Source organism: Nycticebus coucang, chromosome 10, assembly GCF_027406575.1.
Source record: "Nycticebus coucang isolate mNycCou1 chromosome 10, mNycCou1.pri, whole genome shotgun sequence".
NCBI lineage: Eukaryota > Metazoa > Chordata > Mammalia > Primates > Lorisidae > Nycticebus > Nycticebus coucang.
In genome coordinates, this window is record NC_069789.1 from 87,946,449 (window position 1) to 88,069,831 (window position 123,383).

At 38.3% G+C, this 123,383-nt stretch overlaps 1 protein-coding gene and 1 pseudogene across 2 annotated transcripts; one reads left to right on the plus strand and one right to left on the minus strand.

Moving 5' to 3' along the window:
* Positions 1–6,499, minus strand: part of LOC128596458 (beta-1,4-galactosyltransferase 4-like) — a 23,710-nt pseudogene extending 17,211 nt beyond the window's left edge.
* A 25,955-nt stretch (positions 6,500–32,454) lies between these two features.
* Positions 32,455–118,112, plus strand: RC3H1 (ring finger and CCCH-type domains 1). 2 transcript variants are annotated; one of them, XM_053606010.1, is made up of 20 exons: positions 32,455–32,734; positions 57,492–57,872; positions 65,831–65,951; positions 66,972–67,211; positions 68,293–68,468; positions 72,199–72,399; positions 76,715–76,847; positions 80,226–80,344; positions 84,289–84,401; positions 89,629–89,910; positions 90,264–90,478; positions 92,492–92,862; positions 93,965–94,129; positions 101,012–101,164; positions 103,828–104,041; positions 104,489–104,579; positions 104,760–104,892; positions 106,839–107,009; positions 108,518–108,633; positions 110,734–118,112. In XM_053606010.1, exons 2-20 carry the CDS (start codon positions 57,642–57,644, stop codon positions 110,882–110,884), a joined length of 3,396 nt encoding a protein of 1,131 aa, XP_053461985.1. In that variant the 5' UTR covers positions 32,455–32,734; positions 57,492–57,641; the 3' UTR covers positions 110,885–118,112. The 2 variants fall into 2 exon arrangements, with proteins under 2 accessions (XP_053461985.1, XP_053461986.1); XM_053606011.1 differs by having other exon boundaries at positions 106,866–107,009.
* Positions 118,113–123,383: the final 5,271 nt, after the last annotated feature.

A 123,383-nucleotide genomic window follows, 5' to 3' on the forward strand; every position in this document is an offset into this window, starting at 1 on the left:
AGCTGAAGATGCTAACAAATGGAAAAACATACCATGCTCATGGCTGGGAAGAATCAACATTGTTAAAATGTCCATACTACCCAAAGCAATATATAATTTTAATGCAATTCCTATCAAAGCTCCATTGTCATATTTTAAAGATCTTGAAAAAATAATACTTCATTTTATATGGAATCAGAAAAAACCTTGAATAGACAAACATTACTCAGCAATAAAAACACAGCAGGAGGAATCACGCTACCAGGCCTGAGACTGTACTATAAATCGATAGTGATCAAAACAGCATGGTATTGGCACAAAAACAGAGAATTAGATGTGTGGAACAGAATAGAGAACCAAGAGATGAATCCAGCTACTCACCATTATTTGATCTTTGACAAGCCAATTAAAAACATTCAGCGGGGAAAAGATTCAGTGGGTGAAGTGGCTGGTGATCTGTAAAAGACTGAAACTGGACCCACACCTTTCACCATTTACTAAGATAGACTCTCACTGGATAAAAGATTTAAACTTAAGACATGAAACTATAAAAATACTTGAAGAAAGTGCAGGGAAAACTTTTGAAGGAATCAGCCTGGGTAAATATTTTATGAAGAGGACTCCCCAGGCAATTGAAGCAGTATCAAAAATACATTACTGGGACCTGATCAAACTAAAAAGCTTCTGCACAGCCAAGAACATAGTAAGTAAAGTAAGCAGACAGCCCTCAGAATGGGAGAAAATATTTGCAGGTTATACCTCCGATAAAAGTTTAACAACCAGAATCCACAGAGAACTCAAAGGTATTAGCAAGAAAAGAACAAGTGATCCCATCTCAGGGTGGGCAAAGGACTTGAAGAGGAACTTCTCTAAAGAAGACAGACGCATGATCTACAGATACATGAAAAAAAAGCTCATCATCCTTAATCATCAGAGAAATGCAAATCAAAACTACTCTGAGATATCACCTAACCCCAGTAAGAGTAGCCCACATAACAAAATCCCAAAACCAGAGATGTTGGCATAGATGTGGAGAAAAGGGCACACTTCTACACTGCTGGTGCAAATACACACTCATATGTTCCTTTTGGAAGGATGTTTGGAGAACACTTAGAGATCTAAAAATAGACCTGCCATTCAATCCTATAATTCCTTTACTAGGTATATTCCCAGAAGACCAAAAATCACAATATAACAAAGACATCTGTATCAGAATGTTTATTGCAGCCCAATTCATAATTGCTAAGTCATGGAAGAAGCCCAAGTGCCCATCGACCCATGAATGGACTAGCAAACTGTGGTACATGTATACCATGGAATATTATGCAGCCTTAAAGAAAGATGGAGACTTTACCTCTTTCATGTTTACACGGATGGAGCTGGAACATATTCTTCTTAGCAACGTATCTCAAGAATGGAAGAAAAAGTATCCAATGTACTCAGCCCTACTATGCAGCTAATTTATAGCTTTCATATGACGGCTATAACCCAACTATAGCTCAAGAATATGGGGAAAGGGCCAAGGGAGGGGAGAGGTTAGGGTGGCGGGAGGGTAATGGGTGGGGCCACACCTATTGTGCATCTTAGAATGGGTACAGGTGAAACCTACTAAATGCAGAATACAAATGTCTACATACAGTAACTAAGAAAATGCCATGAAAGCTAAGTTGAATGGTTTGATGAGAATATTTCAGATTGTATATGACACCAGCACATAGTACCCCTTGATTGCACAAATGTACACAGCTGTAATTTAACAAAAAAAAAAAAAATAGCCAGGTGTAGGTTGCCTGTAATCCCAGCTACTTGGGAGGGAGGCAAGAGAATCGCTTAAGCCCAAGAATTTGAGGTTGCTATGAGCTGTGAAGCCATATCACTCTACCGAGGATGACAGAGTGAGACTCTGCTCAAAAAAAAAAAAAAGAAAAGAAACTTTTGACATTTTTACATACATACACAGTGCTTACACACAAAGTCAATGCTGTAATAATGCACTTCTGTGAAGTGAAATTTGCAGAAAATGCATAAAATGAACTAGAACTCTCCAAATGTCTTTACACAATTTATACCTCCAGTATGCGAAATGACGTGAAGATGAAATACATAGCATAACAAGTTATAAAAAATGTCAACAATTTAAAATAGTGAGTAGAAAAACTAAAAACAAAACAAATACTAAAAATAAAATCAACATAAGAAAAAGTATTATAAGAATAGATTTTGGATAGTGATAAACAAGCAGGTAAGTTCTACAATGTAGAGATAGTGCATAAGATCTGACTTACTTTCACAATCATTAACTGTATTCTGAAGTCTTATACTGTGATGAATAACTGCTTTTTTCTTTTAGGGCATGGCTCTCCTCAGAAAATAAGTTCAGATTATTTCTATGTGGCTCTGCTCTTTTTGAATTTCTTCTGTGATTCTATGTGCATGGATATGCGGATTCGCTATTAAACTTTCCCATTCCGGGCCGTGCTTACATGTTATTTTAGGCACATAGAAATCCATTCTGAATGCATTTGTATACAGACCACAAATTTAGCAGAAAAGTATTAATGATTTAACAGCAACACTGTTGAGGGTTTTCTTATCCTATTATGCACGTAAGTAGAATATTTTCAAACCAGTCAGTAACTTCACTGGCTTCTTCAGGCAAATGCAGCTTTAATTTATTAAAAGCTCCTGGAATGTCATCAGCTGGAAGGAATGCCAGCACAGGCAAATGACGCATTTTAAACTAAAGTTTTCATTGTTGCTTTATCACGTGGCCAATCCACTCATCTACATTTTCTGCCAAACGCATAGAGCTGGAAAAAACAAACTTTATTGCTAACAAACCTTGAAACTCTCCTTTAAAAGCCTTGGTCATACCTACTTCCAAGTCTGTCATTATGGTTCAAGCATTCAATTGAAACACATTTCCTTCTGCAAAGTCCACCAAATTTTCAAATAAGAGTTTTAAAAGTGCTTCACTTTTTCCAGTCATTAATACATAAACAAGCAGATAAGTTCTACAATGTTTGGATCCAACAAGGGCATGACTTCTATGTAGTTGATAAAAAACAGTGGGGACAGTTTTGAAAGTACAATCCATTAACAAAAGGGAAGTACAATCCATTAACAAAATGGAAGCATGCACTAGTTATTCCAGGTTAGATTTACTGGTAAATACAAGTCTGTCTTCTTCAACAATCAAATTCCTACTTAAGAATAGTTCATCATTTAATGGGTTTTGTAACACTTGGGGGAACCTCAATATCTGCAAACATTTGGGGTTAGGATGGTCCCTGAGCTTGTTGAATTATTTTAATTCTCTGACAAAAAGTGTTTTTTGAAGGCAAACACGTTGCTGTTTGAAGGGGCAGAGCACACAATGGAATAATTTGGCAGGGGAGATTTCTTGTATTTCCCCCTGCATGTTTAGTTTTCTATGATCTTCGAAACACTCGCTGCACTTGTATTTGGAGAGTGGTTGTGGTCCACAAATTTTGTAGGAATATGCTGTCTATTTGAAAGTCTGGTTATTGCTCAGCAGTTGCAATTAAGTGATTTTCTGCTTTCACAGTGTCAACAATTAGCTTTTCAACTTTTATCTTTCACCATTAAGTAGCCTCACAACACTTAATTTACAACAGCGTTTTCACAGGAACAATTTCACAGATCTCTTCCATTGTGTTGTAAGGAACACAGTAAAAAAGAATGATGGTTGGCTTCCCTAGTACCAAATCTTTATTAGTTAGGATGCAGGGGTCCTCAAACTACGGCCTGCGGGCCACATGAGGTGGTGTGATTGTATTTGTTCCCGTTTTGTTTTTTTACTTCAAAATAAGATATGTGCAGTGTGCATAGGAATTTGTTCATAGTTTTTTTTTTTTTTAACTATAGTCCGCCCCTCTAACGGTCTGAGGGTCAGTGAACTGGCCCCCTGTTTAAAAAGTTTGAGGACCTTTGAGAGGAACAGAACCAATAGGATATGTATTTGGATATATACATACCAATAGGATATATATTTAGATTCATTAGGGTGATCGGCTCACACAATATGGTGCCTGAGAAGTCCCAAAGGTCATTCATGAGCTAGAGACCCTGGGATGTCAGTGGTATGCTCAGTTCAAGTCTGAAAGGCTCAGAACCAAGGAAGCCAATGGTGTAACTCTCAGTCTGAAGCCCGAAGCTTTAGGACCCAGGATGCTGCTGGGAAGCCTAGAATTCTGTCGTCCAAATCAGCAGAGGAGAAGTCTTTCCTAGCTCTTAGAGAGCAACCAATTTGCCTTCTGTATTTTTTTCTGTCTGGGCCCTGGATGATTGGATGGTGTCCGCCAACATTGAGGGCAGAGTTTCTTCATCTACTCCACTAAGACTCACACTAACTCTTCTGGAAACACCCACACAGATGCACTCCAAATAGCGTTTTATCAGGGTTTTAGGTGTTGCTGGATCCAGTCAAGTTGACACCTAAAATTGAATCCGCAAGTCCGCTGTTTGTCAGCTTGGTACCGTACACATCTTCTTAAACCATACCTAACTTTCCAAATATAGACAATGACAATGTGATAGTTCTGCCAGTGTGATACAACCATCCTGTGATTATGATTTTCAGGATATTAGATGTTAGGGATTTTAGACCTTAGGGATTTTGATCTTAAGAGACTTTTGATGTTCAAGATTGTATCCTTCAGGATTATGATCCAAACCCCGTGGAATTATATTATACCGGTTCAGTGCCTGTGGCTCAGCGGCTAGGGTGCCAGCCACATACACTGGAGCTGGTGGGTTCGAACCCAGCCCAGGCCTGCCAGACTACAATGACAACTGCAACCAGAAAATGGCCGGGCATTGTGGTGAGCGCCTGTAGTCCTAACTACTTGGGAGGCTGAGGCAAGAGAATCACTTAGGCCCCAGAGTTTGAGATTGCTGTGAGCTGTGAACTCTACCAAGGGTGACTTAGTGAGACGCTGTCTCAAAAAAAAAAAAGAAAGAAAGAAAAAGAAAATAAAATTTTAAAAAAGACATTATATTATACCTTAATTTGTTTGTTAATTGTCCACCTCACTCTAAGGTCAGCTGTATAAGAATAGGAACTTTGGCTTCTTCAATACTCTGTCTAAAATTGTATCTGTCATGTGACAGGTATTCAGTGAGTATTTATTATCAAATAAATCAATTCCTATCTTGTTTCTGCCTTTTGTCAAAAAATGATCTTCGGATTAAAATAAGTAGGAAAAAGCTGGTTGACAGAGAATTCAATCAAGAAGCATTAAGATTATACCAGGGTTTTCTAAGTAATGATAATTGCTGTTATTTATTGAGTACCAAGTAGGTACCAGAAACTGTGTTAAGCTTTACCTACGTTACTTAATGAAATCTTCAAAGCAACTATTATTAACCCTCCTTTGGTAGATAAAGAAGCTAAGTTCCCAAAATGTCGGGGAACTTAGCCAATCTGGTTGATATCCAAACCAAAATTCAAACCCAGGTCTCAGAGTCTCTGTCCTTAAACACTCTGTGATGTGACTTCATGAAATTAAAACAGTATGTCTACACTATTTTTAGATTTCTTGGGACCAAACCAAATTCCATACTAGGATCTGTAATATTCAACTAATTTTTGTAATTTTTAAGAAATTGGGAAACTTGGGCTAGGTATTAGAAAGCTGGATATGAATCACCAGCTGGTGATAGATTTGTACCTTTACCATCCTTAAGAAGAATGAACTGTATAGTAAAGGACCACAAAACCATGTAGTTTAGTCGTACCACGTATGTAACAACTTTGGCATCTGAAGTACTTTTAGACCGGGCATTTCAGTTTATATACCACCTACCACTTCCAGTTGTCTTCTCCCAGCCATTGTACATACTTTGATTTCCTGCCTGCCCCCAAGGAAACTGCAGCACATAACCCCCGGAAACTACAGAAGAAAGAGAAATTTGAGGCACACACCTTATTTAGGATCCCTTTGAAAGAAGTAATACTTGATCATTAAGAGCTCAGCAGAGGTTTATGTTAGACTCATAAGACTAAATTCATTTTCTAAAACAAAGCTATTAGATTTATATTGATTCTAAATGACAAAGAAGTGCTGGCAGCAAAAATATCAAGTGTAAAATTTTTAAACCTATATCTTAGACTATCTTAGAGGCAAACACACCAGAAATTGGGAATAATGTTTACCCCTAGAGGACAGTGGAGGAAGGCAGACACATTTTTTCATTTTCTATCTTAGAGCACCTTTTAGATTTTATAGCCCCAAGATTTCAGTTGATGGAGCCCTTATTAACACAAAGGCGGCAATCATGGAGCATATGGAACAGAATCCAAACCAATGAGCCTGACTTTTAGAAAAAGTTTACTGAAGATTCTCTGAGATGAGAATCGCCACCCTTATTGCAACACAGAAAAACCAACTGACTTTGTCCTCAATTACCACAGGATGCTGAATTCAGCTGCCTGTTGGAAGTGAAGTTCAGTTGTTCCCAGCACATGACTCAGCAGCTGGTTGGCTTCACAATACATCTTGGCATATTGAACCCAATTAAGTCAGTACCTAACAAAAACTTCCTCCCTCTTTTAAAATTTTGGATTATTTGACTAATGTTTTTTAGTTTCCCAACTACGATGAAAAATAGATTCTTAGGGTATAAAATTTTCCTGCCTTCCTTTACCTTCTGTTTTCTGCAAACTTAAAGCTTAAGAGAATGAATTAAAGTTTCGAATCATTGTTTCTCTTAGCTTTTGTCTTGAATGATTTTGAAATGTTTTTGCTTCAGGAGTATTGAATTCATAACTTTTTAACAATAACAAAAGGCATCAAAAGGTGTGACTGCATTGCTCTACCTTTTCCAAGAAATAAAATGTAATTATTAGAGATAACGTACATAAACCCTAAATTGAAGAAGGGAAAGAATAAGAGAAGTGGAGAGAAAGAACTGACAGGTGCTGGAGATGGAAACATTTCAGATGATATCCTATTTCTCTCAATTTTATGAAAACATTGCAAATACTGTTTGACAACAACAAAACACAATTTTAAAGAATAAAGTATATATGGTACCATACATTACTGTTACAGATATTGTAATAATGTACTAATAAAATTTGTTCTCTTAACTAGGTGTGGTGTGCACCTATAGTCCCAGCTGGGGCAGAAGGATCACTTGAGCCTAGGAGTTTGAGATCACAGTGAGCTATAATGACACCACTGTACTCTAGCCAGGGTGACAAAGCAAGATCTCATCTCAAAAAAAAAAAAAAAAAGAAGAAGAAGTTTTTTCTCTATGTGTTTAAAGACTTGCCTATATTTAAGTCACTATTTTACTCTTCCTCCCTAAATACAGAGCAAATAATTGGTGAAAATTTTTTACTATTATATGTCCTTGCTCTGTTAACTGAAGTTGAAATACATTGAAAGTTTTCTTTCTCCTAGAAGTTCTGTCTTTGAACTTTACCCAATTGGACACTATAAACCTAGACATAACAACTTTGGCTTCATGTGTAAAACCTAAGAATGATTGCTAACCAACGAAAATACACCAAAATGCAAAACTAACACAGAAGAAAATAGTCAAATTCCTGGAAAGTTGATCTCATTCATTCTGTTTCTTGAAGGCTGATTGTGTAGTTTATGGATTAAACAGGTCCTTCATTCCTTCTCATTCCAAATACAGTTTCACTTCTACCATTGAATTGTATGTTCCTCCCATTAAGAAGATAATTCATATGGTACTACTTCACATAGTGGTCTGCTATGCCAACTGCCAGGTATATGGGTTCCTGGCATACAGTTGCAAAACTCTGGAAACTACCATCCGCTAAAGAGAGGCACTTCACTGAAGTCCTGTCCCTAGATAGTCATGTCCTTTCCTGGGGATAGTTCTTACCTTTTTTTTTTTTTTGAGACAGAGTCTCGCTATGTCACCCTAGTAGAGTGTTATGGTGTCACAGCTCACAGCAATCTCAAACTCTTGGGCTTAAGTGATTCTCTTGCCTCAGCCTCCAAAGTATCTGGGACTATAGGTGCCTGCCACAACGCCCAGCTATTTTTGTTGTTGTTGTTGTTGGTTGGTTGTAGTTGTCATTGTTGTTTGACAGGCCCGGGCTGGGTTCAAACCCGACATCTCCTGTGTATGTGGCTGGTGCCCTAGCTGCTGAGCTACAGGCACTGAGCCAGTTCTTACCTTTTAAACATGAGATTAAAAAAGTCTGGTCTCTGACCTCTTCAGAATCCCTGAAGAGCCCCAGTTCCAGGGATTCTATGGGATGGGCTGAGGCCACATTGTGATTGTCCTATTTCTCACAGGTGTTGCCATCAGAGCACTACCCAATAAGCCTTACTTGCACAAATCTGTACCCCCAAATCTGCTTCTGGGAAAATAACCCAAGTAAGATAAATGGATTGATTCTCCCCGCCACCTTCCAGCACAAGGGAATCGATTTATAGTGATATGTCTGTGCTTTTTCCCTCTAATTTTCAAGGATTATTTTTCGTTCTTTTTAAATTCCTGCAGTATCATGTTGCAGAACCATGTTAAGACACAGGGTCTTTAGACTTAAAAAAAAAAAAAAAAAGACACAGAGTCCTAACAGCATCAGTAAAATGAAAGCTGAATTATTTCTTGCCTGTTTTATAGCTAACCCAAGATAACATTCTTGACTTTCTCTGTGAGTTAGAGAATAAGATAAAGTCCATGCAATTAAATAAGGCTAATGACCTCCATAAGCTCACGACCTTGCCATTATTTTGCCATGCTCTGCTCAATTGAACTAATGGGCTCAGACAGAAAGTTAATTAAAAAATAAAATTTAAAGATTATTTCTATAAATCTTACTATCCCTGTTAGCAATGATTATTAAAAGTAATCTAAAGATTATATATTTAGGCCGGGCGCAGATTACACCGGTAATCCTAGCACTCTGGGAGACGTAGGCAGGTGGATTGCTTGAACTCACGCATTTGAGACCAGCCTGAGCAAACATGAGACCTCACATCTCTACTAAAAATAGAAAAACTGAGGCAAGAGGATTGCTTGAGCCCAAGAGTTGGTGGTTGCTGTGAGCTATGATGCCACAGCATTCTACCTAGGGTGACAGCTTGAGACTTCTGTCTCAAAAAAAAAAAAAAAGATTGTATATCTGAATGGTTTTCCATTTCTCCAGTATATGCTGGATAAAATGGTAGACTGATCACATGAAATTATCGTCTGTCCCACCTAAGAACCACTGAAATTAAAACAGAACTTAAACTTGCCCAAGAGCGACATCATCAAGAAGACTGACTAGAGAGGCCTGGTGCTCATCTCCCACACAAGAAAAGATCCAGGCAATGAATAAATAGCAAAGATTTGACTGGAATGTCAGAGGGAGAGTTCTGGAGTGCACCTGTGGTGACTGGACATCCAGAAAGTCAATGTGGCACTTGGCCTTTGCCACCCTCCTCTCCAAGATGGAATCAGCCTCGAGACAGGCCTCATTGCCACCACTAACACCTACCTTTACTATAGGAGAATCCTACAGTCCTCCCAAGCCCTGAGCCGAGTTCAGAGAGCTACCAGGAATTCATGGCAGCTGCATTTCCTGGATTGGGAGGAGGTGTATACTCCCCACACCCTACTCACTCCTGTGAGCCACACTGCTGCAGCAAGACCAGAGCCATGTCTAGAGTACGCCCTCCTTGGGAGGCCAGTAGCCACTGAACCCCTCCAGCACTGGAGCTCCACCTTCATTATGTCAAACTCACCTGGATGGCTGAATGCTACAACCCCAGCTGCATGGAGGTTGGGCTCAGAATCAACTGTGACTCTGATCCTGCACAGCAAGGAAACAAAACTCTGCTACTGTACTTTTAGCAAGAGGAGTCTGCCATTATTGCCCAGGGTGAACTGGCTCTTGACACTGAGATTTTTGAATAATCTTTACAAAAGACACCTGGCAGACCATGAACCCACTGATACCCTATTCCAGTCTATTTTCCTATGCAAGTACAAGAATGGTTGGTGTGTGTGCTGCCCTGATTGCAGAATCTGAGGCCCCTTTCAATCACAAATCTTGATGGCTGATCTTCTTGGTTTATAATCCTGTTATTTTTAGCAGTTCTATGACAACCATTAGAATATTCATTGGAACATGAAGAACATTTATAAATAGGCAGAAACCTGGAATTCCCTTTGTAGCTTTGGAAGTAGGGACGCTAATTTACAAATGTGGGACATAAAAGCCCAAAGCATGGGGTACTAAGCACCACATCAGGATATGAAGACTAGGAATTGAGACTAAAAATCAAGATCAGACATGATGACTCACACCTATAATCCTAGCACTTTGGGAGGTCAAGGCAGAAGGAGTGCTTGATATCAGGAGTTCAAGACTAGTCAGAACAAGAGACCTCATCTCTACAACAAAAAAATAAACCTACCTGAGTGCGGTGGCACACACCTATAGTCCCAGCTACTTAGGAGGCTGAGGCAAGAGGATCATGTGAGCACAGGAGTTTAAGATTGTAGGGAGCTATGATGATGCCACTGTACTCTAGCCTGGGTGACAAGAACAAGACCTTGTCTAAAAAAAAAAAAAGAGTCAACTTAAAATGGATCAAAGACCTAAAATGATAAAAACCATTAAAAGAAAACATAGGAGAAATGCTTCAGGACATTAATCTGGGAAAAGATTTTATGAATAAGACTTTATCAATAAGATTAAAAGAAAACATAGGGGAAATACTTCAGGACATTAATCTGGGAAAAGGTTTTATTAATAAGACCTCGAAAGCAAAAATAAACATGTATTGTATCAAACTACAAACCTTCTGCACAGGAAAGGAAACAATCAGCAGAGTGAAAAGACAACCTACAGACTGGGAGGAAATATTTATAAACTATACATTTGACAGGGATTAACATTGGGAATATACAAGGCACTCAAACATCTCAATAGCAAAATAGCAAATAATCCAATTAAACAATGGGCAAATGATCTATACAGACATTTGCAAAAAGAGGACATACAAATGGCTAACAAATATCTGAAATGAAGGCTCAGTACTATTAATCACCAGGAAAATGCAAATCAAAATCACAATGAGGTATCTATCATCTCTTCCCAGTTAGGATAACTGTTATCAAAAATCCCCAAAATATTAATGTAATAAATGCTGGCAAGGATATGGAGAAAAGAGAACTCTTGTACACTGTTGGTGGGGATATAAACCAGTGTAGCCACTATGGAAAACGGTATGGAGGATTTTAATTATGAATCTAATTAAGCAATTGTAGCAACTTGCTATGGTCTGAATGTGCCCCCCAAAATTCATGTTGAGGCTTGGCCCCTGTAGCTGAGCAGCTAGGGTGCTGGCCACGTACAACTGGACTGGCAGGTTCGAACCTGGCCTGGGCCTGCCAAACAACAATGACAACTACAACAGAAAAATAGCCAGGCACTGTGGTGGGCACCTGTAGTCCCAGCTACTTGGAAGGCTGAGGCAAGAGAATCACTTAAGCCCAAGAGTTTGAGGTTGCTGTGAGCTATGATGCCACAGTACTCTGCCAAGGGTGACATAGTAAGACTCTGTGTCAAAAAAAAAAAAATTCATTTCAAAACTTAATTTTCAATGCAATAGTATTAAGAAGTGGGGCATTTAGGAGGGTATTGATTCAGGAGAGCTCCTCCCTCTTTAGTGTGGTAAGGACTTTATAAAAGAGGCTTCACAGAGTTTAGCCTTTTTGCTCTTCTAACTTTCCTTCCACCCTGTGAGGACATAGCTAGAAGGCTCTCATCAGGTGCTCTCCAGCCTCCAAAACTCTGAGAAATAAATTTATATTGTTTATAAATCATTCAGTCTGTAATATTTTGTTATAGCAACACAAATTGACAAAGACAACTTAAAACTATTTTTTAACAAATGTATTCAAGAGTTGCAGAAAGAAATACAATTACATTACCATTTGGAGCACTGTAGTGAACAATATCTATATAGACATAATAAAACACAGATGATTAATTTAACTAAAAATTATATTATACTTGATTGGGTGGAGGGATCATAAATGGATTTAATCTACTTGATTGCAGTTTCACAAAGTCAAGGATTTGTCTGTTTTAGTGTCTTTGGCACCTTCAACTCTCAGAGCAAGATTTGTCATATGGTAGATGCTCAACCCATATTTATTGAACAAATAAACCATTTCTTTCTTTCTTTTTTTTTAATCTTTTGACACAGAGTCTCACTCTGTCCCCTGGGGTTGAGTGCCCCGGTGTCATAGCTCATATCAACCTCAAACTCTTGGGCTTGAGCAATCCTCTTGCTTCAGCCTTCTGAATAGCTGAGACTATAGGTGTCTGCCACCACACCCAGCTAGTTTTTCTATTTTTAGTAGAGACGGGCTGTTGCTCTTGCTCAGGCTAGTTTTGAACTCCTGAGCTCAGGCGATCCACCCACCGAGTGGGGAGGCAGCTTTATAAAGGCAGCTCAGAGGCAGCTTTATAAAGATATCACCAAGAATATGGACATAAAACCACAAAGAAACAGGTAAAATGGTTTTTAAAAAGTGATTATTTCTGAGACAACTATTGGGAGGTAATTTAGAGGAGTGAGATAAGAAACTACTCTTTGTCCTTGTAATTTATTTGGTGCTATTTTATTATTTTTAAATTATGCGTATATAAGTGGCGTCTGTGGCTCAAGGAGTAGGGCACCAGCCCCATGTGGCAGAGGTGGCAGGTTCAAGCCCAGCTCTGGCCAAAAACTGCAAAAAAATAAAATAAAATAAAATAAATTATGTGTATATACTTTCATTAAATCTTTTAATGAAGGAAAACAGAAGGTTAAGATAAAACAATTTTTCTCTACTTCTTTTGTTTGTTTGTTTTTTTGCAGTTTTGGCTCAGATCAGGCTTGAACCCACCACCCCTGGTATATGGGGCTGGAGCCCTACTCCTTGAGCCACAGGCACCGTCCAATCTTTTTCTACTTTTTAAAAAGAAAGTACTGAGCAATAGAAGTTGAACACAAAATGATCATGGGTCCTTTACTAAGAAAAATATGTCAAACAAAACACCACTTGCTTTTTTGGTACCTTGACAATCAGTTCATTAAAAAAGATAAGGATGATTGAGCCAGTAAAATCCAAGTTCTAATGCACTGTACTGGGATAGCATGTGCTTATAATGGATTTAGGGACTACATTAATGGTGATTTTTTTGCAGGATTTCTAATTTATAAGAATAGGCAAAGTTAAATTATGTTTTACTATGCAATTATGACTATTTTAAATTATTATATTTTCCTGAGCAAACCATCTATTTATTCATTTGGTCATGTTATGAAATCTAGGGCTTTTTTAATGGAGCAAATACAAGGCATACTTGATTAATTCACTTACCTTAGTTTTGGTAACAATTAACCTTAGCTGTAACAATTTTTATGAGTTTCTCCCACAACCCGAAATTGGGTGTTTATCACTTTCTTTTCCTTTCTAACATTATTAACACATGTCTTTTTGAAATGAGCTCTATGGGGTCCTTTGACCATAGTTTGTAAAACAAAGCATGGACTTTGGAATCAGGTAATGTTAGTTGCCAGTTCTGTTGCTTATTAGCTTTGTGAATGTTAGCTAATTACTTAAACTTCTCCAAGTCTCAGTTTCCTCATCTTTAAAATAAGGACACTAATACTTACCATATAGGATGGTTGAAAAAATTAGTAAGGGGTCAGAATGTGGGGTAAATGCCTAGTAAAGTGTCTGGCACATAAATTAATACATGGCAGATAATATTATTACTTAGGTTTTAGATATTTTGTTTTTGTAACATATTTTCTCATCTTCCCATAAGTTTACCTTATGACATTTACATGCATGCTTGTTTTATAAACTCAATTAAAATTAATTAAAATTTGGCTTTCAGGATTAAATGAGTCTCTTTGAGATAACTGTGCTATTTCCAAACCACGGAATTGGGAATTCCGCAGAGTGTTCACTACATGGCAATGCTTGAGTAAAGGAGCTGAGATAATTGTTAGAGGTGAAGGGGATAGGACGTCCTCATTATATTCATTCTATCTGCTTTGTATATATTTTAAAATTTCTATACTAAAAATTTCCATAGGCCAGGCAAGATAGCTTGCACCTATAATCCTAGAGCTCTGGGAGGCTGAGGTGGGTGGATCACCTGAACTCAAGAGTTCCCAGAGCAGCTTGAGCAAGAGCAAGACCCTGTCTCTACTAAAAATAGAAAAACTAGCCAGCCCATCTGGTGGGCGCCTGTACTCCCAGCTACTTGGGAGGCTGAAACAAGAGAATTGCTTAAGCCCAAGTGTTTGAGGTTGCTGTGAGCTGTGATGCCACAGCACTCTAGCCAGGGTGACAGAGTGAGACCCTGTCTCAGAAAAAATAAAATAACAAATAAAATAAAATAAAGCTAGAATAAAGATGAATTCCCATAAAGAAAATGGTGTTAAATCAGTTTCCTTGAGGAAAGCATTTCTGGTATATATTCTTGATTGTGTACATAGAAAAGACACCATTTTCTTGTAAACATTTTCCTTTGTAAATAATTTATGGTTTTGTTTTCATTATTAAGAGTGGCCTGAGGGCAGCACCTATGGCTCAGTGAGTAGGGCGCCGGCCCCATATACCGAGGGTGGCGGGTTCAAACCCAGTCCTGGCCAAACTGCAAAAACAAAAAAAAGAAAAAGAAAAGAAATACTTATTAAAAGAGTGGCCTGAAAAAAAATAATGAAGATTTAATATCTCTTCAGCTAAAATAGGTCTTGGCCTGCTGCATACTTGAATGAGGGAAACTCCAGGGATATCTAAGTAGGAAGCAAAGTGTTGATGAGTCAGCCTCTGGCACACTTTCTCCGCATTGATACTAAATCAAAGCTTCAGTTAATGACCAGGTCTGTTCTGCTGCTGAAGTACTTCTGGGAGTGACAATAAGATTGACAGCGTAGTTATTAATAGGCTCTAACACCTCCTTCTTTTTATGGTGGTGTTTGTTGCAAAAGTCCAAATGTTTCTTGTGGAAACCTTAATAAGTGATTATTTTCTTACTGAAACTCCATTGGTGGCTTTAGTTAAATAAAAAAAGATGTGGGGTGGCACTTGTGCTCAGTGAGTAGGGCGCCGGCCCCATATACTGAGGATGGCAGGTTTGAACCTGGCCCCGGCCAAACTGCAACAAGAAAATAGCCAGGCGTTGTCGTGGGCGCCTGTAGTCCCAGCTACTCAGGAGGCTGAGACAATAGAATCACCTAAGCCCCAGAGGTAGAGCTTGCTGTGAGTTGTGATGCCAGATGCCATGGCACTCTACCAAGGGTGACACAGTAAAACTCTGTCTCTAAAAAAAAAATCTCTGCAAACTAACATCATAAATATATAATAAACACATATTATAAAAAAAAGGCCTCCTTTCCTGACCTAAGCTATTTGACAGGGTTGTTGATACATTAAGTTGTGCCAAGCCCTGTCTTCCCCACACAGGTTGTGTTTTGCTGGTCCTTCAGGTGATTCATCTACTATATACACATAAAAAAAATTATAGTTCACATGTCTGTTGTAAGAATTAATTAGTGTTTATTGTGTACTTTGTGATTCTCAGATGAAAGGCACTAAGGAAAGGCAGTGTGTCTACATAAAATAATAACACCAGTACACATTATAAGGAATGTTGGGATCTTTCTGAATGAAAGATAATCAACTTCAATTTATCTTTATTAGTGTTTGCAGATGTTTGGAGGAATATAATGAAACTTAAGTTTTCAGGAGCATAAGTAAATGACAAAAAGGGGTAGTATACAATAATTCTATTGTTGAATAAGGGAATGCAGTCTTTTTGCTTTGGAACACCTAAATACCAAAAGGAAAAAAGAAAGAAATTAAAAGAAAGAGTATATGCTCAAAGTTCAAAGCAGGCAGCCTAAAAACAATAATGAAGACTCTTGATTCTTTCCCATTGAGATAAGCATTATTAATTAGTCAAAAAGAATTTTATCAGAAACATTTGATCTGGTTTTACTCCTTATAGTTTTGCATGTGGGTGGGAGAAGACAATTTAAAGAAAGAGAAAATTGAGTAAACATAAACACCAGAGGCACAGGAGAAGCCCAAGAGTTATTTTGAATCCATCCTCCTATTTCACTCCTAATAATGCAGACCTGATAATATTTTTTTCCCAAATATTAGCTTTTCCTGTCCATTCCCATCTGCCTCTCTCCAGGCTGGTCCCTCAGCATGTCTGATATGGATTACCATGGTAGTCTCCTGGCTGTCCTCCCTGAACACACTCTCTTCTCATATACCGAACTGGTGTTATAAATTCAAATTCCCTCCCTGCCTCTGAAGGTTTGCCATTATGAGGCCTCCCTCCACCAGTCCTGCAGTAACTCTATTCTGTTGCATACTTCTCCTTGGAAGTACACCCTCCTTCATAATCATTATATCACTAGGATGTCCTATCCTTTCCCTCTACCAATATAAATTTAACTCATTCTGATGTTTCTGATCAATGACTATTCAAGCTCTAAGCAATCGCTATCTTTTATGATCTCTTTGGCTTTTGGGCACCTAGAGTTTGTATTACAAACTTTCATGTTTGTTCCTCTCAGTTACCTAAATAATGAGGCTACAACCTCCTTGAGGGCAAGGACTGTTTATTAGACACATTTTGTGTCTCACAGAGTGAAGCCACCTCCAGAACGAATGAATGTGGGTAAGATTTTTATTTCCTAACATCCAGAGAGCTATTAAGACAAGTGCTAGACATCATCCAGCCCCTGAAACATGGATAAAGAGTTAAGTCTGGAAAAAAGAGCCATCATGTTGTGTCCTCTGATCTAGGAGAAGGAATATTTAATTAGCCATGCCCAAAGCCTAAGATTTTCTAAGATTTTGGATATTTGTATATACATATATGATGAGCCATCTTTGAGATGAGACACAAGTCTAAACACAAAAATTATTTATGTTTCATATACACCTTATACACACAGCCTGAAAGTAATTTTATATAATATTATTAATTTTCTTTGTACATTTAACTTTTTTTTTTTGAGACAGAGTCTCACTTTGTTGCCCTTGGTAGAATGCCGTGGTGTCAAAGCTCACAGCAACCTCAAACTCTTGGGCTCAAGTGATTCTCTTGCCTCAGCCTCCCAAGTAGCTAGGATGACAGGTGCCTGCCACAAAGCCTGGCTATTTTTAGAGACAAGGTTTAATTCTGGTTCAGGCTGGTCTTGAACCTGTGAGCTCAGGCAATCCACCTGTCTCAGCCTCCCATAGTGCTAGGATTACAGGCCTGAGCCATCCACCTGGCCTTGTACATTGAACTATTAAAAATCAAATGTTGTCTCGGCACCATACACAGTGGTTAAGGTGCTGGCCACATGCACCAAGGGTGGAGGGTTCGAACCCAGCCCAGACCAGCTAAACAACAATGACAACTGAAATAAACAAACAAACAAACAAAAAATAGCTGGGCATTGTGGTAGGCGCCTGTAGTACCAGCTACTTGGGAGACTGACACAAGAGAATCACTTAAGCTGAGAATTTGAGGTTGTTGTGAGCTGTGATGCCACGGCACTATACCAAGGGCAACTCAGTGAGACTCTGTCTCAAAATAAATAAATTAATTAAAATAAAATAAAAAGCAAAGGTTTCACTTATCTTATCTGCACACGTGGATAATCTGTGGCTATGCATCATTCCTGACTCTGGATTTAATACATGCTACCAATAAGTGATAATTTTCTTACACTTATTTACATATAAGTAAATTCACCCAAAAGTGGGAGGGTCGTTTTTCCTGAATAAACTGTATTATGTTTCTGTGTTTTGAATGCAACCTATTACATGAGGTCAGATGTGGAATTTTCCACTTGTGGCCTCATGTTAGCATTCAAAAGTCTCAGATTTTGCAGCCCTTCATATTTTGAACTTTTGGATTAGGGATGTTCAAGCTGTACTATCAGATTTTCTACTTCCCTTGCTACAATTCCACTCTCACTAATAAACTCTCAGGTTTTCTAGATTCACCAGGCAATGTTGATCTTGCCAAATCTTCTGCCAAGGAGAGCCTGCCAGAGCAGTCAGCCCTTAAACCATATTTCTACTCAGCTCCCCTAAACTGTTCACACTTCCACTTTTCACACTATCCACCCTCATTTGGGTTACACCAGAGAAGCTACAGAGTGTAGTGGTCAAAGAGTAGACTTTAGAGCTAGTTAGCCTCAGTTTGAATCATGACTCTATTACTCATTGTCACCTTGGAGAAGGAGGCAACCCTTCTGTGCCAGTTTCTGCATATTGAAATAGAATGCTCAATGTACCTGTCTCACAAGGGTGCCACAAGGAGCTGATAAATCGTATATGTAAAATGATTCGGACGGTGCCCAGCAGATAAGTGCCCAATAAATAACAATTAGGCAAAAAGCAAGTTCCAGGGAGGACTATGATAAAATTAGATTGACTCTCCCACTGTGGCTTCCCAAAGTGCTAGGATTATAGGTGTGAGTGACTGTACCTGGACACCAGGGAAATTTAAAAAGAAAATAAAGACAAATATTAGCCACGAATCTCAGCCGGGCAGGAAAACAGAAAGTGGCAAGATCGCTGGATCACACAGGAATAATGGGAACCTGAGTAGAGCAGAGCTGGACAGAGGCTATAATGTTGTTTCCAAACTGGAAGTTTCTGTAGCGTTTAAATAAAGCATGCCTCTACTATAAGAGCTTACCAACCCTTCCTGGATGCTCAGCTGTTGATAGTATCCCCATAATCTTTATTCTTTTTCTTTTTCTTTTTTTAGATGGAGTCTCACTATGTCACCCTTGGTAGAGTGCCATGGTGACACAGCTCACAGCAATCTCAAACTCTTGGGCTAAAGCAATTCTCTTGCCTCGGCCTCCCAAGTAGCTGAAACTAGAGGTGCCTGCCATAATGCCCAGCTATTTTTTGTTGCAGTTGTCATTGTTGTTTAGCTGGCCCAGGCTGGGTTCGAACCTGCCAGCCTCGGTGCGTGTGGCTGGCACGGTAACCATTGTGCTAAGGGCATGGAGCCTATACCCATAATCTTTTCTTTCTGTTTCTGTTTCCCTCCAGGTGACTTTCTGCCTTTGATCTTACTACCAACTAATTGACCCCCCAAATCTACAGCTCAAACACTAGACAAATTGTTGCTCAGGACCTGAGGGCAAAGCTCTTTCTCTAGGCTCCTTCAGAGGAAGCCAGATAGCCAATAATAGCTGGCTGTTCTTAGGTCTGAGGCACTCAACTGCTCCAGTCAGCGGTGGCCATGGTGACAGAGTCATGAGAACAAGCACATCTACTTATTCCCGTGGTTTAGCAGGCATTGTTGCAGATTTCCCTTAGAAAGAGGCTGCAGGTACAACTGGCCCTTGCAGTGAAAACAGATTGTTCTTTCGTATACTTGAAGCATGTAAAAATGTCTGGTGGAGGCCAAGCACAGTGGCTCATGCCTGTAATCCTAGCTCTCTGGGAGAACAAGGCAAGAGGATTGCTTGAGGCCAGGAGTTAAAGACCAGCCTGAGAAAGAGGAAGACCCTGTTACCACTAAAAATAGAAAAATTAGCTGGGCGTGGTGATGCACACCTATACTCCCAGCTACTCAAAAGGCTGAGGCAGGAAGATCACTTGAGCCCAGAAATTGGAGACTGCAGTGAGTTGTGATGACGCCACTGCATTCTAGTCAGGATGACAGAGTAAACTCCATCTCAAAAAAATTTTTTTTGGTAGTGTTATTATCAATGATAGAATTCAAAGTTTTAAGCTAAGATAATAATAATAATAAATTTAAGCTGTCAGCAGCAAGATGAGGGATGATCAGGATGGGAAGATGGATCCTTCAGTTCAAACTAGCAATATCCCTTCTGTGACATTGGTCAAGATAATCTTCTATATTAGCAGGTCCCATTGGGCTTATAGAAGCCACTCTAAGTATTTAAAACAGACAAAATTTGATGCAGGGAATCGATTACATAGGTGTTAGATGGGTCAATTCAGAGATTATCAATTAACAACCCTAGGGGAAAAAGGGGCCCAGGGTGTACGGTCACCTGGCAGAGCCTGCCCAGCAGCAGCTGGAGCCATGGAGGAAATTGCAGATGCCCAAGATGCCACCTAGGGCAGAGAAAGATGGTGAGAAATAACCTGGCTTCTTTTTCCTCTTATTCTCCACACTCCTCCCATTAGCCAAATACATCGGGAAGTGTAGGATACAGGAAGGTCAGTCCTCCCTGTGATAGATCAGGGAAGGCAAAAAAAGGATCTGAGGGCAAATGGGCTCAGGACTATTTCTGTATCTTATAATTAACTGAGTCAAATAGGTTTTTGCTATCTATTTTTTTAAAACCATAAACATTTAAGCTAAGTTTACTTGAGAATGGCCAAGAGGGTCTATATTGCTATAATGTAGGCTTAGTACCTTGGAATGAGCAGAAATGGCTTTTAATCTTGGAGTGAGTTACTTAACCCTTCCAAACTTGTATGTCTCATTCTATAAAATGGTGTTAATAAGTGTAATATCCATCTTCCAGGATTATAATGATCCAACACAACGAATGTAAAGTTTTTAGCACAATGTCTAGACATGGGGGATGCTTTATTGTTATGATCATGGTACTGATGGTAACTGTCTCCAGGCCATGTGTCATTATTGCTTCTCCAATAGCTAGGTTAGCAGGTTTTTCCAAACTGATTCAAAATTTAGGCATAATTGGATCTCTGAGTAATTTCATCAATATCGAAGTTATGTGAGGTTAAAAAGTCTGAATTGGGCAAAGAAATGGTAAATGCTTGAGATGATGAATATGGTAAATAATCTGATCTGATCACTATATGTGTATCAAGATATCATTCGTAGCAGGCATGAAAGTTCATACCTGTAATCCCAGCTCTTTGGGAGGCCAAGGCAGGAAGATCACGTGAGGTCAAGAGTTTGTGATCATAGCGGACGTTGTGGCAGGCGCCTGTAGTTCCAGCTACTTGGGAGGCTGAAGCAAGAAAATCGCTTAAGCCCAAGAGTTTGAGATTGCTGTGAGCTGTGATGCCTGAGCACTCTACTGAGGGTGACATAGTGAGACTGTCTTAAAAAAAAAAAAAAGAGTTTGAGATCAGCCTAGGCAACATAATGAGACCCTGACTCTACAAAGAAAATAAAAGTATAATTATTATATTCTGTTAAAAAATAAGTTGTCTGAATTTGTTAAATGCCGTATGAAGGTTTCTACATCTCATCAAAAAAATTATTAGGCAAATTCCACAAATATCCTTATGGAGAAAGTTCTCAGAGCTCCTCTTATATCTCAGAGTTTCTGCCTTTATTCAGAGTCTGGCCTGAATATTCCTCACTTTCTTGCCAGTTTATGTATACGTACAGGATAAATGTTAAAAAATATTTTAATCACCAATTGTTGTTACTTTTGATTTAGAAGGTTTATACCTGATGTACAGTTTTGTTCTGTGTTCATATTATTAAAAAGAATACTATTAGCTGCTTTTTTATGTTGGTAAGTACAACGAGCATTTATCTACTTAATGAATACCTACCTCCAATCATTTATTTATTTATTCATTTAACAAATATTTCTTGAGGCCTATTATCCATGAGGCATTTTTTTTTTTTTTGCCTCTAAGGATATAACAATGAATAAAAACACAGTTTCTACATGTATGTAACTTAAATTCTAAGGGACAAAATACATTAAGCAACATATTACACAATTGACAATATAGGTACAAACTCTTATTATAAGGGAAAAATTAGAAAGCGAAGCGCTTAGACTGAGAAGTCAAGGAAAGCCTCTCCAAAGAAGTGATTTTTTTTTTTTCACGTCTCACTCTGTTGCCCAGGATAGAGTGCTCTAGTGTCAGCCTAGCTCACAGCAACCTCAAACTCCTGGGTTCAAGCAATCTTCCTGCTTCAGCCTCTCAAATAGCTGGGACTACAAGTGTGCACCACCACGCCCAGCTAATTTTTCTCTTTTTGCAGAGATGAGGTCTTACTCTTGGTCAGACTGGCCTTGAACTCCTGGCCTCAAGCAATGCTGTCTCAGCCCCCTGAAGTGCTAGCATTACAGGCATGGGGCACTGCACCCAGCCACTATTTGAGGAGTTTTAACATATTCATCCTTACCTTTTTAATGCAAACTTCTATCAATATATAAGAAAATTTTCCAGAAATTCCCATCAAGTCTCTTCCCAATCAATCTCTACTCTCACTCCCCAAAGGCAACCATAGTTCTGATATTTTCTCACCAACAATTGCCTGTTTTAGAATTCCGTATTAATGGAATCAGCATACATATATTCTTCTTGTGTGTAAGTCTGCTTTCACTTAGCATAATGTTTTTGAGATTCATCCACATCGTTGCACTTATCAATAGTTTATTTCTTTTTATTAATGGTGTGTTTAGCCTTTACCCTATTGATGGATACCTGTGCAGTTTCTAGTTTGGGACTGTCATGAATGAAAGCTGCTATGAACGTTTTTTTATAAATCGTTGTAGACCGTTTTCATTTCTATTGAATAAATATCCAGAAGCGAAATTCTCATGAGATCATAGGGCTGGTAGATGTTTTGTTTTTCTATCATAGAATCTTTATTTTTTCATTTGCATAACAGCAAAAGGAGCCATCCCATGCATCATCCTGATCTGAACTCCTACCCATTATGTTGACATAAATACTCCTCAATAATTATCAATATTTTTAGCTGGGCACAGTGGCTCACACCTGTAATCCTAGAACTCTGAGAGCTCGAGGCAAGTGGATTGCCTAAGCTCACAAGTTAGAGACCAGCCTGAGCCGGAGAAAGACCTTGTCTCTAAAAAATATAGCTGGGCATTGTGGCGGACACCTGTAGTCCCAGCTACTCAGGAGGCTGAAGCAAGAGAATTGCTTGAGCCCAGGAGTTTGAGGTTGCTGTGAGTTATGATGGCACAGCACTCTACCAAGGGCAACAAAGTGAGACTCTGTCTTAAAAAAAAAAAAAAAAAAAAGAGTGTGATTTCACAAGTCAAAGGAAGAAAGGGCGTCAGGGAAGAGGGATGGATCAAGGTCTTCCCCTGTACCTATGCTTGGCCAGTACAGTTTCCACTGTAGAAGTACACAGTGATTTTTTTAACAAGCAAATCTTATGTCCATCCTCAGCATTTCAGACTTCACATTGCTTTTAAAATAGGGAATAGGGGACATGAGCCACATGAGCTGGAGGTTTCAGAGAGCTGTGATGACACCACCACACTGTAGCCCAGGTGACAGACTGAGATTCTGTCTCAAAAAACAACAAAAAATTAAAATACTGAATAGGGTTGCCGATAAATAAATAATAAAACATGGGATGCCCAGTTAAATATGAATTTCATAGATAAAATGAATAACTTTTTCAGTGTATGTTCTGTGCAATATTTGGGATATACTTATACTAAATATTATTATTTGAAATATAAATTTTAGATATATATTTGAAATGTAAATTAATTTGACATCCTATACTTTATTTGGCAAACTTATTTTAAAGTTCAAAATGCCTATTTTGGCTTCCAAGGCCTACCTGCCTATTTCTACAGCATCTTCTTCGCTGGACTCCATTGGAATCTCTATTTTTTTTTTTTTTCAGCCAAACTGGATCTTTGTTTGTTCCCTGAATACATCACACTTCTTCCCGTCTCAGAGATATTGCACATGCTGTCCTCTGCCTGAAACATTTTGCTCCCTGTTTGTCTAGCTAATTCCTACTCATTTGGCTTTAGTTTAAATGTCACTTTCTTGAGGAACCTTCTCTGTTAATCTCAGACTAGGTCAGTTCTCATTTTTTATTTTTTGACACAGAGTCTCACTATGTCGCCCTCGGTAGACCGCCGTGGCGTCACAGCTCACAACAATCTCAAACTCTTGGGCTTAAATGATTCTTTGCCTCAGCTTCCCAAGTAGCTGGGACTACAGGCACCTGCCACAATACCTGGCTATTTTTTTGTTGTCGTTGTCATTGTTGTTGGCAGGCCCAGGCTTAAATCCGCCAGGCCTGGTGTATGTGGCCAGCGCCCTAACCATTGTGCTATGGGCTCCAAGCCAGTTCTGTCAAATATCTGGTGTACTTTGGCCTTCAGGACCTTTAACAAACCTGTGATCATTTAATTATTTATAATTATCCTATCTTCCCTGCTAAACTCTAAACACTTGAGGAAGAGACCCTGTCTGGCTTGTTCATTGCTATATCGACACAGCACAGGGTGGTAGGGTGAGATGGCTCACGCCTATAATCCTAGCACTCTGGGGCCAAGGCTGACAGATTGCTTGAGCTTATGAGTTCAAGACCAGCCTGAGCAAGAGCAAGACCCCACCTCTAAAAATAGCCCGGTATTGTGGTAGGGGCCTGTAGTCCCAGCTACTGGGAGACTGAGACAAGAGAATAGCTTGAGCCCAGAAGTCTGAGGTTGCTGTGAGCTGTAACATATGGCACTCTACTGAGGGCAACAAAGTCAGACTTTGTCTCAAAAAAAAAAAAGCAGGATTTGTAGGGCTATATGGCACATAACAGGTTATCAAATATTTGTTGTAATTGTTTTTAATAAAGTGAATGCAAATTAACTTCGTTCTGTAACTTTTATATCACTTGAGAACATTTGTGACTCATTTAGATGTTGCAGAAACAAGGTTAAGAAGCTCTGCAGAAAAGAACTATAAATAAACATTTCAATTGTGGTAGTTAAAATATTTTTGCAAAAATTTAAAAAGGAATCCTTTTCCATGTAATTTTGGCGAGGAAGGCTTTGATTGCCCCAGATGAATGTTTGATTAGAAAAATTCTTCTTAGCAAAAGGAATTCAAGGAAAAAAAGTACTTTGCATTTGTAATAATTTCTAGCTGAGAGAGAGATTTATATGGAAACTTTCCCCTTGGGAAATCTGTGCAATATTAGTTTTTAAAGAAACTAAACATTCCTAGCAGATGAGTACAAAATTCAAATAAAAAATCTGAGAGTAGTGGTTATTATTTGGGAATAATTAATAAACCAAGTTAACTGAAGGAAACATGTAATGTAGGGTAAGTGCACTTCAGCTTAAATGAAATGGATTTAGATGTATCATTAAGTTTTGAGACTCTGAAACCAGGGTCTTAAAAATCAGGGCACAGAGAAAGAAAAAACATGGTTAATTCTGACAAGCTGAGGAAAAGTTAACTGCTTGTTCACTGCTACCCTGTTTCCTCAAAAATAAGACAGTGTCGTATTTTAAGGTGTGCTCCCAAAGATGCGCTAGGTCTTATTTTCAGGGAACGTCTTATCTTTCCTGTAAGTAGGTCTTATTTTGGGAGGATGTCTTATTTTCGGGGAAACAGGGTATATCAACATAGTACAGAGTGGGCTGGGCGAGATGGTTCATGCCTGTGATCCCAGTACTCTGGGGCCGAGGCTGGCGGATTATTTCTACAACCTTTGATTTCTGTACCCTTCTCCATGTATGTTAAATTTTATTCCCTCTGTGGCTAACTTAAGCAAAAAGGGAATTTACAGGAAGAAATGTAAGTAGTTTTGAAGGTCAGGATTTGAGAAAACCTAGACAGCCGGAACCATGGCTAAAGTAGGCCTTGAAACAGCCTGGTAAGGTACCACTGCCCTTGCCAGTAGATGCTGGACGCCATCCCAGGGACTGCTGCCATCAGACTCTGATGTCCCACTAGACTCTGGGTACCAGAGCTGCCAGTGAAATTAATTCTTCTTAATTCTCCATGATTTACTACAGATTCAAAGGCTCAAGTAAAAGCATATTGTTGATTCAGGGTCATGAATGAGGCTGCAGAAGAAAACAAAAGCATATAGTTGAATGAGTTTAGATAATTTTCCCTCACACTAACTGGGTGTCTGTTGGCTTAGGGGGTGAGGGGAATCTAGGAAAATATCTGGACTTTCTGGCCCCTGCAGTGGGAGACGAAATCCTGCCACTCATGGAAACTCCCAAATGGTGAATTCCCAAACAGTGAAAAGAGGAGAGGGTCAGATGCTGAGCAGCAAAAACAATTACTAATGTGGACAACACTTGTTCATCTTTCAGGGATATAAGAGAATCTTGCTCTGTCCAACAACTAGTATTGCATCCTTTCTACCATAGTAGGCAGTAGGTTACTAAATTACTAACCACTTGATTTAAACATACCCATACACACATCCGCACAAACTAATCCACTGACTTGTATTCTAAGTTTACTATTCCTATTAAGAAAAGGAGATTTTGTTCTTTGGTCCAGGTTAAAGGAAATAGTCACTGACATCATTAAACTCAACCATAACATAACCCTACACTCAGAGGACAAATATGACAATAATGTGTTTTGGCGGAGAAATTAGAATTCAGAGAAGGCAAATTCAGCCATGTGGAGAGCCACGAAATACTATTTAAAGATGTTCCATTATAGCCTCTTGCTGAAAAGGGGGAGCTATTACTCTTTACATTGATTCCTGAGTGAGACTTTACACATATTTATTTATTTATTTTTGAGACAAAGTCTCGCTATGTCACCCGTGGTAGAATACCGTAGTATCACAGGTCACAGCAACCTCTAACTCTTGGGCTTACGTGATTTTCTTGCCACAGCCTCCCAAGTAGCTGGGACTACAGGTGCCCACCACAATGCCCAGCTATTTTTTTTTTGCAGTTGTCATTGTTTTCTTAGCTGGTCCAGGCCGGGTTTGAACACGCCAGCCTCGGTATATGTGGCCGGCGCCCTACCCACTGAGCTACAAGCGCCACCCACTCCTTTTATTTTGTCTGATATTTATAAATGAAGAACATTGGGAAAACCTTGAGCTATTTCACATTTAATCTTTAGTTATGTTTATGTGACAATTACTCACACGGGATTGCTATAAATATTATGTCTGTGCTGTTGTTTTTAGATGACTAATTCCTTGGAAGACAGGATCCCTGTCTATTTGATAAACTGCATACAGTACCAAACATTTGTCATTACATGCAAGGCTGTTAATGCTGCCATTGAACATAATAATAACATACTTTGCCTGGATATGACAAATAGAATTGCTCTCCGTGTAAGACAAGGTTGGCAAACAAAGGTCTAGGGCCAAATCAAGACTTCTTTTTGTCTGTTTTTGTAAATAAAGTTTTATTGCAAAACAGCTAATTTAAGGAAGTCCAACCTTTTTTCTTCTCTGCCACAAATTGGAAGACTAACGAGTTGCCTTGGGCCACACATTAAATACACAAACACTGATTAAAGATGATGAACAAAAAAATGTTCCATGTATACTTTTTGCACATATCCAATACCACAGATAACCAAAATAGTCCTCAAATGATTAGCATGTGCCATGCAGGCTGCAGGCTGAACACTCTTGTTTTACTATCTTTTGTAACTGCTCTCACACTACAGTGGCAGAGTTAAGTAGTTGTGACAGAGACTGTATGGCTTGCAAAGCCTAAACTATTTACTAGCTGGTCATTTACCAAAAAGGTTTGCTGAGCACTGACCCGTGTCAGTGGTTCTCACCTGAGCTGATGGGCAAGAATCACTTGTAAAACCTCAAAAATGTAAAGATGCCTGACCCCATAACAACACTCTGAATCTGAATCTCTAGGATCAGAGCTGGAGACTAATAGTTTTTAAAAGAACCACCAGCCTAATGTAACACACAGTACTTAGTATCATTTTAATTACTCTTACTCATCAAATACTTAATAGACATCAGACATTATACTAGATGTTCTACTTGGTTTTTTTTTTTTTTTTTGTAGAGACAGAGTCTCACTTTATGGCCCTCGGTAGAGTGCTGTGGCCTCACGCAGCTCACAGCAACCTCCAACTCCTGGGCTTAAGCGATTCTCTTGCCTCAGCCTCCTGAGTAGCTGGGACTACAGGCGCCCGCCACAACACCCGGCTATTTTTTGGTTGCAGTTCAGCCAGGGCAGGGTTTGAACCCGCCACTCTCGGTATATGGGGCCGGCGCCTTACCGACTGAGCCACAAGCGCCGCCCTCTACTTGGTTTTTATACTAATCTCCATAAAGTACATTATAGATTCCTTCTTTTATAGTAAAGGAAGTTTGAAACTTTCTGAAGTTAACTTGTACAAAATCACACAGCTAATAAGTAATGAAGCAAAAATCTTTCTGCCTGTCCCATATTGATAAAACCAGAGGAAAAATATTAAAATGAAGGACTCTTAACTCTTATCCCCTGGATTTGCTTTTCCTCTGATGGAGCACTAGGTGATCACTGATGCTACACTGGTCTGTATGAGAATGGCCCAAACATCGTTGCAAAAATCTCCCATTAATAAAAGGTAGCATAGCTAAGGAAAGAGTATAACATTCAAAGAAGAATTTACTCAAACTTAGAGGATAACAAAAGAGAAACTAATTCATGGAATAACATGAAGCTGACTATTCATCTTCAATGGGGAGTCTACCATAGCGACATATTCCTACCTGGTTCATGACCTACCCCAAAGTGACCAAACCTCTTGAAAAATCATAATGAATGTTAAAGACCCCCTCAAGACTAGATCTAAGAAAGTAAGGAATGAGCAAAAGGAGCTTTTCTCTTCATATTGTTTAAATTACTCCTTTCAAATTCTGGTTTCCTGAATGATTTATAGATGAATGTCCAACTTTTTAAAAAAAAATGCTACTCCTGATATAATAAACATAATTATTTCCCAGTGGATATTGAACATACATTAATATTGGAGGGTATCATTTGGCTCACTGTATTTATTTTTATCTTATTTTATTTTATTTTTGAGACAGAGTCTCACTATGTCACCCTCAGTAGAGTACCATTACATCACAGCTCATAGCAACCTCAAACTCTTGGGCCTAAGTGATTCTCTTGCCTCAGCCTCCCAAGTAGCTGGGACTACAGGCGCCCGCCATGACGTCCAGCTATTTTTTTGTTGCAGTTGTCATTGTTGTTTAGCAGGCCCGGGCTGGGTTTGAACTCACCAGCCTTGGTCTATGTGGCCGGCGCCCTAACCACTGAACTATAGGCGCCGAGCTGCAATACATTTAGAATTGCATATTTACACAGATAAAATTTCAGATGAGGTTCCAATTACTAGCTAAGTCAAGATTCATTCTTCTCTTCACTTTCAGTCTGAGTGTTCGTTAAGGTGAAGCGGGTCTCTTGTAGGCAGCTTATATAGTTAAGCCTTCTTTATTTAATCATTCAGCCGTTTTATTCTTTTAATTAGATAATTTGATTGATTTATATCCAAAGTAATTATTCATAGGTAAGAACTTATAAGTGCCATTTAAAAAACTGTTTTCTGGGGTGGTGCCTGTGGCTTAAGGAGTAGGGTGCAGGTCCCATGTGCCAGAGGTGGCGGTTCAAACCCAGCCCCGGCCAAAAAAAAAAACTGTTTTCTGGTTGCTTGGTAGATCCTTTGTTCTTTTCTTCCTTTGAGGTTTGATGATATTCTGTAGTGCTATGCTTTGAATTTTTCTTTTCTTTTTTTTTGAGACAGGAGTCTCACTTTGTCGCCCTTGGTAGAATGCCATGGCATAAGAGCTCACAGCAATCTCAAATTCTTGGGCCTCCAGTGATTCTGTTGCCTCAGCCTCCCGAGTTGCTGGGACTATAGGCACCTGCCACAACGAGCGGCTATTTTTTTGTTTGTTTTTTTTGAGACACGGTCTCAAGCTGTCGCCCTGGGTAGGGTGCTGTGGCATCACAGCTCACAACAACCTCAAACTCCTGGCCTTAAGCGATTCTCTTGCCTCAGTCTCTCAAGGAGCTGTGACTACAGGCACCCACCACAATGCCTGGCTATTTTTATTGTTGTTCTTGCAGTTATCATTGTTGTTTTAGCTGGCACCAGACAGGTTCCAACCTGCCAGCCTTGGTCTATGTGGCCGATGCCCTACCCATTGAACTATAGGCACCACCTTAATTTTCATAGTATATCAGTAACAGAGGCAGAGTCTAAATTTCTAGGTATTCCACATCAGATTTAAATAAAATATAAAATAAAACAAAATTGTTTAAATTGTCTTGAAGGGACAAAATAGTGATTTCTAAGCACAAACAACTATGAAACTTTTCAGCTATGTGTCTCAATATATTTCAATATATTCTTAATTAATTAATTAATTAAATATCTTAGTTTAAGGCACATCTCAGACATTATTGATTTCAGCATATGAATACAAATCTCCTTGGGCTGAAACAAATTATATAATTTTAAGAGTTTTAAAATTTAAATATGTAAGCTTAAATTTCAACATAATTTCCCATTTATTCTTACTTGTATTAATTCAAAATAAATCTCTATACCCTAACTATAATTTAAACAGCAAAATCAGAAAAAAAATCTTAATTCCCTAGCTAAAACTTTACAATAATTTTGTTGAGGCTGGGCATGCTGGCTTGCGCCTGTAATCCTAACACCCTAGGAGACCGTGGTGGGTGGATTGCCTGAGCTCACAAGGTTAGAGGTCAGCCTGAGTGAGAGCTAGACCCATCTCCAAAAAATAGCCAGGCATTGTGGCAGACGCCGATAGTCCCAGCTACTCAGGAGGCTAAGGCAAGAAGATTGCTTGAGCCCAAGAGTTTGAGGTTGCTGTGAACTGTGATGGTACAGCACTCTAGCAAGGGCGACAAAGTGAGACTGTCTGAAAATAAAATAAAATAATTGTTAATAGAGAATAAAACCCAGAATATCTTTTTTTCCCTCCCTTACTTAAAAAGCCATATTATTTCTCCTAAATAGACTTGGTTTCAAGGGACAAATTTATCTTCTGTATCTTACACTTCTAATCTAACTGGAGGGTTCAAAATGTATAAATAACTTCTCACGGATTAGTTTTTATTGTAAACGTTATCTTCAAATGGCTCTTCTTTTTCTGTCAAATGTTTCTGTTAATTTGGGGAAGCCCCTCCATTTTTAAATGAAATATTGATGAAATAAAAATAAATTTAAATATTTTTATATTTTATAATACATATAAGGGAACCTTTAAGGGACTTTACCAATAGAGGTACAACTGTTAGTAATGCAAATAAATTACATTATCTAGGTTGCTTGTAATGGAATTTGAGTTACTTGCTTCACCTAAACAGGGAAGTTGGCAGGTTTGCCTAGCAACAGCCGCTAAAACCTTCTGTTGTGGAAGGTTCCCTAGGAGTGAGAAAAAGGGAGGAGGAGGAACAGATTAATCTGTTTTTCTTAGCAGGGGACAGAGGCCCTGTTTGAGGAAGGAAAGCCTATCTGAAGAGATACCTTTTGGATCAGCATATGCTAAGCCAATCCCTCCTAGCAGCTAGAAGTTCACTCTATAGTAGAGGTTAGTTATGATTTAAGTGAGTTGGAGAGGAGGTTACAGATTTAGCCCACTTCAAAGGCAGAGAATTCCAATTAGTAGAAAGACATCAATGGGTCTTCTAAAAGAAGCTAAAATCTCAGTAGCAGGAGGGTGTTAACAACTAAAAAGAAGTCGTCTCATAAAAAAAAAAAACAACAAAAAAGAACTGCTGAGTTTAGGAAGGTGTGTGATTGTTTTACACTTAATATACAAATGCTATTTGTTACAGTGATTCCAATTTACCAATGTAAAGGCAAAAGTATTTTTCTTGGTATCGCTGTACGTATACAGTGAAGAAAGGACAAAAAAAAAAATCTCTGCTCTCTTGGCGAAGATTTGAAGCAAAAAAGGGTGATAGTGAAGGGTGCGGAGTATTAAGTGGTTGTTATTTGGGGACTCTCCTGTTTTCCAGATAAATTATTTTGAAATTAGCACTGTATGGTACTAAAAGAATTCCATTTCTCCCCCTTCTCAAAAGCAAGAGTGTAGCTAAACTGAATTGTCTTGACGAGGTCTCTCAGTCCCCCAAACTAAAAGGGCATCTTCTCCACAGGGACAGGAAACTTTAAAGAGTGACAAGGTTAGATTTTAGATCCAGCAGCTCTTCCACAGGCCGATTGTTTCCTTCCTTCCCGGATGGTTCTCACAGTTCACAAAGGCCCGGGGAGACCTTTTGAAGTAGGGAGTGTCCGGCTTCTTGGGCTATTTCACCGCCTCCCTCTTCTAGACTGTGTGAGGGGGTCGCAAGGGCAAAGCTCGTGTGGTCTAGTTCCCTGGATAATATAGAAGAAATGGGATGGGGGAAGATGTGAAAAAACAAACAAGAGTTGAGGGAAAAGAGCTGAGAAAGCCAGGAGGGTAGCGCGGGGTTCAGTGGAAACCGCAGAACTTCCAATTCACCCCGGTCGTCGGGCCCGGAGGCGCTGGTGGGGAGGGCAGGACCGACCGACCTGTTCCTCGGCTCAGGGCGTGTCCGCGTTTCGGGTCGAGGCGGCGAGCGTCGCCAGCCTCCCGCCCGGGCGTCTGCGGCCGGTGACTCACCGCTCCCCTCCCGCGCCCGCCCCGCCCTGCCCCTCCGCTCGCCCCGCCTCCCGGAGGAGGAGCCTCGCCCTCATCTCCGCCCCAGTCTCCGGGGCGGGCCGGAGCCCGAGGAAGAGGAAGGGGACGAGGACAACGAGCAACTGGGCGGCGGAGGGCGAGGAGGAGGAAGAGGAGGCAGACCAACAAGATGGCCCCTGCTGCAGGAGCAGCCTCAGCAGCAGGTGGGAAGCCGGAGGCGGCGCTGCCGGTGGCGGCGGCAGCCGTGGCCCAGCGGCCTGGGACAGAGTCAGAGTCGACGGTGGCAGCGGCGGCGTCGGCAGCTGCCGTGGCGGTGGTGACGGCCGCGGGGACTCGGAGCTGAGAGGAGCTGCTGCTCGGACCAGCGCGGTGAGCGAGCGGCGGGCGGCGGCATGGGGAGCGGGGCGGCCGCGGCCGGGCCACGGTCGGGAACAATAGGCGGCTGCGGCGGGGAAGGGGCTGCCTTCGCCCGCCCTCTGCTCCGGGCGGCGGCGGTCAGCCGGCCGGTCCCAGGCCCCGCAGGGGCACCGCCTGCGGCCTAGGGGCTTGTCAGTGGCCAGCGTCCTCTAGGCCTCAGGCCTCCCCCTGTCGTCTGGAAGGCCTGCGGGATAGGTAGGCCGAAGGGAGGTACGGACGCCGCCCGGGACCAGGGGAGGGCGAGGGAGGCTTGGGCGAGAGGGAGGGGGCCAGAAGCCTGCCCGGTTCCTCTCTGACTCCGGGCCTGCGCCGGGCGGAGAGTGCGCACAGGAAATGCTTTTTGGACCCCCAGTCTTTGGAGTTGGGGGAGGGTGGAGGCGTCTGTAAACAGGCGCTGTCTCGGCCTCCCACACCCCAGGGTCGCTCCCTCCCCCAAGCCCTTCAGCGCTCCCCTTCGTGGGCCAACTGGGTTTTACCGTGTTTGTTTCCTTGGAGCTCCTGGAGATCAAGCTTGATATAATCTTTCTGTCTGTTGGCGATGGGAAAATTGTGTGTGCAGGTGTCTTTTTAAGTGCAGTAACAACAAAACATATAACAAAAAGTGGTTATTGATTAAGGGTTGGAGCGGTAAGAGATGTCCCTCTCGAAATATTTCTTAAGCATCATTTCTCTCTGAACATCAATTATGCCCTCGTCCCGGGTGAGAGTGAATGGAAACAGGGTTCTTCTGGAGCAGTTAAATAATACAACTCTTGACATCCCAGAATAGTCCATGAAGCTGGAAACAAAGGCACTTACTGGCAACGCGGAGACAAATTGTGATATCTGAATAGAACTTTTCTTTAAACGAGCCGTTTTGAATTATTTATTTGCAGCATAAGAAGCAACATTAACTAGCATAAAGTGGGGCTAATGAAGCATTTCTTCAGGAGGTAGAGATGGCTTATTTCCATCTATAGAAATTCTTATGTCCTGTCTTGTGTTCTAATTTTGCCTTTCAGTATTTTGTCCTGTAATTATTCAAGACCAAGCTTTCCCTTTGGGTTTGAAATTTGATTTCAAAAGCATATTTTATAAGATTTCAAAACATTTAAAAATAATTTTCACAAACTGGAAACAACTATAGTTCAGTTTTGAATGTTTAGACTTATTGAGAAACTAGTCTTCCATTAAATTTTTTTTAAATTTATGGGGTAGTGGTGTCTGAAACTTAAATTATTATTACTCCTAACTTAATTTTTAAAGGCATCTACCAACCACATTTATTTATTTACAAGTGAGGGAAAAAGAAAATATGCAAGCTATTTCTCTTCCAGTTTCTACCCCAGGTATACAGAAATTTATATTAAAATTGTTTGGATGCATCCAAGAGATTGCTTTTCACTATTTAACACTTACTTGGAAGGCCCATCTGAGGGCTTCAGTTTCTGGTCTTAAGGAAGATTGATCTGTGCAGAACAGATAGATGCCGGATGATATCTTTCACCCATTTTAGGGTAAATTTCTAATTAGAATTGGTCCAACTCTGTCATAATTAAGAGCATTTTCAGGTTATATACAGTTTAATGAGCATCACTAGTCTATTTCCTAGTTTTTCCTCAAGAATTGATGGTAAATAGCAATTGAATAAACATGGAGGTTGAAATTATCTTGTTTAGGATTTGAAGTATAGTGAATGAATATCAGTAATGACTTTTATTTTATACTTAGTGTCAGTAATGTTGTGGATGTTTTGATAGGTAGAGAAAGAACAACTTTTTTTTTTTTTTTTAATTGTTGGGGATTCATTGAGGGTACAAGAAACCAGGTTTCACTTATTGCATTTGTTAGGTAAAGTCCCTCTTATAATTGTGTCTTGCCTTCCAAAAGTGTGTCACACACCAAGGAGAAAGAACAACCTTGACACTATTCCTGCTACTTTGAATTTGGGGGGAATGAGTGTTTCAGAAAGGACACCTTTTTTTAAGTGCTCAAATCTGATTTTTTCTTTCCATGCTGAATTTTGGTAGGTCAGTACAAGTCCAAGTAAAATCTGTATTATAATAATATTGAAATTAATCTGTGGCCCTAAACCTATAAGAAAAATTGTAGTAATTTATAAGTTACAAATTTTAAGTGGCTAGCATGCTTTGCTATGAAAAAACATATAATGTTTTGTCAAAGACTAATTTCCCTCATGTTCAGTATCATTTTCCTGAAAACAGATTTTTAAGTAAGGTTTTGTGTTTGAAATTGGGTATTGACCCAACAATTTATGATCTAAGTCTGGGTCCTTATTTCTGTTTAGTATTTTAAAATCTCATAGAGAATTGTTTTTATTTTGTGTCAGAAATTCTAAAATGCAATCCCAATTGTCCTATCTTCAATATCTGCTTATTCTGATTATTTTGGTTCATATTTTCTCAGGTAATGTTTAAAAATTTCCTTCTAAGAAGTTTTGGAACCATAGCTTAAAAATTAGGCTTGTGTTTTCTTGGTAATATTAAAAGTTAATATATGCTTAACTCACTTGAAGAGATTGAAAAGAGGAATTTTGTACACATAATAATTTAAACTACAGTTTTTTCAGAGCATATTTGTTGAAGCAATAAAACTTTAATTTTCCTAGTTATGTTATAGTACTGGTACTGTTGTCCTCATTTTACATATGAAGAATCTGAGACTAAAAGAAGCTACGTCACTAGCAAAAAGGCCACATAATTAATAGGTGAAATAGATTACTCAAACCCAGGCCTTGTGACACAAATTAGATGCTTTACTGCTGCCACAAACATGTTACAGGTAAACTGCGAAGCATCGTCTATGTTGACAGATTCCTTTTTTTGACTGCGAACTGTTTTGTAATACTGTACTTGGCCTTTAGCCCTAATATCCTATTATCATCTTTCGTATCCTGCCAAATATTTACTTGTAAGACCAATAGAGTATTTAGTCATGTGAATCACAGAAGAGACGCTTATTTTTGTTCTTAGATCTGAAGGCTATACATATAGACGCTCATACCATTTACACAGGACAGATTTGTGATATTGCTATAATTGTTTCATGCTTTTAATTTATTATACAAGCAATCATTAAATTGTGCCTTTGAAATACTTTATACATTTAAAACTAACTTTAATAACATTCAATGATGTTAGAATTGGGTCAGCTAATAAGTGCAATTCTTCATTTATAAATTTTTTTGTTGTTTAAACCATAGATAATGTAGAATTCTGCCAAAATTTTTCATTTCCACATTTTAGGACGTGAAATGGGAGTTGGGTGTGGTTTAATCAGTCTACTCTTATACAGGGTGAGTATAAAGTCTGTGTGCAGTTTAAAATCGTTTAACATAGTAAATTGCACACGAACTTTATGTTTACCCTGTATATATCTTGAAAGTGGTTGGCATCCAACAGAGTAAAGAATAACCTGATAAATGATCCCTGTTTGGTGAAGACCTCGGATCAGGATGTTCCCTGGCAGGGTATTCTGACCTGGTTTAACTTTGGCCCTGTCTGTGCTTAGGGGTTCAGGTATTCTTTAGGATTGGATTCAGAGGGACTTAAATTCTCAGATTTGCCTGTATCAGAGCAGTTCATAGGCTTCAAAATCAGTCTGTTGCTAAGACCTTCTTTAAGATCTTCTTTTCTTCTGTTTAATCTTGGAATGTAGGCTGGATTTGGACTAGCTGTAAAGGTTACCATATAAGATTAATTTTGTCAGTCATTTATACGAAGGAATTTTTCCTGCTTCAGAGTTTTTCAAGATAGATCCCTATATTTCAAGTATGAAGTTTTGTTAATCTGAAATAATGTTGCCCTTCATCCTTAAAATAGTTAACTTTAGTATATTTATTCCTCATTGTTAGACTTGTGTCTATATTGTATAGCTTTTAGATCTAAGAACAAAAGTAACTTTAAAGGGTTGGTTTTATTAACATAAATTTTCTTTTTATTGCGGTCAAATTCTTATAACAAAATTAACCATTTTAAAGTGAACAGTATAGTGGCAATTAGTACATTCACAACGTTACACTGACACCTCTGTCTAGTTGTAAAACATTTTCATCACCCTGAAAGGAAACACTGTATCCTCTAAGCCATACTCCCCATTCCCTCCTTCCCTAATCCCTGGCAGCCACCATTCTGTTTTCTATCTCTGTGTATTTAAATGAAACTATTTTGAGTCTAGATTGTGGAAGAATACTATGTACAATTGAAATTGCAGAAAAAACTTTGGGATGTGCTTGTTAGGAATCACAAACCACCTCATTCTTTGCATGCTTATCTAAGTTAGTAGGCATGCTGCCAGGGAGTCTATGGTGAAAAGTTCAAAGTCATAGCAGTTTGTAGTTTAGTGTTGATGGCTCCAAAGGAGTTTTACTCAAACTCTCAGACTCATTAGTATTTCTCTTTCTTGGGTTGTGAGAACTAACTAAATTTTAATGTTATATACAAATGTGAGCAACTAATATTTAGTCTCTTTTTTAGGACTTGTTTGCCATTTAGTTGTTCTTAATGTAGAGAATAAACTTGGAATAGTAAAGAACTGACTTGAGATTATATTGGGAAATGATTTTTAAAATCAGGTTAAAGCTCTTTGATCTCTGTGAATCTAACTTCATGACAATTCAGTTTATCTTTAAGAATATTTAAAGTTATGATTTGCCTAATACTCTGCTTTTAATCTCTGTATAATAAATGTTAAAAACCTTGATTTTTAGCTTTCTACCTGTTACCCTCCAAAAACATGGACACTCATACAAAGGTAATTGGTTTCTGGCTTTTTTTGGATTGTTTTAATTGGTTGACTGAGGGAGAAAAGAAATTAGTTTTTTTTTTAATTTCTGGAATAAATATAATAAAGTTGGACTTTATATAGAATACTGCTATGTTTGAAGTTTTGATTGGGGCTTTGGAAATATTCATATCTTAAATTTGAAATGATACTTCACCTAATTAAGTTGAAGTCTTAAAATTTATGATGAGAAGTGAAAGACATATTTTATATTATTAATAAAGATTTGTAGTGGGATTACAGGAGATCTGGGTGAGGAAGAATTTAAGTTTTGATACTGTTCTCTCCTTTTTAGGGATAATTTAATACACATGATTATAATTTAATTTTTTTTTTTGAGACAGAGTCTCACTTTGTTGCCCTTGTTAGAGTGCCATGGTGTCATAACTCAAAGCAACCTCACTTGGGCTCAAGCGATTCTTTTGCTTCAGTCTTCCTAGTAGTTAGGACTACAGGTGCCCGCCACAGTGCCCAGCTATTTTTAGAGATGGAGTCTCACTCTGGCGCAGGCTGGTCTCGAACCCGTGAACTCAGGCAATCCATCCTTCTTGGCTTCCTAGAGTACTGGGATTACAGGCATAAGCCACATGCCTGGCCTATAATTTAATTTTAAGAACAACTTTAAAAATGTTAAGAGAAAGAATTATATAAGAATACTTAGAAATCAGCACAGTAAAATTTCTGCTTTTCTTTGCTTTTTTTTTTTTTTTAAGACATGCGGTCTCACTCTAGCTCAGGCTAGTCTCGAACTCATGAGCTCAGGCAATCCACCCACTTGGCCTCCCAGAGTGCTGGGATTATAGGACTGAGCCACTGCGCCCCGCCTGCTTTTCTTAAATGATGACTTTTTCCAGAAAAATATAACTTTTTGCAAATATTTGTATTTCTGTGTTTTTATATATACCTCATTAACTTCTTCTTCTTTTTTTTTGTTTTTTGAGACAGAGTCTAAAGCTGTTTCCCTGAGTACAGTGCCATGGCATCATAGCTCACAGCAGCCTCCAACTCTTAGGCTTAAGTGATCCTCTTGCCCCAGTTTTTCTACTTTAGTAGAGAAGAGGTTTTGCTTTTTCCTCAGGCTAGCTCTGAACTCATGAACTCAAGCTATCCACCTGCCTCGGACCCCCAGAGTGCTAGGATTACAGGCATGAGCCACCTCACCCAGCTACCTCATTCATTTTTTTTTTTGAGACAGAGACTCACTATGTCACCCTCAGTAGAGTACTTGGCATCATAGCTCACAGCAATCTCAAACTCTTGGCCTCAAGCAATTCTCTTGCCTCAGCCTCCCAAGTAGCTGGGACTACAGGCGCCCACCACAACACCCAGCTATTTTTTTTGTTGCAGTTGTCATTGTTGTTTAGCTGACTTGGGCCGGGTTCGAACCTGCCAGCCTGGGTGTATGTGGCTGGCGCCATAACCACTGTGCTGTGGGCACCAAGTCAGCCTCATTAATTTTTGATAGTAACATTTAGTGGAAAGTACTAAGTAAATTTAGATCATAAAAATAACATCTTTAAATGAGATGTTTAGAGATATGTATAGAACTATGTTTCAGTGGAAAACTTGTTAATGAAACAGAAACATTAAATTAGTTTTATTATAGAACAATTCATCTATGCACATCCCACTTTGGATTAAGAAGTAGGCAAAAAGGCCTTTATTATCACAAAGTTGGCTGGACATGGCGGCTCACACCTATAATCCCAGCACTTTGGGAGGCCAGGGTGGAGATGGGAGGATGGCTTTCGGCCAGGAGTTCAAGACCAGCCTGGGTGACAAGAAAGACACTCACCCCCAAATTCTATGAAAAATGAAAAAAAAAAAAAAAATAGCTTGGCATGGTGGCACCTGCTTGTAGTCCCAGCTACTTGGGAGGCTGAGGTAAGAGGATTACTTGAGCCTAACAACGGAGCAAGATCCTGCCTCTTTAAAAAAAAACAAAAAAACAAGAAAAGAAAAGAACTCACAAAATTAATGAACTAAATTGTCTGCACTAAGACATTGGTTTAGTGCACATAATTCTAAGAAGTTTGGTTACCTATTTTTTATCCCACAGCAGATTAAGAGGTACAAATTAGATTATGGGAGAAGAGAAGCAGATAACTTATCACAGGTTAATTTAAAAAAGAAAAAAATGGGAATAGAGACATACAGGTAGGGTAGAGAGCAAGGGCGCTAACAGAAAAAAACACATTCGCCTGAGACTATTTAAAATAGAGGTAGGTAACAAAGTTACCTTGTACAACACCTCATTATATTTTGAGTGTATTGTTAACTATATTACTGAGTGTATTGTTAAATATATATATCTCTATCCTATTGTTTCTTATGAAAAATTCATTGTAGGAAAGTTAAATTGTATTTGTAATTTTAGAAATCATAAAAATATATACAATAGAGAATATTAGAGCATAGTCTAATATATAGCTAGATAACATATCTAAGGTTTTCATCTTCTATAACTTAAGATTTATAATTCCTCTTCTCTAAAAACAGAAATGGTAATACTTTTCTCTAAAAATTATTTGGAAATTTAAATGATATAACATGTATTTAGTGTGTAGTAACTGACATCTTTAATAAATGTTATTTCTTTCTCTTTTTTCTTGGAGACAGAGTCTCACTATGTTGCCCTCAGTAGGGTGCTGCAGCATCATAGCTCATAGCAACCTCAAACTCTTGGGCTCAAGTGATTCTCTTGCCTCAGCCTCCCAAGTAGCTGGGACTACAGACACCTGCCCCAATGCCTGACTATTTTTTGTTGCAGTTGTCCTTGTTGCTTTAGCAGGCCTGAGACGGGCTCAGTGTATGTGGCTGGCACCCTACCCACTGAGTGATGGGTGCCGCTTAATACATGTTATTTCCTCCTTAAATTAAAAAATAATTTCAGGAAGATAGTCATCTAGAATATTTGAAAAGATTCTGCTATTAAATGTTCTTATACAAGCTACATGTAAAACTTTGTATGGTTTAAGATTACTTGTGTATGCACTTTGGGGAGTGGTGATTGGAAATGAAGTAATTCTTTGTTTTTAGGAATGGTGTAGCATGAGATATATATTTTTTTTTTTTGTAGAGACAGAGTCTCACTGTACCGCCCTTGGGTAGAGTGCCATGACATCACATGGCTCACAGCAACCTCCAACTCCTGGGCTTACGCGATTCTCTTGCCTCAGCCTCCCAAGCAGCTGGGACCACAGGCGCCCGCCACAACACCCGGCTATTTTTTTGTTACACTTTGGCCGGGGCTGGTTTTGAACCCGCCACCCTGGGCATATGGGGTTGGCGCCCTACTCAGTGAGCCACAGGCGCCGCCCCAGCATGAGATACTTTTCAATTTTATTTACAATATATATAACAGGAAAAACTAGAATCCATTTTACTTATTACAATATTACACTACAAAAATGGAAAAAAGTCTAAGAATAAGAAATTCATTTTAAAATATCATAAAACCATAATTTATTTTAACCCTCAAATGAAGTTGTGAACAGCCATTAAAAACATGTTGTGAAAGTGTTCAATGACATGAAGAGATCTTAGCTCTATTTTTATAGTCCATCTTTTATACCAATGCCTTCCTTAAGCTGTTTTCTCTCCTCAAACCTCCTATACCTCTTTACCCATCTCACTCAGCCTTAGCTTGCTTCCTATTTTACTGAGAAAACTAAATCAATCAGAAGAGACTTCTGTAACCCGCCAGCCGGCATCTCTGCCATATATGCTCCTCTCCTGTTCCAGTGGTCCGAACATCTCATTGAAGGCCAACCCCTTCTCCTATACATTAGATACCAGCCCTCTGCCCGCCCATCCATTAAAGAAACTGCACATCATCCCAGTGACACAAGAGGGCGCCTTGAATGAAGACTCTTGTAAACTACGCCAAATTACCAGTCTTGGACAGGCATAGGCATAAGCACTCTTCATCTATACAATGCTTTTTATGTTTGTTTTATTTATATGACTTCTTTCCATCATCTAAAACTTTAGCCAACAGCTCCTGTGTTTCGTCAGTTAGGGGAGCATGTGAAAACTTGCAGTGTTCACCCTGATAACATTTTGTTCCTGTATGGTAAAACTTGCAAGGATATTCATTATGCAAATATAGACAGTTTTCGCCTCTGGTACAATATCCTTGTGCATAAAACTTGCACATTTCCTTTTTCTTCTGTATTTCTACATCATGATCAAATTTACACTGGTCTCCCTTAATACAGGAAATGAAGTAATTCTTAATTTTATCATTCCCATTTTCTTCCCATATCAATCTCTATTTATATAATGTTTAATACCAGCCACTACCTACACGTATAAATTTGTTTAAATTTAAGTTTTTAAATAGACATTACTTTTTGAGAGCAATTTTGGATTTACAGAAAAATTGCACAAAAAGCACAGAGTTCCTGTCTACATTCTCCAGTTTTTCTATTAACATCTTGTGTTAGTGTAGTGTGTTTTTATAATTGATGAAGTTATGTTGTGTTAAAGCTGCCTTCTTACATATTTTAAGTTTAGCCTGAGTATTTCTCAGTATATAGTAAACTATAACCTATTCTTTTTTTTTTTTTTGCAGTTTTTTTTGGCCGGGGCCGTGTTTGAACCCGCCACCTCCAGCATATGGGGCTGGCGCCCTACTCCTTGAGCCACAGGCGCCACCCAACTATCACCTATTCTTATTATAACCTCTATAGTTAAACTAGTTACATAGTTTACTGTGTGTAAATTGTTCAAACTGTGTTTAAATAAGACAAATGCCAACCTGTAACCAGTCCTGCTGTTTCTGTACCTCACTTCCATTTTCTGTACCTGACTTTCCTCTTTCTTTCCATACATCCTCTCTGATCTTTCAGAGTTGCTCTGAACCTTTTCTAGGTGGGGGGTAGAGGGCTTCCCCATTTGCAAAACCTTCGCTTAGTTAAATTCTGTTGAATTTAATCAGTCTTTGGTTTTTCTTTTAACAGTTTATAAATTAAAGTCCATAGTTTATATTAGGGTTCACTCTTTGGGTTGTACAGATCTATGGGTTTTGTCAAATGTATAATGTTACGTATACACTATATGGAATCGTGCAGGATGGTTTCCCTCCCCTGAAATTATCCTGTGTTATGCTTATACCCTCCCCTATCTCTAAACCCCTGACTAATACTGATCTTTCTACGTTCTCCATAGTCTTGCCTTTCCAGAATGTCATGTGGGGGGGAATCATACTGTGTATAGCACTTTCAGACCAGCTTCTTTCACTGAGCAGTGTAGGTTTATGTTCCTTCATGCCTTTTCATAGCTTGATAACTTGTTCCTTTTTTTTTGTGGTTTTTGGCCGGGGCTAGGTTTGAACCTGCCACCTCCAGCATATGGGACCGGTGCTCTACTCCTTGAGCCATAGGCGCTGCCCAATAACTTGTTCCTTTTTACCACTCAATAATTCATTATTGTATGGCTAAATTTAAATTTTAGCCAAAAAAATACTTAAAATTTGGTTTCTAAGTTTCACCTGTGCCTTTCTTTTTTTTTTTTTTTTTTATTGTTGGGCATTCATTGAGGGTACAATAAGCCAGGTTACATTGATTGCAGTTGTTAGGCAAAGTCCCTCTTGCAATCATGTCTTGCCCCCATAAAGTGTGACACACACCAAAGCCCCACCCCCGTCCCTCTTTCTGCTTTTCCTCCCCCCCATAACCTTAATTGTCATTAATTGTCCTCATATCAAAATTGAGTACATAGGATTCAGTCACCTGTGCCTTTCAAAGGCTTAATAGCCACACAAGGGTCACGACTACCCTATTGAAGAACACTTAAAGTATTCCCCTAAGGTTCAGTCTTCCGTTTATATTGACTCTTACAGAGAACTTCTGTTTATTACAAGCTCTCAGTTTGGTTTGTCCTCAAGCCTACATTTCAATGCTTTATCTATCTTGTCTTATTGCTGGTATTGTCAGCAACCCTGAACTGTGTGCAGAGTTTAAAATCTTTTACTCCCCAAAGAACCAGCCTTTCAAAATGTCGTCCATTATTGTATGGCTTCCTAGGTGTTCCAGCACAGCATCAGTCTTTACTTTCTTCTTTGTCTTCTTATTTTCCTTTAAATTTTGGGAATATTTAGCAAAGGTATATCGATCTCAGAGCCAATAAATGGTAGAGTTAGGATTAGAATCAAGATCTCCTTATTCTGGTTCTTTCGTGGAATCTGCTGGGTGTTTTTATAAGTTGCAGTCACTTTTGAAGAGGTTATTGGAGACTACTTGTATACTATGTAATTTTAAAATTATCTTTATAAATCAAATCTATAGAAGTTATAGCTACAGATTTTAAAAGTATATCATTCATTCTTTGAACAGTGAGGATCTAAAATGAGAAAATTTGTCCATTTACTTGATTTCTCTTTATAATTGAGTTATGAAAAAAGAATATTTTTCCCTCCATCTGTGACTCATTTTAGATAAGAAAAATCAATGTCCAGTGCTAAGATGAATGATTAATAAAGATAAATAGAATTTAACTGAACATTATTGGTATCTGATATTCTCTGTGGGCACCAGTTTACCTTTGGATTCTATTCAAACTATGCTTTGATCTGTAAAACCCAAACTGGTTCCTGTATGAATTTGTTTGTTGAAAAATAGAAGGCTTGTAGCAGCAGTCTCTTTTGCTTTTCTACTTGAGGTAAGCCATACCTCTGTGCTTAATCTTTGGCCAAAAGTAGCCATACTATGTATGGTCTTATTTTGAACTTCTCTGTATACTAGTTACAGTTGCCCCAAAGTGCATTTTTGTGGAGACATTCTGTTAAAGTATAGTTGTCTTCCATTTTTAAGTAATTGTACTTTTTTTAAAAGCCTGGATTTTCGTCTTCATTTTGAAATGCTTTCCCTGTAATTAGTATTTCTAAAACCCATATTTTATATGTCATTTTTTTACATTAATTACCCCATTGAGAGTAGTTTTTGTACAGGCGCCCGCCCCTTTTGTACTGTTTTGATTAAAACTGTCACTCTGATTTGCTTGAATCTAGCCACTCATTAAATTTATTAAAAATTTAAAAAATAATTGTAACACTCATCATACAGTATTTTTTTTTTTTAGAGACAGAGTCTCACTTTGTTGCCCTCGGTTGAGGGCTATGGCGTCACAGCTCACAGCAAACTCCAGCTTTTGGGCTTAGGTGATTCACTTGCCTCAGCCTCCCAAGTAGCTGGGACTACAGGCGCCCACTGCAATGCCTGGCTATTTTTTGTTGCAGTTTGGCCAGGGCTGGGTTTGAACCCACCACTCTCAGTAAATGGGGCCTGCACCCTACTCACTAAGCCATGGGCACCACCCGTCATATAGTATTTTTTTAAAAACTTAAGTCAAAAGTTCTCATTACCTGAGTCAATTTTTCAGAAATGTCATTTTATTATGTAGTTAGGTCTGCATTTAATGAAAATTTGCTCAAAAGACTCTTCCAATTCTATCACTGTAAAATAAAGTTTGATGGTTCTTGAAATAAGAACATCCTTAGAATATAAAATAAAATGTTTAAATTCCTTTAAACACATATATGAGTAACTAAGAATGTCACAAAGCCTAATACAGGTAATATTCTTACAGAAGCATCATTTAATATTGAAGTAGTAGTATCTATTCCCCAATGATTGGCATGCATTAATTAATTCATTGTACTCAAAGAGTTATCTTTTTCTCATGAGCAATGACTCCTCAAGGAGCATATCCTATGCTTATAATGGCCAATTATATATCTTTTGTGAAAAATCTCTTCAAGTTTATTGTCCTTTTTGAAATTGAATTGTCAGAGAAGAACTGGATATATGCAAATGACTGGCAGCTGTGTAGGAGGCAGAGGAAGGCAAGAACAAGGCTGGAAACAGAGTGAGGCTCCTTTCTCTTTGAGGGCAAGGACTTTATTGTATTCAAGACTGTATATATATGCTCGTTTCCTACGATACTGACTAATACATAATAGAGACTTAGTAAGTAGTTTTTGAGTGAATGAATAAGGGTCTCAATCATGGAAATAGAGATGGAAAGGAAGATATTGATACAAACCATGACAATTTTCTTTTTTTCTCTTTTCTTTCCTTTTCTTTTCTTTGGATACTGAGTCTCACTCTGTCACCCTGGGTAGAGTACCATGGCATCGTATCTTATAGCAATCTCAAACTTCTTGGGCTCAAGTGATCCTCTTGTCTCAGCCTCTCAGGTAGGTGGGACTATAGGCACCCACCACAATGCCCAGCTAGTTTTTCTATTTTTAGTAGAGGCCAGATCTTGCTTTGCTTAGGCTGGTCTCAAACTCCTGAGCTTAGGCAAGCCACCCACCTCTGCCTCCCAGAGTGCTAGGATTACAGGTGTGAGCTACTGCATCAGGCCATGATAATTTTCTTAATGGCAGTAGAAGAGGAGAGAATCTGGGATGATTACCAAATACAGTAGGACCTCTGTAAGTTGACTACCCAAGGGACTGTAACAAACTGGTGGATACACAGAGGTGACCAACATAAGGAACTAGGCATAGTATATTGATACGTACATGTGGTTTATTACAGTCCATGAAAATTAAGTCAGCGTGAGATGTAGTCACTGTAGGAAGGTGGTCAACTATGGAGCATTTTATGTTGGCTAGTGATATCATCAAAGAAGGATTACAGAAGGAATTAACAGTTTAAAAATATAAGTTTAGTTACTATATGACCAGCATATTATATTTGTGTTTCAGTTAATTCAACTTTAAAATTAGAGAAATGGAGGCTTGGTGCCTGTGGCTCAACTGGCTAAGGCGCCAGTCACATACACCTGAGCTAGCAGTTCGAGTCTAGCTGGGGCCTGCCAAACAACAAGGACGGCTGCAACCAAAAAATAGCCGGGCCTTGTGGCAGGCACCTGTAGTCCCAGCTACTTGGGAAGCAGAGGCAAGAGAATCGCTTGAACCCAGAAGTTGGAGGTTGCTGTGAGCTGTGATGCTACGGCACTCTACCCAGGGTGACAGCTTGAGGCTCTGTCTCAAAAAAAAAAAAAAAAAAATTAGAGAAATGGAGAGAATGTCCAGGGTTAGGGGAAGTGTGGGATAAACTTTCATAATTTTTTAGCATGAGAAAATTGGGGTCCCTATTTTTGCTAAAGAATGAAGTGTAATATTTATTTATTATCTATTGTGCTTTCCATAGTAGTTAAATTTATCTTAACTTTCTGTTTTGTCTTTATGACACACAGCTTGGGCATAAGTTTAATCCCTGAAGTCATCATTACATATTTTGGAAGACTGTTTAATTTTGAGATGTGTGAGTGTATTTTAAGCTGGACTCCAGTGATTGGATTCATTTTGATAGCAGAAAATCAGTAGGTTCTCTAACAGTAGCAACTACTTGGGAATCAGCAAAGTATTTTCTTTTACAATTTATATTCCTGTTCTGAATCAAATAACTCTAAAATGAAAAATTAATCGTGCTCTTTTTTGTAAGCACTGTTTTCAGGTATTTGCAATTAAAAGTCACTGTGGCCTTATTTTCTGGAAATTAGAATTCTGTAAGACATATTCTATAAAAACAGGAAGAAATAAAAGTGCCCTTAAGTCTTGGCCTAACAAATCATGAGGATAATAAATTTTGATAATACTGATATTATTGTTATTTTACTATTTATTTGATTTTTAACTTTAATGTAAAACAAAATCCCTAGGTCAGATTATAACTTAGTTATCACTCAACCATTTCAAAAGAAGTATGTTGCATGTGGGTGTTATCTATTCTGAATACATCTACATGTTTTCTTTTTGTTACCCAGTTTCAGAATCAGTTAAAGCCCCTATGGCAGCCACCAAGCGGCACAAGGTAGTCTAAAGCACAAGCTCCCTGGAAAAAAGAAATAGAAACTAATAATAGACTATTTGTGTGATACATATGGTGCTTTCTTTTCTTGAGTAAAGAGGGAACTCTTTGTTCTCTAGTTTTGTTATTGATACCCATTTTTGTTTCTTCCTGTTCATCACCAGAAATCTCCTGCATGCAAAGTCTGCTGTCATCACCCCTCCAAAAATGAGTTCATAAAGGGTAGCTTCCTAATTGTGGTCATTTTAACTGGAATGCTTTGTAACAGTTTAAAAATGTAGTCTAACAAAAATAATATTGTGTAGAAGAAGCCAGGTGAAAAAAATGTATACTGATCTTGGGCGGAGCCTGTGGCTAAAGGAGTAGGGCACCAGCCCCATATACCAGAGGTGGCGAGTTCAAACCTGGCCCCGGCCAAAAACTGCAAAAAAAAAAAAAAAAAAAGAGTATACTAATGTATAGTGACCTTTGGGGAAGAATAAAGGAGTAATAATTGGGAGGGATGGTGAGGGGGCCTTCAGGAGTACTAGAAATGTTGTATGTCCTGGTTGTACCAGGTATGTTCACTGTGGTAATTCACTGAGCTGAACAGTCTGTTTTTCTTTTTTTTGGGACAGTGTCTCCTTATGTCACCCTGGGTAGAATGCTCTGGCGTCACAGCTCACAGCAACCTCAAACTCTTGGTTGGGCGTAAGCTGGGACTACAGGCCCCTGCCACAATGCCCGGCTATTTTTCTGTTGTAGTTGTCATTTGCTTAGTTGGCCCGGGCTGGGTGTGAACCTGCCAGCCTTGGTCTATGTGGCTGGCGCCATAACCGCTGTGCTACAGGTGCTGAGCCGAGCTGAATAGTCTTGATCTGTATATTTTCTGTATGTATATGATACTTCATTTTAAAATATTAAAGTGTCTAAAACTACATATAAGATGATTTTCTGTTTTAGTCTCTGCCTGTTCCTCAGTGAAATGTTCTAATAAAATATTTAAAACAAATCAGAGTTATTTTTGTGGTTATCTTCAAAAGAAAGTTGCTACAGTCTACAGTGATTATCTTCAAAAGAAAGTTGCAGTAGTTGCTACAGTCTGATGTTTTCTTATTAAATAAACAAGTAGACCTAAACAGTTCCAGGGTTTCTGTTTAGAATAATTCATGCTCAGAATAAACCTAACACACACATCATTTAATTTATATCTTTAATTATGACTGACTAATAATATAAAAAGTTACAGGTACTGTCAGTTGAAGGGCATTGTGTTATAGTGAGAAAAGTACAGGCATTGGAGTTGAACAGATAGGAGTTCAAATTATTAGTGACGAGATCACTAAGTTAATTAAGTGGCTGTTTTTAGTTTTCTTCCTTCACCAATTAAATAGAGGTGATAATATGGATCTTAAAATGTTGCTGGAGGGTTACATGAGATACTGCATAAGTGACTGGTAGTCATATCCCCCCTTCCCCTTCTCCCACAGTTTTTGGGTTAGAGGATGAAAAGATTTGGGGAGATTTAGGAAGCTGAGATGGAATGATTGCTTAAGGATAGGCGTTCAAGACCAACCTGGGCAACCTAGCAAGACCCTGCCTCTACAAAAAAATTAAAAAATTAGGCAGGCATGGCAGCATATACCTGTAGTCCTAGCTACTCAGGAGGCTAAGGCAGGAGTATCAAATTGGAGACTGCAGTAAGCTATGATCAGGCCACTGCACTCCATCCAGCCTTAGGTGACGGTGCAAGATTCCAACCCTGAAAAAAAAAATGACAATAATGAATGACTCTTAGATGATTCTGTTTTAGGAATTACAAAGCAAAGATTATTTTTTAGATACCCAAAGTATTGGTTAATTGTAGATACTAGATCTAAGAAAAATTTCCACTTCCCCATGCTTTAAATATAGTTCTCCAAGCTCAAATTTCCAAACATTATCCAAGCTTCTCAAAGACAGTTATTTATATCTTCAACCACAACATGTGTCTAAACCACACAGGTATGTTGTAGTCTCTAAGAACTATTTTACTAGAAAATTTAAGAGGTTAGTAACTACGTACATCAGTTGCTGTAACTCTGTTACTAAGTTAACAGAGATGAAAGTGATAAATACAATTCATAAAGTAATGCTTCTTTGAAAGAGATACATTACAGACAAGTTATAACATTTTTAAATTTTGAAATAGTAGGTTTTAATTTGGCTATCCAAATATATTAAGAAGGTCAGTTTAATAAGGATAAATGTTTGGAATCGTTTTAAAGTAATTTATCTTAGAAATCATCTTAGAAGTTGTATTTTTTGTTGTTGTTGAAACAGGGTCTCACTCTGTTGCCTGGACTAGAGTCATCATAGTTGACTGTAACCTCAAACTCCTAAACTCAAGTGATCTTCCTGCCTTAGTCTCCCAAGTAGCTGGGACTATAGTATAGATGTGTGCTACCAGGCCCAAATAATTTTTTTGTTTCCTGTAGAGATGAAGTCTCACTCTTTCTCAGGCTGGTCTTAAACTCCTGGTCTCAAGGTAGTCCTCCTGCCTCACCCTCCTGTAGTGCTAGCATTACAGGTGTGAGCCACCACACCCAGCCCTAAGTGGCATTCTAAATATACTCTAGCTTCTTTTTTTTTTGAGACAAAGTCTATACTCTACTATGTCGCCCTCAGTAGAGTACTGTGGCATCACAGCTTACAGCAACCTTAAACTGCTGGGCTTAAATGATTCTCTTGCCTCAGCCTCCCAAGTAGCTGGGACTACAGGTGCCCACCATAATGCCTGGCTATTTTTTTGTTACAGTTTTCATTGTTGTTTAGTAGGCTGTTGTATGTGGCTGGCGCCCTAACCACTGAGCTACAGGCATAGAGCCCCACCCCCACCCCCTTTTTTTTATGCAGTTTTTGGCCGGGGCTGGGTTTGAACCCACCACCTCTGGCATATAGAGCCGGTGCCCTACTCCTTTGAGCCACAGGCACTGCCCCACTTTTTTTTTTCATTCTTTCAATTTATTTGCACTTAATCTAGGTAAGTGATGATTATATATATTTTGTAAATTGCCCAACTGTGTAACTCCTAACTTTTTCTTCTATCCTTTGCATACATTAATTCTAAGACTGATAGTTATTTTTCTCCTCAGCATTACTAATGTCATACAAGGCCTGACTAGAAAAAGTGCTACAAACCTCATTACTGAATACCACCACAGTTACCTTCCAAGTACTCTCCTTGGGAAGCTCTGCACTGATGCTATTGCCTAGTCTACCCTTCAAAGCCATTTTGGAACGACCATCAGAGCTGTCATCATATGGCATACAAAACACTCAGGAACAATAATGAACGCCACTCAGCAAGACACCATCACACATTGGTAGGAACACAGTTATGAGACCCTGATAGTCCAAGGTTATGATACCTTACTGAGTTGTTTGAACAATACTGCCAGCGTAAGTGCATGGTGGCAAGTTTGCAAACTTAATCGTCAGAACTTGTACGATGACAGCTCTGATGGGCATGCTAGAAAGAGTTCCGAAATTGTTTTGAAGGGTGGACAAGGCACTGGCATTGGTGTATAGCTTCCCAGAGGAAGTACTTCAAAGGTAACTGTAGTGATACTCAGCAAAGAGGTATATAGCACTTTTTCTGGGATAAGTTCATGAATGTAATTGTCAGACCTTGTGTGTTGGTCTGCAAGTTTGTTTTTACTTGATGGATCTCGAGTCTCTTTCCATTTCTCTGTGTGTGTATCTTTTAATTATTCCATATATTTTCATGGTATTAGTGTACCTCTCTCTTTAGTTTGCTGTTCCCCTGTTTGTGGACACTTAGTATTTCCAATTTTTTTTTTTGAGACAGAGTCTCAAGCTGTCACCCTGGTTAGAGTGCAATGGCATCACAGGTCACAGCAACCTCAAACTCCTGGGCTTAAGTGATTCTCTTGCCTCAGCCTCCCAAGTAGCTGGGACTATAGGCGCCCACCACAACACCTGGCTACTTTTTGGTTGTAGATGTCATTGTTTTTGGCAGGCTCTGGGCTGGATTCGAACCTACCAGCTCTGATGTATGTGACTGGTACCTTAGCTGCTTGAGCTACAGGCACCGAGCCTTCAATTTTTTTAATTATAAATTATTTCTAGTCTTTTAAAAGAATCTTATTACAATACTTTGGTAAAGTCGATTATTTTCTGTTCTATGAACAGTCGTGTAACTGGTCTTTTCTCTGTATTAGAATGTTTACATACTAGGCTTTCTTAAAGTAGGCATGATGCTAGTGTAGTAGCTTATATGTGCTTTAGGGGCCAAGAGTAAAAGAGAATAGTCAACAGACTTGTGAGGTTATGCTACCTAGTTGGGCCTTGAAGGAGTAGATCTCAGTGGACTATGATTGATGAGACTATCACAGAGTGGGGAATTTTTACTTACAATTTTTTTTTATTGTTGGGGATTCATTGAGGGTACAAAGAACCAGGTTACACTGATTGCATTTGTTAGGTAAAGTCCCTCTCATAATTGTGTCCTGCCCCCAGAAGGTTTTTTTAAAACAATGATGTGGGTTGCTCCCTCCGTCTTCAGTGGCTTTTCACTGCACTTCCGAGCAAATAGCGTGATGTGAGTTAGAAAGTCCTTTAATCTTGCCAATTCTTTAGTCTTACATCTTTATTGCTGTCTGCTTTTTTTGTTTGTTTGTTTGTTTGATTGGTTTTAGTTTCACTGTTGTCTGGTTTTTTTTTTTAGTTCTCCATTTGTACTGCTGTCTACCAGAACCTACGGGTAGGCTTTTTCTTTACCTACAATCTATACATACCTATATACTTCATTCTTCCTTTAACTTATTCAGCAGTCATCTTTCAGATCTTAAATATCACTACCTGTACCTCAAGGAAGTTTGGTCAGGTTCCTTTTGTTATATGTGTTTATATCTCCGTGTACTTTACCATCATATTGCTTATTATAACTCATAATGATGTATTTAGTTGTGTGATTATTGTTTATATATCTCATAAAGGAAACTGAGCTCCATGTAGACTTGGAATGATTTGCCCCCACCCCCCTTTTTTTTGAGACAAAGTCTCACTTTGTTGCCCAGGCTTAGAGGATAGAGTGCTATGATATGAGCCTAGCTCACAGCAGCCTCAAAGTCCCAGGTTTAAGCCATCTTTTTCAGCCTCTCAAGTAGCTGGGATTACAGGAACCCACTACAATGCCTGGCTAATTTTTTTTTTCTTTAGTAGAGATAGGGTCTCACTCTTGCTTGGGCTGGTCTCAAACTTCTGAGTGAGTTCAAGCAGTCTTCCTGCCTCGATCTCCCAGAGTAGTAGGGTTACAGGCGTAAGCCACCATACCCAGCCAATTTAAAAACTATTTTTATCCCTGGTACTGGGCACATAATGAAGACCAATAAGACATTTGTGTGGTATAGCTGAATATTTAATTTTTACTGGAAATGGAATGTTTCTAGCTATAATTTCTAAGAAAAACTGGTTTAATGAAGAAAAAAGTGTGAATTTAAATTCTAGTTAATATGTATTTGTTTATTAACCTATATGCATAAAGAAACTGAAAGAAAAGTAGAGGTGGGGTGATAATGAGAACTATGGGTAGAATGTACTTTTAAAATAGTCTTATATTGTCAGAAGTTATTTTATTTCAATACATCAAGATCAGTGGTTCTTATCACCCTCCCTCCGTACCCTCCCCCCCCCATACACACCTCTGAAGCCTTTGAGAATCTGGTAAGAGCCATGGATCTTCTTCCCAGAAGAATGAGGATGTGTAAATAAGCAGTTTTGCATAATACTGCCGAGGTTAATGGATGCCTTCATCTGGGCCAAATATTGTTAATTAGAGTTTTAATGTAACTATATTTTCAGAATCTTACAGAGGCTCAGGTTGGTGTGCATGGTAATCCAGTGGGGATACATAAGACACTAAAACTGGGAGTCAGGAAACTTTGCCTTTGTTGAGTGAAACTATTTTACTTCTCTTGGGTTTGGATTCTTTTTGTTTCTTGTTTTTTTGAGACAGGGTCTTGCTCTGTCACCCAGGCTGGAGTGCAGTGGCACCATTATAGCTCACTGCAGCCTTAAACTCCAGGGGTCAACTGATCCTCCCACCAGAGCCTCCCAAGTACCTGGCTAATATTTATTTATTTATTTATTCATTCATTTATTTATTGTAGAGACAAGGTCTCTGTGTTGCCTAGGTTGTCTTGAATTCTTTTTTCTTTTTTTTTTTTTGAGACAGTCTCATTATATTGCCTTTGGTAGAGTGCAGTGGTATCACAGCTCGCAGCAACCTCTAACTCTTGGGCTTAAGCGATTCTCTTGCATCTTCCTCCCAAGTAGCAGGGACTACGAGCACCTACCACAACGCCTGGCTATTTTTTTTTTTGGCCGGAGCTGGGTTTGAACCCACCACCTCTGGTATATGGGGCCAGCACCCTACTCCTTTGAGCCACAGGCGCAGCCCTTTTTTTTTTTTTTTTTAAAGACCGAGTCTTACTTTGTCATCCTCGGTAGAGTGCAGTGGTGTCACAGCTCACAGCAACCTCCAGCTCTTGGGCTTAGGCGATTCTCTTGCCTCATTCTCCCTAGTAGCTGGGACTACAGGTGCCCACCACAACGCCTGGCTATTTTTTTGTTGCAGTTTGGCTGGGGCCGGGTTTGAACCTGCCACCCTCGGTATAAGGGGCCAGTGCCCTACTCACTGAGCCACAGGCGCCGCCCTGCCTGGCTATCTTTTGTTGCAGTTGTCCTTGTTGGTTAGCTGGCCCAGGCCAGGTTCGGGACCAGGTTTGAACCCGCCAACTTTGGTGTATGTGGCTGGCACCGTAACCACTATGCTACAGGTGCCGAGCCTTTCTTGAATTCTTGGCCTCAAATGATCCTCCCAAGCTCAGCCTCCCAAAATGCTTGGATCACAGGAGTGAGCCACCATGCCTGGCTTAAACCTCCATTTCTCTTATCTATAAAATGGGATAACAGTAGTACCTACTTATGTGCATTTTAATAGGTTTTGTTCTTTTGAGGCATTTAGTATGGTAAGCATACAGTTGTATAAGTAGTAAAAATTATAATGATTTATAGTAAAATGTTTATATTTTGTGTTCTTTGGAGTTTATATAATGTTAAGAGGAATAAGTTCTTTTTTTATCTTTATTAACAAATTCTAAGTTCTTTACAAAGGCAAAATAGTAAAAAAGAAGAAACCATTAACTCTACTCCTTTGCAAATATTAGCATATAATCAGGTTCTTCAGAGGCATGCTAATCAATAGAAAAGTTTATATGGAAGATGACTGACCAACTTAATCAGCTTTAGCAAACTTTTTCTGACTAATATCTCTTATGTCTTCTAAAAGGCTACAACCTTATGCATAGTTGTAGCTTTAATTCTATAATTAAATAGAGTGAATAGATAACTGCATATTCTTTTTTGGCATGCAAGTGACAGCCACAATATATTAAGTAGTAATAATTTAACATAAGGCTACTTACAGCTGCTCATAATCTATTTATAGGTGAGTTTCATTATTAAAAGTATTTATGATGTTTTATTATAGAAATAAAAATGTGGGCAAGTTCTTAATTTACTTGAATACACATGTAGATAACTTTAATTTAGATCCTAAGCGTGAAATTAATTTGCTATTTGTCTAAGCTATTATTTTCATTATTTTAATTTCGATGTTATTTTTATCATCTGTTAGGACACTTTGCAAAAACTCAAAGTTGGGGTTTAATAGACAGTTAACTACATGAAGGCAGATACTGAACTGTGCTATTTCACTGTTTCTTTTATAATTCACAGTCTGGCACATAACAGTGCCTGCAGATATATATTGGATGAATGGGTAAAATTTTTAGTGCACCTACTAGAAACTGTTCTTTCATCAAATGGGTTTATATTCAAGGTTATTTTAATAACACAGGAATTAAATATAATGTTTTCATTTCATTTAATTACAGCTTAAATAAGATTTTTTCCCACATTTATTAGCATGCTACTGGCATAATCAAATCTTTAAAAACTTGTAATACTATGGTACCTTATATTCTGGGTATCAGTTCTCACTAGTTTTTAAAAGCTATTAATAGGCCGGGCATTGTGGCTTATGCCTGTAATCCTAGCAGTCTGGCAGGCTGAGGTGGGTAGATCACCTGGGCTCAGGAGTTTGAGACCAACCTGAGCAAGACCGAGACCCCATCTCTAAAAATAACTGCACATTGGCATGGGTGCCTGTAGTCCCAGTTATTCGGGAGGCTGAGGCAAGAGAATCACTTGAGCCCAAGAGTTTGAGGTTGCTGTGAGCTGTGATGCTATGGTACTCTACCAAGGGTGACAAAGTGAGACTCCATATTTTAAAAAAAAAAACTATTAATAGTTACTGTAAATGTAGTAGATATTGTTTATGATATGTGCTAGAAGTTTCAGGTTTTATTTTTACATAAAACTTTGAGAGGCTTGGCGCCCGTAGCTGAGTGAGTAGGGTGCAAGCCACATAAACCAAGGCTGGCAGGTTTGAGCCTGGCCTGGCCCGAGCCTATTAAACAACAATGACAACTGCAACAACAACAACAAAAAAAAAAACACCAGGCATTGTGGCAGGCATCTATAGCCCCAGCTACTTGGGAGGCTGGGGCAAGAGAATTGCTTAAACCCAAGAGTTTGAGGTTGCTCTGGGCTGTGACACCATGGCAACTCTACCAAGGGTGACATAGTGAGACTCAGTCTCACAAAAAAAAAAAAAAAAAAGAAAGAAAGAAAGAAAACTTTGAGAGACATACATGATGAATTCTGCGATTTGGCTTTTTTTTTTTGAGACAGAGTCTCACTATGTCACCCTTGGTAGAGTGCCGTGGTGCGTCACAGCTCACAACAACCTCAAATTCCTGGGCTTACATGATTCTCTTGCCTCAGCCTCCCAAGTAGTTGGGACTGCAGGTGCCCACCATAATGCCCAGCTATTTCTTTTTTTTTTAATTGCAGTTGTTGTTTAGCTGGCTCAGGCCAGGTTTGAACCCTCCATCCTTGGTGCATGTGGCCAGTGCCGTAACCACTGTGCTGTAGGCACTAAACCCAATTTGGCTTTTATCTCTCACCAAAATAGAGACTAGACTGTGAAATTTGATTATATATGGGTTCTAGTTAATAATTGTTCTGTCATTGTTAAATTTGGAATTTATGAAACATTCCAGGTAATTGTTTTTTTTTTTTGGAGACAGAATCTCAATATGTCACCCTCAGTAGAGTGCTATGGTGTCATAGCTCACAGCAACCTCAAATGCTTGGGCTTACATAATTCTCTTGCCTAAGCCTCCCACCACAACACCCAGCTATTTTTTTGTTGTAGTTGTCATTGTTTAGCAGGCCTGGGCCAATGGGTTCAAACCCACCAGCCCCAGTGTATGTGGCTAACGCCATAATCACTGAGCTACAGGAGCTGAGCCTCAAGTAAATATTTTAATTTATTTATGTTCTTATAATCCCTCACTGTAGCAAGTATGTATAGGCGCTCAAAAGAATTATTCTTAAGAATATCTAAAGAATTCTTAACAATATCTAAAACATAAAAATAAACCTTGAAAAATCCATAGTCTATTTTTATCTTATTATCCCCACCAAATTTGATGATAATGTATTTTAAGGTATTTTTTTGTTTTAGGCCATTAAAAAGAAGAATTTTTTGTGGATGTGTAACATACATAAAAGTGGACATAAGTGAAGAGCTTGATAAATTCTCACAAATGAACAAACCTATATAACTGAAATCTCGATCAAGAAACAGATTATTACTAACTACCTTAAAAAGTTTAAATTTTTAACATTAAACATCAGAGACCGAGATGATAAACTTGAGAGACTTAGGCCCTATAACTTTATTACTAGTTTCAAGTATCTCCTTAGGCGAATGTGTCACCTTTCTGGGGACTACTTCCCATCTCTAAAATGGAAGGGATGGTACTAGATGTTTTATTATGGCTCTGATTCTATGAATATGCAAAAAGATGGATTACTGTGATATAAATGTTGTATAAAAGTTTGTGGGGTGAGACTGGACTTGTGGTTCCTTTGAACAGTTTACTTGGAAAAGAAGACACTCAATTTTTTCCTTTTTCTTTGTTTTCCAGGTTATATTTCACACTATGTGCTGACTGTATCTACAGAAGATATTTAAAAAAAAAAAAGATAAACTTTTTTCAAAGATTTTGATTCCAGTGGAATCTTTGCTTTAGATTTTTTGTGTGTGTATGTGTTAGTGAATTGTAATTCCAGAAGCAATGCCTGTACAAGCTCCACAATGGACGGATTTCCTCTCCTGCCCAATTTGCACTCAGACTTTCGACGAAACTATTCGAAAGCCCATCAGTTTGGGCTGTGGCCATACTGTCTGCAAGATGTGCCTAAATAAACTCCATCGCAAGGCTTGTCCTTTTGACCAGACCACTATCAATACAGACATTGAGCTCCTCCCCGTAAACTCAGCATTGCTGCAGTTAGTGGGTGCTCAGGTAAGACAGGTGACTTAATACGTTTTAATTTCTGTGTGTGTGTGTGTGTAGTTTCCTCCCTAGAGAAAGCTGTTGAATTAAAATTGACTAACATTGCCTTTATATTTAAAAGGCTTAATTCTGATATGTACAATTATTTGTTATTATTTTCTCCTAACAATTTATTTCGGTATGTTAGGAGATTTATTGTAGTAGCCCAGTGTTTTTCAGTCTTAGGACAGCAATGTCTGTTTCATCTTGTGGTCAGATTTTTAATAATCCTAGCTATTCAGATCACTAGAGAAACCTGAGGTAAGTCATACTCAACAAGAAAGGTGACACTACTTCAGGCAGCTTTTCTTAGTTTACCTTAACTGAAATGAAAGCTGAGAAAGGTGACAAACCATAGAACACAGCTTCTCAGAGCCATGTTTTTAGAGCAGAGCAGATTTCCCTAAGTACCTAAATATGAACATTATTCCAGTAATTCTAAAGGTAATACTTCGGAAGTTTTATGTTGATATTCTCAAATTATAGATCAAAAATCTCAGAATATTTCATAAAACCAAGGGAGGTAGATTTTTAAGTGATAGATAGAATTCATGTAGGTAATTCCTTTTAACTGGCAATGTGTAAGTCTTAAGTCCCATGTATTTACCCTGAGTCATTTTCATTCTGAATAAATATAATGGAACTTTGGATGTGGGTTCATTAATATTTTCAAGATTAAACATCCTGTAAATTATTAAAATGTAGAGAAGGTTGATACTATGTATGTTAGAAACAGAACTCTTCTAGAATATCTTAATCAAAAAGTAAGTTTATTTTATTTATGAGCCCATCTTGATGTCACTAGCAACACTACAAAATGTTTGTGAAAAGAAAAACTGCAATTGCTTTTTAAAATTCTTTTCCTATGTTTGATTTTTTATTTCATAGTTATTTTCTCTTTCATTTTGAAAATTCCAATATATTTTGGAAATATTTTTAAAACAAGACACTTTGGAGATAACTATTATAGAAATACAACATTTTAATAGCAAATAACCAAGGCTTTTTTTTTCCCCATAAAGTTATCTAAGGATGAACTAATTTTTTTTTATTGTAAAAGAGATATCTCAACTATAATTTTTCTGTTAAATACAAATTGGTAAGACCTTTTCACATCTTATCTGAAATTTTAATTTTAATTTAACATTTTTATGAAATTTGGGGACAGGGCATTTTAGCACATAATGCCTACTATTATAACCCTAAAGATTCCATTTAAAAACCTTTACATCTAGGTAATGAGTTTAAGCAAAGCTGCAGAATGCAAAATCAGCACACAGAAATCAGTTTCATTTCTATACACTGACAATGAACTAACTGAAAGGAAATTGAGAAAACAATTTCACTTACAGTAACATTCAAAAATAATAAAATACTTAGGAATAAAATTTAACAAATGATGGGAAGAATTGTACACTGAAAGCTATAAAATACTGCTGAAAGAAAGTAATATAAATAAATGGAAAGACATCAAATATTCATGAATTGACAAACTTAATGTTATTAAGATGATAGTACCCAAAGCTATCTACAGATTCAGGCCAAGTCCTGTTAAAATTGCAGCCATGTTTTTTTTAAGAAATAGAAAAATTCAAACTAAAATTTATATAGAATCTTTAGGGACCTCAAATAGCCACAACAATCTTGAAAGAGAAGAACAAAGTTGGAGAACTCAGGCTTCCTGATTTCAAAACACAAAGCTACAATAATGAAAAAAGTGTGGTACTGGCACTATATAGCCATATGGATCAATGGAGTAGTATATAGGCAGCCCAGAAATAATTCTACACATACATAGTCAAATGATTTTTTTATTTTTTGAGACAGAATCTCACTCTGTTGCCCTGGAAAGAGTACTGTGGCATCATCATAGCCTCCTAAGTAGCTGGGACTACAGGTGCCCACCATACCATATGGCTAGTTTTGCTATTTTTATCAGAGACAGGGTCTCACTCTTGCTCAGGCTGATCTTAAAACTCCTGAGCTCAGGCCATACACCTGCCCCAGCCTCCCAGAGCACTGGGATTACAGGCGTGAGCCACCATGCCCAGCCTATTCACGTGATTTTTGACAAGGCTGCCAATGCCATTCAATGGGAAAAAGTCAGTCTTTTCAACAACTGGTGCTGGGAAAATTGGATATCCACGTGCAAAAGAGTAAATATGTAACCTTACTTTATGTTATATGCAAAAATTAACTCAAAATGTATCAAAGGCCTAAACTAAATTTAACAGTTAAACTACCTTCTGGTGAGGTGAGGTGGCTCCCACCTGTAATCCCAGCATTCTAGAAGGCTGAGGCAGGTAGATTGCTTGATCTTAGGAATTGAAGACCAGCCTGAGCAAAACCGAGTCTCTGTCTCTAAAAATAGATGAGCATTGAGGGTGTATATAGTACCTCACACCTGTAATTCTAACACTCTGAAAGGCCAAGACAAGAGGATTGTTTGAGCTCAGGAGTTTGAGACCAGCCTGAACAATATCATGATACCCTATCTTTACTAAAAATAGAAAAAATTAGCAGGATATTGTGGCAGGCATATGTAGTCCCAGCTACTCAGGAGGCTCAGGCAGGAGGATAGTTTGAACCCTTGAACCCAGGAGTTCAAGATTGCTGTGAGTTAGGCCAATACCATGACACTCTAGCCTGGGCAACAGAGTGAGAGTCTGTCTCAAAAAAAAAAAAAGATTGAGCACAGTTTTGACAGTTTTGCATCAAAGTATATACACAATAAGAGAAAATAATTATAAATCATGTATCTGAGGGATTAATATTCAGAATATATAATGAAATCCTGTAACTCAACACTTAAAAAAAAACTAATTAAAAAACAGTTAAAGAACTTGAATAGACATTTTTCAAAGAAGATATACAAATAGTCAAAAAGCACATGGAAAACTTCTTGACATCACTAATCAGTAAGGAAATGCAACTCAAGACTATAGTGAGACCCACTTCACACCCACCAGGATAGCTATAATCAAAACAGAATATAGGCTGGTGCCATGGCTCATACTTGTGATCCTAGCACTCTGGGAGGCTAAGGCAGGTGGATGGCCTGAGCTCAGAAGTTCCAAGACCAGCCTGAACAAAGTGAGACTGCATCTCTACTAAAAACAGAAAAACTAGCCAGGTGTTTTGGCGGGTACCTATAGTCCCAGCTACTTGGGAGGCTGAGACAAGAGGATCATTTGAGCCCAAGAGCTTGAGGTTGCTGTGAGCTATGATGCCATAGTACTCGAATGAATTTGAGGGTGACAGAGTGAGAAAAGAAACAAAACAGAAAATAACAAGTATTGAGAAAAATATGAAGATATTGGAACTCTTTTTGATTTTTTTCCCCCTTCTTGAGACAGGTTTTTGCTATTACCCAGGCTAGAATGCAGAAACATATTCATAGCTCCCTATAGCCTCAAGTTCCTGGGCTTAAGCAATTCTGCTTCCTCTACCTCTCAAGAAGCTGGGGCTATAGGTGCAGGCCACCATGCCCAGCTAATTTTTTAATGTTTTGTAGAAATGAGGTCTCCCTTTGTTGCCCAGGCTGGTCTTCAACTTCTGGCCTCAAGTGATCCCCCCACTTTGACCTCCCAAAGTGCTGGGATTATAGATATGAGCCACTGTCACCCAGCCAGAAATTGGAATTCTTATTCACTGTTAGTAGGATTGTCAGATGACGTAGACACTATGGAAAGTAATATGGCAGCTCTTTGAAGTTTAAAAATAGAATTACTCTATGTGTGAATGTACCCAAGAGAATTGAAAGCAGGGTGATGAAGAAGTATTTGTACACCCATATTCAAGCAGCATTATTCACATAGCCAAAGAGTGAAAGCAACCCAAATGTTCATCAATGGATGAATGGATACACAAAATGTGGTATAGCATATACTGAATGTTACTTAGCCGTAAGTGGGAATGGAATTCTGATACATGATACCCCATTGATAAACCTTGAAAACATTATGCTAAGATATAAACGATAAAAAAGGACAAGTGTTATATCACTTATATGAAACATCTAGAATAGGCAAATTCATAGAGATAGAAAAATAGGAGAAAGGTTACCAGTGTCTGAGAGGAGAGAATGAGAAGTTACTACTTAATGGGTATAGAATTATTTGGGATGCTGGAAAAGTTCTGGAAATAGTGGTGATGGCTACACAACAATGTGAACATAGCTAATGTAGGGCGGCGCCTGTGGCTCAGTCAGTAAGGCGCCGGCCCCATATACCGAGGGTGGCCGGTTCAAGCCCAGCCCCGGCCAAATTGCAACCAAAAAATAGCCGGGCTTTGTGGCGGGCGCCTGTAGTCCCAGCTACTCGGGAGGCTGAGGCAAGAGAATCGCTTCAGCCCAGGAGTTGGAGGTTGCTGTGAGCTGTGTGAGGCCACGGCACTGTACTGAGGGCCCTAAAGTGAGACTCTGTCTCTACAAAAAAAAATAAAATAAAAAAGAACATAGTTAATGTATTATACACCTAAAAATGGTTTTAAAATGATAAATTTTGTTTTATATATTTTTCCCAATAAAAAAATTAAATTAAAAAATATACCATCACCAAATGAGATATGTCCTAGGAATGCAAGGTTGGTTTAACATCTGAAAATCAATTAATGTATTATGCTACTATATCAATAGAACTTCTAAAAATACGTAAGCCTGATCATTTCAGTAGGCACAGAAAAGGCATTTGGCAAAATCCAACACCCTTTCGTGATAAGAACACTTAAGAAACTAGGAATAAATAAACCAGAAAGCTTCTTCAGTCTGATGAAAGGACATGTAAGAAAAACCCATGGCTAATGCCATACTTAATAGTAAAAGACTAGATACATTCCAAGATTAGAAACAAGTCAAGGATAATAAACACCCATAAATCCATACAGGTAAGAGTAAATGATTGAATAAATAAATGGAGAAGAGAGACAAGTCTCCCATACAAATTCCAAATAAATTCTATAAATATTCTGCCCTTAAAAAAGGAGAATATCATGTAGTGTGTTACATAATTTTGTCTTTAGGAGCCTGATAAACACTCAGCCAGTAGTGAAGTTTAATATCAATAGTTGTAAGTCATGTTGATAATATATATCCTTGATAGTATGTGATGAAAATGATACTTTTTGTGTGTGGTTTTCCAAAAATCCATAACCCCAGTCTACTGATGAGAAAATTGACAGATCCCAATTGAGCAGCATCCTACATCATACCTGGTCAGTATTATCACATGTAAGGTTTATTCTACAATGTACCTGACCTCAAAACTGTCAAAGTTATCAAAAACAGGGAAAACCTGAGAAATAGTCGCAGCCAAGATAAGCTTAAAGACAAAGAGTAAATGGAATATGGTATCCTGGATAGGATCATAAAACAGAGGAAGAACTTTAGGTAAAAACTTAGCAAATCTGACTAACGTGGATCTTCAAAATAAGGAATATGTTTTGACATTTGGTCATTTTAACAAATTTACCATACCAATGTAAGATGTTAATAATAGGGGAGGTCAGACACAGTGGCTCACACATAATCCCAGGACTTTGGGAAGCCAAGGGAGGAGAATTGCTTGAGGCCAGGAGTTTAAGACCAGCCTGGGTAACATAGTGAGACCCTGTCTCTACAAAAACAAAATTTAAACTTAACTGAGTGTAGTGGTGCAGTTTGGGAAGCTAAAGCAGGAGGATTGCTTGAGCCTAAGAGTTTAAAGTTGCCGTGAACTATGATTGTACCACTGAACTATATCCTGAGTGATACAGCAAGACCCTGTCTTAATAATAATGAGAAGAGGAAGAACAACAATAATAGCAGAAACTAGGTTGGAATTCTGTGTACTATGTAGTGTCTTTGCCATTTTTCTGTAAATTTAAAACTATTCTATAAAATAAAGTAGGTTTTTTTGTTTGTTTTAAAGGCAGGGTCTTGCTCTGTCATCCTTGCTATAGTGTAGTGGTGTCATCGTAGCTCATTGCAACCTCAGAATTCTGGGCTCAAGTGATCCTCCTGCCTCAGACTTCCTAGTAGCTGGAACTACAGGCGTGTACCGTCACACGTGGCTACTTTTTCTGATTTTTGTGAAGACGGGGTCTTACTCTTGTACAGGCAAGTCTTGAACTCCTGAGTTCAAGCAGTCTTTCTGCCTTGGCCTCCCAAAGTGCTAGGATTAGGTGGTTATGCAGATGTAAGCTACCACGCCTGGCCTAAAATAAAGTTTTATTAAACAAAATGGGCAAAGGATCTGCATAATTTCAAAAAAGATAGATAATAATGGCCAAAAAGTACATAAAAGGATGCTCAACATCATTCACTATTAGGGAAATATGAAAAAAACCACAGTGAAGAGGAGGGAGACAGACTGGGAAAGGGAGCTGCTGTTCAAAGGATACAAAGTTTCAGTTAGAGAAGAGGAAAAAGCTTTAGGGATTTCTTGGGCAGAATAGTGACTATAATAATATACATTGTGTATTTCAAAATTGCTAAAAGTAGACTTTACTGTTTCACTACAAAAAAAAAAGTTAAGTAGGGCGGTGCCTGTGGCTCAGTGAGTAGGGCACCGGCCTCATATGCCGAGGATAGCAGGTTCAAACCCAGCCCCCACCAAACTGCAACAAAAAAATAGCCAGGCGTTGTGGCGGGTACCTGTAGTCCCAGCTGCTTTGGAGGCTGAGGCAAGAGAATCGTGTAAGCCCAAGAGTTAGAGGTTGCTGTGAGCTGTGTGACGTCATGGCACTCTACCCAAGGGCGGTACAGTGAGACTCTGTCTCTACAAAAAAAAAAAAAGTTAAGTGTGTGAGGTGATGGATTTATTAATTTGCCCAATTGAGTCATTCCACATTATAAACATATATCAAAACATCACATTGTGCCTCAAATATATGTAATTATTATTTGTCAATGAAAAATAAAACTAAAGAACCACAGGAGATACTATTTTCCACCTAGTAGGATGGCTTTATTAAAAAAGATAATAACTGTGGAAGAATTGGAACCCTTATATACATATGAGAGGTATGTAAAATAGTATTCTGCTTTTGAAAATAGTCCGGTGGTTTCTGAAAAGGTTAAACATAGTTACTACTCACAGGTGTATACCCAAGAGAAGCAAAAACATGTTCACACAAAAACTTGTGCACACATGTTCATAGCATCATTGTTCATAATAGTCTAAAAAGAAATAGCCTATATATCTACCAACTGATGATTACATAAACATAATGTGATATATCCATTACAGTGGAATGTTAGCAATAAAAAATAAATGAGGTACCGACTAGATGTGGCTCATGCCTGTATTCCCAGCACTTTATAAAGCCAAAGCGGGAGGATGCCTGGAGTTCAGGATTCCAGGGCTGCGTTGAGCTATGATCATATTACTGCAGTCTTGGCAATAGAATGAGACCCTGTCTCAAAACAAAAACACAACAACGACAGAAAACAAGATATTAATCCATGCTGCAACCTGGATGACCCCTGAAGACATGAAATGAAAGAAGCAAGTCAGAAAAGACCACGTTGTATGATTCTGTTTATATTTGTTTACATGAAATGTCCAAAAGAGGACAACCCATATATAACAAATAGATTAGTGTTTCCGAGGGTATCAGGGATTGGGAGGAAATGGGAGGTAAATGTTAAAAGGGTACCACATTTTTTTTTTGGGGGGGGGGGTAATGAAGATATTCTAAAGTACACTAAAAATCATTGAGTTGTATACCTTAAAATGAGTCATTTGTGTGGTGTATGGATTATATCTCTAGGTTGTTACAGAAACAATACAATAGATGTGTGTACAGAAAAAAGTCTTCTGAAAGAAATTCAATACATTTAGTGGGAGTTTTGATGTTGCCAGTGTTAATCAGTTCATAACCCATACTCAGTAAAACTTTTGTTTAATTAATTAATGAACACTCAGACGGATTTTTATTTTGACCTCTAGGTCCCTGAGCAGCAACCTATTACTTTGTGTAGTGGAGTTGAAGACACAAAGCATTATGAGGAAGCCAAGAAATGTGTAGAAGAATTAGCATTGTACCTGAAACCACTCAGCAGTGCTAGAGGTGAATTTAATACAGTTATCCATGCTAAACAAATGTCTATTAAGGATACTTCCATTACTGTGTGAACTATAAGTGAATGTTAATGAAATTCATTTGTCTATTGTAAATCAAACCTACTTTATGAAAAATAGTATCATTACAGTCACATCAGATAAAATAGTGAATTTAGAGTTTGTGATGTTAGAAATATTATTTGAATGATGGTATAAGTATAACTACACCAGTGTTCAGAAGGACTTTCTGTTATTTTGGATAACTCTGCATAATCTGCTTTTTGTCCAGCTTATACAGTGTGCAACAGGAGGTATATTGAAAATGGAAGTTGCCATTACTGCACAGAAAGTGCTTGCTATTTACTTGCAAAAGTAAGATGAGCCACTATGAAATATATGCCAGAACTATTATGACCTCAAGATTTGAGTCTTAAACTAAATGTTAATATTGTTTGGTTCTTTTTTATTTTTTTTTTCTTTCTCCCTCTGTGATTGAAATGAGAAGTGGTGGCTCGGCACCTGTAGCACAGTGGTTATAGTGCCAGCCACATTCTCCAAACATGGTGGGTTCAAGCCCGGTCTGGCCAGCTAAACAACAATGGCAACTGCAACAAGAAAATAGCCAGGTGTTGTGGCGGGCACCTGTAGTCCCAGCTACTTGGGAGGCTGAGGCAAGAGAATAGCTTAAGCCCAGGAGTTAGAGGTTGCTGTGACCTGTGACACCACAGCACTGTACTGAGGGCAACATAGTTGAGACTGTCTCAAAAAGATAAAAAAGAAATGAGTAATGATATATTTAACGTCTTACTGAGTGTTAAATGTATACGAGATACTATACATTTATATACTTTTAAAATGCTAACTAGGCTGGCTTCACTTGGGTAATTTTATTCATTGTTTGTTTTAAATGTCTTAGGCCCACAACTGTTCACATACCCACAGGTCAATCAACCCATCACAGGAAGTGCTCCTAGATTGTAAAATTGCACTGTGACCCCAGAAGTAACTTTTTTACTCTCTTTTAAAGGAGTGGGTTTGAATAGCACTACTCAGAGTGTTCTGAGTCGCCCAATGCAGAGGAAGCTTGTGACTCTGGTCCACTGTCAACTAGTGGAAGAAGAAGGTCGGATCCGTGCCATGAGGGCAGCTCGCTCATTAGGTGAACGAACAGTTACAGAGCTCATTCTCCAGCACCAGAATCCTCAACAACTCTCTTCCAATCTTTGGGCAGCAGTCAGGGCTAGGGGCTGCCAGTTCCTTGGACCAGGTATATAATTAGAATTTGGTTTTTATTTATCTATTAATTCTAAAAGTATGTTGTAGGAATTATAAGTGATGTACAAAAGCTAGTTCTTTGCAGTATTCTATCGTTATCAAGTAATATCTCACTTGACTTCAAGATCATGGCTTGATTGTTCACATCCATTAGTTTTTAAGATAACTTATTTTTTTCTTTTATTGTCAAAAGTTTATTCATTTTCATAGTAGTTTTTCCCTTTTTCCCTCTCTCCTTTCCTGCTTCCCTCCCTCCCTCCCTTTCTCCTTCCTTCCTTCCTGACAGAAGCTCTGTCACCTGGGCTAGAGTGCCGGAGCACCATCATAGCTAACTGCAACCTCAAACTCCTGCCTAACCTTCTAAGTAGCTAGGACTATGGGTGCACACCACTATACCTGGCTAATTTTTTTCTACTTTGAATAGAAATGGGGTCTCACTCTTGCTCAGGCTATTTTCCAATTCCTGACCTCAAGCGATCCCACTACCTTGGCCTCCCAGAGTGCTAGGATTATAGGCATGAACTATCATGCCTGGCCAAAAGTTTTTCTCTGCCTTTCCTTTTTCTTTTCTTTTCTTTTTTTTTGACAGAGTCTGTCTCTGTCACCCTGGGTAGAATACTAGGGCATCATCATAGCTCTCAACCTCAAACTCTTAGGCTTGAGTAGTCCTTTTTTCTCAGTCTCCCAAGTAGCTGGAACTACAAGTGTCTGCCACAGTGCCTGGCTAGTTTTTCTACTTTTAGTAGAGACAGGGTCTCCTTCAGGCTCAGACTGGTCTCAAACTCCTGAGCTCAGATGACTCACCTGCCTCGGCCTCCCAGAGTGCCAGAGTACTAGGATTATAAGCCTTAGCCATATGCCTGGCCATTTATCTGCTTTTTACATAAAATGTATAGCATATAATATAAAATTGCCCCTAAAAATGGTTTAAAAGTGTATCTGTGAACATTTTTTAATGTGTTACCCATTAATTGAGTGATAACTACAGAAATTATTAAATATTGCCTTTCCAATAAATGGATTTATCTTATCTCTGCATGTGACAAATTTTGATTTTGCCCAACTTTTCCTAGCAATGCAGGAAGAAGCTCTAAAGCTGGTTCTACTGGCCTTAGAAGATGGTTCTGCTTTGTCAAGAAAAGTGTTGGTTCTCTTTGTGGTGCAAAGGTTGGAGCCCCGGTTTCCTCAAGCCTCTAAAACTAGCATTGGGCATGTTGTTCAACTCCTTTATAGAGCCTCCTGCTTCAAGGTATGAGTATGCATTAAAGTTCAGCTTGAAAGGAAACATTATTCTTTCCTCAAACTTAAGGAGTTTTAGTAAATTTTAGCAATTTTAAAATGTAGATAGTGTCCTATTATACTTAAATCCCATTGTATTTATTGTATTGAATTTTATATATTGAATATTGAACAATGTACATCAAACCAAAGCTTATAGATTTTTATATTTGAGGAACTAATAGACTATGTCAATTTCCCACCAAGATGGCAAAATTGGTCTAAAGAGAAAATCATTGAAGCACAAGTAAGTTTTATTCAGAGATTTTTCTCCTGGTTTAATTCAAAATACACAATACTAGAGCTTTCAGCACATGTGTCTGTGGTAATGTTGGACATACCTTCTTGTACCCCACATTGAATCAGCACTGCCTCTAACATTGTTGCCAACTATGCATTAGTTCGTTTTATTTTGTTTTTCTGACTTCTTACAGTCAAGAAAAGTAATTTCTTGATTCTGACATAGGCTATAATCAGTACTTGAAAAAACATGCCTTCAAAAAATTGTTAATTCATTCCATATAAAGAAATTCATTCCTCAGGTTACCACATTCTATCATCTAATACTCATAAAAACTAAAAAACCCTGGCCAAGCATAGTGGCTCATGCCTGTAATCCTATCACTTTGGGAGGCAGAAACGGGTGGATTGCCTGAGCTCAGAAGTTCAAGACCAGCCTGAGGAAAAGAGATACCCAGTCTCTAAAAATAGCCAAGCATTGTGGCCAGCGCCTGTAGTCTGAGCTACTTGGGAGACTGAAGCAAGAGACTCTTGAGCCCAACAATTGGAGGTTGCTGTGAGCTGTGACACCATAGTACTCTACTGAGGGTGACACAGTGAAACTGTGTATCTAAATAAATAAATAAGACTCCACATTAAACATCCTACTAGATAGATATTCTGTTCTCTCATCCTTTGAGAAGGAAAAACTGGTTCCCAGAAGTAATGGGAGACCATACAGATTCAATTTTAAAAATTAAAAAAAAGCTAGCTCACTTTATGGGGGCAAGTCATGATTGCAAGAGGGACTTTACCTAACAATTGCAATCAGTGTAACCTGGCTTATTGTACCCTCAATGAATCCCCAACAATAAAAAAAAAAAAAAAAAGCTAGCTAAATGGTAACATTCTATAATCTTTCAGATTATTTATTGAATAGAGTCAGATTGTTGAAAATGGGCCTCTATTTTCCTTAGGGGTGCCTCTGAAGCTATCAAAACCACTAGCCAAAATTATTTTAACTGGTTCAAATTATCTCTGAACAGCTTGGTCTTACTGTAGTGGTTAGAGTAACATGATTGTGCAGTATAATCCAGAATATGCTGGAAATGTCTTTCTGCTTCTAGTGTTACTTGTTCTCCATTAAGCACAGCAGACAGATTCAATATAGGGAGGTTTTAGAAAGCAAAAAACAAAAATCTAACTTTCCCCTGTGAGTTTAAAAAAAAAGGAAAGAAAAAAGAATGCTGAAACTAATAGATCAACAACTACAGGCCCACATGAGAGAAAAACAGAATTAAATTCAAGAAGGAGGAGCGGGGGTTCAGTAAGTTCCCACCTAACAGTATGAGGTAGGGGTATGGGGCACACTTCCTAGGTAAGGGACTCAACTACAACTTGGACTTGACTTTACAAATGCAAACAGTGTAACCTAAACAATATAACCTAATTGTATGCACCCTCATATTAATCTGAAATTAAAAAAAAAAAATGATGGTAGAAACATTCAACCTTTCTTATGAAGAATAATAAGTGGCCAAAAAAATCCAGAACATTCACAATTCTAATTAAAAGCATGAACAGTAATTAAAGAAATTGGCAATTTGTAAAAATTCAATTACTTTTCACTAGCATCATGATTATTTTCATTGTAGGAATATGTGTCCAAATAGCTGTTCTTTGGCTCTGTCCTTTTAGCCTCCTATACTTCCATTTGAAAAGCCTTTTGGGGCTTGAAGCCTGTAGCTCAAGCGGCTAGGATGCCAGCTACAGACACTGGAGCTGGCGGGTTCGAACCCACCCTGGGCCTGCTAAACAACCACAATTGCAACAAAAAATAGCTGGGCATTGTGGCAGGTGCCTGTAGTCCCAGCTACTTGGGGGGCTAAGGCAAGAGAATCGCTTAAGCCCAAGAGTTTGAGGTTGCTGTGAGCTGTGATGTCACGGCACTCTACCAAGGACAACATAGTGAGACTCTGTCTCAAAAAAAAAAAAAAAAAGTGTTGAGAGCCAAGTCTAGGGATATCATAGTATATCATATTGATAGCATAGTGTACATTTTAATAGGTTTATCCTTTGAATAATGGCAAATATATTTAGTTTTTGTGATGATAGCTCTTGATTTTTATCTATTTGGTGTTTCTGTGGACTTTCCTAACAAAATGTAAGTTAGACCTCCTTTCTCGTAGTAAGAATGGAATGTATTTTTTTTTTTGAGAGATAGGATCTTGCTATGTTGCCCAGGCTGGCCTTGAACTCCGTTCAAGTGATCCTTCTGTCTCAGCCTCCCCAGTAACTGGGACTACAGGCTTGCACCTCCACACTTGACTCATTTTCAAATTTAATATATCAGTGTGACCTAGAAATCCTGACTGCAGTGTTTTGTAGTTCTTTGGTGAGAGGGAAAATATAGAAATTTTCTACTAGAAAAATATGGGTCCTTATGGAAATAAAAGGTTAACAAGGCAAAATATATTCTAAAATATATTACGGTATGGGTGATCATATGCTAGAATTACTTAATATTTTTTGACTTGGTAAGCCTTTGACGTAAGTCCAGCTTGCCTTAAAAATGTATGTTATTGGAGTAGTAACAATAGTGTTAACCTTAACAAGTTAAGAAAATTAAATCAGTTAATGCAGTAGTGTGAGGTAATTAAAAATACTGACTGGTACATGCTACATACTCAAAAATTGGTAGCTATTTTTATTACTAAGTGTTGTTATCGTTATGATTATTCTAGTCCAGCATCTCAGACCTTACACCTTCTGATGGTGGCACATCTTAAAAAACTCTAAGGAGAATAAAGCCAAGTACAAATTAGTCATCATTAGAATCACAGCAGCATCTGAAGCTCTTCAGTTTTCAATACCAGAGAGCTCAATGCCAGGCAAGCCCATGAGTCATAATACACATTTATGGAGAAGAAATATAACATCATTTTTTGGAATATGTAATAGTATATACACTTTTGTTTCTTTTCAAAAATGCAGATAAACATATACTTTAAACTGTTACATCTGTTAAGGTCTATGCATTCTTTGGATTTCATTCTAGCATATAATAGGTTGATACCCTAATCCGAAAATCCAAAATCTGAAACTTTTTAAACACTCATGTGACACTCAAAGGAAATGCTTATTGGAATATTTCAGATTTGCAGATTAGAGATGCTCAACTGTATAATACAAATATTTCAAAATTCAAAAAAATGTATAATACAAAAACACTTGTAGTCTAAGCATTTCAGATGAGGAATACTCAACCTGTGTTCATTCTTTCTTTAAGACTTATCCAGAAAATGTTGACATCTATAAAGGGGAAAATGTTTTGCAGGCCGTGTATTTCACTTTATTTAATCTTGCTGCTAAAAGAAATCTGTTTGTTACATTAAAAAGTATGTTATCTACATCTATTCTTATGAAGTATAAACTCATTTTGTTTTTCTACCTTACTATGAGATTATTTGTGTCTTAACTAGGTCACCAAACGTGATGAAGACTCTTCTTTGATGCAGCTGAAAGAAGAATTTAGAACCTATGAAGCTCTACGGCGAGAACATGACTCCCAGATAGTGCAGATTGCTATGGAAGCAGGCTTACGAATTGCACCAGACCAATGGTCCTCTTTGCTTTATGGAGACCAGTCTCACAAATCTCACATGCAGTCCATTATTGACAAGGTAGAGCCTTTTTTGTTTCTCACTCCTTAAACTGACCTTGAAGTTTTGGTAATTCACTTATTTAACAAATATTAAAGTGAATACCATGCATTAGGCTTTTGTAAATTATATTCTCTGTAGCCAGTTGTCAAATTAGTCACAAATCAGATTGTTCATATGAAGATTTGAGTTTATCCAGTGTTCTGGATATGAAGATATGTAAAAATGCTACAAAAAAGCCTTAAAGTTTATGTAATTTAGTTCCTTTTAGAGTCCCCTGTCTATTTTGTCATTGTCTCTTCTTCGTTTGTTGTTCTTGAGTTTTGATCATTACATTAATTAAATTCATTTTCTGAATGCCTTTGTTGTCTTCCTGTAGTGTAAGCTATTTAATGGTTGGAAGATTTCTACATTGAGATTTCTTACAATTGCCAGTCAGAATAATTTTACATAATAACAAAGTTACTACCATTCTAAGTTTGATCAAATTCTTGGCAACTTATTTCTACTTTTCTATTGGTCTGTTATGATGAGAAGACTGTTAAGAGTACATGGGAATTTTTTTTTTTTTTTTTTGAGACAGAGTCTCTAGCCTGGCGTTGTGGCAGGTGCCTGTAGTCCCAGCTGCTCGGGAGGCTGAGGCAAGAGAATCGCGTAAGCCCAAGAGTTAGAGGTTGCTGTGAGCCGTGTGACGCCACGGCACTCTACCTGAGGGCGGTACAGTGAGACTCTGTCTCTACAAAAAAAAAGAGAGAGAGACAGAGTCTCACTATGTTGCCCTGGGTAGAGTGCAGTGGCATCGTAGCTCACAGCAACTTCAAACTCTAGGGCTTAAGCGATTCTCTTGCCTCAGCCTCCCGAGTAGCTGGAACTACAGGTGCCCGCCACAGTGCCCAGCTATTTTTTTGTTGCAGTTGTTGTTGTTTAGCTGGCTCAGGCTATCAGCTGTGGTGTATGTGGCTGGCGCCGTAAGCACTGTGCTACGGACACCGAACCTGACTTTGAGTCTTATTTGTCTTAAAACTTGAGTAATACTGTAACTGTTTTTGTTGTAACTCAATATGAAATATGTAAAATGCTACAAAAAAGCCTTAAAGTTTATGTAATATGTAGTATGTTCAATAATAATGTTACCTGATTTTTACTGTTTTATCTTAAATACTGTAATCACAGAGATGGTTGCCAACTCTACACCACCCTGCATTTAACTTAGGGAAATAGGATCAAGCTTTAAGAGTATCCTAAAAGTAATAGTTAACATTTACTAAAAGGTTAGTATGTGCCTGGTGATTTTAAATAATTCATTTAATCCTCTCAGCAGCCCTACATTATCCCTTTTAGACAGAGACAAGGTGACGTTAAGTACATTTTTCCAGCATCACATAGGTAATAAGGGACAAAAGTGAATTTGTACCCTGGCATTCTGACTCTAGAATCATGTTCTTAACCACTAAACCTCTTACCAGACTATTCTGTCTCGCTTTTTTTGGTATTCCCAAAGATAGTATTCTTTGACTAGTAGTAGATCGATGTCAGAAGAGGATTGAGAAATGTGTTTTTTAAATGCTTGGTGCGTAACTTACAGTTACACTGTGTGTTATTTGCTCTTGTCCCATAAGTCTTCCCCGCTAGATACCTTTAGCCATACTTTACCTGCAAATCTTCGTTCTGAATAGGAGCTTTTATAACTGACTTACAATTCAGCGAAGCCGTAAATCTTTTAAAGGGGTACCTGTCTACATCTGAGGAGGAACTTGACTTGCTTTTCTAAAGATTCTATGCAGTTTAACCTTGTCTGAACTAAACTATGTAATTAGGTGTCTACCCTACAATAATTTTCCCACATCATGAGCAATGCTTTAAATTTAATATTCAGAGATCTTTGTATAAGAAAACTGTCAAACATATTTTTAGTGTTTGCAGTAATCCTGGCATTACATAGAACTTTCTGTCTACTAGAAGTTTTCTGTGATAATGTTCTATGTGTGCACTATCTGATGTAGTGATCACTAGCCACACATGACAGTTAAACACTTGAAATGTGACTTTTGTGGCTAGTGAACTGAAATTTTTATTTAATTAATTTGAATTTAAATAGCCACAGGTTGCCAAGGCATATTGGACAGTGCAAGTAGAGAATTTATTTAAAAGATAGAAGCACTAATTCTAGTGAATTAATAGTTTACAAAGAGGACTTATCATTATATCTAATTGATAGGTTAGGATTCAGCTCAAATAATAGTTAAAGAAATACACATTCAAAACAGTGACATATCAAACATTGTCTGTTATAATAAATTTGTAAAAGAAATGTGTACTTTCATATATTGCTGATGGTTTATAAAGTGCCTTGTATATCTTTTGGGAAGCAATTTGTGAATAAAACTCACAAAATATTCTTGTGTTTTACCCCAAATTAACTATTCCCAGAAATTTTAAGGAAATTATCCAAACTTTCAAAGCAGTTGTGAGCTCAAGGTCTTAATTGCTGCATTGTTTACAAAGGATAATCACTTCTTAGCCTTTTGGCTAAGATCAAGTATAGTATTTTTTTTGTGGTTTTTGGCCAGGGCTGGGTTTGAACCCGCCACCTCTGGCATATGGAATCGGCGCCCTACTCCTTGAGCCACAGGCACCGCCCAAGTATAGTATTTTTAAAGGAGAAAGTAAGGGGATGGTTAAAGAAGTTAAGATTTATCTGCTCAGAACATTGTTAAAATAAAATTAGGTCAGGAGGGATATCTTCTTCAGCTCATATATAACATTTAATTTCTTTTTAAAAAATGCTAACAATACATTATTTATTAAATATTGATAATAGAGATATGGTTACTGTTATATACACAGATACTTTTCTTTGAAGCTTATCATAGTCAAAATGGTTATCAATATGAAATTGCTTTTGTTATAATATTAAGGGAAGCCAAAGTGTGAGTATATAAATGGCTGATTATGTGTTAAAAATTGCAAAGATCAAAAAAGTTGACTAAAGGCATATCTGCATTCTAGTGGTAGTTGTGTTATTTTCCATGTTTTTAAAAATGTAAACACCCCGCCCCATTTTTTTTTTTTTTTTGAGATAGTGTCTCACTATGTCACCCTCGGTAGAGTGCTATGGCATCACACCTCACAGCAAACTCAAATTCCTGAGTTTAAGCGATTCTCTTGCCTCAGCCTCCTGAGTAGCTGGGACTACAGGCTCCCGCCACAATGCCCAGCTATTTTTGTTGTTGTTGTTGCCTTCGTTGTTTTTTTTTTTTTTTAGCTGGCCTGGCCTGGGTTCGAACCTGCCAGCCTCAGTATATGTGGCCAGCACTCTACCCCCTGAGCTACAGACGCCGCCTCCCAAAAATGGAACCATTTTTAAAATTACCTTTAATAGAGTGATTTTGGGGGAGGGAGGGTAATACCATCTATATTAATAAACTGTATAAAGAGCTAAATGTTTCCAAAGAAGAACCCTTAGTTATTATCACAAAATAATTAAAGGTCATGTATATGGCTAGCTGAGGGGAGTAATGTACAGTGTATATGTATCAGTAAGCCTTGGGGAAATACACAGATTCATAGCTTCCAAGAATCCTAGACCAATATAGGATTCTTTGAGCTATAGTGAAATTTTGAAATTATTTACTCTGCTTAACAAATAGACTTCAGATGGGTAAGAGCTTATGTCCAATGTCATGATCTGTGGTCTTACCAGAACTTAAAATCAAACTCAGTTTCACTGAATTTCTTGTCATTGTTCTTGATATTGTGTAGCATTCTCTAAACTGTGTTTCCAAATTTCGGTTATTTGGAAGGACCCCAAGAACCAAACCAACATAGTGCTATAAGAACATAGAGTGGAAAGAGTATTTTCTTTTTTTAGGGATAACAACTTTTATTTATTTGAGAACTTTTTCTGTGCTTAATACAACATATACATTTTTTATAATCAGATAATACTATATCTTCCTTATGTCACAAACACTTTGCAAGATAATTGTTGTTGTTGTTTTGGGGGGAGAGGAACATGGTCTTGCTCTGTCCCCTGAGCTAGACTGCAGAGATGCTTTATGGGGGGGAAAGAGTATTTTCAATTGAGGAATTGAGAAAGGTCATGCATTTGAAGAATGTGACAGCAGAGAGAGTATTCAAGGTGCCAAGCTGAGGATGCAGAGAAGTGCAGAATTTGTTCAGGTAGCAGGTAATCCAGCCTGGCCAAAGTGTAGGGTGTGTAGGAGGATAAAAATCAAATTTAGTAAATTGCAAAAATAATTGTGATGTTGCAGATAATCTTTATTTTGAAAGGATTATCTGGCCCTTGGGAAAGTTAATGTTTATCTTTTTTAAGTTGCAGACCCCAGCCTCTTTTGCACAGAGTGTTCAGGAACTAACAATTGCTCTCCAGCGGACTGGAGACCCAGCAAACTTGAACCGACTAAGACCACATTTGGAGCTGTTAGCAAACATTGACCCTAGTCCAGGTAAACACATGGGAAATTAATGCACTATCTTACGTATACCCTTAATGCTGCTCAACCATTCTTTTTTTTTTTTTTGCAGTTTTTGGCCAGGGCTGGGTTTGAACCCGCCACCTCCAGCATATGGGGCCGGCGCCCTACCCCTTTGAGCCACAGACACCACCCCCTCAACCATTCTTTAATTTTCTTTCTTTTTTTTTTTTTTTTAATTTTCTTTTGTTATATTCCTCTAGGATATCCCAGAGTAGTTATTCTAGATCTTTTCTATGGTATTTAAGTTTCTGTTCCAAATCTTGTCCCTCTTTATTTCAGGTTAGTTCATTTCAACTAATATTTATTCAGTCCTTTTTATTGAGCTACTCACTTCACTAAGAAAATCGACCTCTCTAGGCTCCTTCATATTTTTTTTTTACTCTCATCACAAACTTGTGCTGTATTTTACCATTCTCACCTTTGTCAAGATAAATATCCCATGCCTATTATTACTGCCTTAGTGAGCCTTATTCCTTTTCCCTAAGACTGAACGCCTTCTAATTTCCTCTACTTTTAATCCTTCCAATACAGTCCACTTAATGCTGCAGAATAAATCTTATCTCTGATCTTATTTTCACATTCATAAATATTTAGTGATACCCTACTGCATAAAATAATGTTTGGAGGCTGGGCATGGTGGCTTATGCCTGTAATCCCAGCTCTCTGGGAGGCTGAGGGAGGAGGATCACTTAAGATCAGGAGTTCCAGACCAGCCTGAACAGGAGCAAGAACCCATCTCTACTAAAAATAGAAAATTTAGCCAGACGTGGTGGTACACACCTATAGTCCCAGCTACTTAAGAGACTGAGGCAATTGCTTTAGCCCAGGAGTTTGAGGTTGCTGAGTTAGACTAAGGCTACAGCTCTCCAACCCTGGTGACAGAGTGAGACTATGTTTGAAAAAAATTAATTAATCAGTTGATTTTAAAGTGTTTGGAATTCCTTGACTATGGCATTTAGAGCTCTCTTAATTTTTTATCAGCCTGCTTTTGCCTCGCTCCCAAAATTGCTTACTCAGACTGGATCAGATCTTTTCCTAGACTATACAGTGATTTTTTCCTCCTACTTCAGTGCTTTGATCATTCTGAACAAACAAAAGAGAAATCCCATGTGCTCTTCCCACCACATTAGCTTATCTACCTACATGTGTGCCGATATATTCTGTTCTTTTATAATGGTGGATAAACTATAGCTATTTAAGTCTGCCCTCTCTGACCTCAAGCACTAGATAGGATCTTGTCGAGTATCTACTTGCAGTATCCTGTCTTTCTTACATCATCAGTTTTCCTTCTCTGTCAGAGTATTTCTGTCAGTATACAAACATACTGTTATTTCTCTCATCTTCATTCATTTTTTACCCCCATTTCCCATCTTCTTACTACTTGATCTCTCTCCTTTTTATGGCACTCTGTTGAACTCACTCCAGTCAGGCATTAACTTTACTACTGCATCCAGACTTACTTTGTCGAAGTCTTAAGCTACATGACTTCCATGTAGCTGATTCCAAAGGTCAGTTTCCAGTTCTCATTGTGTTTGGTGTCAGCAGCCTTTGCATTGTTGTCTATTCTCTCTTCCTTGAAATGCTTTCTGCTCGTCTTCCAGGCCACACACTTCTAATACCCTTTTTTACTTTGTTGGGCTCTCCTCAGCATCCTCGACTGATTTCTCATCTCTGTAATGTCTAATCTCTGAAGTGTTCCTAGAGTTTAATCCTATACCTCGTCTCTCTTCTGTTTATACCCCTTCCCAAGATAATATCTTCTAGTCTCATAGTTTGTTTTTTTTCTAATTTTTATTGCAGTTTTTGGCCAGGGCTGGGTTTGAACCCACCACCTCTGGTATATGGGGCTGGCGCCCTACTCCTTTAGCCACAGGCACCACCCCTAGTCTCATAGTTTTAAATATCATTTATGACTCACAAGTTTATTATGTTTCATTGGTTCTGAGGCCTATTTTTTTTTTAGATCTTAGAATTTCTGAAATTGGAATGCTTATGTACATGAGCATATTATAATTAATGAAATTTATACTATAATTTAATCAGCAGTTGTTTTTCCTTTGGTGGCACATGAATAATGGTACATGTTACAGTTGTTGGGTTTTTTTGTTTGTTTGTTTGTTTTTTTTGTGGTTTTTGGCCGGGGCTGGGTTTGAACCCGCCACCTCTGGCATATGGGACTGGAGCCCTACTCCTTGAGCCACAGGCGCCGCCCCCAGTTGTTGGTTTTTTAGAGTGTGAAACCTACATCCAGCACAGATCTTTTTCCTGAACTTGTTTTTGTATACCAAACTTCTTTTCAACATCTTAGCAGCTCTACTTGAATATATCTGATAAACATTTCAAACTCAATCTGCCTTGTTCTCCAGCAAGAGTAATCACAGTGTTAGGACTAGGTTGTTAGGTACTTACTAAATGAAGAAAGAAGACATAGAGCAGAGTTGATGTAATAGCTCTTTTGTTAAATTTTTTAAACTTTTAAACTTTCTGTTTACCAATTCTTTGTTTATATAAAACTTCAAAGTAAATTGACTGACTATAGGCAGTTCACAGTTTTGTTTCGTCACACAATGTTGGTCTGCACTGTTCTAAATCTGTTAGGTGCCAATACTTAAAAATGGGGAAATTTTACTTAAAAGTCTCACATTTCAGTTTTCTCTGGGAACAGTAAATGCATCTTGCAGTGCCACCTTGCATCCTCATATAACAGTGATCAGCTAAGGCTACGAGATGATCACACCCTTAGATGGGAGACCTGTTCTCCAATTCAACGCAGCCCTGTCACTCTCTGTTGTCTCTGTAACAGTGAGAAGTTAATGACTTTATTATCTGGCCTACTGAACTCTTTTACCTTCCTTGTTCCTGTGATTATTAAAATTTGCAACGCCAGCTTTAAAAGAATATGTGCCGGGCAGCGCCTGTGGCTCAGTGAGTAGGGCGCCGGCCCCATATGCCGAGGGTGGCGGGTTCAAACCCAGCCCCGGCCAAACTGCAACAAAAAAATAGCCGGGCGTTGTGGCGGGCGCCTGTAGTCCCAGCTGCTCGGGAGGCTGAGGCAAGAGAATCGCGTAAGCCCAAGAGTTAGAGGTTGCTGTGAGCCGTGTGACGCCACGGCTCTCTACCGGAGGGCGGTACAGTGAGACTCTGTCTCTACCAAAAAAAAAAAAAAAAAAAAAAAAGAATATGTGCCTTTCCTTTAAAATAGTAGTTAAGTGAATAGTTATTATCTGAAAAGCTAAGCTATATGAAGCTTAACTTGATTTCATTGAAGTGCTGACACTAACTCCTTTATTAATTTAATATTGGGCAACATATTGAATAACAAAGTTTTTAAAACTTTTTATCGTACAGATGCTCCTCCTCCTACGTGGGAACAGTTAGAAAATGGACTGGCTGCTGTACGTACAGTAGTACATGGGCTGGTTGATTATATCCAGAACCATAGCAAAAAAGGAGCAGATCAACAGCAGGTAAGGGACAAGTTTAAAACTTAGAGGTAAGCCAATGTATATATATAATAGAACCTCCATAGCGGACCAGCTCCCTACATTGACCACCTCCTTAAGTTGACCTAATTTTTTTTTTTTTTCCCCTAAGACAGCATCTCAAGCTGTTGCCCTGGGTAGAGTGCTGTGGCATCACAGCTCACAGCAACCTCCAACTCTTAGGCTCAAGCAATCTTCTTGCCCCAGTTTTTCTATTTTTAAAATAGTAGAGATGGGGTCTCGCTTTTTGCTCAGGCTGGTCTTGAACTTGTGAGCTTAAGCTATCTACCCACCTTGCCTTGGCCTCTGAGATTGCTAGGATTACAGGTTTGAGCCACTGCGCCTGGCCTGGTTGACCTAATGTTCATAGACTAGACAGGCACCACATGTATATTTCAGTACAGTAGACCTATTTCCTTACATTGACCACCTCCACATGTTGACCAGTTTGTTACCTTCCTTGGGTGGCCAACTTAAAGAGGTTCTACAGTACATACCTTGAAACTACGGGTAAGCCACAATAGGTATACCTACAGATACAAAACCAAAAAGATGGCATTGAATATTTTCAGACTCTGTTGAAACTATAAATTAACCTTAGCATGGTTAGCCAGTTTACTAGATTAGCCTAGTAATTTTATATGACAACATTGAAATTAAAACATCTGTATTAATTTAATGTTGCTACGCTGAGGTCACTCTTCGCATTATATATGGCAACATTTGATAGAGAAAATAGATCCAGTACTAAGGTATATTCCATTTAAATAAGATTATTCTCTTTACTTTGTATACATTTCAATTTCACAATAGGTGTCACCTTTTAGTGCTAATGCTATATCTCTCCTGTACTGTCCTATTGACGTTTTCTTATATTAGTATAATATTTTAAGATTTTTCATTCATAATGGCTGTTAGGCCAGTTGCCAAATCTTCCTCAAAGTTTTAAAATGTGATAGATACAAGGCAGTAATACTATAATAACTTATGTGTGGGGTTTTTAATTTTATTCCCAATAATTTTATTTTGTCTTTAGGATTTATATTATGTTCATTAGATATTTTATTATTTTTGGTGTTTTTCTTTAATTTTTATTTTTTTTATTAGATCATAACTGTGTACATTATTGCATTTATGGGGTACAGTGTGCTGATTTTATATACAATTCAGAATGCTTACATCAGACTGGTTAACATAGCCTTCACCTCATTTCTTTAATTGTTGTGTTAAGACATTTATACTCAACATTCAGAATGGTGAAAGGATTAAAAAGTTCCACTGGTCACTTGAAATACATGACAATGAAAACACTTCCATGCTTATCAGTACTCTCAATGTGAATGGTAAAACTCTTAATTTACCTGGCTTAGGTAAATAGTAACCGTAGGTTATTGAATATTCCTTTTTTACTTGAGAGGTAAGAAATATAAAAAGTGTCCTGCTAAGTAGAATAATCTGGATATGATTTTCCTAACCAATCTAAGCATACTGTTGTGCCCGAGTCACGGGATCCCCCACATAAATCACCCGGAGACCAAGTCAGAGCGAGAGGTTATTTATTTACAAACTCGAGCCTGGGCTTCCTGCTCCTGACGCAGCAGGAGAGCATAGAAGCCCCGATCTTGAAAAGGAGGGAGGTTTTAAGGGTACAGAAAAGAAAAAAGGGAGGGGGTGTGAGGTGAGCCACTGAGGCGAGCTGATAGTGCTGTTATTGCACTGGAAAGTGCTGTTATTGCACTCGGAGCAGATGTTGTGTAAGAGCGTGGGCAAGGATGGGGGTCGGAGGAGGGAGCAGGTTGCCTAACGCCTTTGGTATGCAGCTGCAAAATGAAGACTGAGGGACAAGATGAAGTTAGTTTTAACAAAATGGAGTTAACTTGGTCCTTACATTCCCCCCTTTTCTTGTGCCTAGAAGATCCAATTATGGGTCTTAAGTGTGTTTTACGAGCTCTAGTTCTATGCCATTGCTGAGGTGTTCAGTGCTGAGGGGGGTATACTGTGCTTGTAAGACCATTAATTGAACAGTATTAATTCTAGCTTGGATGAAAGCCAGTAATTTATTAATTATGCAGGGACCGAAAGTTAATAGCAGTAATAGTATTACAAGTGGGCCCGCTATGGTTGAAATTAAAGTTGTGAGCCAGGGTGACTTGCTGAACAAAGATTCATACCAGCTCTGAGACTGTTCCCACTTGAGTTTTCTTTTGCGGAGAACTTCTCTTACTAACTCCATGGACTGTTTGACTACTCCTGAGTAGTCAGTATAAAAACAGCATTCTTCTCCTAGGGCTGTGCATAATCCACCTTGCTGAAGGAACAGTAAGTCTAGCCCTCCCCTATTTTGAAGTACTACTTCAGAGAGGGAAATTAGGGACTCTTGATGGTGGGAAATGGCGTTTTCTGTTCTTTCTATGTCTAAGTCTATTGCAGTGTGCAGAGCTCCATAGTTCTTGTCTTATAGGACTAAGGAGGAGTTTCCTGTGCCTGTTTCTGCTATACCCAGTTCCATGAGCATCGCTAGAGTTATTGCTGTGACTGGTTCTCTCTTAGTTCTTGTAAGTGTGCCTGCAGCTGACTCGTATGCCTGATATAAGTCTTCTTCTGAGTGATAGATTAGCTTGGGGATGAGCTGCACTAAGACACAAAAGCCCGGGGTTAAATCAAGGACTGCCCCATGTAGACACGGGGTGAGCCCTGTTGAGCAAGCCTACCAGGAATTGTTGGTGGGAATTATATATCCAGTCTTATCCCAGGTGAGAGTTTGATTACATAGATGTTGGTAATGGGGGGGAGGGGGGTGTCTGACCTATATAGGTTTCTTGTCCTATAATGGACTGTAGGGTGACTTGGGGCTTAGACTGTTGCCAACAGCAGTCGCTAGCCTGGGAGCTGATTTTAGGTTTGCCTATTAGGGCAGTTCCTTCATAGTATGGGGGTCTGGTTTCTACACATAACTGACATAACTTAGTAAGGTCTGGTCTGGAAGTATTTAAGACTTGGTATGTAGCAATGACTAATTTCCAAAGTGGATCGGGATCTGTAGTAGGCACAGGTGTGGGGTTTAGAATTAGACTTTGAATTCTAGAATTTAGAATTACTAAATGCTCGGTCAGGGGAGCCATGGAGCTTAGGGGTGACTACAAGGGGAGGCTGAAGCACTATATTGGGGCCCACTGCAGCAGGCTTATCACTAACAGGGGTGTATAAGATTTTGAGTTGGAAAATATTACCCGGGTCTCTGCCGTGCGCGTTGTACAGTCTCACGCCCCACCATTTGCCAAGTTCCCAATCTAGCATTAACTTTCTTTTCTCTGTAAAGGTGATACTGTGTCAGGTTTGGGGCCTCCTGCACAGGAGCACCCTCTCCAAACACCCTTCCTCTTTACTTGGATCAAGTCTCCTTGTCTTGGGGGGTTCCACCATCATTGCCCGGTGGAAACACAGTTCCATGAGTTACAGAAATATGAACTTGCTCCCCCATTAGGAAGGTGACCGGGGCAGACATAAAAGTACCTGGTTAGAGTGTTGCTGGATCAATATGACTGCCACCCTGAGGGGCAGGGTTTAATCCTTACCAGATTATGTAGGTCGACTAAGAACTGCAGGAACCAAGTACCCTTAGGGTGAACTCCAGAGGTCTGGTTGAGCACCGTCCCTGTTTTTTTAACCAGTGTGCCAGGAAAATTTTTAAAGATCATTAATTAGTTTCAAAAGAAGTTCAAAGCACAGTAAGTGTATTCTTTTTTTTTACTCTCTTTTTGGATCGACATAATTTAAATGTGCTGTAGGTTTAAGTGTCCTGTGGGACAAAAAAGGTAGAAAAATACTGTTCTAGAGTGTCAAGATCCTAAAGTGACAGCACAAAGTTTATGTTTGGGGTGTGTTGTTTTGTTTTGTTTTGGTGTCTGATGTTTTTATTTTGGTCTTAGCCTCCACAGCATAGCAAATATAAAACGTACATGTGTCGAGATATGAAGCAGAGAGGAGGATGCCCTCGTGGGGCCAGCTGTACCTTTGCACATTCACAGGAGGAACTGGAAAAGTAAGTGTGACAGTTATATGAGACTCAAGCCTTTGGAATAATTTGTTAACATTCAGAAACACATAAAGGGTAGTTGTTTACTCTTAAATGAACAGGAAATCTTTAGAATGTAAACAGCTTGAGCTTAATGTGACAATCCAATAAATATGTAAAAATAGGCAAAAAGTGGTCCAAAATTTGAAACTTTTTTAGTATAGAATTGACACCCACAAGTAGAAAATTCCACACCTGACCTCCAGTGATGAGTCACAGTTAAAACTTACTTTCATGCATAAAATCATTTAAAGTATTTTATAAAATTTCAGGGTATGTGTATAAAGTATGTATAAAATATACATGAATTTCGTGCTTTGACTTGGGTTCCATCTCCAGGACATCTCATTATGTATGATGAGATATTATTCAAATATTCCAAAATCCAAAAATACCCCAAATTTGAAACACTTTGGTTTCAAGCATTTTGGATAAGGAATACTAAACCTGTATGTAACTTTTTAAAAAGGAAAGCAGTTTCTTCAGCTTTCATTATATCATGCCCACAGATAGGAAATTACTTTATGGTTAACTAAATCTAAAAGTGAGTCATGTCTGCTATAAAAGTTAAAATTCTGGGCGGCGCCTGTGGCTCAGTGAGTAGGGCGCCTGCCCCATATGCCGAGGGTGGCGGGTTCAAACCCAGCCCCGGCCAAACTGCAACAAAAAAATAGCCGGGTGTTGTGGTGGGCGCCTGTAGTCCCAGCTGCTCGGGAGGCTGAGGCAAGAGAATCACGTAAGCCCAAGAGTTAGAGGTTCCTGTGAGCCGTGTGACGCCACGGCACTCTACCTGAAGGCGGTACAGTGAGACTCTGTCTCTACCAAAAAAAAAAAAAAAAAAAGTTAAAATTCTAATAATTTTAGTCAATTTTAACTAATGACATAATGTAGTTTCAATGGAAAAATTCTCCCTTGGCTCAATGTCTCAGGGTCTTTCAGACTCCAAGGACCATATAATTTTTGTGATGTTAATTTTTCGGCACATGGAAGAAAGAAGGGTAGAAACAATGGTACTAAATTTGACAAAGACAACACAACCTGCAATTCAAGTTCAATATTACTATTAAAAATCAAGAAAATTAAAATAGTTTGCAGTAATCTGTTAAAGTAGACTCCTTGACTTAGTGCAAAGATAGTACCGTATAATTCTCAAAACTTAGAGAAGACACATATGATCATACCCAAAGATGCCAAAAGATACTTATATAAAATTAAAGGATCGGAATCCCTAATGCAACAGAAATATCATAACTTTCTCAGCGTAATAATGAATTATACCGTAAAACTCAACATGGTACTATGATGCTTAATTAGTAAAATACTTGATTCAATCTCATTAAAGTCAAGAATAAGGAAAAATTTTCTGCGAATATTTTTCTGTTAGTATTAATAGTAAAACTTTCTGCCATTATTATTTAATACTCTGGATATATATATAATAGCAGCTAATATATATAAAAAAAAAAACAGTTGTAGAATGATTATGTGAAAATAAGAGAAATACTAGAAACGAAGTGAGAATTTAGTAAAAAGTTGACAAATTTTAAAAAATGACACAACTAATACTCACCTAAACTAAAAAACAAAACGTAGCCAGTTAAAAAGTAGGTCAAAATTAAAAATCCCTTCAGCATTTACAACAACAAAAAAAGATATATATCACATAGTAAGAAATATTCAGGGCCTATTGAATTGAATTAATATACCAAGGAACAAAAGAGAAGAACTGAATAAATATGCTGTTTTTAAGATAGTATAGATGTTTTTATAATGCCAAGATAAGGCATAGCATTATAAAAGCTTTACTTTTTCTTCAATTAAACAATAAATTCTATGACATTTCAATTTAAATTTCAAAATGATAATTGTTAAGGGCCTAACAAAATTATTCATTTGAAAATAATAAATATATAAAAATAAGCAAGAAAATTCTGAAAAAGACATCTTTGACAGGTACTAGATTTTTTTTTTTTTGTAGAGACAGAGTCTCATTGTACCACCCTCGGTAGAGTGCCATGGTGTCACACAGCTCACAGCAACCTCCCGCTCTTGGGCTTACGTGATTCTCTTGCCTCAGCCTCCCGAGTAGCTGTTATTACAGGTGCCCACCACAACGCCCAGCTATTTTTTTTGTTGTTGTTGCAGTTTGGCCCGGGCTGGGTTTGAACCCGCCACCCTCGGTATATGGGGCCGGTGCCCTACTCACTGAGCCACATGCACCGCCCGACAGGTACTAGATTAATAACTGTTAACCTATAACAGGAACTAAAGTCAATAGAAAGACTGGTTTTGCATAGGAATCAATCATTGAAGTGCAATAGAGAATCTATTAAAAGTTTGAGATACAGGCTCGGTACCTGTAGCTCAGTGGCTAGGGTGCCAGCCACATACACCAGATCTGGTGGGTTCAAATCCAGCCCGGGCCTGCCAAACAACAGTGACAACTACAACCAAAAAATAGCCAGGCGTTGTGGCGAGTGCCTACAGTCCCAGCTATTTGGGAGGCTGAGGCAAGAGAATTGCTTAAGCCCAAGAGTTTGAGGTTGCTGTGAACTGTGACATCATGGCACTGTACCCAGGATGACAGCTTGAGATTCTGTCTCCAAAAAAAAAAAGTTTGAGATATACATAGGAACTTAGCATATGTGCTAAATTTCTTTTTTTTTTTTTTTTTATTGTTGGGGATTCATTGAGGGTACAATAAGCCAGGTTACACTGATTGCAATTGTTAGGTAAAGTCCCTCTTGCAATCATGTCTTGCCCCCATAAGGTGTGACACACACCAAGGCCCCACCCCCTCCCTCCATATGTGCTAAATTTCATATCAATATCAATGCTACTCCCTCAAAAAAGAAAAAAAAGATTGTGAAGTAACTGATATCCACTTGAAAAATAGAGTTGGATTCTTATCTTAATCTTTTTTTTTTTTTTTTGTAGACACAAGAGTCTCACTTTATCTCCCTTGGTAGAGTGCCGTGGTGTCACACAGCTCACAGCAACCTCCAACTCCTTGGCTTAGGCGATTCTCTTGCCTTAGCCTCCCAAGTAGCTGGGATTATAGGCGCCCACCACAATGCTCGGCTATTTTTTTGTTGCAGTTTGCCCAGGGCCGGGTTTGAACCCGCCACCCTCTGTATTGGGGCTGGTGCCCTACCCACTGAGCCACAGGTGCTGCCCTCTTACCTTAATCGTTATGCCAAGATGAACTCAAGCTGTATTAGAGATTTAAGTATTTAGGAAGGAAACCGTGGACTTTATTTTTTCAGTTAATTTTTTACTAAGGAAAGGATTTTCAGAACAACAATCCAACATCTGTAAAGGAAAGATTGATAAATTCGATTACATAAACGTTAAAAACAGATATAGTACAAACACCACAGTTTATACCCCCGCCCAAAAAAGATTGGTGGGGAACACATTATAGAGAGAGGGCTAATATCCCCAATACAAAATAAGTTGAACACTTACAAGGAACCAATAGATTTATGGGCCGTAAGTATAAATAGACAATTCACAGAAAAAAATACCAATGGTCAGTAAACATGTAAAAACTGTGTTCAACCTCACTAATAGTTAAAGAAATACAAATAAAACAACCTAGTAGTTTTAGACTATCAAACAACAAAAGACTGATACTACCCAATACTTAATGAAGTGTTGAAAGACATTTTCCTTTATTATCAGTAGGAGTTGTAATGATTTTAGAGAGCAGTAGGCATTATAAAAATTTCTAATTCGTGTCTCTCTTGATTTAGCAGTTCTGCTTCTGCTTACTTATGCAAGGATGTAGATACCTAATTATCCATTACAAAATTGATTTAATGGGGGAGGTGGGTAGAGGGAAGGGAATTGGTGGGATTACACCAGCGGTGCATTTTTTTTACAAGGGTATATGTGAAACTTGGTCTGTGAAGCTAGTGAATGATGCCCCATGAATATATCAATGTACACAGCTATGATTTAATAAAAAAAAAGAAGAAGAAGAAAAAATTGATTTAATAGCAAAAAAGTAGAATAAAACAATCTAAAATGAACTGGCATAACAGACTAATAATACTAAGAGAGGGAAAAAATTACTGAGCATACTACTTGACCCTGTTTCTGTAAACAGTAGTCTTATATGCATATAAATACAAATATTAAGCTAAAATACAGAGAGGAAAATCTTGTTTGATGATATACTCAACTCTTAACAATCGTTACCTCTGATGGATAGTCTTCATCCCACTCCCAGAAATTCGTCAAATATAGGAAACTTGGAAAAATAGCATTACTTTCGTGGGAGTTTATTTTTTAAATTGTTAAATATGCACTAGTAGCTGTCAATGGATTTGCTTTTATTGTTGAGGAATAGGTATCCTAGAGTTTTATTGCTTAAAAATTCTTTTCCTTTGGTTAGGTTTTAGAATCAATGTGCCTTTTATCCTACACCATTTGTTTGTGTTTAGGCTATTATCCTGTTTTGTTTGCATTAACTTTTAAAATAATTTCAGTTTCATGTAGGTACTCATAATATTAGCAGCTCTGAAGCAATTATGAAAAAAGCCACTATTATTAATTATTTAAAGTTTTTTATGGAGTTAATGGTAAATTTTTTGCAGTACACACTGGCTTTGTTTTTGTTTTATTGATTTTTAACATAGGTGCCCTGTATTTCAAGGCATTTACGAGAAAGCTAAAGTGAAAGATTTCAGAAAACTGTCTTCTAAATATTTTTCTACTAGCTTTTCCAGTAAGCTTTAGAAATTGGAATTTCAACAAAAGGATATTGTAGTAAAAATATTTATAGCATAATTTATAATGTTACAAACATGCATATTTTCATGAGGAATTTTATATTTAAATAGTATGTCTTGCTGCTTGAGATTTTGTAGAAAATACACACATAGACAAAATGAATTCTTTGTTTTTGTTTTTTTGAGACAGAGTCTCACTATATCACCCTTGGTAGAGTGCTGTGGCGTCACAGCTCACAGCAACCTCAAACTCTTGGGCTTAAGTGATTCTCTTGCCTCAGCCTCCCAAGTAGCTGGGTACTATGGGATGCCTGCCATAGTGCCCAGCTAGACAAAGTGAATTCTTAAATGGATAGAGCCAAGAGAGAAATTTTCTAGAAAATAATGGTCTTGTGTTCATTTTAATTCTTGATTTTGCTTTTATGTTTGGTTTTGGTGTGTCTTTACTTTTTCTGTAGATTTCGTAAGATGAACAAGCGCCTGGTTCCCAGAAGACCCCTGAGTGCCTCTTTGGGCCAGCTTAATGAGGTGGGCCTGCCCTCAACAGCTATCCTTCCAGATGAAGGTACAGTGGATCTGCCTAGTAGAAAACCTCCTGCTCTGCCAAATGGAATTGTATCAGCAGGGAATACAGTAACACAGCTTATTCCACGAGGGACGGACCCCAGCTATGATTCTACTCTGAAACCAGGAAAGATAGATCATCTGAGCAGTAGTGCTCCTGGATCCCCTCCTGACTTGTACGTCATTTTTCCTAACTCTTACTTAAAATTTCTTCTGTATAAAGTAGAAGGAAGAAGAAATAATTAATGTTTTGCTTTTTAAAAAGTGAAAGCAAAAAACCTGATTTTTTTGGGGGGGGGGGTGCTTTGTTTTACTATTTTTTTTATTTCCCATACTATTGATTTTTAAGAAATAGCATGGATGAAATAAGATAAAAATTTGCAAATTTTGTAGAAGGGATGTGGGATGTTTATTAGAATAAACCAGTTTCCCCATTTGTGGCAATCGTTCTTACTTGTTCTAATTTATGTACATTAGAAGTATTTTTTAGATAACCTTAAACCTGACCTGCATAATCTTATTCCCTTAGGCTAGAATCTGTCCCTAAGAGTATTTCTGCCTTACCTGTGAATCCACATCCTGTACCTCCAAGGGGACCCACAGAGCTGCCTGCCATGCCTGTCACCAAACCACTTCAGATGGTCCCACGAGGTTCACAGTTATATCCAGCACAGCCGGCAGATGTTTATTATCAGGATCCTCGAGGAGCTGCTCCACCGTTTGAACCAGCACCTTATCAGCAGGGTAATGATTTTTCATTTATGTTGCTCACTTTTCTTAGGAGCTATGACCACTATTCAGGTAAGAGTGATCATTTACATAATCGGCTTCCTTAAGATAGGTAAATGCATTTTTAAAACTTTGGATGAACTGAGATTCTCATAATCAGCTGAATAGTATCGGATAGATGAAGTAAAACAATAAAAATCAAACCACCTTTCTACAAAATGGAGATATATAACATGTTCATATATTTATGGAAATAACAAGTCACTCAAGTAGAAAATGGAGATTTGCTGACTAAGGTAATATATGTTCTGTTTCTTAAAAATTAAGTGATTGGTTGTGATGTTTAATATTGGCTTGGTGGAAATTGACTGTAAGACTCAAGGGAGATCACTGAGAACTTGAGGAATCAAAAGGACTTCATGAAATACCCCCAAAGGTGGAAATGTTAGAAAGATTTATGAATGGATTGCAAAGATAAGACTCTAGAGTCAAGAAGCTGAGAGACTGTTAAAGTCTGAGTAAAGAGATTTGAATTAATGTGTTGGAAAAAGAGATTTAGAAAATAAATGTTTTGTCAAAAAGTAAAAAGAAAAAAAACGATTTTTTTTTTTTTGCATTTATTTGAAGATTAGCCAGATTTAATGATAATACCTGGTATGGAGAATGAAGAAAGGAGGTAGCTTAAGGCTTCATTTGTACAGTTCCTATGTAAAATAAACACTGAATGATTTTAAAATGAAGTGTTGAATCTTCCTGTCAGAGACAATATAGTGCTATTATTTATTTATTTATTTTTTTTTTTGAGTTAGAGTCTCACTTTGTCACCCCACATGGCTTCTTAGCTCACAGCGATCTCCAACTCTTGGGCTCAAGCAATTCTCTTGCCTCAGCCTCCCAAGTAGCTGGTACTACAGGTACCTGCCATTATGCCCAGCTATTTTCTAGAGACGGGGTCTCACTCTTGCTCAGACTGGTCTCAAACCTCTGAGTTCAGGACATTCTACCCACCTTGGCCTCCCAGAGTGCTAGAATTACAGGCGTGAGCCACCCCACCCAGCCTAAGTGCTGTTATTTTTTAAATGGGAACAAATTAAAGGTGTGCTCTTCATTTTCTTTTCTTAAGGCTATCATTTCATTTTGAAGCAGAAATACTGTCTCCTCTGCACTCAGAAGGATAGTTTTACATTGATACGGCATTACTAATAAATGTAAAATATGATAAAACTTTATTTGTATCTTCCTTTTGACCATCCATTACGGGAAAAAAAATCCAACTATTTTTTAGTGGAGTGGCCTGTATGTAACTTGAAATACACTGTTTATCAGAGTTCAATTGCAGATAAATTATTCTAGCTATATTAAGCAGTAAGAAGTTTAGTGCATGAGTTAGGTGTCTACAGTGTTGTTGGGAGTACTAGAGAAGCAAACAGTGCTACAGGACTAGCTCCTGAGAGAACCTGTTACAGTGAAAACACCATTGAAAACTTGCATCCTAACTGCTTTCTAGAATCACATCACTTCAGGTAAAAGTCTGGAAATGAAGAAGCTGTTGCTACAACTGTTGTCTCAAGACACTCTAGGGCCAAGCAGGTAGCTACTAAATGTGCACCAGCAAAGCAGATGGACCTTTTGTGTGTTAAATCTCTTTTCAGTTTCACATTCAGAATTCATTAAAATGATTGATTTGTGGAAACTGAACTTCAAGTATGTCTATGACATGTAGCTTTTTGTTTGCCAATCTCTGCATTTCATTAAGACACATCAGAAGAGGGTCAAACAATGAAAGCCAATCTACTGCTGTATATTATTAGTAGATTAGTTTTTCCAGTGACTTTTTTTCATGCAATACTATTTTGAAGATACCAGTAACTTTTAAGGATAATTTTTGCTTGTTATTTTTCCAAAAACTAACCTGATCATATAAGTAGAGGGAAAACTTCTGAAGAAATACTTTTGTGTTTCAGTATTTTAAAAGGAAAACTCATATTGAGTCATTGCTGCTTTCAATTCCTCTTACATATTATACAGGTATGTACTATACTCCACCACCACAGTGTGTGTCCCGCTTTGTCCGACCTCCACCATCTGCTCCTGAACCTGGTCCTCCATACTTGGATCATTATCCACCCTACCTCCAAGATCGCGTAGTAAACTCTCAATATGGCACGCAGCCACAACAGTACCCCCCTATGTACCCACCTCACTATGATGGCCGGCGAGTATACCCTGCTCAGTCTTATACGAGAGAAGAGATATTCCGAGAAAGCCCTATACCCATTGAGATTCCACCTGCAGCAGTACCATCTTATGTACCAGAATCCAGAGAAAGATTCCAACAGATTGAGGGTTACTATCCAGTGGCTCCTCCTCCACCTCAGATCCGACCTTCGTACCTCAGAGTATGCTGTGTTTTTTTTTCTTATTACATGGACTTGGTTTGGTTATTGCTTGCAGTGATCCCTTACTATTTTTGCCATGATAACTCTAAGAATGCTGCTTCTTTCAAATCTTTTCATAATTTGGGTAGGGTTTTCTTTTGAGGGAGGGGTTTGTTTTAGAGTCAAGATCTTGCTGTGTTGCCAAGGCTGGGTTCAAGTGATCCTCCCATGTCAGCCTCCTGAGTAGCTGGGATTATAGATGCATGCTATTATTATTGAGACAGAGCCTCAAGCTGTTGCCCTGGGTAGAGTGTTGTGGCATCACAGCTCACAGCAACCTCAAATTCTTGGGCTCAAGCGATTCTCCTGTCTCCGCCTCCCAAGTAGCTGGGACTACAGGCGCCTGCCACAACGCCCGGCTATTTTTTGGTTGCAGCCGTCATTGGTGTTTGGTGGGCCCGGGCTGGATTCGAATCCGCCAGCTCAGGTGTATGTGGCTGGCACCTTAGCCTCTTGAGCCACAGGCGCCAAGCCTTGGTTATTATTTTTAGAAACTATTAACAGAGGAAAAAAAATCATCTCTCCTCTACTAATCATTCTTAGTTTATGAACTGTATTTATTTTTTAGACAGAGTGTCAGTATGTTTCCCTTGGTAGAGTTGCCATGGCACCACAGCTCACAGCAACCTCAAACTCTTGGGCTTAAGTGATTCTCTTGCCTCAGCCTCCCAAGTAGCTGGGACTACAGGTGACCCCACAAAACCCAGCTATTTTTTTGGTGGTTGTTGTTGTCATTGTTGTTTGGCAGGCCCAGGCCAGGTTTGAACCCACCAGCCTTGGTGTATGTGGCCGGCGCTCTAGCTGCTGAGCTACAGGCGCCAAGCCAAGTTTATGAGCTTTAGATGGTTTTATTAATAATTCTAGATCTCCTTAGGAATTATGTCCACGTTAAAGCTCTTTATTGTTGGTGGGGCTTTGTTAGTTTTCTTTTGCTTTCTTCTGTTAAAGGCTTGGTATTTCCAGTTGTAAGATGGATATACAGACTGCTTCTTAAAATATATGTTAAATGAATTAATATGTTCTGAAATTCTTGTTCAATTTTAACTAATCTTTCCATTTTCAGGAGCCTCCTTACAGCCGGCTTCCTCCTCCCCAGCCCCATCCTAGTCTAGATGAACTACATCGCCGACGAAAGGAAATAATGGCCCAACTGGAAGAAAGAAAGGTTATCTCTCCCCCTCCTTTTGCACCTTCACCAACATTGCCTCCTACCTTCCATCAAGAGGAAGTAAGCACATCACTTTTGTCAATTTTTTCTTCATCATTGTTTTTTGTATGTGTCCTATTTAAGTAATCTTTGCCTATTCCTAAGGTTATAAAGGTATTCTCCTATGCTTTTCTCTAAGAGGTTTATTATTTTATTTTGCATTTAAATCTATAATCCATCTAGAATTGATTTTTATATATAATGTTTTGGGAGTCAAGATCTGTTTTGTTTTTTTTCCATAAGGATATCTCATTAACCAAGCATCATTTTATTAAATGAGTATCCTTTCCCCAGTACCCTGCAGTTGCCTTTGGCATAGTAAGGTGACCATGTATGTTTCTGAACTCTGTTCCATTGATCTATTTTCTATCCTTGTACCCATAACACATTTTTTTGGTGTAGTTTTATCATAGGGCCTAATATGTGGTGATGTATGTTTTCCAATATTATTGTTCTTCAAAAGTCAACATATTGATACTGATATCCATAAAAACATCTCCTGCAATGTTGATTAGGATCATGTTGAATCTCTGAATCTGTACTGAACAATATGGTACTAGCCACATGTGGCTATTGAGTGCATAAAATGTGGCTAGTTCAAATTCAGATGTATTATAAGATATACACTGGATCTGTAGATTTAATACAAAAAAGTAAAATATTTCATTAATGTTTTTAATATATTGGGTATCTCAAGTTAAATAAAATGTATTATTAAAATTAGTTTCATCTGTTTTTCCATTTTTATGTGGCTGTTAGAAATTTTAAATTGATATATGTGAATCACATATTTCTGTTGGAAAGTGTTGCTTTAGATCAATATGGTAAGAAGTGATATCTTTTTTTCTTTGAGACAGAGACTCAAGCTGTCACCCTGGGTACAGTGCTGTGGCATCAGCTCACAGCAACCTCCAACTCCTGGGCTTAAGCGATTCTCTTGCCTCAGCCTCCCAAGTAGCTGGGACTACAGGCTCCCGCCACAACGCCCGGCTAGTTGGTTGTAGTTGTCATTGTTGTTTGGCAGGCCCGGGCTGGATTTGAACCCGCCAGTTCTGGTGTATGTGACTGGTGCCTTAGCTGCTTAAGCTACAAGCACTGAGCCAAGAAGTGATATCTTTCTAATAAGTCTCCATGAACAAAATATACCCCTATATGTGGATTTTTTTCATACTTTAGTGTCTTGCTTATTGTACATTAAATTTATTCCTGAATAACTGATGTTTTTTGAAACTATTTTAAATAGAATTCTTTTTGAAATTTGTTTGTTAACATATAGAAATTAAGTAAATTTTCATTTATTAACTCTTCTGTTCAGCAGGCTTGCTAAATTTCCTGATTCTAATATTTGTTAGTGGATTCTTCTGGATTTTCTATGCATACCATCATGTCCTCTGAATAATAACTTTTTCCTTTCAATTTTTTTCTTTGTTTTTTTAAAAAAAATTATTTATTTATTAAGACAGAGTTTCACTCTGTTGCCCTGGGTAGAGTGCTATGGCATCATAGCTCACAGCATCCTCAAACCCCTGGGCTCAAGTGATCCTCTTGCTTCAACCTCCCAAGTAGCTGGGAGTACAGGCACCTGCTACTACACCTGGCTAGTTTTTCTATTTTTAGTAGAGACAGAGTTTTGCTCTGGCTGGTCTCAAACTCCTCAGCTCAAGTGATTCACCTGCCTCAGCCTCCCAGAGTGCTAGGATTACAGGTGTGAGCCACCATGCCCAGCCTCAAATTTTTTCTTTCTTGTTGTACTCCAATATAATATGGAATAGAAATGATGAGGACAGGTATTCTTGACTCATTTCTGATCTTTGGGTAGGTGGGACTTTTATTAATTCACCATTCTGATGTTTACTGTGGTTTTTTTGGTAGATGATCTTTATCAGGTTAGTGAAGCATCCCTCTATTCCTGGTTTTGGAATTTTTTTTAATAAGTGAGACACGTCAAACATTTATTTATTTAACTCATAATGAAGAAACCAACAGTAGTAAAGTTGGTTTAAGGCCAGGTGCAGTAGCTCATGCCTATAATCCTAGCACTCTATGAGGCCGAGGCTGGTGGATTGCCTGAGTTCACGAGTTCGAAACTAGCCTGAGCCAGAGCGAGACCCCATCTCAAAAAATAGCTGGGCTTTGTGGCGGGTGCCTGTAGTCCCAGTTACTTGGGAGGGTGAGGCAAGAGAATCGGTTGAGCCCAAGAGTTTGAGGTTGCTGTGAGCTATGAAGCCAAGGCACTCTACCCAGGGTTACAAAATGAGACTCTGTCTTAAAAAAAAAAAAAAAAAGTTGGTTTAAAGAGTTAGAATGATAGGCGATAGGTAGCGAAAATCAGAAAAAAGCAAGGACAATAAAATAAGGTTGCTTAAAAAAAAAAGAAAACTGATTGATGTATCTCAGGGCATTAAACCATACTTTGGAGAGTCATCTTTGATTCTGTAAGACAGTGCTGGTAGTTACCATGAATGAGTGTTGTCTTCTTATCATGTGAATGTCAAGATGGCCTATAATTATGCTAAGTTTTCCATTTCTGTTGGCATTTTTTTTCCTTTGTCAGTCTTGTTAGAGATTTATCAGTTTTGCTTCTTTTTTTGAAAAGTCAACTTGCATTTTTTATTTTACTCAGTTTTGTTTTGTTGATTGTATATGTACTGCCTTAGCTTGTAGTGTGTGTATGTTTTTAAAAGGAGCCAAATAAGTTTTCTCAGTAGAGTTGCAGTTGTTAATTATATGAGGACCATGTCTTGCATCCTTTATATATAGAATTATGACTGTGAACATTGCTAACTGACAAATTATGGATAACAAGCAATAACAGTTGAAAACTGAAGTGTGTCACACACAGTAAACAGTAACTTGTTGGGTATTTGAAGGTGATCTACTAAACAGAAATTATTCACAGTATCTGGCTTTCCCATCTAAATACTTTGCATGAATTTTTCACCATAATGTAGGTTATTGGTAAAGCCATGCGTCTTCTATTAATGTAGTTTTGCTTATAAAGTATAAACAACTAGTGTGGTATTGTTTCAAAATTACATATTAGAGACATGCTAGAACCTTGTTATGCCATACTGTTTTATAAAGAAGTGAGACATTGTGAAAAGTGAACTGATTTTGGAATCAGACATACTTGACTTTGAGGTTCAGCTGTGTCCATCATTGTGTGTTTAAGTTACTTCGTCTCCATGAACTCTCAGCTTCAGATTTCTTCATTTGTAATTCAAGTATAATAAAGCCTACCTTGGCTGTGTGGTGGCTCACTCCTGTAATCTTAGCACTCTGGGAGGCCAGGGCGGGAGGATTGCCTGAACTCAGGAGTTCAAGACTAACCTGAGCAAGAGTCAGACCCCATCTCTACTAAAAATAGAAGACATTAGCTAGGTACCGTGGGGCATGCCTGTCAGGAGGCTGAGGCAGAAGGATCAGGTAAGCCCAGGAGTTTGAGGTTGCAGTGAGCTTCAATGATGCCACTGCACTGTAGCCTGGGTGACAGAGTAAGACTCTGTCTCAAAAAAATTACATTTTCTATAACCCATTGCATATTTCAGCTTTTTGGTATGCTTGAACTAACATTTTTTTTAGTTGACACATAATTACATATATTTATGAGATATAGCATGATACTTCAGTACGTATATACAATGTGTAATGATCAAATCAGGGTAATTAGCATATCTACTACCTCAAACATGTATCTTTTTTTATATCAGGAACATTCAAAATGGTTCTAACTTTTAGAAAATATACAGTAAGTTATCGACTCTATTCCTCCTATAGTGCTATAGAACACTAGGACTTTAGCCTCCTATCTGCTTATAAATTTTTATCCACAATGCCCAAGTAGTCCCTATCCTCCCCTCCCTTAATTCCCTTCCAGCTTCTAATGACTGCAGTTCTGCTCTACTAATATAAGTCCATAGGAATAAGAACACATGGCATTTATCTTTCTGTGCCTGACTGATTTCACTTATTCAGGCTTATCCATACTGCCACAAATGATAGGGTTTCATTCTTTTTTGTGGCTAAATAATATTCCATGGTGTATACATACATTTTCTTTATCCATTCCTCTGTTGATGGGCATTTAGGGTGATTCCATATCTTGGCTATATTGTAAATAGTGCTACAATAAACATGGGGGTACAGATACCTCTTCAGTACACTGATTTCCTTTCCTTTGGATAAATACCCGATAGTGGGATGGTTGGATCTTTCTCTTTTTCTTCTTTTTAAAGGGATAGTGTCTCACTCTGTCACCCAGGCTGGAGTGCAGTGGCATGTTCATAGCTCATTGTAACCTCCAATTCCTGGACTCAAGCAATCCTCCTGCCTCAGCCTCCTGAGTAGCTGGGACTACAGTTACACACCAGCACTCCCAGCTAATTTTAAAATTTTTTTGTAGAGGTGGAGTCTTACCGTGTTGCCCAGGCTGGTCACAAGCTCCTGGGCTCAAGTGATCTTCCTGCCTGAGCCTTCCAAAGTGTTGGGATTACAGGTGTGAGCCACCATGCCTAGCCTTATTTTTTTTTTTTAACAAGATTATTTAGTGTAATACATCTTAAAGTTTGTGTCTGTGTTTTGCATTTTTGAAGGAGGGGGTGGTTGTTGGTTTTTCTTAATTCAATTCTGGATGTCTTTCCGTGTCAATGTATAAATTTACCTCATACTTTTAAACAGCTGTGTAATATATTACAGTAAGGAATTTTAAAAGGGGGGCACTCTTATTAGTAGTTCACGTGTTTTATTTATTTGTTTGTTTGTTTTTTGAGACAGAGTCTCACTATGTCATCCTGAGTAGAGTCCTGTGGCATCATAGCTCACAGCAACCTCAAACTCTTGGGCTTCAGCGATTCTCTTGCCTCAGCCTCCCAAGTAGCTGGGACTATAGGTGCCCGCCACAATGCCTGGCTGTTTTATTTGTTGCAGTTGTCATTGTTGTTTTAGCTGGCCCGGGCTGGGTTCAAACCATCAGCCTCGGTGTGTGTGGCCAGCACCCTACCCAATGAGCCATGGATGCCACCCAGTTCATGTGTTTTAAAAACTAGTGGTTCTATCTAAAGTTTGTAAGTAAAGGAGAAATAAAAAAAGACGTGAAATTTTTTTTATAGTGGTAGGACAAAGGAGGAGGAAGAGGATATGAACAATAAAAGTAGAAGTGATATTGAACTGGGCGCTGTGGCTCACACCTGTAATCCTAGCACTCTGGGAGGCCAGGGTGGGTAGATTGCCTGAGTTCACAAGTTCGAGACCAGCCTGAGCCAGAGTGAGACCCTCATCTGTAAAAATAGCTGGGCTTTGTGATGGGTGCCTGTAGTCCCAGCTACTTGGGAGGCTGAGGCAAGAGAATTGCTTAAGCCCGAGAGTTTGAGGTTGGTGTGAGCTGTGACTTCATAGCACTCTACTGAGGGTGACAAAGTTGAGAGTCTGTCTCAAAAAAAAAGAAAAGACCCAGCCCCGGCCAAACTGCGACAAAAAAATAGCCGGGCGTTGTGGCGGGCGCCTGTAGTCCCAGCTGCTCGGGAGGCTGAGGCAAGAGAATCGCTTAAGCCCAAGAGTTAGAGGTTGCTGTGAGCCGTGTGACACCACGGCACTCTACCCAGGGCGGTACAGTGAGACTCTGTCTCTACAAAAAAATAAATAAATAAATAAATAAAAGAAAAGAAGTGATATTGATGAGCAATAGACGCTCTGTCAGTATAGAAGGCCAATACTGATGACCCAGAAGAGAGTTCATTTTAGTATAGGGAGAGGCATAGAGCCATGTAAATGTACCAGTAGGCTCTGGGTGTTAGAGAGTGTGTGTGTTGTGATAAGCAACATTAAGTTGTTTAATGTGAAAGCAATGTTAAGTTCTAGCTCTGGCACTTCCCTTTAATGGTATAACCTTGCTCATATCACCTATGTTGTCTAATATGGACTTGAGCTTATGAGGTAGCATACATAAATTTAAAACACAAAACAGTGCATAAATGTGAATGTTGCAGTTTTAGTAAAAATGCTTTAGTTTTAAAATAACTATTCTCTTATTAGATAATGGAGCATTTACTTTAAGAAAATAAAGTTAGGCATCTTATTCTTTTCACTTCATTGACTCAAACTAAGGAGCAGAATTTATTCAAGATATGAATTACTGTCTTTAAAGAGATTTTAGTAAAAAGTTGTATCATTGTACACGATATAGATCATCAAAAACTGTCTTTAGGCCAAGAATGGTGACTCAGGCCTATAATCCTAGCATTTTGAGAGGCTCAGGCAGGAGGATCATTTGAGACGAGGAGATTGAGACCACTGGGGACAACATAGTAAGACCCTATGTCTACAGAAAATAAAAAATAAAAAAATTAGCTAAACATGGTTGTGCACACCTACAGTACTAGCTACGTGGGAGGTGGGGGTGAAAAGATTCCTTAAACCCAGGAATTCATGGTTATGGTGAGCCATGATCTCACCACTGCTCTCCAGCCTTGGCAACTGAGGAAAATACCATCTTTGAAAGAAAGAAAAAAAGAAAAGAAAATCATTTTCTAATGTCTTGTTTACCTGGGTCTTACTGAAAGAAACATGAAAAGAGTCTAGCAAAACTCTGGCCTGGCATATATTTGCTTAAATGTTGACTTCATCTAATAAGTAAATGAGCAAACCTCTGAAATGTAGATTGATTCTTCAAAAGTTAATTGAGATACTTTTTGACCTTGTGCTTACAAAGTATGAGGGCTAAATGTTATTCTTCAGTTATTTTACATTTTTCGTAGTCTATAAGTCTTCTAGCATGACATTAAAGTCAAATAATCATTATTATGTTGCTTTAGCATGATGTTCGAAGAAATTCTCTGCTTTCTCTGTCTTGTTATTCATAGACCCATTTCCCATTTTGTTTCTTCTTTTTTTCCCCCTCATTTGTAGTTTTTGGATGAAGACTTGAAGGTAGCTGGGAAATACAAAGGGAATGATTATAGCCAGTATTCTCCCTGGTCATGTGACACCATCGGCTCCTACATTGGAACCAAAGACGCAAAACCAAAAGATGTTGTGGCAGCAGGGAGTGTGGAAATGATGGTATGTGTGATAGCTAAGCAATATTTAATACAAATCAAGATAAACTAGATAAATTTTCTTCCATTGTAGTTTAGGCAAAAACAAAGAGTTTCAGCAATATTCTATACTATGCAATTGAGTTATATTTCAACTATATAGTTTTTTATTTTGTTCAGGTATAAATACAAATCTTTTAATAATTACCTAGAGGAAAGAGCATTTATTATTTTTCTGTGCCAGTGGTGATTTCCCAATATGGTTTAGGACCCAAATTAAATTATTTTATGTAATTAGTCAAGATCTTGGATTTCTTTAACGAATCAGTTAAAATTCTTTTTCACAACTCTGAAGTTAAACAAGGTTGAATTTAGTTAACAAGGGTAGTATTTGAATCAATTATAGCTGCTCAGCTTCAAGTGAGCTCTGAGATGCTACAATTTATGCTACTTGGGTTATTTTGTTTTTCAGTGAAAATAATGTAACACCAATGTTTCTAATAACCAAGCTTAAAATGTATGTCAATATTTCATTGTAATTTCTTTTTTATTTTTTAAGAAATAAACTTTCCAGAAACGGCCAACATGGCTGACACCTGTAATCCCAGCACTATGGGAGGCCTTGGCAGATGGATCAACTGAGCTCACAAGTTGGAGACCAGCCTGAGCTAGACTGAGACCCTCATCTCTAAAAAATAGCTGGGTGTAGTGGTGGGTGCCTTATAGTGCCAGCTACTTGGGGAGGCTGAGGCAAGAGAATTGCTTGAGCCCAAGAGTTTGAGATTGCTGTGAGCTATGGCACCATAGCACTATACCAAGGGTAACAAATTAAGACTCTGTCTAAAAAAACAATTTCCAGAAATGGTTAAATCCCCCTATATGCACCTGTCTAATCTCATTTTTCTTCTTTCCTTCCTTTTCAGTATTCTCTATCCTGAGTTTAGTGTTTAGTATTTTCATGGATAATGTTATACTATTCCTAAAGAATGTTATTTTGTATGTTTATAAACCTTATATAAATTATATACTTCAACTTGCATTTTTACTCAAGATGTGTTCGTATTTATACCCCTAGCTCAGGTTCACTCATTTTAACTGCCTTTTTTTTTTAGACAGAGATTCACTCATTCACCCTGGGATTCAGTGCCATGGTGTCATAGCTCATAGCAACCTCAAACTCTTGTGCTCAAGTGATTGATTCTCTTGCCTCAACCTCCCGAGTAGCTGAGACAACAGGTGTCCACCACAACACCCCAGCTATTTTTTAGAGATGGGGCCTTGCTGTGGCTCTAGCTGGTCTCATAACTCCTGAGCTCAAGCAGTCTGCCCACCTCAACCTCCCAGAGTACTAGGATTACAGGTGTGAGCCACTGCGCCTGGCCCATTTTAACTGCTTCTATCAGGTATTGTATGGTAACTGATGCCATACAATAAATATATATAAATAAATATATAATCTATAAAAAATTTCATTTTTGTGTTGATTGTTATATGCAGTGCCCAGTGAACATTCTTGTGTATGTCTCCTTATGTACACACTTGACAGTTATGCTTAGAAATGGTATTGGTGGGTTTAATGGTATGTCTTGACTATTATTCTTAACCTAATTCTCCTTATTAACTCTGACAAAGGTTTCCTAGGTTATTATATAGATTTTCATAGATAAATACTTGTCCAATTGATTAATACCAATATTTGGTAATAGGAAAGAAGACTTGGATGCTGATAGGACTATAAATGAGCAAAGGATATCTATAGTGTAAATATGATTAGATGCCAGCCAAAAAAAGAGAGGGTTATAGAGGAGGAAAAGATAAAATAAATCTTTACTTTTGGTTTAATATGGGGTAACTTTGTTTTTAGGTCATTGTAAGCCTCTTGCTGGCATGAGATGACTGGGAGAGTTAGGCAGGAAGACTTTTTGTAATTGGCGTTCAGAAAAGGTTATGATATTAAAGTAACATAATATTAGCAAAATAAAATTCATTTCTTTAGCTGAGTAAAGAATGAAGAAGGTTGTAATCTAAAAGCAATCGAAAGGCTCTGTGCCTATAGCTCAAGCGGCTAAGGTGCCAGCCACATACAACCGAGCTGGTGGACCCAAATCCATCCCAAGCCTGCCAAACAATGACAGCTACAACCACAAAATAGCCAGGCATTGTGGCGGGCATCTGTGGTCCCAGCTACTTGGGAGGCTGAGGCAAGAGAATTGCTTAAGCCCAGAGTTGGAAGTTGCTGTGAGCTGTAACGCCATGGCACTCTACCCAGGGAGACAGCTTGAGGCTCTGTCTCAAAAAATAAAATAAAATAAAAGCAATTGAAAAATCTCCCCAGGTAGGTGAGAGAAGTCTAACCTAGTGTTTCTTAAACATTAATGTTCATGCAAATTACTTAGGGATTTGTCTATATATTTTTATATGTAATATATATTACATAATACATAGAGCAATAAATACGTATTTTACACATATGCAGTGGGTCATGACATAAAGTTTATTTCTTACTGTGGTGAGTGGCCAAAGGTTTTAAAAATGGTGTTTTATCTAACAACCAAAAGTAATTAATGATTTTTGTTTTACCAATAAGGGCATTATATTCTTGCTCAACCTTAGTACAGAGCTGGAAGAGATTATGTTAGAGAGAGAGATCTAAGTGTGAAGTGGATTTCTCATTTTGCTTTTTATCAGAATGTGGAGAGTAAGGGAATGAGAGACCAGCGATTGGATCTGCAGAGAAGAGCAACAGAACCCAGTGATGATGACCTTATCCCGTTTGGAGACCGACCAACAGTGTCTCGGTTTGGTGCCATCTCTCGAACTTCCAAAACAATATATCAGGGCGCTGGCCCAATGCAGGCTATGGCACCTCAGGGAGCTCCCACAAAATCTATTAACATTTCAGGTAAGAACTCAGAGATAAACTGATCTAGAGGATTCCTAATGTCTACATATGAAGATTGCCCATGTTTCTCATTTTTTCCTGAAATGGCTTAATGGGAGGCTGAGGCAAGAGAATCGCCTAAACCCAGGAGTTGGAGGTTGCTGTGAGCTGTGATGTCAATGCACTCTACCAAGGGTGATAAAGTGAGACTCTGTCTCTAAAAAAAAAAAAAAAAAAAAAAAATGCATTCTCATTATTGAAGAATTCAAACAGAAATGAAAAAATAACAAAGACTGAAGGTTCAGTGGAAAAGAAACAGCAAATATCAGCATATTTTTCCCATTTTGGTAGATAATCTCTCTAATAGCTGTGTGTACAATATGTGTATGCCTTTTGGGTTATGAGTACCTTAAAAGATGAATCAAACCTATGAATTACATCATACCACAATGAAGCCTTCTCTTACAGATTATAGTCCATATGGAACCCATGGTAGCTGGGGAGGTTCTCCGTATTCACCTCATCATAGCATACCTTCTCAGGGACACTTCAGTGAGAGGTATGAGTTGTTCTTTTTATTTATACAAACATGTAAAGCACTTTAAAATTATTCAGCTTTTCTTGTTTTGTTTTGTTTTTTTATTAGTAATAATATCAGTAATGTTTTAAGGAAAATATCAGTAATATTTTAAGGAAACAAAACTTAGAAATTTGCTCCATTCTTTCTTTCTCACCAAAGGGAGAGAATATCCATGTCTGAAGTGGCCAGTCATGGAAAACCCCTTCCATCTGCTGAGAGGGAGCAGCTGCGACTAGAATTACAGCAACTGAACCATCAGATTAGCCAGCAGAGCCAGCTGCGTGGACTAGAGGTATCAACCTTTAGATAACTTTTGTGTTCATGTTTGAAGGGTTCTCAGAGATTTTAAACAGGAACTTTTGAGATACTACAAACACAAAACTTTAAGGTCTGTTTCTTGGCAGTTTAGTATCTAAGTATCTATTCTTCAAAGAATGCAATACTGGGTTCAGTCCTGAGACAATAGGAAACTTAGAATTTCTACTACCTGAGAATAGAAAACAAGTAATCTAAAATTTGCCAATAGGAGCTTATATTCTTATATGGCACATTTAAATTTAAGGTTAACAAGTGCTCTTAGCTTTAGGATTTTCAAACATTTTTTTTTTTAATTTCCTTTAATCCTTAGTTTTGGTGAATTTTTAATGAATAGAAGCTTAGAACTTTGACTTTAAAAACAAAAAGTCCGTGGGTAATAAGCCTAACACCTTTTTTTTGAGACAGTCTCACTTTGTTACCCTCAGAGAGTGATATGATGTCATAGCTCACAGCAACCTCAACCTCTTGGGCTCAAGTGATCCTTTTGCCTCAGCCTCCCAAGTAGTTGGGACTATAGGCGGGTTCCACAATACCTGGCTGTTTTTTTTAGTGACGGGGTCTCTCACTCTTGCTCAGGCTGGTCTCTAACTCCTGAGTGCAAGCAATTCACCCACCTTGGCCTCCCAGAGTTCTAGGTTTGCAGGCATGAGCTACTGCCCCCCTACCTTTTACTGTGCCTGATAAATGGGTTAGGCAGGCGGTATTATTCACCTTTTTTTAATTGAAGGATGTAAGTTTTCAGAAGTGAAACATGAACCCTGTCTTCATAATCCAAATTCAGTGTTCTTTCCATCATGCTGCCTGACACTTAAGAAACAAAATTAAAGAATTTTCAAAATCTCTTTAAGTGTCACATAAGGAAACTAGGTTTTGTTTATATCATCCTTTACATTGGAACATATTCTTTGAATATGGAAAACTAAAGACATTCTAGTGGGAAATACATTGTTCTTTTCTGGAGGAAGAAATGGTCTATTAGGACACTTAATCTTTGTCCTCAAATTCATGGCTTTTTGTCTTAAAATTCTTAATTTCTGTCCAAAAATAATATCAGTATTATCTGGAAGCTTGCCACATACTTAATATCAGTATTATCTGAAAGCTCGCCCACTCACTGAACAGGGCGGCGCTTGTGGCTCAGTGAGTAGGGCGCTGGCCCCATATACTGAGGGTGGACGGTTCAAACCCAGCCCCGGCCAAATTTTGCAACAAAAAAATAGCCGAGCATTGTGGCGGGCGCCTGTAGTCCCAGTTACTTGGGAGGCTGAGGCATGAGAATCACCTAAGCCTAAGAGCTGGAGGTTGCTATGAGCTGTGTGATGCCATGGCACTTTACTGAGGGCAATAAAGTGAGACTCTGTCTCTACCCTCCAAAAAAAAAAAAAAAGCCTCTGAACGAATGAGGGTTTCATTGAAATAAATGATAAGATTTATTTCAGAGAAAATTAATTTTAAAAGAGGGAGAAAGATGCACATTTACAGTTGTCTTCTTTTCCAGATAAGAAACTAAAAAGAGCAATTTAAAGCCAGGCATGGAGGCTCACACCTATAATCCTAGCACTGTGAGAGGCTGAGGTTGAAGAATTGCTTGAGCTTGGGAGTTTGAGGTTGCTGTTAGCTGGTCTGACACCTTGGCACTCAACCCTGGGGCAACAGAGTGAGACTGCCTTAAAAAAAAAAAAAATTATACCTAAAATGAAATTACTATTCACTAAATTTAAATCCCCTATTTTTTGCTTTTTTTTTTTTATTATTCAAATGGTATTCAGAGAAACAGATGGTACCTTACAGTGGCATTATTTTTATTACACATACCTGGTTGATAAGCTACTTAAGGCTGTGTTCTGGAATTGAGCCTGGTTATTCTATGCATGGTGTGAAACCTGTTGAGTTGTGTATGTGCTTGACTTTATGTACTAGGCTGTTAGTAACAGGCTGGTGTTGCAGAGGGAGGCAAACACCCTGGCAGGCCAGCCACAGCCTCCACCACCACCTCCAAAATGGCCTGGAATGATCTCAAGTGAGCAGTTGAGCTTGGAACTGCACCAGGTGGAAAGAGAAATTGGGAAGAGAACCCGGGAACTAAGTATGGTAAGTCTTAGTGGGAAAAGAGGGGGAAGGTGAAATCTTTCATATTGTCGTGTTACCGAATGCATGGCTGCAGAGTTTTAAAGTTATTTAGAGCTTGTTTTTCCTCATTCCCATTTGGTATAGGTGTGTTTTTTTGTGTTAGGATTCTTTATTAATTTGTAGGGAAAACAAGGTAGTTAATGGAAGTTCTTAACTTTCTGATTAACATAGGGAACATTAGGGAAGCAGATGGGATGATTTTTACTATTTTACAATACCATTGTGTTATGTAAAGATGTAGTTACCAAGTAACATTCTAGTTTTGTAGCCTTTAAGTTATTGATGAACCATTTTTTTGTTAGGAATGAGATACATTCTGCACATTCTGTCCTATGGAGCTGTATCATGAATATTCTTGGGATTTGCTTCATAGTACACAGACATTCTTTTTTTTTTTTTTTTTTGAGACAGTTTCACTATGTTGCTCTTGGTAGAGAGACGTAGTGTCACAGCTCACAGCAACCTCAAACTCTTGGGCTTAAGCGATTTTCTTGCCTCAGCCTCCTAAGTAGCTGGGACTACCAGCGCCCACAACGCCCAGCTATTTTTCTGTTGCAGTTATCATTCTTGCTTAGCTGGCCTGGGCTGGGTTCAAACCCGCCAGCCTCGGTATATGTGGCTGGCGCCGTAACCACTGTGCTATGGTCTCTGAGCCAGACATGCATTTTGGTACCTTTTTTCCCCCTTGAGATATGCTCTTGCTCTGTCACCCTGGCTAGAGTGCAGTGGTGTCATCATAGTTCACAGCAACCTCAGACTTAGACTCTTGGGCTCAAGCAATCCTCCTACCTCAGCCTTCCCATAGTTGGCACAGTTTGGACTACAGGTGTACACCACTATCCCCAGCTAATTTTTTCTATTTAATATTTTTAGTAGAGGGGGGAGTCTCAGTTGTGCTCAGGCTAGTCTCAAACTCCTGACCTCAAGTAGTCTTCCCACCTTAGCCTACTAGAGTGCTAGACTTAGAGGCATGAACCACTGCACCTGGTTCATTTCAGTAAATTTTGAGTCTTAAGAGATTAAACCATTCTCTTGGGTTGCTTGGTATTTGACTTTTTTGTTGGATGGCTTCTGTATTTTTTCTAAGCAAATAAGGCATATAGTATTTTCTACTTTCATAAGTATAGCATATATACTTATTGTACTTTGGCTTGCTTTTTCTAACTCATTGGGGTTTGAAGAGGGGGGGTTTGTTTTTTCCCCTAAGTCATTGTTCTTTTTCTGTGAGATTTTTTTCAGGTTAGCTTCAGGCATTCTTTCCGTTATTTTCCAGCTTAGTTAGTGAGCAAGTGTTTTGTACTTTGTTATGTTTTTGTGTGGTTCTCTCTTAGTCTGCCTGTTTCTTTGGCCATTTTACAAAACTAAGTATGATTTCTGGATCATCTGTTTGTCTGTATTATCTGTATTTGGTCTCTCTCATTAGCACCATTAAGTAGATAACTCATTTTATTTCCTTCTCTTTCAAAAAGGAGAACCAGTGTTCTCTGGACATGAAAAGCAAACTGAATACAAGTAAGCAAGCAGAGAATGGACAACCAGAACCACAAAACAAAGTTCCAGCTGAGGACCTTACATTGACATTCAGGTAAAGAAAAGGAAGTTTTCATCGTCTCATTGAACTACATATAGAAAAGGAATAATTAGGCCGGGCGCAGTGGCTCACGCCTGTAATCCCAGCACAGTGGGAGGCTGAGACAGGTGGATTGCCCTGAGCTCACAGGTTTATGACCAGCCTGAGCAAGAGGGAGCTACCATCTCTAAAAATAGCCGGGCGTGTGATGGGTACCTGTAGTCCCATCTACTCAAGAGGCCTAGGCAAGATAATTGCTTGAGCCCAGACCATCTCTAAAAATAGCCGGGCGTTGTGGTGGGCGCCTGTAGTCCCATCTACTCAAGAGGCCGAGGCAAGATAATTGCTTGACCCCAAGAGTTGGAGGTTGCTGTGAGCTCTGATGCTATGGCACTGTACTGAGGGCAACAAAGTGAAACTCTGTCTCAAAAAAAAAAAAGAAAAGAAGGGAATAATTGTATTATCTGGTCATACTAGAAGTACCTTTATAAATATGTGATTTTTAAAAATCATTGTTATGTACATTGAGAAAATATTTCTGCATAAATCTGGGAGTTATAAAACTTAGATCAACAACCTAACCAAGTGAAAAAAAATTTTTTTGGTGGTTTTTGGCAGGGGCTGGGTTTGAACCTACCACCTCTGGCATATGGGGCCAGCACCCTACCCCTTCGAGCCATAGGCACTGCTCTAACCAAGTGAAATTTTCTGGTTAGGTTTGCTTCTATCCTTTGTTTCATAATTTATTTTAAATGTAGCCATTTACCTTTAAATTATGAAAGAAATATAGTAGAACCTTAAGTTGACTAATTTTCATAGATTAGACATGTACCACGTGTACAGTAGGCCTAGTTCCTTACGCTTACCACCTCCGATTGTTGCCCAGTTTGTTACAGTCCCTTGGGTGGTCATTTGACAGATGTTCTACCATATATGCTTAATGTAAAACAAAAACAAACAAACAAACAAAAAACAGAAAATGAAAGACCCTAATATTAAATATGTCATATAAAAAAAACTGTAGAAAATCAGAAATTTTAGCAAAGGGTAAAGTTAAAAATCGCCTATAATTTCAATACCCAGAGATAATTAACGTTAACATCTCAGTTTTCATCTTCTCAGTCTTTTTAAATTATGTGGGCATTTAGCCACTTGCTGATTTTTATAAACCCACTACCCTAGTTTTTAGTTTAGTCTATCCTGTATTCTTCCATAGGTGTTGAAGGATACATATCAACTACCATGAACAACCCTGCAATAAATAATATTATAATCAACTCTTTATTTGCATATCCTTAATTATTTTCTGAGGATATTTTGAGTCTTTTGAATGTAGAGTCCTGAGTTGCCCACCTGGTGATGTACAATGAGAATTTCTAATGTCTATAGATTACAAGCTTAGGTTTTGGCTATTTTAAATCCATACATTATGCTGAGCTCAAAATTGTTTCTTATATTAGTAAACAAGCTAAATTAGGAGTCAGTACTTTTTCTTAAAGGCCAGATAGTAAATATTTTAAAGTATGTCTTTGTTGTGACTCTCAACTCTGCCCTATGGTGTGAAAGCAGCGACAGAAAATAAGTTAAACAAATAGGCAGGCCGATGTTCCAATAAAATTATTTATAAAAATAGGCAACCAGCAAGCCAGATGGATGCCTATAATCCCAGCACTTGGGAGCTTAAGACCGGAGGTTTGAGATGACCAGCCTGGGCAACATGGAGAGACCCTATCTCTTTTTAAAAATATTTAGCCAGGTGTAGTAATGCACATCTGTAGGTTCTAGCTATTTTGGGTCTGAGGACTGAGGCAAGAGAATCACTTGAGCCCAAGAGTTCAATGCTGCAGTGAAAAATGATCATACTATTATACTCCATCCAGGTTGACAGAAGGAGACCTTGTCTCTAAAAATAAAAAATAATAGGCAACTGGCTAGCTTTAGTTATGTACACCCTACGCTAAAACACAGATGAGGAGCTGTAAATTAAAATTTGGAAGCCATTTGTATATTTTCCCATAGTATTAAATGATAGGCCCTTGTTTATTTTATCCTGCTAATAAGTTATTTTTTTCTTTCTTATTAAAATTCCAACTACATTTTTTTAAATGTTAACAGTGATGTACCAAATGGATCAGCCTTGACACAAGAGAATATCAGCCTCCTATCAAACAAGACCAGCTCTCTGAACCTGTCGGAGGACCCCGAGGGAGGAGGAGATAACAATGACTCCCAGAAATCAGGAGTTACTCCCAGTTCTGCTCCCTAAACTATGAGGAGTTGTACTTTTATCTTCTGCTCCTAAACAATTTGTAGGGCCTAGGGGTAGGAAAATGGATAACCTCTAAACTTTTTTTCTAAGAGTGGTCAGAGAAATCCAGGAAATGTACCAGAGGCAATGTGCACAAACACCACTACTAAAACAAACCCTGCACATAGTTCACATTAATGCATTTTTTTAATTTAAAGAAAAAGAAAATTAGCAGTATCTGCAAGCAATTCAGATTAAATTTGTTTTTGTTCTGTGAATGAACTTTATTTTAATAACTTTGGACGCCTTGGATCCAGGGCTTTAAAAAAAAAGAAGATATTATATATACACTCTGTTTGATTAATTGTATGATCTTAATGAAGTAGGTTTTTCTTGTATTTTGGTATTATTACATACCCAGTGTATAATTCCCTGCCCCCAATCCTTTCCAACTCTCACCACCCCATAAACTTAAAACAGACAAAAAGCATTAGCCCTTCTGAGAATTCTCTGGTGCTTAAGAAACAAAGAGACAACAATAAACTGAGATATTAGAAAATGTGCAGCAAACCAACTTTTCCCAGAATTTTTTTTCTTTATGGATCACCAGCTTTATGGATAGATATATTTTTCTTAGGACATTGAAGTGTTTTTTAGGATAGTTTTATTTCTTATTTTCAACTTTTCAGAGAGATAATTACAGACAATTTTTGAAGTCCCCATTTCCATATTAAAGATCTTTTATATTCTCTTAATGTCATGAGAAAGCCGATTTCTGTGTTTAATTAGATTTGAAGGGAGATTAAGAATGAACTTAATAGCACTGAAAATACATGGTTGGTATATTGCCTGTGTTCAACCCATGGTTGGAAATTTGGAGCTGTGCTTTCCAAATTAAACTTTTGCTGAAAACAGAATGCTCAAAAACCAGGACAGTCAACCATGTCATAAAACTGCAATACTTGATTTGAATGTAACAATGAACAAAGCAACATTATTTTGAATGGGTGTTTTTATTTGACTCTCAAAATCTAAAAGTATAAAATAGAATCCCTCTATACTACAGCCCCTGGTTTTAAAGAGATTTGGCAAATATGAACTGCCTGACTCTGACGCATAGTTTATGAATTGATAACTTTTTGCTGCTTAAACTCATCAGCATAAGTAGGTAGGAAGTACCTTGGCATCAGTTTTTGTAGACTTGGCTTTCCAATATTGAAAATGTTAATTCATGAGAATTTTGAAAATAGGAAGACCTTTTTTATTATTTAATTTTGCTGCACATATTCTGATGCCACGTGTCTCTGCTTAACTAAGGCCCTGTAAAACATGTTTAGTGGGGATAATTTTATATAGTTGCCTTCTCCATCCCTCTATTTTCTAAATTATTTTCAGTTTCTCTCTCTGGATTATACTACTAAATCAGAAAGCACTGGTTATGTAATAAGTTACTGCATTGCTTTGGTTGGGTAAAAACAAGAGTTTATATTTTTCTTGTTTCTTATTTTCTTAACCCTTAACTCCTGCTGAGGTCATAACCTCAGTCTAAGCTCTGTGTCCATCATACTGTTAACTGAAACAAATGAGGGTGGGGGTGGGAAGGGTAATACAGTCCTGCCATTGCCTACCAGTAGGAGAGTCCAAACAGAACACTCTTTTGAGTAGCAATTATTTAATTTGCCCAGTCAAGGCACCATGTTTATATACTATTTCACATTGAATTTGATTATGCCCTACAGACCTGGCTGGTCAAGGATTTGATATACACATATTGGCTTGGGATTCGAGCTTTCTTTTTTATTTAAATAAAAATTTATATATATATATTATATATATACATATATACATAGCTATATCTGTATATATATTGGGTATGTTTTAAGGATTTTTTCGCATGAGCGCAGCTGTTGCGATAAAATGACTGATTGGGAGGTGGAAGCACTGAATGAAAGTGAGGCATTTTTTCAGTTGATATGTACATTTTCCTTTTTTCTAAATATGTTTTTGGGGTTTTTTTAATTGCTTATGGTTTTTTGTTTTGTTTTTTTTTTACTTTTGCTTAAAACCCTCCTACATTTATGCTTTAAATTCTTATTGTTTATTGGGAGAAGGAAAGAAACTTTTGTATGTTTGGCAGAGTCCCAAGATTTTTTATTTCTCTGCTTAACAATAAAAGGCAATATTGTTAGCCTCCAACCTTCTGTAGGCAGATTTGGGCAGATCTTACTTTTTTGGATGTGTCGCATAATTCTTAAATGTTGGAAGCACTTTGGAACTCAGAATGATTGACTTTGTTGATGTTTAGTATGAAAGTGAAGTTTCATTTTGGGTATCTATTGATGAAACCCCTAATATCCATTTTTGTTACTCTTGTTCATATTCTACCTTCAGGTACACTCATTCTTGCTTGCACCATTTTGATTTTGTGAGATAGAGCAGAACAGGGATTAATTCTTGTAGTATTACTTTTCTGAACAAAACCAGAAAAGCCACTGTGTAGATGTCTTTCTCTTTTTATGCATTTTCTTTTGGGGGGGGGGGAGGAATATCCCTTAAATTGTATCCTGAATTCTAGTTGTATTCCTGCATGGGCCCACACTATAGATGGAAACCTGGTTGGATAGAAGGGCAGAAGAATGTTACATTGTCCCAATGTGCCTATAATTTATCTATTTTAAATTGGTCATTCTGCCTTACCTAATGGAAATTTTTGCAGTTTTCCTAGTGTTCACCAATGGGTTTAAGAATTTGCTAAAACCCCCGAACTATTTTTTTTTTCTTTTTCTCCCTTATATGATCAGCCTGTAAGAGTAAACAGCCTATTTGGCATAACTATTTGACTCTTTAATTGTCTTTCTTCTTTTTTTTTTAATCAAAATCTGAAAGGTAGTGATTTTTTCCTGCTTTTTAAATTTTGTTTCCTTAGTGACAGTTAAGAGATGAAACCAATAAAATAGAAAATATTGTTTCTATGCTTTCTACTTATTAAAATGTTAATTTCTTCTGAGGATGACTTTGTTTTTCACTGAATTCAAAAGCAAGAATTAGATATCTCAGATGAACATAAACACTTTTGAAAGAGTTAAGGTAGAAGTAATAAGCATTGTGTTTACTCTTATTTAAATAACAGGCCAGGATTTTATCATAGGGAGGATTTTAAGTACTTTGACTTATTCTTTGCTCAAGAGGTCTCTAGAAAAAGGTGGAAGAACTGAAAATAAGGCATCTAGATTTAGTTTCCTGTTTTACATGTAGTTCTTTTGTTTAATTTATAGATACTATCACAAAATAAGTCTATTAGCTGTTCTTATATAATTTACAGAGACTGAAGTGACCAAAGATCTACTTCTTACCACTTTTCCAATTAAAGGAAAAATTAGTTATAGCATAGGTTTCTAATAATAATAGTCAACTAATAATAGACACTATTCCTAATGCCAACTACAAATATTCAGCTACTCAGAATGTATAAAAATCTGCTTGATACAGCATTAATGTGAGGTGATTCCCTTCTCCCATCTTATTTCCCTTCCCTTCTCCTATTCTTTCCCATGTATTTACTTTTTTTGCCTAAAAGACAGAAAATCAGTATGATTTCTCGTCTGCTACTTTGATTATATAACTCCATCAGACTTTCCATAGGTCTTCAGATTTTAAGCTCAAAGTTTAATCATAAGTTTTTCCATGAATGTCTTTTTTTTTTCTTGGCCCTTTTTCATCCTACGGTTCCCCCTTGACTTACCCACTGCCTTCCCCAATCTGCAACAGTGACAGTTTGCTGCCTCAAAACAGAGCATTCAAATGAATTCGCTTAGCCAATAACTTCTGTGAAGTTGCCTTTTCTAATGGTGTTATTACTCAGTGATGCACAAATGTGGTATTTGCCCTACTGGTAGGCAAACAAAGGTCTGGTTAAGAATGATAACCTGCTGTTTTCTTTAAAGGAGAGCCAAAGACTTGTGCTTTACTCTGTTTTGGTTTGGGGGGAAGTTGTAGCCATTTTGATTGTGAACTTTGTAGTATTTGTGAGTTGATTGTACTGTGTAAGTAGATACATCTAAAGTTAACTATTAAAGTTAGCTAGCCTTATAAAATGTAAAAGTAATGGAAATCCATCAGTTTCTCTAAACCAGTGAATTTCATCTTTTCTAATACTGTGTATAAACATTTGTTCCCTCACCCCTTGCTTTTTTTGAGATTACCTTGTTGTGATACATCTTCTGTGTTTTTATGGGATTTTTTTTCCCGTTGTGCCTAAAGGACAATCAGCCATCTCTGTGATCAAGTCATGAGTCTGGATAAAAGAATTCATGAGCACATGACTGGTGAGACATAATTAACGGTAGTCAGTACATGTTCAGATGATGTTAACTTTCAGAGAAAAATGTTCCTTTCACTAAAGAAGTATTCAGTCAATGGTACTTATATACAAATGGTGGTGGAGAGCAGTCTTACCATCATCTCCGTGTTGAAAAACACCTGTAATGATTTACAGTTCATTAAAAGGAATGGCCCAATTTTTAGGAGAAATTCATAACCTGCTTGGAAATTAACTGCAGATTTGGTGATACATGGTTAAAGTGTTGCAAAGTGATCTCTTTCTGAAAAATTTGCTCATCCTTCTTTTAAAAATTGGATAGAACTACTAAATTAAAGCAAATTTTACTTTCCTTGTTAAGGATTGAACAAGCAAGCAGTCTGCCCCAGTCAAATCATTTTACCTGAGTACCCCTTTTGCTGATCCACACTCATACCCTTCTACCTTTGACAGCTATGATTTTTATATTTATTGCTTCAGCTCAGCTTTATGAAATTTTCCTGCTGAAATAACTTAATGAGAGTTGTAGGTGGATTGCAGTTAATATTTTTAAAATTTCTCAATTCAGCTTGTATGAGCCACTTCAAAAAGAAAGCTGTTTTTTGGTCAAAAGGTACAATTAATTTTAGTAAATACAACTGAAGATTTGGATTTTAAAGGTGTTATTTCTGATTGCTAAAGAAGTTTTCACAAGTAATAGATTCTAATTGATAAGAAATACTAGCTATACTATTAATAAAGAATAAGAAACTGCTACCACCAGGAATAAATAACACCTTTTAATAACAAGTGTGTTTTAATACTGCACTGAACAAGTGGGTAAAGAGTCTGTCGAAGTCCTGTTGTGATAAAGGAACTTAACCTCACCACTGGAATCCTTGTTTTCAGGGCCTCTGGATTTTCAGCCAAACACTGAATTTCCCCTAAATTTCATCCCTGTGCAAAAACATCCTTAGAGTAATAACCTTTATTTTCACCAGAAAATAAGGCATAATAACCCAAGGGGGGAAACTTAAACCTGAAGACAATATTATGTCCAAAAATGTGTATTTAGGAAAATAAAATCCTGTGGAGTTTGTTGTCCTAATGTATATTGTATAACTAGATTAGGTGATTTCTTTTCTTATATTAAGTTCTCAGTCTTTCTGCTTGGTTTTTGTTTGTTTTTGTTTTTTTACTCTAAGCAGACAGAGCTCACAAGTCTTTGGCATCCATTTGGGTTATACACTCAGAGTCATCTTATAACTGGAAACTGTCAAGTGGTCCCCCACCTCAGGGAGTATATGAAAGGGTCAAGAAAAGGACAGAAACAAACTACTGGGTGGATAATTTGTTGCCTGATTTTTTTTTTTTTTGTCTCATGGTTTTAAATGGCCATTTCTTAGTGTCATTTCTCTCCATTGATTGGCTGCCATTCCCACAGTAATACCTGAATTACTCTGTAAATTTCTGACTTAGGGGCATTCAGAGCTTTTGCTTACCATTTTTACATCCTCTGTTCAACTAAGACACTGTCCTGAGAGTTAGTTTTTCCAAATGTATTGTTGCCTGAATTTTCATACTTTCCCCCTTTCATCCTGAAGGGAACTTGAAGAGTTTTCAGTTTTATTCATTGGTCCATGGACCTCATTGTCTTATTTGTGATGAATCTATGACTTTTTGGAAAAAGAGCAATGGAAAAAGTGAATGAAGGCAATGAGCGAAACCTTCCTTCCACTTCAGCGTTTTCCAGTTGTGAGGTCCCTCTGTGTGTGTGTGTGTGGCCTCTCCCCATGTCGTCCCTGCCGTCCCTTCTCCCTGACCATGGTCCGTTTGGTCTTTAGGCTCATACCAGTCTCCCGAGACATTCTGCAGTCATTATCACCTTTTTGGGTGGATTTTATTTTGGCTTTTTTGTTTTTGGTTGGTTCGTTGGTTGTTTTTAAATAACTTTTTAACATTGACGCATATTTGCTTGGGATAGAGCTTACGTACTTTACCAATCGTATTGATTGTATGTGATTGTGCCCTGCAGAGGTATATTTAACAAAACAAAAATAATCTAGGTTAATAAAGGAGCCATGAGATTTGAGTCAGATTTTAAGTGACTTTATGAAATCACTTACAGTTTTGGATAGTGAGGATTTGTATCTTCTGTTCTTATAAATCAGTGCTAGACAGAATACCATTTTTTAAAAAGTTGTCTTGCATTTCTGTTTTTTTAATTGCCCCTGCTCCCTATTCTTTCTTGCCTGCCTCTACTCACCCATTTTGAAATGAAATATATTCAGCCTTAAAGTTACATCTGATTTTTAAATTGCTGAATTTTGTGAAATTTTACTTTCCTTGTGAAGGAAAAAGTGAAGACAAATACAGATAATGGGTTGGAATTTCACAAGCTGTGAATAATTCCCTTGGATCTGACAAACTGTGAAATCTTATTTGAAGTCTTTATCTCTTGACAGTTCTTTTGGAATAGGAAAAAGAACCCTCTTTGAAATGGACTGTTCTCCTCTTGTTTTTAATCTGTTTAATACTTCCAATTTTTAAAAAACCTTCAAAGGTAGTGAGGTGGAAAAAGAGAAAGAATAGTAAAAAGGTGATTAGGGCAACAGGATTCTGGATCTGAATAGTACATCTTCCACTGGTTGCAGGTTTTTGAGATTAGGACCATGTTTTTCAATTTTGTATTATTTGTGTGCATGTTGTTTATATCAAATATGCCACATTTTGTTAAAACGCTGTTCCCTTTCTTTATTACCTTGGAAACTGACTCAGCCTCATGTTGCTCCTAATTAGTGTTTAAGTCTCCCATAAGTTGCAGATAAAAGGATTTATTTTAACAAGTAGAAGGAGGTGATTCACCTTTTGGATTGTAAATATATGAAAGTGTCTACAAGGTCTTTATCTGCTTTCTGTCAGCATTTATATTAAATGATAAATTAATGAAGAATGTGTAGTCTTTTTTTTTGTAAATGAGTCTGTGCCATCTTATTCTAACCTTATTCTTACACCTTTTTGATAGAGGGTTTTTTTAGGTAAAAAAGAAATGGCTAATATGCATGTAATAGTAGCCAATTTTGTGTAGGCATCATAGGAATGAACATACTATACTCCAAATTCATTTTTTTTATACAGTGATTGCACATTACGAGTGAAGATGGTGGTTCTGAAATACTAACATCAATATTCAATGAAACTCTGTCTTTCCATTTTTACTGACTTCTCCTAATTGTCCTGAAATCCCCATTCATTAGTCATTCCTGGCAGTTAGTGGATAAGTGTAAGTTTATTATCTTTTAGAAACCAATAAATAATAGTTCAATAGCACGAAGAAGACAAATTGAAAGAAATTTAAGAAATACAAAAATCGGGCAGCGCCTGTGGCTCAGTCAGTAAGGCGCCGTCCCCATATACCGAGGGTGGCGGGTTCAAACCCGGCCCCGGCCAAACTGCAACCAAAAAATAGCCGGGCATTGTGGCGAGCGCCTGTAGTCCCAGCTACTCAGGAGGCTGAGGCAAGAGAATCGCTTAAGCCCAGGAGTTGGAGGTTGCTGTGAGCTGTGTGAGGCCACGGCACTCTACCGAGGGTCATAAAGTGAGACCCTGTCTCTACAAAAAGAAAAAAAAGAAAAGGCGGCGCTTGTGGCTCAGTGAGTAGGGCGCCGGTCCCATATGCCAGAGGTGGTGGGTTCAAACCCAGCCCCAGCCAAAAACCACGAAAAAAAAGAAAAGAAATACAAAAATCAAGTGTTACCTATGGGCTTTATTTGATCCTGATTTCAACAAAACAAATATAAAGGACATTTTTATATAAGTCGGGAAATTTGATTAAGTATTGGGGTATTAGATAATAATACCAAGGAATGATGTTTTTGTTCAGTGTGAAAATAGCAACAGGATTATGTAAGAAACCGCCCCCCCCCCTTTTTTTGAGACAGAGTCTAATTATGTCACCCTCGGTAGAGTGCTGTGGCGTCACAGCTCACAGCAACCTCAAACTTGAGCTTAAGGGATTCTCTTGCCTCAGCCTCCCAAGTAACTTGGACTATAGGCACCTGCCACAACGCACAGCTGTTTTCTTGTTGCAGTTGTTGTTGTTTAGCAGGCTGGGGGCAGGCTTGAACCCACCAGCCTTGGTGTATGTAGCTGGTGCCCTACTCAGTGAGCTATGGGCGCCAAGCCAAGATACATATATGTATATATATATATTTTTTTTTTTTTAGAAAAAGTTTCATGCAGTTGCTCTCAGTAGAGTGCTGTGACATCATAGCTTTCAGCAACCTCAAACTCTTTGGCTCAGGAGATCCTGCCTCAGCCTCCCGGGTAGCTGGGACTACAGGCGCCTACCACAATGCCCATCTATTTTTAGAAACAGGGACTTGCTTTTTTGCTCAGACTGGTCTTCAGCTCCTGAGTTCAAGCAATCTCTGGCATCACAGCTCACAGCAACCTCAAACTCTCGGGCTTCAGTGATTCTCTTGCCTCAGCCTCCCAAGTAGCTGGGACTACAGGCACCTGCCACAACACCCGGCGACTTTTGTTGCAGTTGGTTAGCTGGCCAGGGCCAGGTTTGAACCCGCCATCCTCAGTGTATGTGGCTGGCACCACAACCACTGTGCTACGGGTGCTGAGCCAAAACCCCTTATTTTTAAAAGATGCGTAACTGACAATGACTGGAATTTCCTTTAAAATAATAACTTTTTAAAATAATACACATTACCAATGAAGGTTATTTTGTCATCCTACCAACAGTTAGCAATTAGGTGCCAAGGGAAGGGGCCATAGTAAAGAAATCCTAGAGGGTATGAGAGATGGTAATGGCTACTGGCATCCCTGAATGATTATAAAATGAGTGGGAACTCCAAAACCAGATCTGTCATCTTTACCACTTACCTAGGTCTACTCCTAATCACAAGTAATAGGGTACTTACTTTCTGACCCCATAGGCTGCAGCTCACAAAGACTAATTTGAATGTTTCTTGTATGCATTAGTGCTTCAATCCCAATAACCAGCTTGTCTTCAATAATCAATTATTAAATCCCTTTGCCTTCCTACTAGGTGACCCATTCAGTAAATGGAACACCTTTATTTGGAACACCTAGCATATAAAAAGTAAACTTAACAATTACTCACTGAACACCCACTAGCAGTACTTACTAATTTATGGAGTACTCCCCATATTCACAACACTGTAGGGGACAGTCAGGCGTTAAAAAACATTATCTCTGGGGTGGCTCGTGGCTATAATCCTAGAGCTCTGGAGGGCTGAGGTCAGTGGATCACCTGAGCTCAGGAGTTTGAGACCAGCCTGAGCAAGAGAGAGACAGACCCCATCTCTAAAACTAGCCAGGCACCTATAATCCCAGCTACTGGGGAGGCTGAGGCAAGAGAATTGCTTGAGCCCAAGAGTTTGAGGTTGTGAGGGATGACATCACAGCAGTCTACCGAGGGCAAAAATGAGACTCTCTCAAAAAAACAAAAGATGGCAGCACCTGTTGCTCAGTGAGTAGGGCGCCAGCCCCATATACCAAGGGTGGCGGGTTCAAACCTGGTCCCGGCCAAACTGCAACAAAAAACAGCCAGGCATTGTGGTGGGCGCCTGTAGTCCCAGCTACTAGGGAGGCTGAGGTAAGAGAATCACCTAAGCGTAGGAGTTGGAGGTTGCTGTGAGCTGTGACACTGCGGCACTCTATCAAGGATGACAAAGTGAGACTCTTTTATCTCTAAAAAAAAAAGAAACAAAAAACTGTCTCTACCCTAAAGGATCTCTGATTACAGAACTTTAAGATAGTTAAAAATCAATAGCAAGGCACTAAACAGAATTATCAAAGATGATTCAACCACAATTGTCTTCAAAAGAGAAGAGCAAGGAGTTGTGGGACTGTGCCAGGAAGACAAGCTTGCCTGGCTGGCCGGGCTTTCCAGAGGATGCTACCTTGAAGGTAAAACTTGAGCAGTCAAAGGGGTGTTGAAGACATAAGACTCCTGCTCAAAGAAAATAGAACGTGTGTTTTGTTTTTTGTTTTTGTTCTTGAGACCAAGTCTCACTCTGTCACCCCGGGGTTGAGTGCTGTGGCATGATCATAGCTCACAGCAATCTCAAACTCTTGGCCTCAAGCGATCCTCTTGTTTCAACCTCCTGAGTAACTGGGACTATGCGCACCTGTCACCAAGCCCAGCTTTTTTTTTTTTTTTTTTTTTTTTTGAGACAGTCTCTTGCTTGTCTCAAACTCCTGAGCTCGGGATATCCACCCACCTCGGCTTCCCAGAGCGCTAGGATTACAGGCATAAGCACGTCACCCAGTCTAGAACGTGTGACTTTTGTGCAGAAAGAGAGTCTGAATTGTGGAAACTAGAAGGTCATTGAAGCTAGAGTAGGAGTGAGTGGGTAGCTTGAGATGAGGCAGCTCTAGATCCTAGAAGCCAATAGCCAATGCTAAAGTGTTTGTATTTTATTCTGAAAGTAAAGGCAGTGCAAAGAAGTACGGTTAGCAGGGAAATTAAGGGACCAGGTTTGTGCCTCTTGGGAGCCAATTATAATTTCAAAAAGACACAATCCTGAATGCCATAATTTCAAATGTTGAAATCCTAAAAGATTAAAATGCCAAAAATAGAATTCTGGAAAAATGCATTTATTTACATCTAAAAGGGAAGGAGTTTATTTGAGAAATGTTAAAACATGACAGACTGGGCGGCGCCTGTGGCTCAAGGAGTAGGGCACCAGTCCCATATGCCGGAGGTGGCGGGTTCAAACCCAGCCCCGGCCAAAAAAAAAAACACGACAGACTATTTCATAGACCAATTTCCAAAATAAAATAGGCAATGATAACATTTTTGCAAGCATAAACAGTTATACTAATGAAAGTCTCTGGAGTATCACAGTTATGAGCAGATGAACCATGTACATAAAGAAATAGGTCAAAGAGCTGAATGTATTACTTATAAACGCATGTCTCTCTGGTTGGTAATTGCACCCAGTGTCAGAATTGTGCCTTTACGGATTATAAATGCATTTCTACCTCACCCTCAGCTGTGAGGGACAGCTCCAAGTATTTTGATGAGATCAGTCAAAAACTCCAATGGTCACAACTGCATATGCTGAGATCCCCCAAAAGCTGAGATCTCAATAAATTTTCTTTCACAAGTGCAGATGTACAAAAAGGACATCTCTTCATTAAGGGAGGAAGTTTAAAGCTGATGGTGTTAACTCAGTCTGAGACATCCTTGGGACCCAAGGAGCTGTTGGTTTAAGTCTTGGAGTCCAAAGGCCAGCAAAGCTGGAATTCCCATGTCCAAAAGCAGCAAAAGAAAAGTCTGTTCCAGCTCTCAGAGACTAGTTTGCCTCCTTTATTCTTTCCCAGTCCCTGGCTGGCTGGTGGATGCCTGCCAACCTCGACTGCAGATCTTTACTTAATCCACTCAGATTCACACACGAATCTCCTCTGGAAACACCCTCACAGACACACCAAAAATAATACTTTACTAGCTTTCAGTGTGTTCCTTAGTCAAATCAAGTTGACACCTAAAATTCAGTCCACTGCTAGTCAACTTGGGAGTCATACTTAATTTCCAAATATCTGTAATAGCAAGGGATTTCCACCTACCGTGATGCAGCATATCCTGTGATTGTGATTCTCAGGATTTCAGATGTTAGAGATTTTAGATTTTAGGAGTTTTAATGTTTAGAGATTTCAGAATTATGCCTTTACGGATTATAAACACATTTCTACCTCACCCATCAAATGACCTTGGTCAAATTTTGCTATAGCAGCCCTTGGAAGACGTGGGTAAAGAGGCCCCAGTCACATAACATGCCTGGCCCCGGCTTGACAATGAGTTGATTCCTGTTGCTTCTTGGTCTATCTGAACCATCTTCTACCTCTCCAGGGAATGTTCTCCCAGTACCTCGGCCTCTGTGCTCTCTGTCTTTTCCCTGTTTCTCTTTCTCAACCTAAAACTTCCTGAACTAATGTAGAAGCAACAAGCTTTGACCCCATACAACTCTCTCTCGCCCAGTCTCCCAAGAGTGTCTATCCTTGCTTAACGTTGCTGTTCATACAAGGTGTCAATTCCTCTGGATAAGCATTTTTTTCGCCTTACTTGATAATCTTCGTTTTCCATGTGGGAGGAATTTAAAGTACTGTATTTCCTGCTTAATAAATTAGCAAAATTGCTCTGGACCTGGATTTCTTCAAACACAAATGTTTATTGAGTAC

Coding starts and splice junctions, on each gene's coding strand:
- RC3H1 (XM_053606010.1), top strand. CDS start 57,642: ATGCCTGTACAAGCTCCACAATGGACGGATTTCCTCTCCTGCCCAATT. Junction 84,402..89,628: donor TCACAGGAGGAACTGGAAAA/GTAAGTGTGACA, acceptor CTTTTTCTGTAG/ATTTCGTAAGATGAACAAGC. Junction 107,010..108,517: donor GAACCCGGGAACTAAGTATG/GTAAGTCTTAGT, acceptor TCTTTCAAAAAG/GAGAACCAGTGTTCTCTGGA.